Source organism: Lygodium microphyllum, chromosome 5 (genome assembly GCF_053477565.2).
Source record: "Lygodium microphyllum isolate KBCC chromosome 5, Lygodium_microphyllum_v1.1.10, whole genome shotgun sequence".
Lineage (NCBI taxonomy): Eukaryota > Viridiplantae > Streptophyta > Polypodiopsida > Schizaeales > Lygodiaceae > Lygodium > Lygodium microphyllum.
In genome coordinates, this window is record NC_141139.1 from 149,319,245 (window position 1) to 149,463,423 (window position 144,179).

The 144,179-nt window shown below is 43.1% G+C and overlaps 1 protein-coding gene across 1 annotated transcript; it reads right to left on the reverse strand.

The window, feature by feature from the left end:
• Nucleotides 1-34,840: 34,840 nt before the first annotated feature.
• Nucleotides 34,841-109,741, reverse strand: PEN2 (PTEN 2). The gene is made up of 13 exons (XM_087678514.1): nucleotides 109,583-109,741; nucleotides 98,956-99,483; nucleotides 98,759-98,860; nucleotides 98,614-98,670; nucleotides 83,598-83,663; nucleotides 77,303-77,479; nucleotides 77,087-77,173; nucleotides 76,949-77,013; nucleotides 76,751-76,827; nucleotides 52,250-52,296; nucleotides 36,598-36,728; nucleotides 35,901-35,970; nucleotides 34,841-35,802 (listed from the first exon to the last, which is right to left on the reverse strand). Exons 2-13 carry the CDS (start codon nucleotides 99,436-99,438, stop codon nucleotides 35,185-35,187), a joined length of 1,980 nt encoding a protein of 659 aa, XP_087534640.1. The 5' UTR covers nucleotides 99,439-99,483; nucleotides 109,583-109,741; the 3' UTR covers nucleotides 34,841-35,184.
• Nucleotides 109,742-144,179: the final 34,438 nt, after the last annotated feature.

Genomic DNA, 144,179 nt, shown 5'->3' on the forward strand with positions numbered 1-144,179 from the left:
CTACCTACATTTATTATCAAAACATAGTACCTAGGGATCTATGGTGAGTGCTTGGTTGATGGTATTCGCAACTTCGTTTGTAATCCCAGTACTCGTCATTCCATTTGTGATGGTCGTATCTGCAGCATTATTGGCAGCTCTTGCCTCCACGACCTTTATAACTTTCTTCTTCGGGGCTATGGTCTTTAATCACGAGATTATAGAGGGGATTAGGGCAAGAGAGATTGGGGTTGTTGCAATTGGATCGATGGGAATTCGATTGATGGGGGATGGTGATCACTAGGAATTTAGAAAAATCGAGTAAGTCTTAATTCCATAGGGAAGTGGGGGTGGAAGGGATGGGGGACTTGATTCCAAGAGCTTGTGGAGTATCCTCCTTATCTTCATGATGAGAATTCTTGTCCTTGTGCTCCTCTTGCCTCACTCCCTCTTGCTCTATGCTCTTGAGAAGAGCCTCTCCTCTCTGGCTTAGGCTGCCCTCCAATGGCTCCTCATGCTCATCATATTTATAGTTAAATTAAAGAAGAAGGTTTGTGGCCAAGAAGAGGAGCTCTTTGTGGAGGGTATCTTCGCAATCCAACAATTTGGAAGCTTTCAAGATGCAATCTGATGTTGGCGATCTGATCTTTGAGGTCTAGAGACGCTGCAAGAGACTCCATGACTAATTCACCTGGATTTTAGGTGATCTTCCTTCAATATAAGTCTCTCGTCGAATTAAGAAGAGAGGGAGATTGCTAGAGTCTTCTGCTGTAATTGAGGAGGATAATTCATGCTTTTAGCATCTAAAAATTTAGGATAAGAGAGAGAAATTATGCACCATTTTTTTGTCAAAAAAAGGGGGCGATGGGGGGTGGTGCGGCAACCTACTCGTCGTCATCTTCTTCTTAATCGTCTTCTTTTCTTTAAAGCTTAAAGCTTTTAAACTTCCCTTACTTGCTACGTTTTAAATATGTTTAGTTAATTGTGACTTATGGCCCATGTTAACCCTCAAACGAACAAGGAGAAAAATCTAGAGAATCTAAAGCAAAAGATAAGGCCAAGGCAAAAGTGAAATGGAAGACGAAGGCGCACCAAGGAAAATATGGAAACACAAGAATCACATAAAAGTCCTAAATCAAGGAGAAAAAGTGCAAAAGAAAAAGTGCAAGTCAATACTTTTGTAAAAGAGCACAAGGCACATCATGATTTATTTTAAGAGCGCCGGGCTCTCACCTATGCAAATTGTAAAGGTAGATGGGCGGTAGGAATGAAGCTAGGAAGATAGGAAGACAATGGAAAAAAGGGCTTGGGCTACGGTTGGCCATGAGCCCCATATTGTGTTCAGTCCCTTGGAGCATCTCCTAGCTCAGATGCACCCCCTTTTAACCTAACCCAGGTTTCTCAAGCCACCCTCACAAGGATCTTCCTCAGCATCCCCACAAGAAACGCAAGTGGAAGCCTGGTACAGTGGCCCTGAGAGAAATCGGGAGGTATCAACGCTCTTTTCATCTCATCATTCCGAAGGTGAGCTTCTCGAGACTTGTTCGTGAGATTGTGCAAGACCTCTACCACACATAAAGAAGGAGGTGGTTTTTGGCACAAGGTCAAGTTAGACCTGATCGCTTCATAAAAGGATGTCTTCATGCTCTACAGTGTGCTGCAGAGGCCTTTTTGGGTGACTTAATGACTAATGCTCAGCATTGTGCAATACATGGAAAGCGCATCACTGTAACTCCCAAGGACTTCCAACTTGTAAGAAATCTTCAAGTAGTGAAGGATGCATTCTTTTCAATGGAATGAACACAGTTTGTAATGTTATCTTGTTTGGCATAGTGTTCTCCTCGTGCATTGGACATATGATGAGGTTTCAGTGCAAAACTATGGTACGCCCCCTTAAAATATGAACTAAATTTTTACTATTGTCCTTCGCTCTCAACTTTGAATGTGCATCTTTGCTATATTTTCAACTTACTTAGAATTTTTGCTAGCACTATCAATTTCAATAAGAAAAGTATGCAAAAATTTGCTACTTCTTGTTATAGACTTTACTCTTGATGCCTTTGTATAGTCTATGTGGTGCAAATTTTCCAAGGGCTAGTAGTCGCGATATTGATTTCTCAATTATCAATCCATCCATAATTTTGGTGTGGGATAGTTTTTAAAATACTAAACTGTATGGGAATGTGAAAAAACTTCACACGCACACTCGTTAGGTGACCAAGAGCCCTTTTTTTTTGAAAAAAAATGTATGTAGACCCCTGGTTCGAAGTTTGACATCTGGAGCCACTTTCTTGTCCAGACGCTAGACTTCAGACCATGGGTTTGCATGCATTTTTTTCCCAAAAAATAATTTGTGCTCTTGGCCACCTAACGAGTGCGTGTGTGAAGTTTCATCACATTCCAATAAAAGGTTATAAATTTATGATCACACGATGGATAGTACATATGAAGCTAATTAACCCGGTTTTGGGGTTTAAATGGGTTAAAAGTTCATTCTTCAAGACAAACAACACAGAGAGAGAGAGAGAGAGAGAGAGAGAGAGAGAGAGAGAGAGAGAGAGAGAGAGAGAGAGAGAGAGAGAGAGAGAGAGAGAGAGAGAGAGAGAGAGAGAGAGAGAGAGAGAGAGAGAGAGAGAGAGATGAGCACCTCTGTCTCTTGCCCAAAACAACCTCTGCAATAAAACAACAATAATAGTAAGAAAGGACATCAAACCCTATTGAAAAAATAGCAAATAAGAGAAAATGCAAAGAGAGATGGACACTTGTGTTTTGCCCAAAATCTGGAGCTGCATGGAGAAGAAAGCGCAAAGGTAAGTAGAACACTCAAAACCCTAATTGCTATCACCAACTTTAATGGAGACGAAAATTCACCAATATGGAGAAGAGAGGGAAAGTGGTTTGTTGCTTAACTTTTGGGTCAAACTAATTTCGTAAGAGGGAAAAAAATCGAAATTGAAGTTTCTTCAAAAAAGGAGAAGAAATACAAGGTGAGAGAAACCCAAATTTTGTGTACTATTCATTCTCTCTTTTTTTAAATCTCCCACTATCCCTTTTTTTAATAAAAAAACCCAAGATTTGGAGAGAGAAAATTCACCCTCCATGGATGTCAATATCTAGCCTTCCTATTGGAAAATCCAAAAGGCCCACATCTTAAACTATATTATTTTTAAGGGCCCATTTGTAAGTTTATTTTTTTCCTAATGAAAGGGAATCTTGGACACAGGGCAAGAGTGAGTGTGCTAAGCCATGTAGTACTCCAAACTTGGGGTAACCTACTGCTCAAGACTACTAGGTTCAACGTCATGTTGGCTAATGGAATGAAGGTGAGACTATTTGGAGTGTTTAAAAATTGAACATTGAAGATCGCAGGAATCCAATTTTCTATGGACTTTATAGTCGTGAAGGGAGTGGACTACGACATCTTGCTAGGCCGACCATGGATGCACAATGCAAGAGTCATAGAAGATTGGGGCAATGGTCTTATCTTCTTAGCCAATCGAATGGAGGCTGTAAGAGTAGAGATGGACACTTGGAAGACTATGCCGGTTGACCTAGATGCCATCTCCACCATGCTGAAGGGTGAAGGCCAACTTAGGAAATCCTATGGGGCCTTAACCAGGTATATCCCATACCTTGAGGATGATTGAGACTGGATGCATGTTCTTGCTACCATCGACCTGCAGTTCTCAGACAATGAGGAGTACGAACAAGCCATCAGGACATGTGGCAAGCCTAAGGACACACCCTTAGTATCACTCTGCATGATGGTTGGAAGCCCACTCGGAAGACTCAACCCTATTGCATTCCAAGTCCCAAACAATAGACGAGAGCTCTTGGAGATCGTAGGGTACTTGATCGAAAAGTTGGCTAGCAATCCATCAACTAACCTTAAGCCACTCCAAGATCTGTTGGACGAGCCTAATTTGCGGTGGTCCAAGGTGCACGACTTAAATTTGAGGTACAATTGGGATTTAATCCCCGACCTACCAGAAGAGATGTATCAGGACGTGGGAAATGAGGAGCAATTAGATAGAGACAGCTCTAATGATGAATATGAAGACTGTTGTTTCTTTAATGATGAGAGTGAAAGGGAAATTGATACTATAGAATACGACACTAGGGGATGTATAATCGAACAAATATGAATAGAATCTAGACCACGCAAGCAGAGCACCCTTTGAATAGAGAAGGAAGTCAGGCACAAGGACTACGATTGAACTTGGTTGGAGCACACAGGCGCAACCGACTATGAGTAGGCAAGCCTAGCCTAATCGAGTGATGCACCACTGCTACGAACGGATTCACCTTCTGAGCTACGACCACCGAGAGAGAGTCTCTCTTCTAGCGAAGATAGAGAGTTTGATTCTGAGTCAAAAGTTAGCTTAAATAGTGATCTTGAGATACCTCAACCTCCCAAGACTAGATGTACTAAGGGGGACCCATCCACCTAAGATGTCGATAGTTAAGAGAGGAACGATGTAAGCTACCTAAAGAAACATAGACAGAAGAGCAGCAAAAACCACAAGACCTACCAAAGTGATTTACAAAGTTCAAAAAGGGAGATGGGGTGGTGATCTTGTTAGGAGCCAAACGACAAAGGGCAAGCAAGTGAACCAATCAAGGGACCTGCCAAGGTCAAAGAGGTCAATTTAGCATGGGAAGTGGAGACCCCATGACTTGTCTTTATCATCGATGACTACACATAGACTGGGTTTCTTCCATCGTCATCGTATTAAAGAAGAATGAAAAGATTAGAGTGTGTGTTAATTACAAGAAGGTAAATACAACTACGAAGAGAGATAATTATCCACTTTTGTACACTGAGCACATGCTCGAGAGAGTGGCTGGAAAAGACAGTTGCAGTTTTTTGGATGGCTTTTTTGGATACAATCAAGTGCAAGTATCGAAGAATGGCATTGCCACAGATTTCTCGAAGATCAGGGTCATTGTTGACCTTCCATCCCCAACTGATTACAAGGGCATTTAGTGCTTCTTGGGACATACAAGGTATTACCGATGGTTCATGCTGAATAGGGTGACTTAGTGCTACTATACTCAGTCAAAGGACATAAGCAGAAATTGAAATTTTGAGGCTAGGCTACTTTAGGGTTCAAACCATCAGCCGAATTGGCAACGTAGAACTCGAAACCCTAGAAGGTGAGGGCATAGGCTTCTTCAATGGCAGCCGCATAAAGAAGTACTTTTCTCCCACGCACCCATTGCATGAGCCTCCAATGTTGGCACCCCCTGTCCAAGTACGAGTAGCCACTATCACTAAGATGGATGATGAGGATAAGGAACCTACAACCAGCTTACCTAAGCATAACAATCACTGCCAAGCACACATGCACCATCAATGCATTGATCGATGAGGGAGCTGATTTTAATGTCTTAACCCATGACAATTGGACCTAAATTGACAAGCCACAATTGCAACCCACTAATGCTAAGCTCAAACCTTATGGAGGCTGACCCTACACTTTTGGAAAAGTGCAAGGTTGCAGTTTCTATCGAGTCTGAAAGCATGCTAATGATATTCTATGTGTTGCCCAACACTAAAGACATAGGCACAGAATCACTGTTAGGACGAAGCAAGCTCATTGTACTGTTGACTATGAGTCGCAATGTCTTTACCTAGCCATAGACAACACTTGAATAGTTACATCTTTCAGTAAAAGCGGCGTGACTCCTTCCAAGTCTGCAAAGCCACCCGTAGAGAACCCCACCATCAAGTCTAAAGAGGGGGGTCATGACTCATCACAATCCACCAAACTTGATGCTAGGAGGCATATTCCACGGTGGATTCCATGAGATATTCCATAGTGGATTCCATGAGGTTTTTTGTTGGATTCCGTAAAACTATATTTATTTCTCAGGACTCGTACACAAGGTGGATTCCTTGTGCGAGAAGCTGACGGGAATGCTTGTCCTTTTTGGGCATCAAATTAATTTAATGTACATGTGGGTGGTTCCACAGCGGGTGATTCCGCAAAATACATATCAAATTAATGGATGTTTATGAGTTTAGAGTACGCACTCGAATTAAATTAAGGTTAGGATAGAGTTCCAACCTATTTAATTATTTTATAGCTAAAGACTGCTAGATATTTACTTTTGTTGGATTTTATCTTATTATTTTCTAACAATTGTGAATGCTTCAATTGATGTGTAGAGCAGGCGACGGAGGCATTGGGTAGCACCGGGCAATGGCGTGAATTCAAAATGCCTAGAAGATTTAGTATGTTTGATGGGCGCACGCTTTATCACTAAAGGTGTGGCGCCAATATTTATTTAAGCACACTTATTTATTAAAGCACTTGACAAAACATTTATTATCTTGTATGCGCATAGGCACTCGGTTAAATATTTCATTACCTAATATTTGTATTTGGGTATAGTCCGACTTTAGGATGCCCAAACGCCTTACTCTTTATTTGGGCAAAAGCAAACACAAAAGCCAAAAGCATGCTATTTGCAAAGTGGGCTATTTTTAAGCTAAGTGATAAATAAATCTATAAATACATGCCTTGTGAAGCGGTTGCACAAGGTATGAAGGGAGATTGCATCCAATTTGTCTTTTTGTTTCATGTCGTGCAAACTCTCTTTTTGCTTTTATGAAGGTTTTGTAGAGTTCTTTGTTCTTGGGGACCTTTTGGCATTCACTACTCGTGCATACAGCATTCGATCTACACACCAATAGTATCAGAGTGAAGTTGAGATGAAGAGCTTCTAATTGCTTACCATCTCGTGCAAAGGCAAAGCTCTTGGAACAAACGGGCTCTACATGCTATCTCGCGATGAACCAACAATACAGGCATGTTCTTGGCTTTGAAGAACCCCCTATTGTACCCTTTGATCGCGAAGGACCTCTTCTAGGAGGCAAAGGACCACTTCTGAAGTTCCTTTGTAAGTCGTTTTTGTGACAGAGAAGCAGAGAAGAAGATGATGAAGTTTGTAGTTAATAAGCTTAATAAGCTTAAAAGGAGCTTAATCCTCCAGAATTCAAAGATTTGCGACGGGAGTATGTATTGGTTGCCATTGATTCTGATCAAAACGTGCCGCCGTCCTGCAACGAATTCTAAAAATTCCTTAAGCTATTTAAAAGCTTAAAGTTCTAAATCTTAACATTCAATTACCAATCTCCTATCTAGCTGTTGTTCACACTATGGTACTCCCGAACTAGTTTCGAAGTTCCAGCAAGCCCCTGTTCCCACCTACAACTTGGCAGAGATGATTCACAACAACAAGCAAGTTGTCAAACGCAGTCTATGCGAAAGATTTTTTCACTTGGAAAAAGATCGTTATCAATCCGTACTCGAGAAAAGCAATATCATAAAAGCAAAGCCATTAAAAAAAAAGAAGCAAGCCTGGCAAACCCAAATTTGAGCTACACTCTTCCTTTTAATGAGATTTCGAGAACTCAAGCCTATCTTTTGGAGTTGGGTAACCGAGGAAGGTGTTAGGCATAGAGTTAGGGGTCATCATGTAGATGGGAAATGAGGGGTTTTTCATGGAAAGTTCAAGTGTAAGGATGGTGGCCTCAAGTGTGTCTTCGGCTCAGGTGTTTATGTGCAAATCAATATTCCAATTCCTCTAAGAATGTTAGCTCCAAGGTGGCAAGAATGTGCATCCAAGCATGCTCATCCTTAGGGGAAGGAATATATCTACTCAAGGGTTTTGTGGTGGAAGGACTTATAGAGTCTCCTTTTAATAGTGTTGAAATGGCATTGAGGTCAATCGGGGTTGTTTTCTAGGATTCCATTTCAATGCAAATTGCTTCCTTGAGGAAGATTAGACCGTTGCCCCAATCTTTGATTAGGCATGCGTTGTGCATCCATGGTTGGTCGAGCAATAGGTCATAATCCATGCCTTTCATGATAAAAAAGTTAACTTTGAATAAGACTCCAACAATTTTGACTGGCCAATCACGAAGAATGCCCAGGGGGGGTAGACTTTAAATCCATCTGCAAACCATTAGATTAAAGTGGACTAGTTCTATGGGTGGATTGTCCCAAGCTTGAAGTATGCTGTGGTTAACTACACTAGCACCTGTATCCACAATTCCATGATGTGTGGTATCTCCAAGGGTCTCCACGGGTAGGACAACATGCCTCTTGGCACCTTCCTAGAATGTGTTGACTCTTAGGGCATTCAAGGTCGGGTATAGATCCTTGGAAAAGTTTGAAGCATGGTGTGATTAGAAGTTATTTATGCCTTCTACCAATCCTTGCAAAATTGTTGGGCTAGCTTTGAGTACAGTCCCAAGTGGGATTTTAACTTGGATTGATGCTAATGCAACAATTAGGGATTGTTCAATGTTTTCATAGAGATATTTCAATCGGCTTGCCTAAGGAGGAAGGAGGAAGAGATATTGTGCATTCCATTTGTTGCTCATTTAAGGGTTCTAAGCTCATCAAGTGGCCATGTTGGTGTTGGGCAAGTGTGATAGACTCGATAAGCTCATTATCTCATCAATGGGATGATTGTTCAATTTGTTATGAGTGGTTTGAACCCACTCCTTGACCTTGTCTATAACAGTGAGCTATTGGATACGATATAGATAAGTGCGATGTTTTGCCAATGTCTCTTTTTCTGTGGGTGGTGCAATAGTGGGAATTTTAGCACTAGAGACAAGAATTTTTGGCTGTGTTGAGGAGAGGCCTTCACTCTTCAGCTTAAGCTTAGCCCTTTTGCATCATTTCTTAGTCCTTTTCTTGCCAATAGCTAAACCATTCAGGGTTGTGGATCCTTCGAGACTAATTTCTTCAGTGTTTCTTTGGGTGCAAGTTATGGCATGCACAAGAATGGGAATTGCTTCTTCATCCTTGATCATTTCCACAGCAAATAGGCTTGAGGGAACTGGTGGCATAATTGCTTTGCCACTATTTGCCTTGCGTTGTGGGAAATCAGAATGCATATGCATGATTCCACATTCTGGGAAGCATTGGTCGGTTTTGTTGGGCTTAGACATGTCTTGCTTTTGTGGGCACTTGGATGAGATGTGCCTAGATTATGACCACAAGTCTAGCATGCAATTGGATCTCTAGCAAGGGTTATCCCCCTTATGCGGCCTTGTCCTAACATCATGATTGGAATCGGCTTATAGTCCATGAGGATTGTTTGATCGTCTTCATCATAGTAGATGAAGGGGTTAGTGTATTCTTCTTCCTCAATGGGCTCCTCTACGAAATGTAATGGGGCATCGCTGGGTGGGTTTGTGACAATTGGAGGCCTAGGGTTCCTTGAGGGGTTTCTGCTCTCTGAGGTGTGGTCCTAGGATTAGGAGGTGCTAGTAGTGCCAAATTTTGTCCTTGCAAAAGTGTCCCTAGGATAATTGAAGATCTTATTGTATTGCAGATAAGTGTAGTTAGGAATAAGGAACCTATGAGGGGCTCTGCAATAGGTAGCTTCATGACCAAAATGTCCATAATTATTGCATACCCGAGGTGGCCTCAAGCATTCTGAGGGGAGGTGGTCTCCACCACAATGTACACACTGTGATTTGGCGATAGAGTCGGGTGTTCTTAAGGGATTCGGTCAATCTAAGCAATTCTTGGTGTTGTTTCTTAGTTTTGAGGTGTCCTTATTCCTTAAAGGAATCTACCCTAAGTGGGATTTGTGATGGGAAGTTATAGCTCTCTTATCTCTACTATGTTCCTCGTGGAGGTTGCCTGCATCGATAGCCTCATCCAGTACATCCTTAATGGTAGAGCGGTTTAATTCAGAATTCCTAGTCAAGGTTGTGTATATTCTTTCATCACAGACACCCTTGATGAAGGCCTTTGTAATTGCCTCTAAGGTGTGAACTGTTCTCTTACTGGCATTCAATTAAACAAGCTCTTGACCTTAGAGGTTTAGTCCCTCATGGTCTCTCCTTCTTGTTGCTCAATGTTCATTAGGCAAATGATAACGTTATCCCCATAGCATGCTTCGGTGAAGCAGTTTTGATGAACAAGTCTTTTATTATTACATACGAGTTCTTTTGAGTGGGTTCTAAGCTAGTGAACCATGTGTGTTATTTTTCTCCTAGGCAAATTTTGAAGGCTTGTGCCCTTCATGCATCGCATGTGAGGTTATTCGCCTCAAAAACTTGCTCGAATTGTTCTAGGAAGCTATACAGGTCGTCACTTGCCCTATACTTGTCCAATTGTTTTGCCACCAAGGGAATTTTTGATTGGTCTCTCTGGGTTGGTGTGTTGCCCATGCCTATTAAGATGGCTTGTACAATGTGTGTCCCAGCTTGCACGATATCAATTTGGTCAAGTAGTTGGTGTTGCATAAGATCAACGAGCGAGTCCTATGATGTGCATGTGGCTCTTTCGTTGAATAGCATTCTACGGATGCTGTCCATCTCTGCTTGCATGGTAGCAAGCTATAGCTTGGCATCTTTGTCAATGTCCATCAAGTGGTTGAGAGAAATCTGCCCTTCCTCTCTCTGTTCAAATAGTTTCTGCTATATAGCTTCGACAGTCATGTTGGAAGCATCAAAGCGTGGAGCCTCCTCGAAGCTATCTACTATGGCATGGAAGTCATCCAAAATTTTGCCTACTCTATCCACTGGGCCCAATGTGGTTTGTTGGGTCTCTTGGTTGACTAGGTCAACAATTTGGTCTATGAGGTCTTGTATACGTGTGGTCACAAGGTCAAAGGTCAGGTTAGGGCTTGGGTTTCTATTGGTGGTCGGAATACAGAGTTCAGGGCCACTCCTTAAACGCATGCACTCTTAGTTCCTTGTCCTTATCATCGTTTCTTCTGTTTGCTTTCTTATTTACTAAACTTTCTCCTTATTACACAGTATTTATGCTCTCGTGATGCATATCACCCACTGTGTTGTGCTCGTGAAGAGTGCGGTGTGATATAGTGCATGCCTGTGTGAGTGTGTAAGCATGTGCAAGTGTGTGTGGCCCTAGTGTGCATATGTGCAGTTGCTATGTGAATTCATTGTGTCACATGGTTAAGGCACCCATGCGCCTGAGGGTGTATGCTTCACAACAATGCAACGCGTTGCACCCCCTCCCCTACATCTTCCTATTATCCTCTTGTTGGTTGGATTAAGGTTGAGATGTGGAAAGAGGTGGGTTAGTGCGCACTAACTATGAGGAGTTCCTTTGTGTGGTCAAAGTGTTTTCACCTTGTGTTATGTGTGCATGTAGGATGGTTATGTATTGCTTGTGTTGTGCAAGTGACGCATTGGACACATAGTGACCTTCTCCTTGCCTTCTCACCACATGGATGTCCCTTAGGTTGGGCGTAGATGATAAAGGTAGAGAGCATGTTACTATGTGACATTATGTGTCGCCTTGCATCGACACAAGGGTGTGAAGTTCTTCTTAGAGTGCCCTTACTATGTGTCTATGATAGTGTGTATGTGTTGCGTGAGATGATGTGCGAGGATTCTTGGTGAATATGTAGATTAGTTTGTGTGTCTACCATGCAGTGTAAGGTGTGTGTAGGCTACGTGGGCGTTATTGATGGATGCAAGTACATGTGACTATGTGTGAGTGCAATGGCCTAGTGTAGTGTGCATGGTAAATACCTTATGATGTGTTTAGGGTGTGTGGACTCTTATCTAGGTGCATGTGAATGCAAGTGGATGCGTGTGACTATACGTACTACCTACATACATGCATCCAAGTGTATGTATCTAATTGATGTATCTATGTGTTCGCGCTATGACACCTAGGTGGACGTGGGGCTAATGGTGTAAGTCTATGATGTGTGCATTCACAAGGACAAAAATAAATTCGTGTCATCTACACACACGAATGGCCACAAGCTTGCGAGATTGCAATGTGTGCAATTACCCAATTGCAACAATGTTCCCTCGTATTTCACCAATATGTGTGGAAGGTCTGTGTAAGTGTCCGTGTGTGTGAGTGAGGAGGCATATTTCACGGTGGATTCCGTGCCACGGTGGATTTCGTGAGGTTTTACGGTGGATTCCGTAAACTTTTGTTTACCGGGGCTTATACACAAAGTAGATTCTTTGTGTGAGAAGTCGATGGGGACGCCTATCCTTTTCAGGCGTTTTGTTAATTTAGTGTGTACATGGGTGATTCCATAGCGGGTGATTCCGCAAAATACATATTAAATTAATAAACGTTTATGAGTTTAGAGTGCGCACTCGTGATAAATTAAGGTTAGGATTGATTTCTAACCAATTGATTTATTTATGTAGCTGAAGATTGCTAGGTATTCACTTTTGTCGATTTAATTGTATTATTTTACTAATGATTGTGAATGCTTCAGTTGATGTGTAGAGATAACAGCAGTGGCGGTGGAAAGCATTGGAGGATAGCGTGTATTCGAGTTATCACTTATATTTTGATGGGCGCATATCTTAGGCATGGCGCCTATATTTTTTCACGCCTATTTATTAAGGCGTTGGATATTTATTTATTATTTTTGTATGCTCATGGACGCACGATTATGATATTTGTATTTGGACATTGTATTGGGTATGCCTGACTCTTTTGGCACTGTCCATTAGCTTTATTTCTATTTGGCACTAAAGCAGGCTCAAAAGCCAAAAGTGTACTATTTTGTAATTTGGGCTATTATTTGAGCTTGAAGATGATTAATACATAAAATACATGCTTTGTGGAGCGCTCACACAAGGCATGGGGGGAGATTGCACCCAATTGGTCTCTTGTTCATGTCGTGCATGCTTTCTACCTTGAGTTTTGTGCAAAAAATAGAGCTCTTTTGTTCTTGGGGACCTTCCGGCGCTCACTACTCGAGCATACAACATCCCATCTGTGCACCAATGGTATCAGAGCGAAGCTGAGATCGAGAGCTTCCAATCGCTACCCATCTTGCGCGAAGGTGGAGCTCCTGGAACGATCCAGCTCTACAGTCAGTTTCATCACGAACAGTCGATAGGGGTGGATTCCTGGCGGTCAAGAACCTTTGTCTACAGCCTCTGATCGCGAAGGACCGGCCTGAGGAAGTGGAGGACCACTCCTACATCTCTTCTAACAAGTCGTTTTTCTCAACCAATATAGATAAGCTTCATCTCTTTCACAAAGCTTAAAAGCTTAAAACTAAGCTTTTTAAAAGCTTAGTAACTCAAATTTCTGCATCGACGGCATCAAGATGTACTCGTCGTGATTTTCGGCGGCTGAAAAACGGTCCCTCCCCCTAAAATTCGCAGTTTATTACAGATTAAGCTACAAGCTTAATCCACTAAGTCACAAGTCAAAAATTTCCAAAGTTTGCCAAGTTCCTCAAGTTCTATCACTGTGCAAGTCCTACAAGTCAGCAGAGGTCAAAACTGACTTATTCCAAAAACTCCCATAATGACTGTTCCTGCGCAGAAGCACTGAATTGCAAACTTGTTCTCTGGAAGACTCTGTTCGCATACGCAGACTTACTGAACCAGTTTCAGCACACACAGAAGGTCATACGCAAATTTTACGAAGACTACAAATTCCGCAACCGCAAAAGACGAAGACCGTGAAAGCCAAACAAAAATCTATAAGCCTTGTATACCCGACTTTGAGCTACGCTCATCCCGCTAATTGGATTTTGAGAGTGTGAGGTCTTTTGAATTTTTACAGGATGATGGAACAAAATATGGACAATTTAATGGCTGAAGGCGATCTTCCTAAACGTCCGATGGAACAAAAATTGGATTTAATTATGATGCAGCTGGATGAAGAATGAAGAGCCCGGCAAGCCTTGCAAGTTCAATTGGCCAATTTACAACGATCGACTGCCGACAAAGATGGACCACAACCCGAAGATCTTATCCGACGAACCATCGATGCGACTCTCAAAGCTCAATCCATCCGCAAAGAAACAAAGATAAGCAAAAGAAATTTCAAATTCTGTACTTTCAATGGAACTCGAGATGGAAAGAGTGTTCTTGCATTCATCAGTCAGTTTGATGATTACTTTCATGAAGAGACATACACTGAAAAAGATAAAATCAAGTGTGTCACTAATAATTTAGTGGATAGAGCATCTCTTTGGTGGACCGTGGTTTATAAGAGCATAGATTATCCCACTACCTGGGAGAGTTTCAAAAAGAAGTTTATGCAGAATTTCCTTCCTCCACAATTCCATGAAAAAGCCATAAAGCAATGGGACCTTCTTCAGCAAAGAGATCGTGAGCCTATTTCCCAGTATACCGAACGCTTTTGGAATGCCTTACTGCAACTATGCATGCTTGAAGATGTACCTGAAACGACTCACAAGCGCAAGTTTATGTCTGGATTACTTGGGCATTACTATGCTGAAGTCAATATGTTCAAGCCTGCAACCCTTGAAGATGCAATTTTTCTGGCTCACGACATTGAAGACAAGATTCGAGGAAGAGACAAGCGTCCACAACAATTTCAAGTAAATGGTAACTATGGTTCCAAGCAATTCAATTCAAATTTTAGAAGATTCAATCAAAGTCATTTTCCTTCATCATTTTTTCGTAAGTCTTGGACAAAACCACCTACTTTGCCATCAAATACCAATCAAAACCCTAAGCCATCCTCACAGCCAAATCCCAATATTCCTAGACTTCCTGCCATTGCCAACAATGTATCTAAAGCCAAACCTATAGTGTGTTACAAATGCCATCAACCTGGATATCTAGCAGCCAATTGCCAATCGAAGAAGCCACCTGTCCATATCAATTATCTTGGAGCAATGGATGAAGAAGAACATGAGGAAATGCCTGACTTTACAGAAGATGAAGATGACATTGCTACCCCTTCAGATACTTTACCAGGTATGCCAACTCCACATTCTTTGTTGACAATGAAATGTTTAGTGCATGGAAAAGAAAATATTATTTTGCATGATGATGGTAGTACACATGATTTTATTTCTGCAAAGTTAGTGAAAGAATTGAAATTACAAACTGTTCCTACGCATTATCGCATTAAAGCAGCATTCTTAGGCACAAGGTATAATGGAACACAAGAGGTGCATGATTTAGAAATTCAAATTGGTGAATACACTGAAAGAAGGAATTTCCTAGTTGTACCTTTACAGTCCAGTGATATTATCCTAGGTATGCCTTGGCGTCATCAGCATAATCCTGACATAGATTATTCCACGCATTCAATTAAAATTCATTTTCAAGGAAAACAAATTACATTGTATGGTATGCACACATCTAATAATTTTCTACTGCTTACACATACTCAAGCTAAACGTGCATTACATAAAAATAGTAAATCTTATCTAATTTGGGTGAATGAACTTCAAGCTAAAGAAAAATATATGCACCCTGGGCATAAATAATTCCTTGCACAATTTAAAGATTGTTTTGCTGAGGATTTACCACCTGGACTACCTCCTTCACATCCTGAAGATCACAAAATAGATTTAATTCCTGGTAAACAACTACCATGTAAAGCACCATATAGGCATAACCAGATTGAACAAAAAGAAATTCAGAATCAAGTTGAGGAATTATTAAACAGAGGATTAATTAGACCTAGTAGTTCTCCATTTGGCGCACTTGTTTTATTGGTTAAGAAGAAGAATAATACTTATTGCATATGCATTGATTATCGTGCCATGAATAAGATTACTGTAAAGAATAGATATCAAATTCCTAGGGTAGATGATCTTATGGATAAACTACAAGGTTCTGCCATATTCAGTAAGATAGATCTTAAATCTGGTTATCATCAAGTGAGATTAGATAAATCTGATATATTCAAAACTACATTTAGAACACAATTTGGACATTATGAATTTCTAGTGATGCCTTTTGGATTGACTAATGCACTTGCTACATTTAGTAGAATGATGAATCATATATTTTTGAAATATCAGCATTGTGTTATAGTATTCTTTGATGATATCTTGGTATTCAATAAAAATGAGAAAGAACATTATGAACATCTTTGGTTTTCAAGTTGTTGAAAGATAATCAATTGTATGCTAATCGGAAAAGAGTGAGTTCTTTCAAACAAAAATTGAATATCTAGGTCATATTGTGTCATCAGAAGGTATTAAGGTTGACCCTAAGAAGATAGAAGCAATATTGAACTGGCCTATACCCAAAAATGCGCATGAGTTATGTTCTTTTCTAGGTCTTGCTAGTTTTTATAAGAAGTTTGTTCGAAACTTTTCATTACTTTCTTTGCCTTTGACTAAACTTTTAAAGAACGGTATTATTTATCATTGGTCTGATAATCAACAGAAATCTTTTGATTTATTGAAACATGCATTAACCCATACTCCTGTATTACAACTACCTGATTTCAATAGACCATTCTTTTTAGTAGTTACTGATGCTAGAAGATCTCGAATAGGAGCCGTACTTATGCAAGATAATCATCCCATAGCCTATTCTAACTGTAAACTGAAACCATTCGAACGTAAATATTCCACTTATGATAAAGAATTGTTAGCTGTTGTACAAGCTTTAAGACAATGGAAACATTACTTAATGGGTTCTGAGTTTATGATTAAGACTGACCAACAAAGCATTAGACATCTCCTTAGTCAATCCCAAATATCTGACTGACATATCAAATGGGCAACTTTCATTCAGAGTTTTCATCCCCTTATCCAATATCAACTAGGTAAAGAAAATGTAGTAGCTGATGCTTTAAGTAGAAGATCGACCATTTATAATATCTCTGTCATATCATTTGATTCTCTTACCCCTATGAAAGATACTTATCATCGGGACATTACTTTTCAATCAGATTGGAATAAATTAGTTGGAAATAACTGGATTCTTATTGATTCACTGTCTTACAATGATGGATTCATGTTTTATGAAAAGAGATTATGTGTTACAGTTCCATTGAGATCTTTTGTTTTGAATGAGATTCATTGTCCTCCATATCAAGGTCATAGAGGTATCATATCTACTTTGCGTACATTGACTAAAGATTTTTATTGGCCACATATGGACACTGATGTATCTAACTTTGTTTATGAATGTTTGGTTTGTCAAAGAGTTAAGAGACATCATGGTAAACAATATGGTTTACTAATGCCTTTATCTATTTCATCAAGACTATGGGAACAGATTTCTATGGACTTTATTACTGGTTTACCTAACATTAAAGCTAACCATGATATGATTTGGACTATTGTAGATAGGTTTAGTTGATGCCAGGAGTCATATTTCACGGTGGATTCCATGCCACCGTGAATTCCGTGAGGTTTTATGGTGGATTCCGTAAACTTTGTTGACCGGGGCTCATATACAAAGTGGATTCTTTGTGCGAGAAGTTAATGGAGACACCTATCCTTTTCGGGCGTTTCATTGATTTAGTGTGTACATGGGTGATTCCATAGCGGGTGATTCCGCAAAATACATATTAAATCAATAAACGTTTATGAGTTTAGAGTGCGCACTCGTGATAAATTAAGGTTAGGATTGATTTCTAACCAGTTGAATTATTTATGTAGCTGAAGACTGCTAGGTATTCACTTTTGTCAGTTTAATTGTATTATTTCACTAACGATTGTGAATACTTCAGTTGATGTGTAGAGATAGCAGCAGTGGTGGAGAAAAGCATTGGAGGATAGCGTGTATTCGAGTTATCACTTATATTTTGATGGGCACATACCTTAGGCATGGCGCCTATATTTTGTCGCGTCTATTTATTAAGGCGTTGGATATTTATTTATTATTTTGTATGCGCATGGGCGCACGATTATGATATTTGTATTTGGACATTGTATTGGGTATGCTTGACTCTTTGGGTGCCCACCCATTAGCTTTATTTCTATTTTGTGCTAAAGCAAACTCAAAAGCCAAAAGTATGCTATTTTGTAATTTGGGCTATTATCTTTTAACAACTTGAAAACCAAAGACAGATATTCATAATGTTCATTCTCATTTTTATTGAATACCAAGATATCATCAAAGAATACTATAACACAATGCTGATATTTCAAAAATATGCGATTCATCATTCTACTAAATGTAGTAGGTGCATTAGTCAATCCAAAAGGCATCACTAAAAATTCATAATGACCAAATTGTGTTCTAAATGCAGTTTTAAATATATCAGATTTATCTAATCTCACCTGATGATAACCAGATTTAAGATCTATTTTACTAAATATGACAGAATCTTGTAGTTTATCCATAAGATCATCTACCCTAGGAATTGGATATCTATTCTTTACAGTAATCTTATTTAGGGCACGATAATCAATGCACATGCGATAAGTATTCTTCTTCTTCTTTACCAACAAAACAGGTGTGCAAAATGGAGAACTACTAGGTCTAATTAATCCTCTATTTAATAATTCCTCAACTTGATTTTGAATTTCTTTCTGTTCGATCTGGTTATACCTATATGGTGCTTTACATGGTGGTTGTGTATCAGGAATTAAATCTATTTTGTGGTCTTCAGGACATGAAGGATGTAGTCCAGGTGGTAGATCTTCAGCAAACAATCTTTAAATTGTGCAAGGAATTCTTTATGCCTAGGGTGTATATATTTTTCCTTAACTTGAAGTTCATTCATCCAAATTAGATAAGATTTACTACTTTTGTGTAATGCACGTTTAGCTTGAGTATGAGTAAACAGTGGAAAATTATTAGATGCGTGCATACCATACAATGTAATGTGTTTTCCTTGAAAATGAATTTTAATTGAATGCATGGAATAATCTATGTCAGGATTATGCTGATGACGCCAAGGCATACCTAGGATAATATCACTGGACTGTAATGGTACAGCTAGAAAATTCATTCTTTCAGTGTATTCACCAATTTGAATTTCTAAATCATGCACCTCTTGTGTTCCATTATACCTTGTGCCTAAGAATGCTGCTTTAATGCGATAATGTGTAGGAACAGTTTGTAATTTCAATTCTTTCACTAACTTTGCAGAAATAAAATCATGTGTACTACCATCATCATGCAAAATAATATTTTCTTTTCCATGCACTAAACATTTCATTATCAACAAAGAATGTGGAGTTGGCATACCTGGTAAACTATTTGAAGGGGTAGCAATGTCGTCCTCATCTTCCGTAAAGTCAAGCATTTCCTCATGTTCTTCATCTTCCATTGCTCCAAGATAGTTGATATGGACAGGTGGCTTCTTCGATTGGCAATTGGCTGCTAGATGTACAGGTTGATGGCATTTGTAACACACTATAGGTTTGGCTTTAGATACATTGTTTGCAATGGCAGAAAGTCTAGGAGTATTAGGATTTGGCTGTGAGGATGGCTTAGGGTTTTGATTGGTATTTAATGGCAAAGCAGGTGGTTTCGTCCAAGACTTACGGAAAGATGATAAAGAAAATTGACTTTGATTGAATCTTCTAAAATTTGAATTGAATTGCTTGGAACCATAGTTACCATTTGCTTGAAATTGTTGTGGATGCTTGTCTCTCGCTCGAAGCTTGTCTTTAGTGTCATGAGCTAAAGAAATTGCATCTTCAAGAGTTGCAGGCTTGAACATATTGACTTCAGCATAGTAATGCCCAAGTAATCCATACATAAACTTACGCTTATGAGTCGCTTCAGGAACGTCTTCAAGCATGCGTAGTTGGAGTAAGGCATTCCAAAAGCATTCGGTGTACTGGGAAATAGGCTCACGATCTCTTTGCTGAAGAAGGTCCCATTGCTTTATGGCTTTTTCATGGAATTGTGGAGGAAGGAAATTCTGCATAAACTTCTTTTTGAAACTCTCCTAGGTAGTGGGATAATCTATGCTCTTATAAACCACGGTCCACCAAAGAGATGCTCTATCCACTAAATTATTAGTGACACACTTGATTTTATCTTTTTCAGTGCATGTCTCTTCATGAAAGTAATCATCAAACTGACTGATGAATGCAAGAACACTCTTTCCATCTCGAGTTCCATTGAAAGTACAGAATTTGAAATTTCTTTTACTTATCTTTGTTTCTTTGCAGATGGATTGAGCTTCGAGAGTCGCATCGATGGTTCGTCGGATAAGATCTTCGGGTTGTGGTCCATCTTTGTCGGTAGTTGATCGTTGTAAATTGGCCAATTGAACTTGTAAGGCTTGCCGGGCTCTTCGTTCTTCATCCAACTGCATTATACTTAAATCCAATTTTTGTTCCATCGTAGGTTCAGGAAGATCGCCTTCAACCATTAAATCATCCATATTTTGTTCCGTCATCCTGTAAAAATTCAAAAGACCACATACTCTCAAAATCCAATTAGTGGGATGAGCGTAGCTCAAAGTCGGGTGTACAAGGCTTATAGATTTTTGTTTGGCTTTTACGGTCTTCGACTTTTGCGGTTGCGGGATTTGAAATCTTCATAAAATCTGCATTTGACCTTCTGTATGTGTTGAAATTGGTTCAGCAAGTATGCGTATGCGAAGAGAGTCTTCCAGGGAACAACTTTGCACTTCAGTGCTTCTGCGCAGGAACAGTCCTTATGGGAGTTTTTAGCATAAGTCAGTTTTGACCTCTGCTGGCTTGTAGAACTTGCAGAGTTGCAGAACTTATTGAACTTGTCCAACTTGAAAGATTTTTGTGACTTTAGACTTGATTGATTAAGCTTGAAGCTTAATCTTCTGACCACGATGAATTTTTAGGGGGGGCCGATTTTCCAGCGCCGAAAATCACGGTGTGAAGATACTAACGCTATCGATTTTGAAATTTGGTTGGCTAAGCTTTTTAAAAGATTAGTTTTGAAGCTTTTAAGCTTTGTGAAAAAGATGAAACTTATTTGTTGTGTCTGAGAAAAACGACTTGAGTAGGGAGATATTGACGTGGTCCTCCACTTCCCCAGGCCGGTTCTTCGCGATCAGAGGCTATAGACAGAGGTTCTTGATCGCTAAGAATCCACCCATATCGACCGTTTGCGATGAAACTAACTGTAGAAATTGATTGTTCTAGGAGCTTCACTTTCACGCAAGATGGGTAGCGATTGGAAGCTCTCGATCTTAGCTTCGCTCTGATACCATTGATGCACAGATCAGATGCTGTATGCTCGCGTAGTGAGCGCCGGAAGGTCCCCAATAACAAAAGAACTCTATTTTTTACACAAAACTCAAGGTAGAAAGCATGCACGACATGAACAAGAGACCAATTGGGTGCAATCTCCCCCCATGCCTTGTGTGAGTGCTCCACAAAGCATGTATTTTATGTATTAATCATCTTCAAGCTCAAATAATAGCCCAAATTACAAAATAGCACGCTTTTGGCTTTTGAGTTTGCTTTAGCACAAAATAGAAATAAAGCTAATGGGCGGGCGCCCAAAGAGTCAGGCATACCCAATATAATGTCCAAATACAAATATCATAATCGTACGCCCATGCGCATACAAAATAATAAATAAATATCCAACGCCTTAATAAATAGGCGCGACAAAATATAGGTGCCATGCCTAAGGTATGCGCCCATCAAAATATAAGTGATAACTCGAATACACGCTATCCTCCAATACTTTCCTCCGCCACTGCTGCTATCTCTACACATCAACTGAAACATTCACAATCGTTAGTATAATAATACAATTAAACCGACAAAAGTGAATACCTAGCAGTCTTCAGCTACATAAATAAATCAACTGGTTAGAAATCAATCCTAACCTTAATTTATCACGAGTACGCACTCTAAACTCATAAATGTTTATTAATTTAATATGTATTTTGCGGAATCACCCGCTATGGAATTACCCATGTACACACTAAATTAATGAAACGCCTGAAAAGGATAGGCATCCCCATTAACTTCTCGTACAAAGAATCCACTTTGTGTATGAGCCCCGATCAACAAAGTTTACGGAATCCACCGTAAAACCTCACGGAATCCACCGTGGCACGGAATCCACCGTAAAATATGCCTCATGGCATCATCAGTAAACAAGCATATTTCATTCCATGCAAGAAAACTTTAAGAGCATCCCAAGCAGCACAATTGTTTTTGAAAACTGTTTTCACTAATCATGGTTTACTAAAAGTTATTATTTCTGATCGTGATTCTAGATTCTATAATAATTTTTGGATTACTTTGTTTGCTAACTTAGGAACAAAGATTGATTTTTCATCTGCATTTCATCCTGAAACAAATGGTCAAACAGAAGCTACTAACAATACTATTTTAGATCTTTTACGTGCTTACACTATTTCAAAACCACAGACATGGAATACACATCTACATTTACTTCAGTTTGCATATAACAATACTCCACACATAGCTACAAAGAAAGCACTGTTTGAAGTGATTTATGGTTATAGATTGTCTACACCTGTTGCATCTTTGTCAAATAGAATTCAGAGTGCTGATGATATTGCTAACATGCACGCTACTATTTTTGATGAAGTTAAAGATATGATTGCCAAAGCCCAGCAATCATATACAAAACAAGCCAATAAGAAAAGACAGGCCATGAATTTCAAAGTTGATGACTATGTTTGGTTAAGAATAGAAAAACGTAGATTGCAAAGTGTAAATAAACACCCAGTTGTGAAATTAGCACCTAGATTCTATGGACCATTTAAGATCATTCATAAAATCAATGACAATGCATTTAAGTTAGAACTACCATCACATTGGAAACTTCACAATACCTTTCACATTAGTTTATTACGACCCTTTAGAGGCCAATTACCTGTACACCTTGTATATGAAAACCCATCTTTGCTAGATGAAGAGACTCAAATCCTTGAGCTTGAAGCTATTATAGATACTGACTTTCTGACTACTAGAACTGGCCGTAGATATTCTAGATATTTGGTCAAGTTTAAAAACCATCCTGTTGAAGAGGCCCAATGGATGCACACTAGAGACTTAAATGCTTTCCCCACTCTGTTAGCTCCACATTGAGCTAATAGCAATTGAGGACAATTGCTATCCCACCGCGGGGGTATGATGCCATGATGCATATTTCACGGTGGATTCTATGCCATGGTGGATTCCGTGAGGTTTTACCGTGGATTCCGTAAACTTTTGTTTAACGGGGCTCATACACAAAGTGGATTCTTTGTGCAAGAAGTTGATGGGGACGCCTATCCTTTTCGGGCGTTTCGTTAATTTAGTGTGTACATGGGTGATTCCATAACGGGTGATTCCGCAAAATACATATTAAATTAATAAACGTTTATGAGTTAAGAGTGCGCACTCGTGATAAATTAAGGTTAGGATTTATTTCTAACCAATTGATTTATTTATGTAGTTGAAGACTGCTAGGTATTCACTTTTGTCGGTTTAATTGTATTATTTTACTAATGATTATGAATGCTTCAGTTGATGTGTAGAGATAGCAGTAGTGGCGATGGAAAGCATTGGAGGATAGCGTGTATTCGAGTTATCACTTATATTTTGATGGGCGCATACCTTAGGCATGGTGCCTATATTTTGTCGTGCCTATTTATTAAGGCGTTGGATATTTATTTATTATTTTTGTATGCGCATGGGCGCACGATTATGATATTTGTATTTGGACATTGTATTGGGTATGTCAGACTCTTTTGGCGCTATCCATTAGCTTTATTTCTATTTGGCACTAAAGCAAACTCAAAAGCCAAAAGCGTGCTATTTTGTAATTTGGGCTATTATTTGAGCTTGAAGATGATTAATACATAAAATGCATGCTTTGTGGAGCGCTCACACAAGGCATGGGGGGAGATTGCACCCAATTGGTCTCTTGTTCATGTCATGCATGCTTTCTACCTTGAGTTTTGTGCAAAAAGTAGAGTTCTTTTGTTCTTGGGGGCCTTCGGGCAGTCACTACGCGAGCATACAGCATCTGATCTGTGCACCAGCGTGTCAATGTGAGGTGGTGCACCTATGTGACCTATGTGGATGCATCTATATGCACATGCACTAGCTTACATGGCGTAAAGGTAACTTGATGTTATACCTTGTGGGTGAAAGTGCCTATGTGTGGATGTGCAATATGTAGGTGTGGTGCAATGTGTATGTGCATGTATCGCATAAATGTCATATGAGACTGATACCCCCTATTGACATGGCCCACTATCATCACTGTTAGATAGATTAGAAGTGGGTGTAAGGATGAGGCACCTAGTGCAACATGTGTGTAACACTTAAAGTACAGTGATGTGAGGGTGTAGGTGTGACACGCACATTGAGTGCCACATGAAGGTGTGTCAGACAGCTGATTATGCAACACTGGAAGGTATGTCACACACTTGAGTGTGTCATACATGAAGGTGTATCACACACAAGGATGTATCATACACAACACAAGTGTGAAGTGTCTAGGATGTGTGATTGTGTCTAACTATAAGGTGTATGTGTCACATTGTGGGATGTGTCACTTTGTGACACACTGTGAGTGTGTCTGAGATGTGTAGGTGTGTGGGGTTGTGCCCTACCTCTTCCTCTCTATGACTCTCATGCTACGCAATGGGTTGATACTCGCCAGAGTGATAGGGTGTTGGTTAACAACTTGGTGGCCTGTGGTCAATTAAATGTGGTAGGCACACACAGGCTTGACTTTTTTTAAATTCTTGGCATTTGCACTCTATGATTGACATTTGTATGGAAAAGAGAGATAGATTGCATGCACATATCGAATGTCCTATGTTCAATGAGTATTTAATGTTCTGAGGGGAGGCAGCTCATGCCTACATATCGTAAAGGATAGGATTCGATTCTGAGGTGTAATCTAGTTAAAGTAGATACACAATGTGTGACACATGTGCACTCCATTGACACATGAAACTCGTGACCTGAGAAGTTTGACACATGAGACTTTTTTCTTATTACAAAATGGCTTGACACCCACCTCCTCCCCCACGACTCACCTCCAACAACTTGCTCAATAGGGATGACTGTGAGTAGTGGTGAGGGAGGTGGTGGCTTGTGTGTCACACACTAGCACACCCTACACACACACTATGTACCTTCCCTATCTCTCCACCCTACCTCCGATCCACAAACACACACACATAGAGAGACATAAGCACTATGACATACACCTTAGTATCCACTCGCTAACACATACTTTAGTGCACACTCACACATCTACCTGTGAACCTCCCCCACTCTGTCACCTCCCTTCTCCTACCTTCTTAGCGGGGACGATTGAGGGAAGGGTAAAAGAATGAGAGTTTATAGTGTGACACTCAAGTGACACACCTCATAGTGTATCACATCCAAAGCTTTGTGGAAACTATCTCCTAGGCCAATTTCAAGGTCAAGCTAGAGCTGCCCAAGGTCGTGGTCAAGTAACTATGGCAAGAGGAAGAACTTCAAATATTACCCTTAAAGAGATTAATGAAGAGGAAGACCCTACTATGGAAGAAGATATTGAAAAAGTAACTGTTCATGTTGCATTTCACAAGAAGGGTCCAAATTATCAATATTCAATAATATAGACACTAGCTAGTCACCGATGTAAATCATTTAAAGTTTTGATTGATTGTGGAAGTACCCTCATTTATTTCACCCAAGTGTGCTAAGAAGTTAGGAATAGATACAATAAATGCACCAAAACTGCTTGTGGAATTAGCAAATGGAAAGGAAGTACTTTCTACACAGCAAACTGCCAAGATAGAGTTTAACCTAGGAGAAAACCTTTCAAGTATGAGGTTCAAGGTAATAAACTTAGGAGCTTATGAGTGTTTAGTGGGAATGGATTGACTGATTCCCAATAATGCTCATATCCATTGTGGAAAAGGTCAAGTCACATTTCAGGATTTGAATGGTGAAATTGTGACTACACAAGGTGAAATAGGAAAATCTAAGGTTCAATTAGCAAAAGCTTCTCGAATTGTGAAAGGCCTAAAGAATCAAGTATGCACCAAGTCATGCAACCATAAATACTTATGCATACCGAGTTAGGTCCTTTAGCTGTTGTAATTGTTACTATGTAGCCATGGCAATTGGTGTGGTGGTTTCCATGAAGCGGCGGTCGATGAAAGCTCTTGGTCCATGATAGCTCCTCCTCCACGACACATTTCTTCTCCTCTTGTGTGGCTTCTCTCTCCTTCTCTCTTTTCCTACCCTTGACACGAGTTTCTAGCCGAGTGTGATGATGGTGATTGTGATATTGGCGATGAGGGTATGGGGGTCAATGTGGGTGTAGGTAGTGAGAAGGAAGGTGGTGATGATGGAGGAGACGCGGTGGTTATAGGAAATGGCTATGGTGGTGGGTATGAAGGCGACGACAGTAGAGCAAGGCCGTGCTGGTGGACACGACCGTGATGGTAATGATGGTCGGGCGGGGGGATGTGGTCGTGATGGCGACAACGATGAGTTGCAAGGTTGGCAGTGGCGACAACAGGCAGGCTGCTGCCCACTGCAGGCACACGACAACACTATAGGAGGAGGAAACGGAGGGCGATGGAGTTCATCATCGAGTAAGGGGAGGATGGTGAGACCAAGGCCCTGGATGTCAGCAGCTAGCAACCTCGCCCATGGTAACAACAGGGGTAGAGGAGATGGCTACGAGCGCAGAGGAGGCGGTGACGGCGGCTATGGAGGGCCTGCCAGGGGTAGGGGTAGGGTTGGTCGTGGAGGCAGCGGCTGTAGCGACAATGGCTATGGCAAGCCAAGCCACCTTGCCCATGATTGATGCAGCGGGCCGGCGCTCTTCCGATGGAGATGGAGATGAAGGTGACGAGTTTAGAAAAATCTTCACACAACTAATGTTAAAAAAAAAAAAACATTAAATAACAAACTTAAAAAACCTTAGCTATTATAATACACGCTACCTTAATACTAACCTTATTACACAAAAGCAACGCTAACAAAAGTTCTAACCCTTATAATAAGTAGTCACTAACTAACTTTCAATTTTTTACTAACCCTAAATCACTAAAATATTGACGGAAATATCACTCCACACATTATTTTAACTACTGAAGACCCACACCAATACAAAGAAAGAAAGAAAAGAGAACTGTTAACACCCAACAACTAAAAGTTACAATTTAACTAACTACAATTCACGAACTGCAAAGCTAACAAGGCAATTTTTTTCCATCATGCTAATGCCAAACACTTTTTCCTAACTTTACGTTGCTAAAGTTAATACATATAATTTTGGCGAGTTTTCGAAACAATACTTGTCTAAACTATTTTTGGGCTTGGTTATTTTTGTTTTGGCCTATGTTTGGGTTTTCCTATCCCATTGTCCTTCCCACACTTTGTCTATTTCTCTTAGTATGAATTCTTCTAAATGTATTTGAATTGAATTGGTCTAGGCTTTTATAGGATCCTAACATATTTTATTTCCCCCTACGAATGGCTTGTTTTCATCATCACCATCTATCTAAGTTTTTCAAATCTTAACTCTCAGATTTTTTTGATGGAGAATCCTCACAAATTTCTATTCTTACCTATTTTTATAGATTTTCATGGATGGGAATTAAATTCTCTGAGCTATATTTTCCAAGTTATTATTGTTATTAAATTTCGTATAATCTTTTCTTTCATTTTGTTGAAGTAATAATGTGTGATTGCATTTTCTAGTGTTTTTCCAACTATAACTTTAAACATTCTTTACTATAGTTTCTTCTCTACTAATTTATAAACTTTTTCATAACTCTTAGTGCTTTGGTTAAACTAAACTATTGTTTTGATTATTTTAATATATTTTTCTTTCTATTATCACTTTGCTACAATTTTGTTAGTATTCTACCTAATTAGTCAATTTAATTGTTTTAAATACATTTCTTAATTGAATAAGTCACTTATTATCCTAACTAAAATTCTTCTATAATTATTTATATGATAATGTTGTAGTTTTTCCAATATAATTTGAATAACATGAAGGAACTTGGAGCTCATTTGTGGTGCTTGCATGCTCAAATGTGTTGTTGGTGCTTGACGACAAACTTGTAATGGATGATAGACTCGTGACATCGATTCATTTCCAATGTGGCATTGAATGTAGGGAGTGAAGGACATGAAGAGAGAAAAATAAGGGATGCCTTCATGTTTATCTCAATTTCTACATGCATGTGACTTCGTCTTTGTCTTCACCATATCTCTCTTTTTACTCAGTTGCCACATGGGTTACACACAACTATTGGGCTGATCCATACCTCAACACATCACCTAAGGATTGAGATAAGTAGATGGGAGGGTATGGAGACAGAGGATTGCATATTCCTATTCTGTAATAGACAGCTAGAGACAGAGGAGCATTACATCTATTGATGTACTTACATTACGATATTCAAGGCACATACCACTATCTCTTTTGAGAGGGTTTTGGTCCTTTGCAAGAGGAGGCAAATTTGAGGTTCAATTCTCTTGGATCTTTAGAGGTGTAGAGTTGATATTCTTCACATTAAGAGCTCCCCATAGCAGCCACATCCACTTAGACAAAGAATGGTTATTGACTTTTTAACTACCACACAACTGAGCATGGGACCGACAACCACTGTTGATAGATAGCCAATAGGGCTGCAACATAGAGGAGCTTCATCTTCACGTGATATCTCCCTAGGCAGAGCACTAGCACTCCATTGAGCAAGATGTCCCCATCCACCAAGGAGGAGACCCCGACACCCTTATGATATCTCTCTAGGTAGAGCACTAGCACTCCATTGAGCAAGATGTCCCCATCCACCAGGGAGGAGACCCGACACCCTTATGATGGAAAAATTAGAGCTACCATTGAGTGCCATGTGAGATACATGCCAAGGCACCTCAGTCACACAAAGCTACACTTCCATTTGAGTAGATACTTTACAGAGAAAAAGTGAATTTCTACGTTTTTTTCCTTCCCTTTTGTAGTAGTATCAATTATATCTACATCACAAACATATTCTTGCAAAGAATATCCTTTAGCATCTAGTCTCATAGGAACATGGTTTACTCTTTTAGATGAGACATATTACTTCATTATATGTATTGGTGTGGTCTCATAGGCCACATTGGCCTTTCAAAGATGTTCACACACACACACACACACACACACTCTCTCTCTCTCTCTCTCTTCATATCCTCACAATTTCCTATTTTCTTCATGCCATAGTGGGCCCACTAGGGGGGGGGGGGGTGATATGCCATGTGAAGAGGAGGGGGAGATGGTTTGGCAAATGAAGTAGGGGAGAGGAATAGGGGTGGAGTAGGGGGAGGTGGAGGCGAGGTTAATGGGGTGAGGGGGTTGTGATAGTTGGGGCGAGGAGTGGGGAGGTTAATTATTTGGGGGGGATAAATAGTGACCTGTTTACGAATGGCCTCCCACCATTATTGCCCTTCCTACCCCCTTTAATTTGACTAACCAGTTTTGCCTCTTTTTAAATTACTAATAAATTAAGTTAATGAAATTAATTAATTTAACTATTTTAATCGATTAACTTTGTTAACTAAATTAGTTAAGTGACTAACCCAACCAGCAAAACTATTAAAAATTTATACAAGTATTTTTTGTTTGTTAGAATTTGGATTTCAAGCTTCATATGCAACTAGGGGATATTGCACATGGTTTGGGGAGGATATTAATTTTCTATATTTCTTAGATATTTTTGCAATGAGCTAGATTAGAGTTTGGAGCATATGTGCTTTAAAAAAAGTAAAAAAGGGAACCAGGGTGTGAAATACTAAAAAATTGATACATTACAAAATCTTTAGAAAGTAAAGGATAGGATGCCGATGAACAAGGAGTATTACTACTAATGAAGATAAGGCTAATCCTAGCTATAGTTAGATCTTTATGGCCAACTACTACATAGGGCTCACCAAATTCCTCTTAGCATTTAACCTCACAATGTCCATCCTTTTCGCTCTATATGGCTCTAAGCATCTAAGTACAAGTTGAGCACAATCCATATTGTAATCAAATGGTAGGAGCACATCTATCCTCATCACATGTGGGCTTAGCATATATACATCTGGCCATACTAGCATTATCAAGTATTGCCCTTCTTTGTTAAATTGTCTAGAAGATGAGTGCCAAAATGTGGTATCTTTGTCATAGAAGCTCCTAAAGTTGATGTAGGAATGCCATTACCTTCAAAAGACATTGAAGAGCACTTGTATAACTATAGGTGTTGCACCTAACAATATATCATGGGGTGCTCAAAGCTTACTTATGATCAAGTGTTCTTTCATCATCACCAATTGCCTCTCCATGGGTAACCATCCATCATGGAGATCTCCCTCGGTCCATCTTATCTTGAAAGGGCCTCTCTTCTCATGTGGTAGAGGTTAGACCCCCAAATATTTTCCCCACTTAGAATTGTTATTGTGTCAAGTGTATCAAAGAGCCATTGTTTGGTGCATGGCTCCTATAAGTGCACATGTTTGCACTATCTCTCTAGTGCACAAGGCTCACACTAGGTTGGTGCATGGTTTTTACAAGTGCACATGTTGACACTCTCTCAAGTGCACCTAGTACTACAAAACCCTCTTCTAGCTTGGCTCCTACCACTTCCAAGTGAAGAACTATGGCTCTTTCAAGGCTAAACCCAATAAATCTATTATTTGAAAATCTCAATGGACTCTTAACGATGTCATCTACATAGAGTATGTTGGAAACTAGCACCCTTGCATGGCTCACACCAGCACCTCATGGTCTATCTTTACAATTTGCTACCTCATTAATGTAGAGACAAAACAAAGTAGGTGATTCACTTGCATCCTCGCTTAACCCCAATGGTCTTGGTCACCATGTTTGATAGCCTGCTTAGATGTGCACACTCTTTTTGTCACAAAATCATAGAGAGCATTCTACTGTGCCACATCAATGTCTTCTAGCCCCCTTATAAAACTAGCATGTTGTGCAATGTCAAAAGGCTTTGTGGAAGTCCACACATTAGATCTTTCCAAGGCAAACGCCTCTCAGGATGCAAATACTTGTTGGTGAAAAGCTAGTTTACAATGTCCATGGACATGCCATTTTGTGGGAAAGTAATATGGTTCCATCCATTATGGTGGTTGAGATGAGAGAGCCAATAGATTAATGGAGCCACCCCTTTAGCACATGAAATGGCTGTGGAGGTGAGAGAGCCAATAGCTTAATGGAACTTCACCAATGAACATACCAAAATTCATTCACCATAAGTAGCAAAAATAGGAGCTTGAAGCAATAAATTTTACACATGCGATGTAATAAATAAGTTAAAAAATAAGGAGAGATATTTGGAATAGGTCAAATACTAGTATTAATTAGGTTGAGTCATAGAGTACGAAGTAGAAATAGATAATCAATTAAAATACACATTGCCAATGGTAGCCAAGCTTGTCCATTTTCTAATATCCCCACATAATGTTCAATCAATGAGGGTGCTTGTCCCTCATCAACTCTAATTTACCATATTTCTTCAACATTTCTTGACATGTGCGGCTAATCCACAGGTTTTATGTGCAAGAAATCTCTATTTCTCAAGCCACAAAATCATGGATCATGATTGAAAATTCCTAGAATCTTCTTGTTCCTCCACGAAGATCACTTTGTTTAATGCAAGTGGTATCTCGTGGGTAGTTGGAGATTGGGTAGTTGAAGTGTGTCTACATAAAAAGTTATTTGTGATGTAATTTGATATTTAGGAAGTTTGTCTTGCCAATGTAGTTGCAAAGTTGTAGGCAAGGCTCCATTGCCTTGGAAAACACCCTCATATAAGAAATTTGTGTCCATATAGAAAAATACAAAATAAGTATGTCTTGATACATATCCTCCTATAGGAAATTTAGCTCCATATGGCAAAATACAAATAAGTAGATGCCTTACTAGTTGTTTGTTTGTTTCACTTGGTTGTTGGTGGGGGGAATTATTCCATGTTGGTTTTATACTCCTAATTGTCATCACTTGCTAGTAAAGGACCTATCCACATATCAGCTGACCAATTGTTTTTGCACATCATTTTGGTTTGGTCATTGTCCCATTTGTGTCATACTCAAAACTCTCCTTGATTGCCTTTGACTCTTCCTCTGTTGGTTAGTTGACCTTGTAAATAAGTATATCCTAGTAGATCATTGATACATGTCTCCAAACATGATATATATTCCTCCTTTATGTGTGTGTCTACAACAAGATATTTGTCCCCATTGTAGTCAATGAAGAATTTATCTTCCTCACCAAAATTGTGAGCTACAATTGCAAGGCCATAGTTATTTCTAATCTCTAATATTTGTTAGATATTTGAAAGGACATATTATCTATCTCTCCCACATAACATGCTTGAAGAATAGTGGTTTGAATAGTAGCTCCTCTACTTTCTTTAGCTACACTCTCAAAAATTGATGACACGTGAATGTCCTCACTTCAAAATGCATGTATACCTAATTAGGCACTTGAAAGCCTTTTTGGTAGGAATTCATCCACTGCTTCCTCCATCAAACATCCTCTTTAATCAACCTTGTCTTTGCCCCATTGTGCTCCTCATCTTCAATCTCCAGTCACACTTCATTGATGCTATTCATAATTGTAGTCACGTAGTGAACAAAGCTAAATGGTAATTAACTAGCCTATTTTTTTGGATTTGCAAATGAAATCCAGTTTCCATATTTCTATGTTCTAGGAGCACCTTATCAAAGTTTCTGTTAGAAGTCTAATATGTCTACAACATTCACATGCACATATCATGTGTTGCCAATTATCATCAAACAACTCTTAGTGCTAGAGTAGAATGCCTCCAATTGATCGATCCAATATTCATTGTTCAAGGCAAATACTATACAAATCATTGCATAGTTAGAATTTTGCAACAAAAAAAAGGACAAAATGGATTAACATTTCTCAAATTCTTGCTAAATTCCATAAGCTAAAGGTGATTCTTCTTTGAAGAAAATAACTATATTTTGAAATACGTTGATATTATGGTAAGGTGACAAAGTGATTTTCTTTGAAAAAATAACCCTAAACTCACATAACTTTCTTTTAGAAAGAAATGCTCATAACAAAAGGCCAATGCTCTTGTGCACACTCATGCACCCTTGTTCCATTGAGCCTTTTTGAAAGAGACCTCACACTTACATTCACTTATATTTCCATTTGTTGGATACTAAGATTTGAACATTGACAAGGATTGTCTTGATCGAGCTAGGTATTCTTATACTTGTCAAGCTAGGTATATTCTTATACCTGTCACATTGTTGGATACTAAGATTTGAACATTGACAAGGATTGTCTTGATCAAGCTAGGTATTGTTATATCTGGCAAGCTAGGTATATTCTTATACCTGTCACATTGTTGGATACTAACATTTGAACATTGACAAGGATTGTCTCGATCAAGCTAGGCTTTCTTATACAAGTCACATTGTCGACATTATTTTTATCTATGGCTTATGAATTATCAAGAATACTTCATTCAATAACCCCCCATTACTCAACAAGGCTTTGTCTAAGTACTGTAGTGCTTAGGACAAGGATTGTCTTGATCAAGCTAGGTATTCTTATTCCTATCACATTGTCAAAATTATTTTTATCTATGGCTTATGAATTATCAAGAATACTTCATTGAATATCCCCCATCACTCAACAAGGCTTTGCCTAAGTACTATAGTGCTTACATTGGTCATTTAGGAGGTTCTTGAGCTTTTGTTGACTTTTGAGGATTTTCAATTTCTTCTAGCCTTCTATTACTTTGTGCTCTGATTTTATGCTTACAATAGCCATGGAGGATTATTCATTGTTGATGAGATGGGAATCACCGAATTATTGTGTATCTTAAGATGGTGCATCATATCTTCTTGTTTAGCTTTAGGCTTTATGTTATATCAAAAGAGACATAATCACTATTAAGTGTAGCAACAATACTACTTAATGTTCAAGTAAGCTCAAGGTGATAGCAATGATCAATTTTGATCTCACTTGGTTAAGATCTCCATGTTGAGTCTATAAGCTCCTCAAGCAGTGCAACCATACTAATAAGATCAATCTTTTGATTGAAGGATTTCATTAACACCCGAACCATTACGTTCAATGGAGTATCTATCTATATAATTGTGCATATTGATTGCTAAGTCCTAAGATGATTGCTACAATTTGTTAGTATTGCCCTTTAGGGCACATGCCTATACAATGGTGTGATGACAAGGTGATGCATGTCCCAAAAAATTTACCCACTATTAACTTTAGTTAAGTGATCCACTTAACCTTGAAATGTGTGGATATCTTACTTTAGAAGAAAGAAGAGTTTATTTTAAGAAATTAAAGAAAAAGGATGCACACACACACAAAGGCAATGCTCTCGCACGTGATAGTACGCCCTTGTTATATTATCCCTATTAAGTTAGCCAAGATAGTGTCTACTAGAATCAGCTCTTCTCACAAGATGACGAGGAAGTTATCAAAAAGCAGACAATGCAAAAGAGCAATTTACTCTCTGCTGCCTACATCAATGTCTCCATCTTGTTCACCTCCATTAATCCAATTCCCTGCCTATCTAACGCCCATGACCACTCACATCCTATCTATTCATGGTCCTCGTATGGAAATACACCAAGATTTGCTCAGAAAGCTGCCCACTGATGCTTGTATACACTGTATCTACATAACCAAAAGATTTATGTCCAATCCAGTTCCATACATAGTCGCCACTGAGCCTATACATACGTAAATGCCAGCTTTTGCATACATGCAGCAATTAATGATAAGAACAACAAAGCTCGTCGGCAAGCACTGTCCTAATTCAGATAAAGATTGCTTGCCCTGCCAAATGTTGTGCAATGTTCACCACACTGATGTCCAACGATGTACTTACTTAGATCTACATTGATTCATTCTTGTAAAAAAAATGTCCAATACAGTTTTTCTGGATGTACACAATTTGTTTGTAGGTCTGTCTTGATTGCCAATGCATCCAAACTACTACTATTTCGCTGAATGAAGATGTCTGAAGCTAATCAAGTTGGAACTGGAGCAATGAGCACCATTCCATCTTCATTGTGAATGCATCCAATTGTCTGGACTATCTGTTCCACTGAATGAAGACATTTGGAGCTAATCAAGGAACCAGAGCAATGGACACCATTCTCATGCTGCAATGATCAAAATTTTAGATTTAAAAAACTACAATAATTCAAGAAACAATTCGTGGTTTTTGCTTGCAATAAGGCATCTTGCAACTGTATCCAAACTATGTACAATCCAATCAAAACTCCAGCAATTTGGAATCTGCCAGTTTGTTCTTGTAGAAGAAAAGATGACGACTGCTTTGTTTATACAGATATGATTATGAAGCCATGGTCAGCACTCGCTGCAACTGGCTAGATTAGTGTGTGCGTACAGAATAAAATATCACATTGCATGTGTACAAACTGTCAGTGAATTGTGCCCATGAAGGCTAAAAACTGGAAGAATTTCTCCTACTGGGCCTAGAGAAGTGGACGAACTCAAATAATCTAATGGGCAATGACTTCATACTACTCATCTTCACTTTCATAATCTTCTTCATCACCAAATGTAAATACCGAGGCATCTGCTGCACTCGCTGCAGCTATAGCTTTGAAGTCACTAGGTGGAACACTGATGTCGGACTTGACATTTTGATCTGCTGGCAGAGGTCCACGACTATCGTTTCTGGAAGATTGAGATGGGCTCTCCTCTTTCGTTTCTTGTCTATACTGGTCTTCCCAATTTTTACTTGATTGCTCTTTCCCTGCCAAACCTCCACCTTGATCCTCATGAGGTGAGGAATCCATAGTATGCTGTTCAACAGTAGATGTTTGTCCATCCACATTCCTTCCTGCTTCACCTGAGGCTTGAACTGACGAGCCATTTTTACTGCTGCTTCGCACCCTGTTCTTCCCCATGCTACCTTCATTCTCACTGTCAGAGAACACATCATCCTTCTCAGTAGCATTGGGCTTGTTTGCATCAGGATTTTGAAGGATATTTGGTTCTGAGCTAACAGCAGGTGTTTCACTTGTTGCTGGCGATGTTGTGCTGGGCAGAGTCTCCCTGCTTGTCTTACTGTTGATGGAAACATCGTAATCGAGTATAACAATCTCAACCTGAAACCCTGGAGAAGGCAACCTCCTCTGAAAAGAAAAGAGCCCAAGATGAAAGTTAGCAAATCCTTCAGCACAGAAGATTGAACCATTCATCAATACCTGAAAACTGTCAAGAGAAAACATGCCTTGTCAAAGCCATCCAGATCAGCAGGCTCTAACATTGTCCTATTTTCCATCATGTTTGTATTGAGCCAGCTGATGAAAACAAGATGGAGTAAGCTGTAGAATTTATCTAAGTGTTGTTAAACAAATAACCAGGTTAACTAGAAACATGCAAAACAGTGACACAAGTTCACCCACATGGATGTTGCTCAAATAAAAAGGTTAGATGACACTATAGCAAATATGAGTGGGCATACTGTAGAGGATGCAGTTGTTTCCGAGAAACATGGTACTTTTTACAAGTATTGATCCATCTAGAGAGCTCTTGACCAATGTGTTGGTGTCAGAATTTGGGGTACACATAACAAGCGATCAGAAAAGTTGCAGCTGTAAAGTTCAGTTTTAAGCAATTAAATGGTCTCTTTTAGATGTTCTTAGTTCGACTGAGATGTCCATTCTGAAGTGGAACATATCCTTGGTTTCTCTGTACACGAATCAACAAGTCTTTTGAGGGACATTCAATCTTCTGTAATTCTTTTGTGGATGAGCTCGAAATTTTTTGAGCAAAAACAGCCAAAACTGTTGGAGGTGTGGTTGCTGATACACAGTCAGTGACTAAATCAAATGTCCCCATTTTGAAGATGATATGGATGCCTTCAGTTTGACAACGTACTAGATTTTCTTCAATTGTCAGATTAGTATCTTAGGCAGGGAACTCACCAGTAGAAATCACCATGTCTATCATGAAAGAGCACTTTGAAATCACCATTCAGATCTGCCAGACCTCTTTCTCCTGGTAATGCAAAAACCATTACTCCTTTCCGTGGAGCATTGAACCAGATGTCTTCAGGCTGTGATGAAGTAAATGCCAATTTACAAAGCCTTGCAGAGCAAACAAATCTTTAAAACTGAAATTTACTAAAATATAGTAGGGCATATTGTGCACAGGTCACAAACATAATGAATCAAATTGAGGGATAAATTCTAGGCTAAAAATAGAGACTATTAGGAATCTCCATTCACACTTGAGAAAATGCTTGCTGAGGTTTAATTTTGATACTGTATAATAGTAATCCTCATATTTACTAGCACAGCAAATCATCAATCTTTTCTAATGCTAGCTTGAATTTAGTATGCATGACACACCCCAAATCTTTTGTAAGACAGGTTGCATCTGCACTTTAGGTACCGCTCAACTTGACAGCAAAGAAAAGCCAGACTCTTAAACCACCAATCAAGAGCAACCATGCATAGGGACCACTGTTTTCTGCTCCCATCCATGCACATAAAGGTTGCCATGACAATAGATGTAAGCACCTCAAACGTGCAGTATGCTTAATAATTAAGATACTGCGTTTTTCCATGACTAAATGTTTTAAACAAAATTAGAAGAAGGAAATATTGAGGCTTAGATACAATTATTAGACATTGATTGTAGCCACAGATCCGGGAAGAGTTGAAAATGGGCAGCCCTCCCTAAAGAAATAGACTCCCACACAAGCCAAGCCCCTAGGCCCTAGGGCTAACACTCAATTATTGAGAGTGAGAAGAAGTATCAATCACTCTCGCAGCATAGTGACAAGGGACAAAGTGGATGGCCTTGAAGACGCTAGAACACCGTCCCAAAATGGAAGACATATTATGTCTCGCGTCCTTGACAAGGGCACGGCCAAGGGAAATCTCTCTCCTATCAAGGATGGAAAAGGGGACTACCATTGTAACCAACCTTTTGTATATAAACTATTATCAAGATGTATAGGTGCAATGATTCAAATTAATTTGAGGCTCATCAACCTTGAAAGGTGATTTGTATCTTATTTTGAGTATTTCAAAATACGGTTTAATGTTTATCTTTTCATTCAAGGGTGGCCAATGGCTAGAATACCCTAGAATTACATTTGAGTCGTTATCAATGAGATCCCCAAGAGGAATTAAAAGTTTAGTCATGTGGCTGAATTGATTAGAAAGCCCAAATGACACTTTTTCTCACAAATGGTCACACTAACTAGAAGCCTACATAATGAGAGGTTTCAAAAGGCAAACTAGACACTCATGATAAAAGAAACAAACCATGAATCAGTTAATCTATACAATTAAGCTCTCCAAAATCAAAATTTGGCAACTTCTAAAATTTAGGAGATTACTATTTTTTGAAGTTATTCTGATGGAAATTCTATTCATGTCAAAGGCTTTGAAATTTTGCTAGGAACAATTTTCTCTTCTGTAGCTATCTCAAGTTCTTAAGAGGTACTTTAGAGTAGAAGGTTTAGAAGCTTCATTCTCTAGAAAATTGACATGTGGCATCTAGAATGTGATGTGCATCAATTTGAAATGACAAGTCTCCCTATACTTTTCATTTTGCTTAACACTTGTCATTTTCAGCAAACATTTGTCATTTATAGGCTCTACTTTCCAATTTTGAGTAACCAAGCCCCATATCTATATATTGGAGGTCTCTCTCTTCATTCCAAATTCCAATAAGCTCCAATGCTTAAATTTCAGCCATTTATTCCGTAGACTCTTATCTAGCACTAATCCAAGAAGCTCTTTCTATTAAATTTGAAAACATCAAAGCACAAAAGAAGAAAATCAGCTTGTTGCTTGGTATAAGCAAAAAATAGAATTTCAAAACCCTAATTCTCAGATTTGCAGCAAATCAGCCTCATTGTATACAGTTTAGGCACTTTGTGCCCCTAGTTTGTTTGAATAAAATCTTGTAAAGGGGAAGGGGCTGGTTCGTTTCTCATTGTGGTGTCATGTCTTTTTTTCATGATGAGATGTTATATTATATCATGTCATATACAAAGTACAAAACGAAAGTACAAAAGTCAAGTACCATTGAAGAACTCCCTTAAGCTTCGCAAAATGAAGCATGATACTTGAGGCAGCATAAAAATTGAATGCATAGCGAGTCAAGCAAATATGCCAGCAACCCCAGAATCTGAAAATGTGAAACATAATCTTCATATAAGGTTGCGTTGGACCATGGTACTTAGCTTTACCAAATACCTAGTCAAAACATGCATCATAGTTCTCACAAAGCATGCAAAATGTCTAAGAAGAGGGCCCAAATCTTTTGAGCAAAAATATAAGAGATGAATCTGCGACGGTTGACTCAACTGTAGTGATACAAAAGAAATAATTCCCATAAGAAATACCCCTCCCTTCAAGGGCCAATGCAAGGGGAAGGCCACCCACCCACATTCTCCAAATGAGTATCTTACATTTGAATAGTGTCTTGTTGATCCACCCCTCTATCACTGTCAATTTCCACTATATTGGCTTTGTTGGTCAACCATGTGTAATATTGTGGTGTCCTCTCTCTCTCTCTCTCTCTCTCTCTCTCTCTCTCTATGGACTCCACGCGCACTCCACGTAAGAGTGGTTGGACTAGATGAGAAAAGCTCCCCAATTGAAGATGCTACAGCTCTTGCCACCAAAATTGGGGCTACAGATGTACCCATCATTGGGGCTTGGTGAGTCGGGAAAACTGACACAAAAACAAAAGTCCTCATCTTGAAGTTTGGAGACTTGGAAAAGAAGAGAGCCTTCCTCTCCAAGAGGATCGCTCTCAAAGGAGAAAAGATCTACCTAGATGAAGACCTCATCCCAGCCCAAATAGCCCACAGGAGGGAAAATATGCCACATGTTCTAGAGGCACGGAAAGCAGGTAAATAAGCTATCTACAGAGATGGAAGAGTCATCATCACAGAGAAAAGAACAGCATAACGGTGCGCGGCCTATGAGACCTTGAAGTTCACACTGTGGAATTGCAATGGCTCCCTTAAGACAGATGTAGGTTATTTTGAGGATACTTTCAAAGGGATAGACATTGCTATGTATACTAAGACACATCAATGTAAAGACAGCCGTCTACCTGATGTATATGGATATAAATGGGAAAGTGTATATCGCCCTCAGCCTAGGCGGCCTGGAGGGACGAGGGGATCAAGAGGTGTGGCAATTCTATTTAGAGAAGAGCTTCGAGACACAGTCCAAGTGGTACATAGAGATGTAGAGGCAAGATACATGTGGATCAGGTTACGTACAAGTAAAACTCGAGACATGCATATTGCCATATGCTACTTTCCCCCTGCATACTCTAAGTTTGCCCCTAAAGAGGCATCCCCGTATACACTACTATATGAGGACATAATGAGATTTATGAGAATTGGGGATGTTCTACTAGCAGGAGACTTTAATGCACGCACAGGAAGCAACCAATCTGCTTTCTTTGACATTAGTGATGAGATGTTCAAAGATATTGCATTAGATGAAGTGGGATTAGTTAGATCAGCCCAAGATAGAGAGATAACAGAATATGGAACACACCTACTGGCACTGGAAAGTGCACATGGTTTGGCCATCCTTAACGGGCTGCCACAATGGCCAAGATCTAATGGTTTCACATGTTGGAATAACAAGAAAGGGTCAGGCACAGTGGACTATTTGATTGGATCACCCAACTTGCTACCTGACATAAAAAGCTTTAAAATCTCAGACAGACCAATTGGATTAGCACCAGACCATGCTATTCTAGCTTTCACAATGCAATATGGGCATATACACGAAGCACAGCCACACATACCAAAATTACCACGCTATGATTTTGTGGAAGCGACCTCACACATATACAGCACTACTGTGCGAGATGCATTGAGGGAGCTAGACACACAGGCCTCTCTGGATGAGTTTACAGGACAGTTGGCCAAGATAATACACACTTCAGTAGCCTACGCTTTCCCACACACTATACCGTCAGATAAACCTCCACGAGGTAATGCCCCACAGAATGGCTGGTATGATGATGAGTGCAAAGAGACACCAGCACGTTTTCAGCGAGAGGTGGCACTTGTCATATGTACACATAAGTATGCTCGAACACTATTCAGACGATTGGTACGCAAAAAGAAGCGGGAATACCTAAGCAGACTAGAAACAGAAATGTATTCCATGTTCTTGGGACACGACAGCAAGAGAGCATGGAAAAAGATGCATGAGAACCAGCCACCCTTACAAGTTACTAGACCGGATGATTGGCATGGATATGCTTGCACACTCTATGATATTCCTGGCCAAGAGCCTATGCCACTCCCCTCAACCTCAAGACCAGCAAATTGCAGACTTTTAACAGAAAAAAAAGTAAGGAATGCCATATGGAAACTGAAAAATGGAAAAGCCCAAGATCATGATGGTTTAGTAGCTGAACACTTCGCACATCCTTGTGATCTCTTGGCACCAACGCTGGCTCACATCTTTAATAGGGCAGTTTGTGAGGGATTTCCAACCTGTTGGTTAGACTATATTATTGTGCTGCTCTTTAAGAGTGAAGACCCCACGCTACCTAGTAACTATCAAACTATCATGATTGGACACATGCTGGCCAAAATATATGGCTCTATCGTGGAACAAGCATTGAGTGAATGGGCCGAGATGCATGGCCTCAGATCAAAAGGCCAGGCTGGCTTCAGGAGGGGATATACAACTCTAGACCATATCTTTAAATTGAGGGCACTCATCGAAGAAGGCAAGGCATTCAAGAAAAAGATCTACTGCTGTTTTGTGGACTTTCGCAAGGCCTTTGACACAGTGCCACGTGCTAGACTCATGAGAAGAATGCAAAACATTGATGTGCCTGCAGAGATACAGTGGAGTATCTATGCCTTGTATGAGACAGTGACGAGCAGAGTACGAACACCTGAGGGCATCTCAGATACAATCAATAGCACCATTGGGGTGAAACAAGGCTGTCCACTTTCACCGACACTATTTGGATTGTACATAGATGAAATTTCAAAATATGTGGATAAAACTGGTGGAGCCGGAGCCAGCCTAGCTGGAGTGCTGATACATTATTGCTTTATGCCGACGATATTGTACTTATATCCGACTCACCTGAGGGACTAAATAGACACTTGGATGCATTATCAGCTTTTTGCAGAGATAGAGATCTTAAGGTGAACCTTGGGAAAACTAAAGTTATGGTATTTAACACTTCAGCTACTTGGGTGACAAGAGCTGAGCACTAATTTACTTTCGATGGGTCACATTGAAGGGACCACAGTTCTCTTGGAGAGAGACATCAGAGGCTCGTTTGGCAAAAGCATATGCAGCCTTAGGTGCATTGGAGAGACAATGTGCTCACATACAATTTCATGAGCCACGCACCAAATTGTGGCTTTTTGACACCCTGGTTACACCCACACTCCTATATGGGGCAGCTATTTGGGGTCCGAGTCTCTTTCACACGAGGAGACAACCTTTGGGAGACCAGGATGGACCAGAGAAGGAATACTATGACGGGTGGGAGCATACGAAAAGACCACTAGTCATGATGATCTCACGCATGATACGAGCGAAGAGCTCGACCCCACATGAGATTATCAGAGCTGAGTTGGGAGCATCACCCATGGTGGCTGAGGCCTTGGTCCAGGCAGTGACTTTCATACATAGACTATGGGAGCTCCCGCAAGATAGATACCCACGGCTAGCCCTGGCCTCTTCTAGACAACTAGCAGCAGATGGTGACAGACATTGTTGGTATGCTCAGATGAGCACATGGATGAGTCTACATGGGCTGCAGATTGACAGACTACCCCCCTTTGACTATAGCCTAGATTGCCCTACACTTCACCTAAGCCGATCAGAGCTAAACCATGTGATCAGAGCAGACATACTGAAGTTAGATACGGAGAAGACTTGGATCCGACCCCCCTCCCGACATGGCACCAGGATGGCACACTACCAGACCCACTTCCTTCAGGTATCTGAGGACGGTTTCATCACTCGACCCAATTACATGGACACACAACTGCCTCATGGACTACACACAGTTATTGGTTAGATCCGCACCTCATCCCACCACCTAAGGATTGAGACAGGCAGATGGGAGGATATACTGACAGAGGAACGCATATGCCCACTATGCGACAGAGAGCCAGAGACAGAGGAACACTACATCTTCCAATGCACTATATATTATGATATACGAGGTAGATACCACTGTCTGTTTCGAGAGGGTTTTGGACCCCTGAGACGGATCATGCAGTTTGAGAATCAGAGATGCTTGGGATTCTTCCTCTTGGAGCTCCAGAGGCACAGAGCAACAATTCTATGGAGTAGGAGGCCCCCACAGCTCGGCTCACATAGACAGAAAGCAATCACTGACTTTTTCACTGATACACGACAGAGTATGGCAGATACCACTACTACTGCCACACAATCTACAGGAGTACATCATCATTGGACCTCATCTTCTGTAGGTGTCCCTTTGGATAGAGCAGAGGCACTTGGCCGGTCTAGGCACCCACGTCCACCCGGACGAAGGCCTAGACATCCACACCATAGACAAATTAAAGCCATCATTGAGCGCCACAGGAGACAGATGCCGAGACGCCTCAGCCATGCAGAGATACACCTCCTTAGAGGGCAAACATCTCATTGATGGAGAGTTTTCCTTTTTCTATTTTCACTTTTAGATCATTGACATGTTTCCCTTTTATAGGACACTGTTTCATTTTTTCGGTCCTATAGGCATGTTTTTCATCTTTTCTCGTTCCAGATAAGAAACACACCATCATTGTATGTATTGCTTTGGTCTCATAGGCCACATTGCCTTTTAGAGACGTTAATATACTCTCTCTCTCTCTCTCTCTCTCTCTCTCTCTCTCTCTCTCTCGTTATATTTCTATCTCTTGCTCCCCATATTCTTTAATTTTCGTGGCGTTACTTGATCAATTGGTTAAGTTCAAAGTATTGTCATTCTCACATTTCTCCCAATGTTTACAACCATGGGATGGTCTACAACAAGGGAATGGCCAATGTATAAATAGGGACGCATCCTCGCGAATGGACACCTAGGTGGTGTTCACATGGGCATTGGGCACTTTCTCTCACATGTACATACTTATTTGACTATGACATCTCCTCTCTCTCTCTCTCTCTCTCTCTCTCTCTCTCTCTCTCTCTCTCTCTCTCTCTCGCGCGCACGCGTAAACATATTGAGGTTTAAAATGTCAAAGATACTTGTTGTCTCCATATATTTGTTACTTGGATTTGGTCGTCCTCATTCCCATTCCATGTCCCATGTTTCTTTTTTTTTCTCCCTAACAAAATGGTGTGGGTAAGTATATTACTTAGAAGAATGTACCAGAAAGTATAAGTGTGCAATAGACTATCTAGAGCTATCTACAAATCGAGTTAAATCATATATACAAGGTCTCTCAATGCAGTCTAGCAAGGGATGAGGGAAAGAAGCGATAGTGGATTATAATACCACTTGGGTTTCACGTCTTGTAAAGTAAAAGTTAGCCCATGGCAACCCCAACTTTGGAGGAACTGTTGCTGAAACTCCCATTGATGTCAAGAGTCCACCTGGGCTGCTCCTAATTGCGTTTGAGCAAGTGAATAATGGATGACTACAACTCAGCCAAGAATGCCATACACTGAGAGGCTTTGATCGATAAAGATCATCTAGAAATGGCCGTTCCAAACACAACTTCCCGAAGGCTGCCTATAAGCTCTCACACCTTCAATTGCGATATAGTAAGCTCTAGTATCTGGCAGCTAGGTAGAAACTCCAAGCTGACCACTGCATACTAACCAGAATTGATGATTAAGATTGTATCAAGCATTTCAACCTTGTAGAGTATCTGAGTGTGTGATAGCCTTGATTGACCAATTGCCAACAAAAAACCCCTTAAGAGATGCACCCAAGGTTGGGAACTAATTGATGGAGTAGCCTGTAGGGTCTTCTCCACACTAGTTGCACAGCCTCAAATGGCCATCCACAATACTTTGGAGTCCCCAAGCACTGATGTGGACCAATTCAAAAATAATGAATGAACCCAAATTAATGCACGGGCTATGGTTCAGACAACAAAGACTGAGAGAGTGAACCTAGTAGATATGGCCCACAAAGACTAAAGTTCCTTCATTGTTGTGGATCATACCTCCTAGCATGGTTTGTTACATCCTTGGACATTCAGATGAGCGTTAGTAGCATTGGTCATAGTGGTTACAAAGTGACTTAGTATGAATGCACTAAGGACACTTCAAGGTTATGGGATGGTGTGGATTGGTGGTATGGGATGCTAGTCTTTGGGATGTGGTCATGACCCAAAGTGCTGCTACCTACTAGGCTCAAGGATGAGCCCATTTGGAGCTATGGTTGGGAGATGAGTCTAATTTCTAGTCCCTTTATGTTTGTGGATATATCTTGTATTATCTCTCATGTATAGGTTGGATTCTAGGTGGGTATTTCATTGATATCAAAGTGTCACCTTGCTATCTGGCGCAAGATTCAATGATGTGCACAAGAATACTTTCGCTCACGAAACTATGATGGTTCATGCTTGACAAGTATGCTTTTATCTCATTAGGATTGTATAGGACATTGCTAGCAAAAGTGGCATGCACGAGGGGCATGTCTTGCAGGTGGTGGGTACAATAAGCTAAGTTTCTTGTCTAGAACTAGGTTAAGAGTTTTATGTTGAGGAGATGCTTGTGCACAAAGATTTTCAGTGGAACTAGTGATTGGAGTCCACACGTATGGTAGACTTTCATTGGTATCCTAGTAGCCGAACTCTTGTGGTCCATATAGGCATCAACATTTTTGCTTTGCCAATGATATTTAAGCTTAATGTGATCATTAAAATAAATGTCTACTTTACATTCAATGATACATGATATTCTAACATTTAATGGTGATACTAACATTAATGTAATGTTATACTTAACCTTATTAACTTTGTTTATGTGATAGTGAGAGGGGGAGAGAGAGAGATTCCCTGTGGAGGAGAGGGACCATGTGAAGAAAAACTCCCTATTGGGAAGAGAAAAAATGTAAAGAGAGCAAGGGAGAAAGAGAGACTCCCTGTTAGAAAGAGAGGGAAGAGATGTTGGAAGTGGATGTTGTGACTTTTTAGGTGGCCGGGTGGCAATGTGAGGCAGTGACTTTTTAGGTGGGTGCATGGCAATCTGAGGCTTAGGCACTACTACATGGGGACCCTACATGGGGACTTGGGGATTGTGCCTGCAATTGGGGAGCTCTATTAGATTCTATCATAAGGGATAGGGCAATTGCGTGACTCCATCAATCCAATTGGATTGTGTTGAAAGGGGGAAAGGGGCCTGCATGACACGTTAACCCAATGTGGCATAGATCGTGAAGGGGGCAAGGTGGACCTCAAACAATTGACCTTTCTAATTTCACGTAGCTAAGGATTGGGGGAATATGTGTCTCTTCCAAGCTTATTTTGATTCATGGCTAGCCTAGTGGACAACTTATTTTGATTCGTATAAGTTTGATGACTCTCAACATATCGAATGAATATGAATTATGTTGCAAAGAAAGGTATATGCTTGGTGGGCAAGGCTACACCCTAAGCAAGAGTCATAGGCAAATTTTCAATCTATTTTTCAAAAGCAATTTGTAACCGATTATCAAATTGAGAATTTTTGCAAGTTGTTTGAGCTTAATATATGAAAGAAAACCTTAAAACCTTAAATGTGTATTCATAGCAATTTGAAGATTTTCTTCACAAAACAAAGGCTTTGAATTATCCTTAGGCATTAGTCTATATGCGTTATCTTTTTGGGTTACCACTAGATTACCAGAAAGAGGTGCTTTATAATCCTTTACAATCTCTTAAGGATGTTTATAGGTATGTAAAAGCTTTGATAATACTTTGGTTGTAAGTAGGGGCAACTAGTCGACAGGTAGTTCCCCTCCTCCACTGTCAAGCCAAAAAAAATCTCTACCCCAACAACAACTCATTAGTTACCTTTAGAGTTGCACAAGAAGAAGAAGGATGGAAAGCGCGAGCAATTCATATTGAAGATTGTTCTAAAGGTTGCTATTTTGCATACCATTAGACTAGGCATTTTTGTGGGGAGAGAGGGTGCAAAGACTTCAACTCCATATACTATGAGCTGACCAAGAATTTCCGATCTCTTACGTGGAGGGGATAGAGTCAAGATTGGATCTTTCAATCCAATAATACCATGGGTCCATGGACTTTGAATTAGTAAGGTACGACCTTGTGAATGTCATCCTTGGCACGCCATAGTTATTTGATAGATTTTACTCTTTGTATATTGACTTTAAAACTCATGTACTTTCTTTTGAGCTTGATGGCCACTATCATGTGATCAAGGGTTGTTTACCTCTAAGATCACTGAATCTAATACACATGGAATTAGCTTTGAAGGCTAACATATGTTTTCATGATATAAATGTTGTTACCTATGTTTGTTTTATTTAGAAAGTTTAATAATCTTTGTTTCAATGAAATTCTATTTCTTTTAATAATAATATTGATACTATCGATAGTAAACATTTAGATCAGATTCTACACAAATAAGTTGGTGTCTTTTTGTTTGAATTACATGATGGATTTTCCATTGTCTCGCGGTACATTAAACCATAGAATCAAGGCATTCCCCGAAAGTCATCGCATCTCATGGCAACCGTATTGGTTTGGCTCGAAAGAGGAGTACAAGATAGCTAAGGACCTTCACAATTTCTAGCTAAGGGTTTTATTGAACCTAGTAAAGTCTTTGTGGAGCTCACTTGTCCTTCTTGCTGAAAGGACAATTATACGATGTGCTTCTATGCAGATTACAAAGATCTCAATAAGGTGACTATCAAGAACAAAGATTGATCTTATATCCAACTACTATCAAATACAAATAGCTTCAAAAGATGTCTTGAAAATTGTTATTCGAACATACTATTAACGCTATTAATTTTTTATCCTACCTTTTGAATTAGCTAAGGTTTTCCCAACTTTTCAACAGATGATGAATACTTTGTTTTTTCGACCACATACTTATTTATAGTAAGCATATGAATCACTTGCATGTTGACTTATGTTTCTTAAGACAAGTAATTGTTCAGATTTTGCATATTGGACATGCCATCTCGATTAATGGCATTCGGATTGATCCTGAAAAGATTTAAGTAGTGTGTAATTGGCCTATTCCAAGAACCATAAGATAAGTAAAATCTTTTTTTGGGTTTTATTGGATTTTTTTGAAAGTTCATTAAGAACTATGCTCATATTACTGGATCCTTAACACTTTTGCTTAAGGGTATCAGAAGTTAAAAAAAACATATTAATACATTGGTTATTTGGACTAGTGAACTCAATCAATGTTTTGAAATATTAAAACAATTGGTTACCATTGCATGTTGTAAACTATTGATGTAAACAAACCTTTTAAGGTTCATACAGATGCAAGTGATTATACTATGGGTGTTGTTCTTTATCAAGACGGCCGACCAGTTGCATTGGAGAGCATAAGCTCACTGTTGCCCAAACTCATCACACAATTTGAAAAGAAGAAACTATTGGTGGTCATCCATGCACTTAAAATATAACGCCATTATTTGTACAGTGCTCGGTTCCTTATATAGATTAACTAACATTCGTTAAAATATCTTTATGATCAACCCAATCTTTGTGGCTGTAAGGCGAGATGGGCAAAGCTTATGCAAAAATTTGACTTTGAGATTTGTTATTGAAAGGACACAACTAATATGGTTACCAATTCCCTTAGTTGGATTGTCTAAGTGAATACCTCATCCTTCTTCCGAAATTTGGATTGCTTTCTATCTCCGTCTCAAAGGGCGTTGCCAAAATAATCTTCACTTTGGTAAGATTTGGCAACTAGTTCAAGAGGGATCTAGTAGCTTAGAAAACTTTAGCAATCCAGAAAAGTTGGACCAAGAGAAAGATAGTGGAAATGTATTATATTTGTAATGGGTTACTTTTTAAACAAGACAAAGTGTGTATGCCTAATGATCAAGATATCTATAAGAAAATTTTGTAGGAGTATCATGACACGTTAAGCGTGTCAACTTTAACCTTACTTACTTGCAACTTTTATTTGCCACACTTGAAATGGGGAATGTTATGTCATGTATAAATTCCCACCAAGAAGTGGAGTAGCATTTCTATGGATTTTGTAGTAGAATTACCTTGTATGAATTGAGTCATGATGCAATTTGGATGGTGGTCAACCGATTGACAAAAATGGCTCCATTCATTTCCACAAAGAGAATCGTGAAAAGCTATGAGTTGACTGGTCTCAACGGTTTTTAAAAAATTGAAAGTTCAATTGTCCAGGTCATTCTCCGAACATCCTAAGAGTGGTAGACAACTAGAGAGAACAAATCAAACTATGGACGATACTTTGCATACATGTCTCTAGTAGACAATCTGAGAGGGAGGATTACCTTTAATAGTGCTATGCATTCGGCCACTGGTTTTATCTTGTTTATGGTTATGTATGGTTAGGGTAGTTGAGTCCTATTTATAGAACTCAAGGCCCTATTGTGTACCTTATCATGTGATCACCACACCCTTGGTCGGTACGCTAACACATTCGAACACCAGGATGGTGTGGACTATGGTATGGCACACCAAGCTTTTGGGATGTGGTCATGACATGAGGTGTTGCTATCTCCCAGGCTTAGGGGTGAGCCTGTTTGGCTCTATGGCTTTGATGTTGAGAAACCACATCATTCTGTACAGTTTCCCTTATTCATTCAAATTTTTGGTTTCCGTTTCCTAACACATTCGAACACCAGGATGGTGTGGACTATGGTATGGCACACCAAGCTTTTGGGATGTGGTCATGACATGAGGTGTTGCTATCTCCCAGGCTTAGGGGTGAGCCTGTTTGGCTCTATGGCTTTGATGTTGAGAAACCACATCATTCTGTACAGTTTCCCTTATTCATTCAAATTTTTGGTTTCCGTTTCCAGCCCCAAAAAGGCTTTCTAGGGCTTCCCAAGAGAGTCAAAGTGCCACTTGAGAGACTTCAATGGGTGAGACTCTAGACTGTTTGTGCATATATGTATGGCACCACCCATTCATTCCACCACTCACCACTGATTCATTCTGTCAGTCACCCATCATCTCTCTCTCTCCTCTCCTTCCACCACCTCTTCCTATTGCCAAGCACGAGTCTCCTTCATCCATTAGGGCTGCTTTTATGGTGGCAAGGTTCTCCTTCATACCTGACATCATCATCCACACCTTGGCAACAACACTCCACCTCCTAGTGTCAACATCTACAGTCTAGTGTTAGCTCCTCCTCTAGGTGGCATCACCTACTTTCATTTGTTTGTCCAGGCAGCTCCTCCATCACCTAGCGTCATCACCCACAGTTGGCGTCATCATCTCCAAGCCCTGTCTTTGCGTTTGACATCCTGGTGCTTCCTCTACTCCAGGCAACCTTCTCCTCCAACTGGCGTCAGATTTAGAGGCCACTGCTGCTTGCGTTTGGGCACCCTAGCACCTTTTTTCATCTCCCAGTGGCTACCCTTCATCACTCGTCATCTCCACAGGCTGCCTTGATTTGTGTTGTGCAGTTTGTGCCCTTTAGACTCCTTCTCCACCACCAGTGTCACTCCCCACCAGCTGGCGTCAATCATTAGGCCTGCATTTGTAAACTGAAAGGCTTCTTCTGCAGTCTCCTTGCTCCAGGGCATCTTTCATGTACGGCACCCTTGTATCAGATTCACTTCATTATTTCAGTTCTTCATCATCTTGTTCATCTGAATTTCTTTTCTCTTCTCAGTGCTTGCCGTACACACTCTGTGTTTTTCCTCCCAAACCCTACAGTCTCTCTAGTTGCTCAGTCATTTCTTGGCAGCTGGGAGGTGAGTCTGATGTCTAGTACCTTCGTGTTCATGGATATAGCTTGTGTCATCTCTTGTGTGCAGGTCGGATTCTAGGTGGGCATTTCATGGATGCTCAGACTATAGGGGATATATCCTCAGCAGAGGAATAGACTATGTGGCAGGGATCACAAAGAGCACATCAGCCCTAGAGCTTTATTGAACTAGTTGATAGATTAGCATTGTGGTTATGGGGGAGGTCAGAACTTATAGATTGGATGGGACTTCAAGCAAAGGCAGGGGCACAAAACCAATAACCTCCCGCGTCCTTTCTTTGACTAGTCTGTGACAATTGGCAGATGAGCATACAGAAGAACAATCAGAAATGCAGGCCTCCTCAAGAGTTTAAATGGGATAACATATTGGATTGACAGACGATTGCAGAGAGACTCTTGAAGGCGTGCTATGAAGAAGCCAATGGTCTCTTTCTGACTCAATCTTTAGCATCACCTGTAGGCTGTCTGCCATCTTGTGACCTTTTCAGCTCATGATTAATCATGGCCCATAAGTTGGCAGTTAGCTTGGTTCAATAGGTTAAAAAAACCAGATTGCAAAGCTACTTCACAACGTAGCCTCAGAGACCACTCGGCACAGGCTCTAGCTGTTAGGCAGTCAAATGTGATTTGGCAAGCAGCTCTATAAATTACCCAAGGCAGACATTACACTTAATTGCATCACTTGCAGTCAGCAGTCCCAAAAAACCAAGGTTTAGCATCAAGTGAATGGAACATTTTTGGGAAAGACCTTCGTATCAAAGATAGAACAAAAACCTACAAAAGCATAAAGAAAAGCCTGTAGATTTAGGAGTTCAACTCCAAGTTCCATTTGGGCTTCCAGCTGGCTACAGATAACTCATATTGTCACAGGGAAGTGGGAAAATATCTATACTTCTCCAAGTTTCATGTTGCTTTCCAGCTGACTAGAGATTATTCATATCTCACAGAGAAATGGGAAAACATCCAGCATGCCATCACCAAACTCAGATGCAGCACAACCCCTAAACAGTGAGATTACTTGCTTCTAGCTTAGAGTGAGATTCCCTAAGTGGCATTACACCTCACCTCATCAACTGTCCCTCTGATGTACACTTTGAGATGACTGCCCTCCTACTCATGTTTGAGATCATATATAAATAGATGAATCCTTTCTTTGAAGATAGTGAACTCATTTTCATTCTACCTCAAACTAACATTTCAAATCCATAATCTCATGTACAGGGATCATTTAACATTCTGAAAACACATCAACACATGTTAAGGCATCATTGACTATGTAGAGATTAGCTTCTTTACCACACAAAATACAGGCCTTAGCCCAAACAAAAGATCAACAGAAAAAGAAAGGCTGAAGCATTCTTCACACTAGTAATGTGACAAGCTTATCCCATCAATATGACGATAAACAGAAACTTGACCTTTTGAACCACTACATCAAAAGCTTTCAGCAGCAGACATATCATGACTGACTGTATAGACAAAGACAGATGAAAAGAGTTCAAACATTCTTAAGGAGTCTTGAAGCTGTTAACACTTCTCTTGGAAATGTTGGGTGGCTGAGATGAAATCACAATATATGAATTAGAACAACATGAATGTTTTATATGATACAAGCGAGTAACTGCAAAACTAAAAGGGGCAATAATGGAACAAAGTTCCAGAAATTTATGGACTGGATAAGGCTCACCATCATATCTTTCGTGCGTGGATGCTTTTTTGAGGAGAAGACAACACCTGTTCACAAAAAAAAAGAGGCAAAATCATCTGCTTTTCTTCGTTGCTGATCCAACATGAAAAAGGAAGAGCTGCCATGCATAATAGAGCAAACAAAGATAATAATGGTCTGCCAGTAGCTGATTATCCTGCTGGCTTCTGGTTGATTGCTAACCGTGCCCCACACTTCTAACCACTACTCAAGGGACAAACCACATAGACCCTTTATAATTCCAATAAATCATAATTTTGCAATGTGGTCAATCCACTTGCAAGCCACCATGCATTCAGGTATCACACATGATTAGGTGGTCCTACAGAAATTACAGATGCTCAATTGCTCTGATACTACTATCTTCAGGATGCCACAAAGGCAACGGACCAAAGCAAAGTACACTAAGATACAATTCCCTTCAGTATGTCTAACGGCACTTACAAAACCCCCCTCCCTCCAAAAAGAAACACACACGCACACAACTTTTCCTTTTTTGTGGAATGCTATTGTTATGATTATCAATTATCAATGCATGAAGTAGCTTAATAATATGACACTAAGGTCTATCCAATCCTTGAGTGATAAGGCTGCCATGTTCTAGTAGCAAATGTACCTAAGAAATATGTTTCCAATCCTCCACATAGTTTTTTGGGTAGTACATTACATTACAGCCTGGGCAACCCCAAACAGGATGAAAACCCTACCTTGAAGTACAAATAGAAACTACAAGACTCTACCCAATGACCCATATCTAAAGGCAAGGGTAAAAGTAAAAGGTAATACAAAAGCTTGATTTAGTCAAGGGAGTAGGACCTAGGCAGGTGACAACTTTCTTGCTGGGAATTTTACAATGGATGGGAGTAGTTTAGTGGCAAGTATTTAGCAAACATCAAAATAGATAGCATAACTTTCCTTGAAGAGGACAATATATGACACATAAACAAGCACATTGTTGAGACCAGCCTTCCTCCTTGCATAGGGTGATAACAACTTGATTTAACAGTAATTACAACAAGTAATTAATTCAAATAAATTGAAATGCACACTTTACCACTTAATTCTTGGACAATGGACAGCTTGTTGGTCCCAAAATTGGCACCTCTTTTGGTATTTCTTTATTCTTTATTGCAAATGGATGGAGTATAACTGAGATTCACAAATCTCCTCTGCTAATCCAAGTGCTACTTGCTGTCATTAATGACACCAACAAGCCTTCAAACTAATTTTCCCCTTAGTTTGCTTGAAGAATTGCCGTTGACCCTGCTCTTGTAAGACAAATTTAACCCCAAATTGAAATTTGCTGGATGACCCCTTGAATCTCCCTGAAATTCTCCAATTTCAGCTCTTGGCATTCATGTACACAAATTATGGCAATAACAAAAGCCACATAAATTGAAAATACAACATTACCACTTAATCTTGAACAAGGGATAGCCAATTGGCCCCAAAACTAGTGCCCGTTGTGGTATTTATTTATCATGTATTGCAATTTGGATGGAATACCTTGAGATCTCTTTAATCTCTGTATCGTGACAAGTGACTAGCAAGCCTTAAAACCAATTTACCCCTTACTTTGCTTAGGGATTTGTCCTTCACTTTGCTGCTTGGGTGACAAATTCAACTCCAAATCAGTGTTTACTATCTGACCTCTTGAATTTCTTGAAATTCCTCAATTAGTTGCTGAAACTCAAGCCTGTTGCTTGCCGTGAAATGCTGTCACTTGATCCTACAAAGTTTGGGATGTAGTGGTGTGGCTCCAAAGTGCTTCTTGGTCGCTGCCAATGGCCTCCCACAGGTGGGAGCTCAAGACAGCATATGTACACCAAGAAGTTGTCTGAAAACACTGAACTTATCTTTACCCAGAGACTTGATAAAGATATCCGCAACCTGCTCATCAATCTTCACACGCATGAGATCAACTCTCCCTGCAATAACCATCTCTCTGATGAAGTGGTAGTGTATCTCAATGTGTTTTGTCCTGGCATGGTATACTGGATTCATGGCCAGGAGTACACTACTAAGATTGTCACATAGCAGAGTCAGTGGAGCATCTACAAGTATGTCCAAATCAGCCATAAGCTTAAGCAGCCATGCAATCTCACATGTTGCCAATGCAACACCCATGTACTCTGCCTCAGTACTCGATAAAGCAACCGTAGGCTGCTTCTTGCTACTCCAGCTGATCATTCCGCTTCCAAACCCAAAAGCATAGCCACTTGTAGACCTACGATCATATGAGCATCCTACCCAATCTGCATCCGTGTATCCAACCAGTTTCAAGGGCTTATCTCTCACATAGAACAGCCCATAATCTAAAGTGGACTTAACATATCTCATAATACATCTAACTGCATCCAAGTGCGGCTTTCTGGGCTTCTGCATAAACTGGCTTATGAGCCCTACAGCATAGCTCAAGTCAGGCCTAGTGATGGTCAAGTAAATCAGACTGCCAACCATCTACCTGTACATAGTCACATCCTCAACTTCAACCTCAGTGCTCATGTCTAGCTTTACATTTTGATCAAGAGGTGTGTCTAGTGGTTTGCATTCAGCCATGTCATACTTCTTCAGCATTTCCATGTAAAAGTGCTTCTGCATCAGCCATAAATCATTTTCAGCTGTAACCACCTCAATGCCCAAGAAATACTTCAAATCATCTAAATCTTTCATGTCAAATTCAGTTTTCAACATCTTCATTACATGTTGTATGTCCAAGTCATAATCACCAGTGATTATCAAATCATCAACATATATGACCAGCACTACCAAGCCACTGTCAGTCTTTTTTGTAAATAGGCTGTGATCAGCCCTGCCAACAACAAATCCCAAGCTCTGCAAGTAGTTACTAATCCTTGCATGCCAAGCTCTCGGAGCCTGCTTCAGCCCGTACAATGCTCTTTTCAGCCTGCATACATAGTGCTGAAAATCAGGGTGTACATACCCTTCCGGCTGATCCATATAGACATCCTCTACCAAGTCACTATTGAGAAATGCATTCTTCACGTCCATCTACTGCATTTTCCAACCTCTAGCAACAGCAAAAGCAATCACAGTACATATGGTTGCCATCTTGGCAACAAGGCTGAATGTTTCCTCATAATCAAGTCCATATGTTGGGCATACCTCTTAGCAACCAACCTGGCTTTGTACCTTTCCGCACTGCCATCCGACTTGCATTTGATTTTGTAGGCCCATTTGCAGCCAATGGTCTATTTCCCTTCAGGCAGTGGCACAAGATCCCATGTCTTATTTTCAGCCAAGGCATTCATTTCTTCATCCATAGCTGCATACCAGTTCTCATATTTTACTGCTTCAGCATTTGTACCTTGTTCTTTGATCTCCATCACTTTTGTCATGTAAGCATAGTGCTTTGCAAAGTAGCCACTATGCATCAACCTGTCAGCAAGATATCTGACCCTCTGCGAGCGTCTAGGCTGTAGTGCACTGCTCGAATCCCCTCTCGCATGAGGTGAAATATACCTGCTCTGCCTCGTGCTAGGCGTATAGACAGTTGGAATATCAAGCTCACTATCTAAAATGTCAACAGACTCATATCTAGAAGTCATCCTACCACGTGTCATTATACCATAGATGCATCCTCAATAGCTTTCTCTTTTCCTTTGTTGTCCAAGATATCATATCTCCCCCTCACTAAGATACCGGTGTCAGTGGACGATAAGCCAGAGCTCCTCAATTTACCTGTCTAAGGAGATACTGTCTAACCACTAGGACCTGTCATAGCAGTACTCTGTTGTGAATCAGCTGTAGATATATGAGTAGAAGGCGTGTCCGATAGCACTAGAGCCAATGATACATACCAAGAGGCCATCTCATCAAAGATAACGTCCCTGCTCACCAAAGTCTCCCCAGTAGAGGGATCATAGCATTTGTATGTCTTCTTCTCCTGCGAATATCCAATGAAAACACACTTATGCACTTTTGGATCTAGCTTCTTTCTTTTCTCATCTGGAATGTGCACATAAGCAAGACAGCCAAAGACTTTCAAGTGACTTACATCCGGCTTATAGCCATACAGCTTCTCAAACGGTGTCATCTCATGAATACCTGCATCGGGAGTCCGATTCAAAATATACATGGCTATCATAACAACCTCAGCCCAATAATAGAGCTGTGAGAGTGCGCAGCGAAAGAAGAACACGAACACAGAGGAGAGGAGAGAGGAAGCAGAGAATGAAGGAAGAAAGTCTGCACTGACTGAGATGAATGCTGAATACACTGGAATGGACAGAACAGTCCCTGCACGCAGCCCGGAGTGTCAGTGAGGGAACCAGGACAGACTGGAAGCAGAGGCAGCACCAATGCCGGAGACGGAGACGGAGGGAGCAGTACTGAACCTGCAGAGCATGAATGAGATGAATGCTGGACTGACTGGGGGGGCAGCTATAAATAGCCCCCAGCCAGAAAACTGGCCGACCAGCTAAACTGGCCAACCTGGCCAGATCTGGTCCGACTGGCCAGTTCTGGTCCGACTGACCAGAACTGGTCCGACTGCCCAAAATAATGGGCAGTCACCCCAAAAACAGCCCAGATCTGGGCTGTAAAATGCCCAGGGCTACATGCTGACTAAAGCAGACTGAAAACACACTGACAGAGCTCCTCTGTCTCCTGTCAGACTCTGACAGGAGCTCACAACCAGGAGATGACAGACTGAGACTAAATAAGAGCAGGCTAACACCCCCTCTCAACTCCTGGGAGAGTCTGAAGACCCAAGAACCGCATGTGAGGAAGCAAAGAAGCCTGAGGCAAAGGCTTCGTAAAGAGATCAGCTGCATTGGCCGCCGTAGGACAATAGACCACCACCAGCTCCGAATCCACGATCCGCTCTCGAACATAGTGATACTGAACCTCAATGTGCTACGTACGAGCATGAAACACCGGGTTCTTGGCCAGAGCAAGAGCACTCTGGTTATCCACGCGCAGCTCCGTAGGTCCGGTCTGGGAAAAGCCAATCTCCGCAAGTAAGCGACGGAGCCAAACTGCCTCCATAGCGGTCGAACATAGGGCCCGATACTCAGCCTCTGTAGAAGAAAGTGCCACAGTAGGCTGCTTCTTGCTGCTCCAAGAGACAGCACCAGATCCAAGGGTGAAAGCATAACCTGTAGTGGATCGTCGCGAATCCACATCACCTGCCCAATCAGAATCACTCCATCCAGAAAGGGTAATCCCATCTCCATACATGATCCCAAAGGATCGAGTCCCCTGCAAATAGCGAAGAACCCGCAAGGCCGCCTGCCAGTGATCCTGGGTAGGAGTCTGCATAAAGGAAGACAATAAAGCCACCACAAAGGAGATATCCGGCCGAGTGTGAAGCAGCCAGATAAGAGAGCCGACAAGGCACCTGTAACGGGTGGGATCGGTAAGAGGAACGCCAGCTGTCAAAAGCTTGGACTCAGGGTCCATAGGGCATGAGATAGGCCGACACTCAGCCATATCAAACTCCGAAAGAAGCTCCGAGATGTACCTGTGCTGCGAGATAAAAATGCCCTGTGCCATCTGATAGATCTCCAGACCTAGAAAGAAGTGAAGGATCCCTAGATCCGTCATGTCAAACTCCTGTTGTAGAATGGACCGTGTATGCTCCACCTGCTGAGTGTCGCTCCCTGTAATAATAAGATCATCCACATACAAGATGAGGAACACCGAAAGAGAATCCACAACCCGTAAGTAGAGGTTGGGATCATAAGCGGAGCGCGCAAAGCCACTCTGTAGAAAGAAGCGGTCAATCCGCTGGTACCAAGCACGAGGAGCCTGCTTTAGGCCATAAAGAGCCTTCCGCAGCTTGTAGACATGATCCTCCTTCCCCTGTACAAGAAAACCAGGAGGCTGTGAAACATAAATCTCCTCCTCAAGAACGCCATTCAGAAAAGCAGACTTGACGTCCATCTGATAGACAGGCCAACGGTGATGAGCAGCAAGAGCCAAAAGCACTCGGATGGTGGACATCCTAGCTATAGGAGCAAAAGTCTCAAAGTAATCCAACCCTGCACGCTGGGCAAAACCCTTGGCAACAAGCCTAGCTTTATGCTTGTCCAAGGAGCCATCTGCAAGATATTTGGTCTTAAAGACCCATTTCACACCAATCACCTTCCGTTTCGCGGGACGCGGAACAAGCTTCCACGTATGGTTTCGCTCGATGGAGTCGAGCTCGGCCTGTATAGCCTGTCTCCAAATATCCTGTGCAAGAGCCTCCTCCACAGTGGAAGGCTCGGAATCCTAAAGAATCTGTGACATAAGAGCATAGTTCACACATAGTGAACTGTCCCACTGGGCCTGTAAACGGGCTGATCGACGAGGACCTGTAGAAGAAGCAGGAAAGTGAGTAACACCTGAATCCTGCATGAGCCGGCGATACCATAAAGGAATCCTGAGAGACTCCTTCTGTGAGGGAGACCGGGGGGTCCCCGGAACCTGTAAAGCACCCAAATCGGAGAGGGACTCCCCCTCACCGAGTGAAGGTAAATCCTCCGCATCTGAAGAAGGCTGTATATCCCATGAAGATCCCGAAGAGGCGGTAGAAGAGCTCGTAGTAGACGAAGGCACATCCACCAAAGGAGAAAGGGAAGCCGAAGGAGGAGGAGGAATAGGGGGGGTGCTAAGGGTGATCCTGGAAGGAAGTGAAGGGAGAGAAGGTGGGGGGGGGGTCCGTCGATGATGAAGAAACATCGGAAATAGAACCATCAATCGGATCCTCAGAGGCTGAAGCCTCATCAGAGATCACATCCCTGCTCACCTCAACCTGCCGCGTCGTCGGGTCGTAGAGCCGATATCCCTTCGTGGTCGTACTATAACCAACGAAGATAAGCTTTCTCGACTTAGAGTCGAACTTCGTCTTCCTCTTCTTCTTGTCCACATGGACAAAAGCATCGCACCCAAAGATGCGAAAATGGGACACGGAAGGCTTCTTTCCAAAGAAAGCCTCATATGGAGTCATGTCCTGTAACGCCGAAGTCGGAGAGCGGTTGCGTATATGCACCGCTGTAGCCACCGCCTCACCCCAAAGGAAATGAGGAAGACTCCTATGCTCCAGCATAGATCGGGCCATCTCAATCATGGTCCGATTCGCACGCTCCACCACACCATTCTCTGATGGTGTGTTCGGATGGGAATACTCCACCCGAATACCATGATCCCTGCAAAACTGAGAGAAAAGGTGAGAAGTGAACTCTCCACCGTGATCAGCTCGAACACCACGGACTTTGGAAGTTGTTTGGGTCTCCACAAACACCTGCCACTCACAGAAACGGGAGTACGCCTCGCTCTTGTACTCCAAGAAATAAGGCCACACATAACGACTAAAGTCGTCCACAATCAGCATCAAATACTTGGCCTTCCCAAGGGAGGCCGTGCCCATAGGTCCGCAAAGGTCGGTATGAACCAACTCAAGCGGTGAAGTAGCCCTCCTAGAAGCAACCTGCGGGTGAGGCTGCCTGTGCTGCTTGCCCCTCAAGCAGCTAGGGCACAAAGTGTGAAGAGGAGGGAAATCAGGAAGTCCCTCCACCATCTTCCTCCTAGAAGCCCGGTGAAGAGAATCAAGGTTCAAATGACCATACCGAGCATGCCAGAGCAGCCCAAGCTCATGGGAAGTCCGCGCAGCCAAGGCTGTGAGCGTATAAAGCCCACCCTCCTGTGTACCTATCCAAAGAGCATCACCTGTAGAAGCATCCTCCACTGTGACTGCATCCTGAGTAAAAATGACTCGGGTACCTAACTGAGTAAGACCATGCACAGATAATAGGTTAAAACCCAAATCAGGCACATAGAGAACTTTGGCGGAGGAAGACCGCCGGTCTGAAAACATAGGTAAAGTCCCCACTCCATGAACAGGAACTGTAGAATTGTCACCAATGGTGACTATACCCCCTCTGGAACGAAGATCCTGAAGCCAATCCTGACGGAAGGTCATATGTGAAGATGCTCCACTGTCGACGAGCCAAGGCTTCTCCTGTGTGGTAGAAGCTAGGGCAGTGTCTTCCTCAACAAAGAGATGCACAAACGCAAATTCTGTTGTGGCTGGGGCCGCCTTTGAGTCCTTCTCCTTAGGCTTCAAATGGGGATACTTCTGCCAACACTTCTCCTCGGGATGAGTGCCCTTCCCACAATGGGGACACTTGGGCTTCTTCTCCTTCGCATCCTTCTTATCTTCCTCCTTCTTGTCCTTGGACTTCTCCTTCTTTTGTTTCTTCTTCTTGCCACCACCTGTGGCAGCCGTAAATGCCTTGGTGGAACCACTGGCTCCCACCTCTTTGAGTCGCTCGTCATGCTCCAAGACAAGCGGGGAAAGCTCCTCCCATAGGAGAGTCTCACGGGTTCTCGTAGTGATGAGGCTGGTGTAGAAGACATCATAGCGGGGTGATGGCAGCTGAGTCAACAGAATCATCGCCATATCCTCAGACGATATCAGACGACCAAGAGAGGCGAGCTCGCCTCGCATATCCTCCATCTTCGTGATGTGCTCCTTCATGGAAGAAGAACCATCAAGACTGAGCATCCGCAACTTCTTCTCCAGGGAAATCTTGTGGGCAAATGTCTTGTGCTGATACAAAGATGCAAGCTTTGTCCATACTTCCGCCACGGTCTTTAACCTGTGAACATGTACAAGAACAGAATCATGGAGACTCATAAAAAGAAAGGAACGGGCTCGAGAGTTGAGCCTATCCCATAAGGCTGCACGGTCCATAGAGGTGCCATCGGACGAATCCACGGGGGGTCGGTCGATGGGCGAAGAAACAAGATCCCACAGATCAAAGGTATCAAGGATGCAAGCCACCTTGCATGACCATAGGGAATAGTTGGAACCATCCAACTTGTCTTCCTTCGGAAAGGAAGGGAGAATCGGCACCTGGATAGAGGGAATCAAGGAAGGCATCCGCACAGTTGATGCAGTCTTCACTGAAGAAACCTTCGCAGTAGATGGAACCCTCTGAGATGCATGGACTGAAGAAGGACGAGTGCGAGGAGGGTCATCCCGTTGTCGAACTTCACGATAGTCCCGCCTCCGCTCAGAGGAATGATGAGAAAGAAGCTCATCCTCTGAGTCTTCAAAGCCTGAAAACTGGTAAGACATCTTCCAATCTGCAAAATACCAAAGAAAGTTGTGCCGCTGACGAAATAGGACCAACAGTGTGGTCACCAACCACCAAGATGCAGGCAAAAAGTGCCTACAGCCACCTGGATCTGCAAAACGCAAATAGATCTGATGGCGAACACCAGAAACGAGACCACCAACACCGGGGACTTGCCCAGACAGAGGTCGCCTGCAGGAAAGGAGCAGCCAGGGTAGAAGCGACCTGCAAAACAGCAAAACGCAAGTTGTAGGAGGGTCGCCCTGCAGCAGAGGAGGTCGCCTGGCAGCAAACGCAGGGTTGCTGCGTCACTGGATGACGTGGCAGCCCCTGTGTACAGCAAACGCAGGCTGTACAGCCTTCTGATGCAGTCGCCTGGCTGGAATAGACCTGTTGGCAGCCTCCTGAAGGAATCGCCTGGCTGTTGTGGGACTGTGAACAGCAGCAGTAAGGTATTTCTCTCGTCCTCCATGCTCTCAATCAGGCGATGATACCATGTGAGAGTGCGCAGCGAAAGAAGAACACGAACACAGAGGAGAGGAGAGAGGAAGCAGAGAATGAAGGAAGAAAGTCTGCACTGACTGAGATGAATGCTGAATACACTGGAATGGACAGAACAGTCCCTGCACGCAGCCCGGAGCGTCAGTGAGGGAACTAGGACAGACTGGAAGCAGAGGCAGCACCAATGCCGGAGACGGAGACGGAGGGAGCAGTGCTGAACCTGCAGAGCATGAATGAGATGAATGCTGGACTGACTGGGGGGGCAGCTATAAATAGCCCCCAGCCAGAAAACTGGCCGACCTGGCCAGATCTGGTCCGACTGGCCAGTTCTGGTCCGACTGACCAGAACTGGTCCGACTGCCCAAAATAATGGGCAGTCACCCCAAAAACAGCCCAGATCTGGGCTCTAAAATGCCCAGGGCTACATGCTGACTAAAGCAGACTGAAAACACACTGACAGAGCTCCTCTGTCTCCTGTCAGACTCTGACAGGAGCTCACAACCAGGAGATGACAGACTGAGACTAAATAAGAGCAGGCTAACAAGAGCGGCATCTTCTTCTCATTCATCATGGCATGAGCAGCTTCCTTTCATACCCTCTTCTTATGCTCAACCACTCCATTCTGCTGGGAGTATAGCTGTAGCTAAGCTACCTATGTATACCATTTTCAACCAAAAAATTATCAAACTCATTTGTCACATACTCCCCACCGCTGTCTGATCTCAAGCAAGAGATAGAGCAGTCAAATTCCTTTTCAACCTGCTTTTTAAACTGGTGAAAAACAGCAAACACCTCATCCTTTATCTGTAGAATATACACCTAAGTATGGCGATTGTAATCATCAATGAATGTCACATAGTACTTTAAGCCTCCCATAGATGCATTATGGACTGGCCCCCAAACATCAGAGTGCACTAACTGCAACGGACGTGTACTCTGCCTTACATGCCTGACTAATGGCAACCTCAACTGCTTACCAAACTGGCAAGCATCGCATACATAACCAATTTCTGTGTATTGGAACTTGGGTAAACCTGTAACAACCTGTTTTTTCTACATAATTTGCAACCTTTGCAAATTCACATGTCCCACTCTCTTATGCCAAATTTTCAAATCTCAGACAGTGCCAGAACCATGGGCAAATATGGCTGAATTCAGCTCTGGCAAAGTGGCATCAAGAGTAAACATTATGCCATTCCTGTGACCGCGAGCAATCAACTTGCATCCATTTCCGAACTCTTCAATAAAGCATCCATGCTTATTGAACCTAACTGCAAGTTCTGCTCTGCCATCTGACCGACAAACAGTAAGTTCTTCATTATCGATGGGACATACAGTACATCATGCAAATTTTTCTTTATGCCATCATGAACCACAAGAGGCACTTTGCCTTTATGCTCAATGCTATGCTACGTGTCATCACCCGTGCATACATAGCCATGTGTTTCAGCTACCATGTCAGTGAACCAATCACCGTGAGGAGTCATGTGGTTCGATGCCCCTGAATCAATGTACCATACTGCATCATCAATGGATTTTTTAGTAGCCCTCTCTTTCACATACTACATGGCAAATAGTCTATCTCCTGAAGCATTACCTCTCTGACTGGACGAAGCAAAGTGTCCATGCTATTTGCCCTTCTAATTCCCCTGCTTCTTCCAGTAGTCCTTTGCAATATGACCATACTTTCCGCAATAGTGACAATCCTTATCCTTATTCGGATTGTCAGATAGGCGTTGCTGATGCCAAGAGCCTCTACTACGAAAGCTAAATCTCCCCCTGCCTCTGAAGTTTCCACTTCCTCTTGCATTTGATCCTTGCTGGTTATTATTGCCATAGGATGCATTTTGCTGGCCTTCTCTGCTAGAACCATAGCCTCTACCATGGCTGCCACGGCCCCATTGATTGGAATAAAAAACTATGTCCTTGCTTTTTGTACTACTAAAGCCTGTACCCAAGCCAAGTTTAACCTCCTCATGGATAAGCAATGCAACCAGCTCGTTGAAATCCAACATTTCAGCCCGCATAAACACAGAAGTACCAACAGATGCCAGCTGATCCGCAATGGTCTTGATCTCTGTCACATAATCTTGTATGAACCTGCCCTTTCTTTCCATATTGTTAAATTTCTGCTTTAACTCTATCTTCCTAGCACTTGTAGCAGTGCCATAGTACCTGATCAAAATGTCCCATGCATCCTTAGGAGAGCTGCAATTCATTTTTGCATTACCATGGCATCTGATATACATAGGGACAGCCAATGCAAAACCCTGCGTGCTCTCTCCGTCCATGCTCGATGAGCTCGTAGTTGGTCTTGTGTGGGATGCCTATCACCCGTAGGCAGCTTGGGCTCAGCCTCAGCTCTAGTCACTAGCTCCCAATAGCCTTTCCCTATCAGAAAGTTCTCCATGCGGAACTTCCATATGGCATAATTGTTGTTGTCGAGCTTTTCCCCCACAATCTGGGTAATGTTTTCCGTTCTGTCTACATTTGCCATTTGCAAACTCTGCCTGACTCCCTGTAAACCAAGGCTTTCTGACTGATCGGTTTCAGCCTTCCAATGTAATGACAGTTCTCAGCAACACTTTGGTCAAAACAATTATTCTATTCACTGTATGTTTAGGACAGTTTCAGTCCTGTTTTCAGCAGTAAATTCACTGCAATATACACATTATCTAAGCTTCCAAACTTGTCCAAACATGTTCCAACATGTATACTCTTAGTTGAGCATCAACACTTAAGCATTGTGATCATAATAGTAACACAAGCTTCTCGTATTCATGTAAAAAAAACTTTCATCAATCTGAAATTGCAGAGAATTGCAGTATTCAGCACAACCTTATTTCACAGTTTGTGCTCATAGCAACTCAAATAGCAAGGCATGATCATATAGCAGCATACACGCATGTATGAGCATCAAGGCATGCTACAGTGAGCTATTTCCAGTTTTGAAGAAAAAACAACCTATCCAGACTTCTTTACAGCATATGACATGCAACTATTCTTTCAAGTTGTTTACCCAAATATTCAACCACATAAGTTGCATGACAAGTTCAATGCCAACATTTGTGCTCAGCTTCCAAGTTCTATTCCTTCTTGCATTAATCACTGAATATGGATGGACATTTCAGATTCTAATCATGTCACTCTCTTGAATTGTAGCCATTAACCTCTAACAGGCTTGCAATGATGCCAACCAACTATTGACACATATACCCATTGTAGACAAAGAGAACCTTGATTTATTGACAGCAGTGCTGCCCATACATTGGAGACAACACAAGTACTACCTCCAGAATGCAAACAGTGTATTCTCAGAAGGTATTCAGCCCTCAAAATGATTCATAAACTCCAAGCAAGCATGTTGTTACAGCTCACAGCCTGATCACTGACTTAGCATTCCATTAATAAACATGGGCTCTCAATCTCATGCCAAAGGACTCCATGAACCAGTGCCTTGCTCCCAAGGCATAGTACCATTCATACTCCAGTCAGATTCAGCTCTGAAAACATATACATTTCAGTCCATAACCTTGGTCAATGCATGTGACATACCACTCAAGCATTCTTGCTTGACAAGCATTGTACTTTCACCCCTCACCAAGAATCAGATAACTCATACATTGCAGATCTGGATTACTTCTGAACTAGGTGTCCAATCAGCCCAAGAAGCACCGATTTGCCCTTGCTTGGCCCTGACTTTAACAAGCATACACAAGTGCTCTATCTTCAACCATTAGCTCCTCTTCAGAAGATCACAAGATGCAATCAAGTATTATCACAGTTCAGTTGTTGCTGTCCACATTGGTAAACAGGAGAAAGAACAGGCGCCATCTCTGCATTCAGATCACGCAATGAACCAGAAACCAGGCACACTATATGCCATCCAGACTGGTCACGCTTCTGCAGTCCACACTGATGTCTCTCTGCTCCAGACTGGTCATGCTTCTGCAGTCCACACTAATCCTAGCTGCCCACGTTGCTGTCCACACTGATCTCGCTGGCCAGGAATGCCAGGTTGGTCCTTAACTAATCAACACTCAACACTGTGGACTCCCTTGAATGCCTCACAGGCACTGATGAGAAAATATCTCAACTACATACCACTTACTCGAGATTTCCATTGACTGCAGTCCATATTCAGCTCCCGATTATACTTGCTCTCAGCCAAAACCACGCTCTGATACCATGATGCAAGTGTGAGAAGATTTGGAGCCAACAGTGTAGAGCAGAGAGCTCTCACACACCCTCTATCATTATTGTCAGTCATAACTCAAAAGAGTACAACCTAAGGTCACACTAGGACCATTCACACCAAAGACGGTCACACTAGAACCATTCACACCAAAGACAGCTAAGTAGAGCTTGAAGTCTAACACTCCCAAGCTCGGGGTGAACCTGTTTGGCTCTATGGCTAGGAGGTCAGTCTGCAAGTCTCTTTTATTGTCAATGTGGCTTGTGTTCTGTCTTGTGTGCAAGTTGGGTCCTAGGGGAACGTTTCAAGATGGCTACCAAGCAATGTCTCGATTCTATGGTCTAATGTACAATGAGATGGCGAATCCAACATTATTATTTAAAGAAATTGAATTATATTGCAAGTCAAATGATTGAACTTTTTCTATAAAGTTAATATGAGTAACAACATCTGAGATCAGAAAAACATCTACCGAGTTCCAAAGCCAATATCATATGTATATTAGTTTCTGTGATCCTGGAGGGCAAACAACCCTCAACCACATGATAGCGACTATCAAGTTTAAAAGACAGTACATGAGTTTTATAGTCAATGTACAAAGAGGAATATCTATCAAAAAACAATGGCATGCCAAGAAAGAAGACTCATCAGTCAAAAATTTAGGACCTCATGGTATTGTTGAATCGAAAGATCCAAGGTCAACACCATCCCAACGATCCATCGTAGGGCTCTTTAAATAACGAACATGAAAAGCTCGATCAATGGCTAAAAGGTCATGTGGACCAAACACAATATTATTTATGGAGCAACTATTACAACTACCCACATTAACAAAACAATCTTTTAATAAAAATTCAAAAGAAATACTTGGAGTCTCTACAATATTTATCAAAGCCTTTAAAGTAGGCTTCGTATTCTTATTTTGGTAACACTCTCTATTGATGCGAAAGTGACCCGCCGTTTGAGGGCAAGCAAAACCAACAACCCTTGGAGCACTCCTCAATACAAGTCAAGCTAGAGACAAAGTAGCACTACTTATGCAGATGCTCGGCGTACTGTAATATCGGAGGGCGCTTCCGTGGCTTGTTCAAAGACCGATTTGGGCCACTATCTAGGATTAAGGATCTTCTAGATCAGAGATGTCTCGGGCTCTTTTTATTGGAACTACCCTACCACAAAGACCATCTCCCTTATGATTACTCGTTGGATAAATTCTAAACACCTGCTCTTTGCTCGCGATCTACACACTTCTTCTACATGATGATCTCTTACAAACCCAATAATAGAGATATGGAGCCACACACCAACATGCAATCAAGGAGTTCTATAGAGCATCAACTACTCTCTCCACCAGGGAGTCCTCCTTGGAACCGACTGACAGCCCTACCATGGGAAACCACCTTAGACACAACAATGGAGAGATGCATAGCATGTCACCCATGTCGAGTTGGTCCATGCCCTCATAGAAGGAACCATTTGCAAATACAAAGAATACTACACTGTCACAAGGGAACCCTACCTCACCGCTTGAACCTCTCTATGCTAGACAAACCCATTCGAGATATCCTGAGATGAGAGTGCTTCTTGAGCAGCTCCACACTATATTCGGATAAGCCATCATTTTGTATTCATCTAGTATTGTTCATTGTTTAATTTTCATTTAGATAGTCATAACATTAGACGCCAACAATTTTGGGACATGGGAAAGTTCCCTAAATTTTCAAATGTAGCATTTTGATCTAAGCCGATTTGGCCTTCTATAGCCGTTAATATAATTCTCTCTCTCTCTCTCTCTCTCTCTCTCTCTCTCTCTCTCTCTCTCTCTCTCTCTCTCTCTCTCTCTCTCTCTCTCTCTCTCTCTCTCTCTCTCTCTCTCTCTCTCTCTCTCGGGTATGCGCTGACAGGGAGCTGACATGACGGGGAGCTGGCGCCTGGAGTGACGAGGAGCTAACGCGACGGGGAACTCGCACGACGGGCGTGACGTGGCGGGCGTGACGCTAGCGTGTGTGACGGGCGTGACGCTGGTGTGGCGGGCATGACGCTGATGTGACGGACGAACGCTGACACAACAGGTGTGACGAGCCGGATGCAGACAAGACAGACGTGACACCAACACACGTATCTAACAGAGCAGTGTACTCTGACGAATGAAGTCTGGCGAATGTAGGTTGACGAATGCACTGTGACGAACGGACTGTGGCAGCAGCGATGAATGAATGCTGTGGCAGCAGTGACGGATGTACTGTGGCAGCAGTGACGAATGCAGACACTCTCCCAGATTGCACTTACTCTCTCAGACTGACATAAATGCAAGCACTGTGAATGTACTGTGGCAGCAGTGACGAATGTAGACACTCTCTCAGATTGCAGATACTCTCTCAGACTGACATGAATGCAGACACTGTGAATGTACTGTGGCAGCAGTGACGTATGCATACACTCTCAGATTGCAGACACTCTCTCAGACTGACATGAATGCAGACACTCTGAATGCACTGAGATTGCAGATGTACTCAAACTGATGTGAACTTTGCATGCTATGTGGACTGGAAACCTGCGTGATTTCAGACTAACGCACATTAACATTTCATGCAACAGTCATATCTTATGATGCAGTCACATTGACAGTCTATGATATACTGTCTCTAGTTCATGCTAGAGTGATATTTATGTCACTGGTTTACTACTCTACTCAGACTGTAAACAGTTTTATGCTATAGCGCACACTATAATTACGATGGAAGAAACTGACAATGAAGGAATCACAAAACCAACCATGGAGACAATGTTTCATACACCGCCAAAGAACATGAGATACAGAACCTATGGGCGTAAAACCCGAGATTGGAATGTCTCTCCAGGGTCGAGTAGATATGGGAAGACATCCCGCAAAATTAATGAAACACTATATGAGGAGATGTTGACCATACTCCGTGCTGAAATATGTACCATGAGGAAGGAAATGGAAAAGGACATACAAGAATAGGTTCGAGCTGAAATGATGGAAGAACTAAAAAAGGAGATGCAACAAACATTGGATGCACTCATGGCAGAGAAAGACTCATTGATCTCTAATCTACAAGAAGAACTAGAGGAATGCAAAAAGAAACTGGACGCACAAAAGGAACCACAAACCACACTGGAACTACAAAAAGAAATGGATGTTTTAAAAAAGGACATGCACACCTATGCAAGTGTGGTGGAAGGCACCCAAAAGAAAATGGAGAATGTTGAGAATACCGTCAAAGAAAATGCAGAATGGATAGATGTGCCAAAAAAAACGAACAAAGGAATGCATGGCAACAAAGTGGAAGTCATGAATGCCACCTTGGAAGAAGAGGCAAAAAGACGGGCACACGCACTCCACGTAGGAGTGATTGGACTAGATGAGAAAAGCTCCCCAATTGAAGATGCTACAGCTCTTGCCACCAAAATTGGAGCTACAAATGTACCCATCATTGGGGCTTGGCGAGTCGGGAAGGCTGACACAAAAACAAAAGTCCTCATCTTGAAGTTTGGAGACCTGGAAAAGAAGAGAACCTTCCTCTCCAAGAGGATCGCTCTCAAAGGAGAAAAGATCTATCTAGATGAAGACCTCACCCCAGCCCAGTTAGCCCACAGGAGGGAAAATATGCCACATGTTCTAGAGGCACGGAAAGCAGGTAAATGGGCTGTATACAGAGATGGAAGAGTCATCATCACAGAGAAAAGAACGGCATGACGGTGCGCGGCCTATGAGACCCTGAAGTTCACACTGTGGAATTGCAATGGCTCCCTTAAGACAGATGTAGGTTATTTTGAGGATACTTTCAAAGGTATAGACATTGCTATGTATACTGAGACACATCAATGTAAAGACAGCCGTTTACCTAATGTATATGGGTATAGATGGGAAAGTGTATATCGCCCTCAACCTAGACGGCCTGGAGGGACGAGGGGATCAGGAGGCATGGCAATTCTATTTAGAGAAGAGCTCTGAGATACAGTCCAAGTGGCACATAGAGATGTAGAGGCAAGATACATGTGGATTAGGTTACGTACAAGCAGAACTCGAGACATGTATATTGCCATATGCTACTTTCCCCCTGCATACTCTAAGTTTGCCCCTAAAGAGACATCCCCGTATACACCACTATATGAGGACATAATGGGATACATGAGAATTGGGGATGTTCTACTAGCAGGAGACTTTAATGCACGCACAGGAAACAACCAATCTGCTTTCTTTGACACTAGTGATGAGATGTTCAGAGATATTGCATTACATGAAGTGGGATTAGCTAGATCAGCCCAAGATAGAGAGATAACAGAATATGGATCACACCTACTGGCACTGGGAAGTGCACATGGTTTGGCCATCCTTAACGGGCTACCACAGTGGCCAAGATCTAATGGCTTCACATGTTGGAATAACAAGAAAGAGTCAAGCATAGTGGACTATTTGATTGGATCACCCAACTTGCTACCTGACATAAAAAGTTTTGAAATCTCAGACAGACCAATTGGATTAGTAGCAGACCATGCTATTCTAGCTTTCACAATGCAATATGGGCATATACCTGAACACTTCACGCATGCCTGTGATATTCTGGCACCAACACTGGCTCACATCTTTAATAGGGCAGTTTGTGAGGGATTTCCAACCTGTTGGTCAGACCATATTATTGTGCCGCTCTTTAAGAGTGGAGACCCCGCGCTACCTAGTAACTACCGAACTATCATGATTGGACACATGCTGGCCAAGATATATGGCTCTATCGTGGAACAAGCATTGAGTGAATGGGCCGAGATGCATGGCCTGAGGTCAAAAGGCCAAGCTGGCTTCAGGAGGGGATATACAACTCTAGACCATATCTTTACGTTGATGGCAATCATCGAAGAAGGCAAGGCATTCAAGAAAAAGATCTATTGCTGTTTTGTGGACTTTCGCAAGGCCTTTGACACAGTGCCACGTGCTAGACTCATGAGAAGAATGCAAAACATTGATGTGCCCGTAGAGATACAGTGGAGTATCTATGCCCTAATGAGACAGTGACAGGCAGAGTACGAACACTTGAGGGCATCTCAAATACAGTCAATAGCACCATTGGGGTGAAACAAGGCTGTCCACTTTCACCGACACTCTTTGGGCTGTATATAGATGAAATTTCAGAATATGTGGATAGGACCAGCCTAGCTGGAGTGCTGATACCATTACTGCTTTATGCCGATGATATTGTACTTATATCTGACTCACCTGAGGGACTAAATAGACACTTGGATGCATTATCAGCTTTTTGCAGAGATAGAGATCTTAAGGTAAACCTTGGGAAAACTAAAGTTATGGTATTTAACACTTCAGCTGCTTGGGTGACAAGAGCTAAGCACCAGTTTACTTTTGACAAAGAGCCAGTGGAGATGGTTAGGCAGTAAGTTTATTTGGGGGTCACATTGAAAGGACCACAGTTCTCTTAGAGAGAGACATCAGAGGCTCGTCTGGTAAAAGCATATGCAGCCTTAAGTGCATTGGAGAGACAATGTGCTCACATACAATTTCATGAGCCGCGCACCAAACTGTGGCTTTTGGACACCCTGGTTACACCCACACTCCTATATGGGGCAGCTATTTGGGGTCCGAGTCTCTTTCACACGAGGAGACAGCCTTTGGGGGACCAGGATGGACCAGAGAAGGAATACTATGACGGATGGGAGCATATGGAAAGACCACTGGTCATGATGATCTCACGCATGATACGAGCGAAGAGCTCGACCCCACATGAGATTATCAGAGCTGAGTTGGGAGCATCACCCATGGTGGCTGAGGCCTTGGTCCAGGCAGTGACTTTCATACATAGACTATGGGAGCTCCCCCAAGATAGATACCCACAGCTAGCCCTGGCCTCTTCTAGACAACTAGCAGCAGACGGTGACAGACACTGTTGGTATGCTCAGATGAGTACATGGATGAGTCTACATGGGCTGCAGATTGACAGACTACCCCCCTTCGACTAAAGACCTGGATCCGACCCCCCTCCCCCCATGGCACGAGGATGGCACACTACCAGACCCACTTCCTTCAGGTATCTGACGATGGTTTCATCACCCGACCCAATTACATGGACATACAACTGCCTCATGGACTACGCACAATTATTGGTCAGATCCGCACCTTATCCAACCACCTGAGGATTGAGACAGGCAGATGGGAGGGTATACAGACAGAAGAACGCATATGCCCACTATGCGACAGAGAGCCAGAGACAGAGGAACACTACATCTGCCGATGCACTGTATATTATGACATACGAGGTAGATACCACTGTCTGTTTCGAGAGGGTTTTGGACCCCTGAGACGGATCATGCAGTTTGAGGATCAGAGATGCTTGGGATTTTTCCTCTTGGAGCTCCAAAGGCACAGAGCAACAATTCTACGGAGTAGGAGGCCCCCACAGCTCGGCTCACATAAACAAAGAGCAGTCACTGACTTTTTCATTGATACACGACAGAGTATGGCAGATACCACTACTACTGCCACACAGCCTACAGGAGTACATCATCATTGGACCTCATCCTCTGTAGGTGTCCCTTTGGATAGAGCAGTGGCACTTAGCCAGTCTAGACGCCCACATCCACCCGGACAAAAGCCTAGACATCCACACCATAGACAAATTAAAGCCATCATTGAGCGCCACAAGAGACAGATGCCGAGACGCCTCAGCCATGCAGAGATACACCTCCCTAGAGAACAGACATATCATTGATGGAGAGTTTTCCTTTCTCTACTCTCACTTTCAAATCACTGACATGTTTCCCTTTTATAGGACACTATTTCATTTCTTTTTCAGTCTTATAGGCATGTTTTTCATCTTTTTTCTCATTCCAGATGAGAAACACACCATCATTGTATGTATTGCTTTGGTCTCATAGGCCACATTGGCCTTTTAGAGACGTTAATATACTCTCTCTCTCTCTCTCTCTCTCTCTCTCTCTCTCTCTCTCTCTCTCTCTCTCTCTCTCTCTACACACACACCCCCCAAATTATACATTCTATTCTAACTTAACATGAAACCACTACTAAAAACAATGTTAACATAAAAACAAACACTAAATGTTAAGCGTGCAATAGCATTTAATGTTAATTTAACATTTAAATTAATGATGGCGTTAATATTTAATGTTAACTCAATTGTCAAGAGAAAAAACTCTGACACCCATACAGGTCGAGGTTTTAGCTATTGACGACCATCTACCATAGCCTCGTAATGGTAGCTCCCTAGACTCCAATCATCAATACTCTGAAAATCCCTAAGCAAATACATCACCCCAACATAAAAACACGGTCACGAGTTCCAAAAAAGAAACATACCTTGTTATACCCACCACCAATACTATGTGTCCCTCATGTACGCCTCTCCTACTAGCAATGTCCCATACCTTGTCATACCCACCACCAATACTATGTGTCCCTCGTGTACGCCTCTCCTACTAGCAATGTCCCATGCAATCCTAATGAAATAAAAGCATACTTATTTGGCCTGAACCATCACAATTCTATGAGTGAAAGTGGTTTTATGCACGCCATTGGACCTCACGCCCAATTATAGGTTAACACTCTAATACCAATGAAATGTTTCCCTAGGACCCAGCCTGCACAAGAGATATGACACAAGCCATATTCACCAATACAAAGGACTAGACAACAAACTCACCTCCCAACCACAAAGCCAAATGGGCTCACCCAAATGCTTAGCACCTAGCAACACTCAAGTCACAATCACATCCCAAAAGTTGCCATCCCATACCACCAATCCACACTATTCTATTGTACAAATGTGTTGGCCAATAGGCCAAGAGTCCAACAATGGTGATCACACAATGATGTTGCACAAGAGGACCTTGAGTTCTATAAAAAGAACTGAACTACCCTAACCATGAAGTGTGCTTAGTGCTTATGCACTAAATCACTTTGAAACCATTGTGACCAATACTGCTAGTGCCCATCCGGATGTCCAAGAACGTAACATATAGGATCAAACAACAACATTTGGCAGTAGGTGACCACATATTCGGGATGTGGTAGTTGATGACAATTATAATGGCTGTCTAGACACAGCATCAACTGACCTTCTTTATTTCTTCACAATAAAAGTTAGAACTTTCTCTCTCCTCAGCATTCTCTCTCAACCTCGAGCCATTTCTCACATTTCCTCAGTAGTTCCAACAATTTCAGCCATTGGGGGCAGATTTTGAAGAATCTCTGCTATAAACCCAAATTTACAGCAAAAATCAGGGTTTGACAGCCACTCCGGAAGTGTGCTCAGATTTGTAGACCCATGGCTTGAAATTTCAGCAACTAAAATTAAGGAATTTCAGGAAATTCAAGAGGCCAACCAACAAATCGTGACTTGAGGTTACATTTGTCATCCAAGGAGCACCATAAAGGCCAATTCCCTTAGCAAACCAAAGGGCAAATCAGTTTGAAGGCTTACTCATCATTTGTGACTACAAGAGGCAACTAGAGAGCAAAGGAGATTCAAGGAATCTCAATGTATTCCATCCAAATTGCAATACAAGATAAAGAAATACCACAAGGGGTGACAATTTTGGGGACAACAAGTTGTTCATTGTCCATGATTGAGTGGTAATGTTCCATCTTCAATTTATGTGAATTTTACTATTTTTATAATCTGTGTAAATCAGGTCATTACCACCCTTTCCCCAAAAAGGAGGCTGATTTCAAAAGACATTCCAACCAGAACCCCCAATTCCCCCTTGTTTTGGGTCACCAAAATATTGAAGGTTCAAGGCAAACATTAGGGCAAATGTATTCAAACATGCATGTCTTATTTCTAGCCCCTGAAAATATTAAATTCAGCATCAAATCTTAAGGCAAATGTGTGTCAAGGATTAGAGTTCATGGACAGCAGGTTAAAAGGTCTAAACTATTTCAATTTGACAATGAATTGGAGCTACATTGGTTACAGCAAAGCTCTATAATAGTTGAACAATTAGGATCGAGGCCTTATTCAACAAATTGGAGTGCTGACCTAGAGCATTCCTTAAGATCAAGAGAGCATAGCACTTTTACTCCTTGTCAAATACACTCGACTATCTAGTGATCGCTTCATGTGCATTATGTTCACCCAAGGCACTACATGCTGACTCTATACCTACTTTGGGACCTATAGTGATCAATGTTCTAGACACTATGCATGTTGTTAAGCAGTTGTATATGGATACTTACTTTGGCACTAAGTATACTACTTTTGGAGTAATTGTGATCTGAACTACACTTGTGGACATGCATACGGTGAAGCAGCTGCACATGTTGCTTGGGTCATTTCTTATGTCACATGTCAATGTACCGTTCCAATATGTCTTTGGCTTATACACACATGCAATTGGGATCAATTGTCAGGTTTTAAAATGGTTACCAAAATGATAAATGGGCTTAATGATTTGATTAGAACGACCTTTGAATCCGGTATCCCTAGCTCTTGGTGCAATGACCATTGCATTAGATTGAAAGATTTGACACCAGGTATCCAGTGGACGAGTGAACAAGCTATGTGATACAAAGACGAGGCAAAAGAAACAAGATGCAACGTTAAACTTCCATTAAATTGAAAGTCTACATCTTAGAACTAAGTTACATTGAAAATTTTTCCCAATAAGTAGCTCAGTTAAGAGAGCTAGACAACTAGGGTCCAAGAATCAATCTCTTTCTTCTCCTTTCTCTCTTTTGGATTGTGCAAGCTCTATTTTACAACAAATCAATGTTAACCATGAAACAATATAAGTAGTAAAAGCAATCAATAGAAGACAGTAAATGGTAAGGTGGAGATAGCAAAAGGCCGAAAGACAATAAAAGCACAAATCTAGCAAAGGTGTAAGGTGCCAAGAATATATTAGAAATTATCTCTTTCAACCACAAGCACGTAATATTTTCCGGTTGATACTGCAATGGTGTAATTTTTTGTCATATTATTTTGAGAGCCGGCTCAACAACCATGCAAATTGTAATATTTCCCAATATCGGAAAGAAAGACCCACAAGACACAAGTACTAGCTTCCATTCACTTCCAGACAATTGGTCAATGTAATCTAAATATCTATGAATAAGGCGAGAAAGGCTAGTCAAGAGTCAAAAAAGAGAATCGAATGTCCAACTTTGAGTCGAAACCCAAAACCAAAACCCTTTGTATGAAAGCCAAAAAGTGAATGGATAAGCTCATTCTTGTGGTCTGCAATCTTGAGAGAGCTCTCTTCTTGCTTCTTGCTTCTACCTTCTTGCTTGTGTAGAGAGAGTGTGAGAGAAGGGGAGAGGGAGTGTGAAGGACCAATGTGAGAAGCTTCCTCTTTTGTTCCCTACCTCTTCTTTTTCTTCTTCATGAGGCAAGCTTGGAGTGATCATGGATATAGCAATTGAGTGTGCTTCAAGGGCATCACTTGAATCGTGAAGCCTTCCGGATAGGCTACAACAAGGAGATAAATCCATGGGTTCAATATGGTATGCATGAAAGTGTGCAATGGTTATATGAGAGGGGCCACCTCTGCTGAAACGCTTGAAATAATAAGCGTCCGTCAACGATTGGCATATTCAGAACAGTCCTTTCTAAAGCATGTGCTGCACATAGTCTTTTAATCATAGTGCTTTCAGACAGTGCATGGTTGCAAAAAAATTGTACAGGTTCAAAATTAGCATAATTGGATCTTACATACCACTGTGATCTGATATTGTTATGGAGGGCCGAATCCAGTAAGGGCACTTGTGCAAGCGAAAGCCTCTTAGCACAACCCTGAACATAGAGAAAGAAGCTTGTTTGAAGCATATTGTTCAGTTCTAAGGATACCAAACCTTCACACTATACAAACACTACAATAAGATTTGCAGGTGAAAGATAAAAGCTAAAGGCTTACTTTCTACCCATAGGGGTCTCGCCATTGCAGTTCCTTAGAACTCTCTCAAAATATTTTACATACCGCTGTACCAATCAAAGTGTATTGTATTAAAACCAATGCTTTAGATATATATAAATTCAGAGCAAGCACACTCACCAACTGACTAGGAAGAATCAGACCCTTCCCATCAACACATCGTTTCTTGTTGTAATAAGCAATTGACTCCTCGGCAGTAGGAAAAAACTTTAGTGTTTGTGCAAAACAACGGGAATGGTTAGCATTTGCCTACAAATAGAGCAATTAAGGTTGCCAATAAAGACGTCAATCATTTGTTAAAGGCAAAAATGGGTAGAGAGAGCAAGGCATAAAAACCTTGAGATATAGAAGCAGAGACGATATCATGAGACCTGTCCTAGCCTTTCCTGCTTTACAATGCACAACCACCACATTTTCTAGATCTGCCTTAAGCCATGAATACGAACTTTGGCAGAAAGCTGCCACGAGTTGTAATGGTGGACAATTATGATCATCAAAGGGAAAGCACGCCACCTGTGGATTCAAAGCATAATCAATCCAACAAAAAAAAAGGCATCACAGAACTTCTTTTTACATAAGCCTATGCCCATGTTCTTCAGCAGAACCGTCCATCAACTGGACAATGTAATCACTATCATAAAAAGAAATACCCTCACTGATTCTTCATTCTTAGAAGATGGAAACTTAAGTAGAGACCAAAAATTTCCGCAATTTTTGAAATGGACAATGTTAAAGTCTAAAGTGGACAAAATTTTTCTACATGAGAGGTTACTAGAACTTCTATTCACAAACATCATTCTAACCACAATCAAACAACACCCACTTGCACTTTAGACAAAGTGGTAGATTTATCTAGGAAACAGAAATGCATAAAAATCTAGGAAACAAAAAAACCTCACACCCAACACCAACTACCTATGATCCTTATGAGCTAAGCAATTGTGTATGATATTTTACCTTTTGCTTCAATCACATATTGGTACCCACACTTATAGAGGGGACAATTTTCTTACAAGGGAAAACAGCTACTCATAAGCTCAATACAAAAGTACTGCCTACATGAGCACCTAAACACCTGCTTAGGCTTGCCCCCTTCATAAAAGCTGTTTATTGTGGTGCTGCTTTAACGGAATCTAGCTCCATATTTGTGTAGGCATTAATAGTACCCTTCAGTAGGGCAGCACCCCAGCCACTGTAAAGTGTGCTTAATGACAGGCCATATGTGACACTACAACACCAATAGGTCATAGACTGTTTAGTAATGCTCGATTAACATGATGACATAGTTGCCTCCGTATGTGGTACGAAACAGTCTGTACGGTACGGTACGAATTCGAACGATTTCGTATGTTAAAACAGGCCTGTTTGGGCCACCTGGCCTAAGCGTCCTTATTCCGCGTGTCCTACGCCCCCACGTCCCGCGTTTCGTGCACTGTTGCACTTTTTAGGGGGGTGGGAAACCTTGGATACCTCATCCCACCCCCTTTTCCAAATTCCAGCCATGCAAAAGGTGCTCCTCTTTGGATTCCTTCCAGCTTGCAGGCTGCAGCCCTCTCTTTGGATTCTTTCTCTCTTTGACTATTTGAACTTTGAACTTTGACCCTTCTCTCATTTACAAAAGGTGCTCCTCTCCTCCAAGGCTCCATGCTTCCACACCAATTCAGCAAACACTTACAAGTTACCATTCTCATCTTCCTCTCTTGGATCTTGATTCTTGAATGGACTTGTGATTTGTCATTCTCAAATCTCACCTCCCATCCCCTCTTTCCCACACCCTATCGAAGCATTTGCCATTCTCAAATCTCATCTCCCATCCCCTCTATCCCGCACCCTATCGAAGCATTTGCTGTTGCCCAACCTATTATGAGGTCCATGGTCATTTCCACTGTCTCTTTAGAGATGGATTTGGACCACTATCCAGAGTCATGGATTTTACCAATCAGCAATGCCTTGGCCTCTTTCTTCTTGAGATACGATGGCTTCGTGACATGCGCCTCACGAGTACAGCTGCTTCAGGACATGGAGGACCTTCACAGAGGCACCTCACAGACTTCTTTGCAAAGGAGACTCAGAAGACTTCAATACAGTTACAACCACAATCCACACGAGAGCCTCTCTTCCCGCCACATCCACACACAGACAAGGCATACTGATTGATCAAGTTGTTCAGCTTAGCCGATCCAGACGTCCTAAGCCTCGACACAAACACCAACGACACCTTCATAGGCGGATACAGGGGATTATTGCTCGGGCTAGAGCTAGGTCCTCCATACCCACATGAGATTGTACCATTTGGAGCTATTTGTTACTAGATAGAGCTCTATGTTTTACACAGCCAGAGTTAGTTTTCTTTCTTATTTTGCTTTGTACTACATACATATTTTGCCCAGACAGTTGTACCATCATACACATGATTGTAACTCATGGTCTCATAGGTCATTTTGGCCTTTTTTAGACGTTAATATACCATTTCATTTCTCACTCTTGCTCTTTCAACTTTACCCCAACCATCGGGCCTCTCAAGTCTCCCTCCCTTTCAACTTTCAAGACTCAAGTTTCAAGAGTCGAGACTCTCTCTCTCTCTCTCTCTCTCTCTCTCTCTCTCTCTCTCTCTCTCTGTGGCCTCTTTATCCGTTATCGGCACCATGACTCGTAAGAAGCACAAGGACTACAATTTGCATGCGATCCATGTGGAGAGGGACACAAAGAAATCCAACTCCCACCATTGGACATACAAGTATTATGGGAAGCGCTACAAGTGCTGCAACTCGGCTTCTCCAACATCTTTCCAAGACACGCGGGTGGGTGGGGGGGGGCGGGGGGGGGGGGGGGGGGGGGGTCAAGCTACTCCATGCAAGGAGATCCCTCAAAACATTGCGGAGGAGATTCTCGCCAAGATGAGAGGGAGGATCCACAAGAGGAGGAGGAAGTGGCTTATCGGCACCAACTCCTATGCCTACTAACGAGGAAGCATCCAATGTGGACGTATCTTCAACTGATGCGGGAGAGACCTCTGCCATTGGTGGTGGGGGCTCTGCATCCGCTCTGGTAAAAGACAAAGAGTGGAGACTCATGCGGTGCCAGAGAAACAATTGTCTCTCTCTCAAGCTCACGCTCATGTGCATGGATCAGTTGCCTGTCTTAAAGAAAGGCAACAACTTGGGGACATTGAAATTGCACGCATGGTGATTGAGTGCAATCTTGCATTCAATGTCCTAAAGCAAGAGCAATAGAAGAAGATGGTAAAAGGCATTGCCAATGTGGGTCCATGTAAAGGATGGACCGTTGTCATATACAACGACAGGAGGACGAGAAAGATTGATGAAGAGAAGGAGAGGATTGATAGAGCCCTTGATCCTATTCCGACTGCATGATAAAATATGGTTGCACCATTCTCACCGACAGATGGAGTGATCATAAGAAACGGGGCATCATCAACATACTCGTCTCATGTCCACTCGGCACTTACTTTTTGCGGACCATATATATCGGCAAGAGAGGGAGAAAAACGACAGACGCATTCATCTACTGCCATATTCGACAAGCTATCATTGAGGTATGTATTGCAATTTGTGTTTTAAATTTGTTTCACTTTCTTTTATTATGATAATATCATGATTCATAATTGAAATTTGATTTATATATAACTTGTAATTTGTAAATTGTGGTTGTAGGTGGGACCCTCAAATATGGTGCAAATTGGTACCGACAATGCATCAAATTGTCGGCGCATGGGTCGTTTGATTGAGGCCGAGTTTCCTACGATTGTGTGGATTCCATGTGCAAGTCATTGTTTGGACTTGCTCATGGAGGACATTGGGAAGCTCAAGTGGGTGAAGAGGGTGGTTCGCAAAGCTACATCAATTGTCACATTTTTCACGGTAAGGTAAAGATGCTTGTGATGTATCGTGGGCATAGCACATTGGAGTTGAAGAAGCCTTCTTCAACTCGCTTTGCTTGCATCATGTGGTTATTGCTTAAGCGCCTTTATGAGGTACAATCAGCCTTGCGTCACAAACAATGGTGTCCACTCTATGGAATGAGTGGGATAAGTATGAGACAGAGGAGGCCAAAGCCATGCAATGCTTATGCCTTAATGAGCAGTTTTGGCAAAAAGTCCGTGTCGTTGTCATGTCGTGACTCCCTTTTATAGGGTGTTACATATAAGTGATTGCAAGGGGTCCACCATGGGCCTTCTCGTTTACTTCTTTAGAGCAATATTGATAGAGACACGTGCTTGTACAGTGATCATAGAGACACAGCGTGCACATGTTTTAGAGATAACAGAGAGGAGACAGGCGTGGATGCATAAGCCCATCAATAGTTTTGCCGCATTGGTATATCCGGCCTACAGGTCACCGACGGTAATGAATGATAGAGAGTTCCGTTCAAACCAGCTTGCTTATTTGACTCGTGTGGTCCCTGTTGACGACCACGATGCAGTGCTAGAGGAGCTAGGATGCTATGCAGATTAGAGAGGGCATATGGCTTTTGCTTCTCCCACTTGTTGGAGGAGAGAGTCACTTGTGAAGCCTTTATTTTAGTGGCAAAACTTTGGACACGCACTAGGGACCCTTCAGCCCTTAGCCATGAGGGTCCTTGACCAAGATTGCACTTCGAGAGCATGTGAGAGAAACTGGAGTATCTATTCTCTCATTCACACAAAGATTCGCAATCAGCTTAGCACACGACGGTTAGAGCGGCTATGCTACACTAACTTACACATGATGAGGGCTATGATGAGCATGGGTAGTTCGAAGAAGCAGGTAAAGTTTAAACACTTAACCATAACATTTAAAATTTGTAGTTTTAACTTTTAAACTTTGAACTTTGAAGTTTAAACTTCATACTTTACAATTTAGTCTTTAGCATTTACAATGATAAATCTTACGTGCATCACTACATTGTGTAGGTGAACATTGATACATTCAAGTTGATGGGCGATACTCTTCCGAGTATACATAAGGAGGAGGAGATGATTTTTGCAGAGCTCTATAGAGAGCTTATAGCAATAGATACTCGTAACACTCGCAGTCAACGTACTCGTGGACAAGGAGTTCGAGTAAGTAGTAGCAGGGGCATAATCATTCGACGCTCTCCATCATCGAGGAGGGGTTGTTCAAGTGGCTTGCAGACATATGTAAGGTGGGGCTCTAATAGCTCACATCCTATACCTCATGATAACATCCTCCCCTTGCCTACACAGCCGCCACCTAGGGAGCCATCATTTGATGATGATGGTAACCTCATCAGTGAGGATGAGTATGAGTATGTCTCATCATCGGATGCCGAGGAGTCATCTTCAAACTCTCTTGATGAGCACTCAGATGGTTCTGATGATGATGATGATAGTGATGCCTCATCATAGATTCATCATTCATATGACATAGGTCTCTCTTTTTTTTTGTATCAGATATACTAGACTGTAGTTATATCACATGTATTGCGTAGCCCATGCGACCGCAATGGTCACCCTCATGTATTCATTTTATTATGTAATGAAATGGCTATTTCCACTTTAAACATGTATTCTATGATCTATCATTTAATGACTTATGGTTTTTGTTATTTAAAAAATCATCTTAATTTTTTTTCGTACTAATATCGCACTATACCTTATCATAAGGTACCAATTAGTACTATATTTTATCGTACTGTACCGTATCGTACCTAACAATTATGCATGATGATAACCACATCATCAGGATAGTGATGATTCTCCGTATGCTATACGCTGCAAGGAGCAATCCCCATTGAAACAGTTTGAGACATTACTCAGAGGATGCTTGAAATCACATTGCTTGAACATCCAAGTTTCATAATCCGTTTAAATGATTTTACGAATACTTTATTACATCATGGGCTCCCAGCTTTCAAAAATCAAAGTGTAGACACCTAGCAACTGAGAAGCATGATCATGTGGCATTACTAAATACTGTCATCATTCATATAATATCCAGGAAAAACTGATCACATCTAATAAGTCATTTTTCGATTTTAAGCAGAACAGAGCGGTAAAGCATAGACATTTCTAAAGGTAAAAATGTCTCATTACCATACAAAACTATGCTTTTACTTTAATTGTAAACCAAAGGACTACATGATCCTACGATGTATCTCTAAAGGTTCTAGTATGTGTATTTCTTGAACCTTGCAGTTTACATGTCTTTAGAGTCCTCTTCAAGAGCTTTTTCCTCAACAGTTTCTATGACCTTTCATTATCATGACACTTGACATTTCACTATCATGACATTTGAGCTTTCATTATCTTCACCCTTCACGACCATATTTGTTAACCCTTCATTCCCATGATCCTTGATCTTCCAGTGGTATTCTTTCATAGTAAAAGGAGCATACAACCTTAACCTACCAACAGGCTCCACAAAAACTAGGATTGAATAAATCAATGAGAAAATCTAGTAGCTGCTAATGGGCAAGAATAACTAATCTGGGTTTATTTTTGTTAAAACGAAAGGTAAGATTCAGAAACATTGGACCTAGATACATATATCTATAGTCCACATAAAGGGACAAAACAATTGGATATGCATCCAAAACAGCTAACATGTTTCAACATCAAAACAAACTTTTTTAAACAAGTGTAAACCAAAACTGCAAAACCAAAGCCTACCTTTCCTTCAAAAAGAGAAGCATCATATAATCGCTCCGAGCACAAGTTGTACACTTTGTATTTCTCCTAGAAATTTCAAGACAATGTCAGTACACAGTTGGAAAACTGAGAAACATAGGCCAAACTTGACATGAGTGAACATTTCAAAGGCAGAGGAGATTCACATTCAAAGAACAGGATTGACCAAATGATAAATTGCACATTTAACATTTACATAATGAACAAACAAGAGTGCCAAGATTTGATGGGAGGTTGGTAGCAATTAGAAAGCTGGGTGATTATATTCAGCCAAAGAAGGTAGTATTATCACAGGATCCATACAGGATTCTTTCATATTATGAATCTATAAAGAGTAATTTCTGGCAGCCTGTTTAGCCCGAGCAGTAGTCAAAACAACCAAATCAAAAACTGAAACATGCCATTGTCTAACATCTTTGCAAAGGATAATTTTGAAAACAACTTTATTGTGCTGTGACTTGTGCTTAACAGAGTGAGAGCTCAGTGCCAGTGGAACCAGAGACTGGCCTTGAGCACATTAATACGTGTGCACATGCTAGAGAAATATAGAGAGAAAGGAAACGGAAGTTATATTAACATCTATAAAAGGCCAAATCGACCTATGAGACCAAAATGTTACATCTGAAAGCCAGGGAATTTTCCCAAGTCCCAAAATAGCTGTCATCTACTGCTATAACTAACTAAATGAAGAATAAACGATACATAGCTTACGAATACAAAGTGATGTCACAACCAGATACAATATGGAACTGCTCTGGGGGTTACTCTCATCCCAAGTACTTCTCATAGGTCTATCTAACATAGAGAGGCCCTGTATAGCTCCTTGCACTCGTCATTGTACCATCTATTCTAGGGCATGGTCCCTGGTCGGCTGAGTCTACTAGTGTGTGGAGTGTGGAAAGCTCTAGAGAGCAGCAGGGTGTAGGATCGAGGTGACCCTAGAGGTGAGTGTCCCTAGTGGGGCAATATGCTTGAACTGTGCGAGCCTATCATAAACATGATGGTTGTATATGTCAACTTGCTCATGCATGAAATAGAAAGTGGTGAGGGATAGGTAGGTATGATCTCCAGTTGTATATGCATCTATGGGCATGGGGAGGAGGACATGGTGAGGGATAGGTAGGTATGATCTGCTTCGATTGGGCAAGGGGGAATGGTGAAGGATTTAACTAGTTCCATCATCTCAATGGAACTTGGTAGTACGTACATAATCCACCGTGCTGGAGCCAGTGGGCTGAAAGCAAGTCAATGCTCTGGATCAGGGCCACTATACCTTGTTGTAAATAAAGATGGTGTCATGACCCCAGCTCTAGCATGTACTTGCCATATCAACTATTATCTTCCCCAATATCAGCCGATACCCTCCCTGTGCCTGCCTTCTCCAACTCCATCCCCTATAGCTGCCCTGGATCCTCAAAATCATATATATCGTACTATCGTCTATGCCCCCTAGCATTAACATCTCCTACAAAGACAACATCTCCCAATCCAGAGTAGTGTATAATCTCATCTGAGGTCTCTAAAAGAGGACTCTCCTCCTCCATCTCCCTCTCTCCTACTACTAGGTCTCCCTGATAGCATATCTCACCCTCCATAGGGAAAGTAGCAAAAGGCAAAGTATAGCATCCAGTTGCGACTCACGGGAGGTCTCCACTCAGATCCACATGTACCACATGTTAGGGTCTTTTGCCATGATGCAAACTCTACCATGTAGCTCCTATCTCCTCAACACCACCACTTGTCAAAAGAACAAGTATGCTCTAATACCATGTCAAAATAGTGTGACAAGACAGCATGCACTCATACCATATCAGAGAGACAGCAGCATTTGCGAGAAGAAACATACTGTATGACAAACACTAAGAGAAGAAGAAACTCACAAAAAACACAAAAGAAGATGGTGATGGTAATGATGATGAATCATTGAATCCTGCTAAGTGAATCAAGTGTGTGAACGGCAATGGAGAGGATGGAAGAATGTGGAAGAGAGTGACAGAATATTGGAAGGATGAATGAGTGGGTGGATTTGGTGCTGTATTTATAGGCACAGATGACCTTGAATGGCACCCACTAAAGTCTCTGGAGTGGCACCCCGACTCTTTCGAGAGGTGCCTAGAAGGCCTTTTGGGGCTGTAAATGAAAACCAAAAATAGGAATGGAGGGAAAATGTACTGAATGACTTGGTTTCTCAACACCACTCCTCCTCATCCTCAAGTGGTGCCCTAGTGTCTCATACAACACCTGTATGTGGACTCCCAAACACATCCATGTACTCTAGGTAGTCCCCTCTCAAGGCTTTGATGTGTCTCTATGATCAAAATCAACTCTTGGTTCACCACCATCCTCCCTAGGTGTGTCCATAGTAAGCCATTACAATTCCATACTCTCATCTGTATCTCTAAGGTATCAATCTCATAGGCCATCTTTACACATTGTCTCCTTGTCCCCCCTTCCTGGCCTTGAATATTTTAAGCATACTCGCTTGCCTATGCTCCACCTACATCCCAGTAAGATCATTGTCCAAGTAGATGGGATCCCTTGGGAGACCACAAAGTACAGCCTTCTTCCTCACAAAGGCCATCCTCTCCATCTCATCTCGGAACATCAAAATGAGTGTGCGCTTTTGTAGTTTCTTTCCAACTCTCCATACCTTGGGAACATGTCCCCCCCGTGCATGCCTCTCCCACCAGCAAGGTCCCATACCACCCTTAACGAGATAAAGGCCTATCTAGGCGCAAACCATCACAGTTCCGTGAGCAAAAGTGGTTTTGTGCACATCATCGGCTCTCGGGCACAATAGGGCCTTGAGTCCTATTTATAAGACTCAGCTGCCCTAACTATGAAGTGTCCTTAGTGCATTCGCACTAAGTCACTTGGTAACCACCATGACTAATGCTACTAGCGCCCATTTGAATGTCCAAGGACAAAATAGTGATCGTATGACAAGTAATCCCGTGGCCCCTTGTGGATTTGTGAAGAAGAGTTTTTATCTCCTATGTGGTGTGCATGGAGGTATGGGTGGAGAACATCATGTAATAATCCTTTTGATCTTTTGTACGAGTTAGCTACTCCATTCAAGAGGATTATCCTATTGTATGCCTCTCTTAAATTTGTAATTTCTTGTTGCCTCCTTGATAGTATCATTGACATCATACCCTATCCGAAAATTATGTAAGTTCTATTTCTGCTTATGACATTGTATCTAGTTCTTTCATTCTCACCCACAGTTGCAGCTGTAATTGTGCAAGGCTGCCCTTGTACTAAGGTTATATCAATGTTGTTCTCAGATGAGTGGAAGCTCGTCTTAGAACTGCCACCTTGTGAGTAGAATATAAGGATTCTAGACGAACTATCTAATGTTGTATATGATGTTGAGCTTGTAGCAAAAGAGATTTTTGCCTTCTCAATGGTATTAACATTGCATTCTTATACTATAAATGGGTTGCCCTGCTCCTCTCCCTTGTAACAAACCATGATGGAAAAGAAGCCTTATAATGAATGACAGAAACCAACCATCCTCCTCGAATAGGGTGGTATTAACCTAATTAAGCACTTAATTACAGCAAGTATAAATTTACGTAAATTGAATATGCACACTTTACCACTTTAATCTTGGACATTGGATAGCCTATTGGCCCATAAACTAACACCCCTTTCAATATTTCTTTAACTTATATTGCAATTGGATGGAGTACAACTAAGATTCCTTAATCTCCTCCGCTTATCCAAATTCCCCTTATTGCCACAAATGATCAATAAGCCTTCAAACCAATTTTTCCCTTGGTTTGCTTGGGGATTGGCCTTCACCCTACTCCTTGAAAGACAAATTCAACCCCAAATTTGATATTGGCCTCCTCGAATAGGGTGGTATTAACCTAATTAAGCACTTAATTACAGCAAGTATAAATTTACGTAAATTGAATATGCACACTTTACCACTTTAAACTTGGACATTGGATAGCCTATTGGCCCATAAACTAACACCCCTTTCAATATTTCTTTAACTTATATTGCAATTGGATGGAGTACAACTAAGATTCCTTAATCTCCTCCGCTTATCCAAATTCCCCTTATTGCCACAAATGATCAATAAGCCTTCAAACCAATTTTTCCCTTGGTTTGCTTGGGGATTGGCCTTCACCCTACTCCTTGAAAGACAAATTCAACCCCAAATTTGATATTGGCAAGCTGGCCTCTTGAATCTCCCTAAAATTTCTCAATTTTAACTGCTGGAATTCAAGTCCAAGGCCCTTAATTCTGAGCAATTGTCTAAACCCTGATTTCTATTGTAAATTAGGATCTTTGCACTCTGGTCGACCTACGAACCCAATGGTCAAGATTCGCTAGCTATTCAACATGCAAATCTGCATTAACAGCTTGCTGTTCTGCAAGTTCAGCGTCCTATACAGCTGGTTTAGGTTGTTCCAAAGGCACATGTTATTGCTGAATTTGTGGGACATCATGCGCAAGATCCTATTGATCATTTTCAGCATCATTTCCCACATTTTTAGGGACATTTACAGCGGGTATTTGCTGTTGTCTAACAGGCATTCTTTGCTATCCTATTAGTACATCCTCCCGAAATACAACCCTTCTGGCCTCCTCTATTCTTTCGGGCTATTTGTGCATGCGATCTTCCCCGAAAAAAACATCATTGCTACGTACTACTTTTCTTTTCTTAGGATCCCATAATCGATACCCCATCTCACCTTCATCACCATATCCTAGGAAAATACATTTACAAAACTTTGGCTCAAGTTTGTTACTTTCTTCCTTACGAATGTGCACAAATGCCTCACAGCCAAACACTCTCAAGTGAGCATAAGAAGGTGGCTTACCCGACCACTCTTCTAGAGAGACTCCCCCCCCCCCCCAAAAGACCTATTTGGTGATAGATTAATCAAGTGTACGGCTGTCATAACAGCCTCTGCCCAAAATTTATAGGGTAAAGCAGCATGTGACAGCATTGTACGGACCTTGTCTTGAATGGTCCTATTCATACGCTCTGTCAACATTGTGGGAGAGAAGGAAGGAGTCTCACTTGTAGCTTTCTTGCTTGCACAATGGGGGAATACACACAGAGGTGGAGGCTGAAAACAGTTTTCCTCTTCTTAGTTGTGTAAGCCAAAAGAACTTTTGTACAAAGAAGTAGAAGAACCCTATATATGGGTCTCAAACCAAAGACAATTAACTAAGGTGGCATACTAACTGAGCCACGAACTAGAGTAGATAAGGATAGCTGTCGTCTAGCTATTATTCATGAGCGGTGTACCAATCGCATCTGCAAAACTGACAAGTCGGTGACATAAATACACAACGGTCACCCTGGCGTATCACGAGTGGAGCTCGATATCTCAACACTCCCCCTCGAGCTCAATCCCAATTCCTGCACACCAAGCAGGTCTCTGAACTTGCGCAGCTTCTCTGCGCCCAATGCCTTCGTAAATATGTCAACTACCTGATCCTCTGTGCTGACATAAACTAAATCAATAAGACCTAGTAAAACCCTCTCTCGCACATAGTGATAATGCACCTCAATGTGCTTTGTTCTAGCATGATAGACTGGGTTATTTGCCAAGTGTATACTACTTATGTTGTCACAATAAATGACAACTGGCCCATCTGTAGGCTGATGCATATCATAAAGTAGCTTATGCAACCAAGCTACCTCACATGCAGCTATTGCTGCACCCCTGTACTCGGCCTCTGTGCTCGACAAGGCAACTGTAAGCTGTTTCTTGCTGCTCCAAGTGACTGCAGCACTCCCAAAAAAGAACACATATCCACTGGTAGATCGTCTATCAGAAATGCTACCAGCCCAATCAGCATCAGTGTATCCATGCAACTGTATCTGAACCCCAGTCTCATAAAATAGTCCATACTACAATATGGACTTCACATACCTGAATATGCGTCTAGCCGCATCCAAATGCGGTTTCCTTGGAGCCTGCATAAACTGACTTACCAATCCAACACCATAGCTCAAATCTGGCCTGGTAATAGTCATATAAATCAAGCTTCCTACTATACGTCTGTACATAGTAGGGTCTTCCAGAAGCTCACCTGCATCTGCGCTCAGCTTCACATTCTGCTCCAAAGGAACTGAAATAGGCTTACAGCCTGTCATCCCATATTTGGACAGCATATCCAATCCATACTGCCTTTGCAAGAGTTGTATCCCACTTGGTGATCTAATCACCTCAATGCCCAAGAAATAACGCAGCTCTCCCAAATCCTTCATCTCAAACTTCTGCTTCAATAGCATTTTCACATGAAGGATATCTTCATCACTGTCACCTGTCATAATCAAATCATCAACATAAATGACAAGTAGCATAATACCTTTCTCTGTTTTTCTCACATAAACTGAGAAATCTGCCTTGGAAATCTGAAAGCCAATAGTGACAAGATACTGTCCTATCTTGTCAGACCATGCTCTAGGTGCTTGCTTCAATCCATACAAGGCTTTCTTCAACCTGCAAACAAATTCAGGATGAACAGCATGCACATAACCTGGTGGTTGCTCCATATAGACCTCTTCTTGCAAATCACCATGCAAGAAGGCATTCTTTACATCCATCCGATGTAAAGACCATCCCTTTGATGTAGCCATAGCAATGACTGCTCTTACGGTTGCCATCCTTGCAACCGGACTGAATGTTTCTTCATAGTCAATGCCATATGTTTGTGCATACCCCTTGACTACTAATCTTGCCTTGTATCTGTTCACAGAACCATCTGCATTGTGCTTCACCTTATAAACCCACTTACAGCCAATTGCATTTTTACCTTTAGGCAAAGGTACCAATTCCCATGTAACATTTGCTTCCAAGACATCCATTTCTTCATCCATGGCTTTCTCCCATTTTTCTTTTCCCATGGCTTGCTCAAAAGAAGTGGGTTCTGATTCCTATATCACTTTGACCATATATGCATAGTGAATGGCTGTAAATCCATCATATTTCAGCCTATCCACAAGATACCTAGCTCTCGTAGACATGCGCAAAGTAGGTTCACTCCCAAGTGCTCTCAAAACATCCCTGGTCTTCCTTACTCCAGGTGTAACAATAGAAGGAATACCCAACTCATCATCAATGCTCTGTTCTGAGCCACTGGATTCACCATCCACATAAGAGTGACCTACATTCACATCAAACATGGGCTGATCAACCTTCTCTTTTCCTTTTCGTGATACCTGCATACCACTATCTGCATTACTTTGAGAAGATTCTCCTGATCTCAATCTGCCTGTCCATGGCGAAGAATGTGAACCACTGCTAGAGGACGCTCCAGGTCCACTAATATTTTGTGACTGCTGCTGTGAATTCTGTGCAGCATTACCATTTTGTGCATCTACATCATCAATCACATTTACTGGTTTATACCAGCTACTCATCTCATCAAAAACAACATCTCTGCTCACTGTAAACTTACGAGTAGAAGAGTTATAGCATCTATATCCTTTTTGCTGCAGAGAGTAACCAATAAAGATGCACTTCTCAGCTTTTGGATCCAACTTGGATCTCAACTCATCTGGCACATATATATAGGCAATGCAACCAAAAATTTTCAAATGAGAAATATCTGGTTTCCTACCAGTATACCTCTCCTCTGGAGTCATTCCATGTATTGCTACAGTGGAAGTCCTGTTCATTATGTAGACTGCTGTAGCAACTGCTTTAGCCCAATAAAAATCTGGCAAGTCTTTTTCATTGAGCATGGCACGAGATACCTCTCCAATATGCCTATTCTTCCTTTCTGCAATTCCATTTTGTTGTGGGGTATGATTGCATGAATATTGCTGCTTTATGCCATGCTCCTGCAAGAACCTTGCAAACTCATTTGAGAGGTACTCTCCCCCTCCATCTGACCTTAGGCATTTTATTTGCAGGCCTGTTTCTTTTTCAACCATAGCTTTAAGGGTTTTGAAATGCCCAAAAACTTCACTTTTCTTTTTCATAAAATACACCCAAACTTTTCTGCTATAGTCATTAATAAAAGTAACAAAATAATGACAGTCTCCAAGAGATGCAGCTTTAGTAGTCCACACATCAGAGTGGATTAATTCCAATGGCTTCTTACTCTCTTGAACATGTCTAGGAAATGGTTTCCTTGCCTGTTTTCCAAACTGACAGGCTTCACATACCTTGTGCATTTCTGCAACCTTGAATCTAGGCAATCCTGCAACAATATTTTGGGCCTGCATTGATTTAAGTCGTCGTACATTAACATGACCAATGCGTTTATGCCAGATATCAATATCTGCAACTACACCGGTCCCATGTGCAAACATTACTGCACTCAATTCAGACATGTCTGCATCCAATGTAAACATTCTGCCCTTCTTCTTTCCTTTTGCTATCAAGCGACCTTTATTTTTCATATCCTCAACAAAGCATCCATGAGGATTAAATCTGACCTGCAAGCCCTGCTCAACCATTTGACCTACAGAAACCAGATTCTTGGTGATATTCGGGACATGAAATACATCAGATAGGTATTTCTTTTTCCCATCCTGCATAGACAAGGGAATTTTTCCAATCTGCACAATAGGATGTGCAGTATCATCACCAGTCTCCACAAATCCTGGTTTTTCCATTTTTCTTGCATCCTCCATCCATTCTGCATGACATGTCATGTGGTTTGATGTACCTAAGTCAACATACCATACATCGTTGCTTTCTTCTGCACTTGTCACAGAATTGTTCATGTGCTGCATCATAAACACATGCTCATTTCTGTCATCACCCTGTCTACTAGAAGATGCATAATTCCCTTGTTGCAATTTCCCATTCATGATGTCATTCTGCTTTTTATAGCAGTCTTTAGCCATATGACCCATTTTACCACAGTAGTAGCATTCAACATTGCTGTTTGTATTTTTGCCTCTTTGCCATCCACCACGACCTCTTTGGCTCCCCCTGCCTCTAGAGTTACCACGTCCTCCTCCATAGGACTGATTTTCTTGAGTTTGCTGCATATTTTGATTTCTGCCATGGCCTCCAAATCGGCCTCCTCTACCTCTGCCTCTACCTCTTCCAGCATTTGAGTAAAAGACAGCTTCTTTTGAAGTTCCTCCTGAAGAAGATGCACCGCCATTTCTCTGCTCCTCAGAAATTAGAAGAGCAATCAACTCCTCAAAATCAGGAAATCTTTCACGGACGGAATGGATGTTCGGAACTGTGCATAATCCTTTCCTAGACCATTCAAGGTCACTGAGACTAAATCATCTTCCATTGGCGACCCAATGGAAACAAGTGCATTTGCAATCTTCTTCACCTTCATGTGATAGTCATTGATGCTCATATTTTCTCTTTGCACATTGTGCAACTCTTGCTTGAGCTGCATTTTCCTGGCTTGCGTATTGGTGCTATACATCTTTGACAGAGTATCCCATGCCTCCTTTGGCGTACTTGCATTCTGAATATGCACAATCATAGAGTCTGAAATGCTGATAGATAGCCAGTACATAACTTTCCTGGCTTTCTCATGCCATGCTTTGAATGCCTGCATTTGTTGTTGATTAGGAACATCAGGAAAAACTGGTTCTTCTTCATTTCCTGCAACAAATTTCCAATATCCTTTTCCCATAAGGAAATTCGTCATTCTAAACTTCCATGCCTAGAAGTTGTTCTTGTCAAGCTTTTCAGTTACAATTTGTGAAAGAGAATCAGACGCCATTACAGAACACTGCGAAAAATTCTGTCACTGCAAAAACTCAGCTTCACCCTCACAAGGGCAAATCTGCAAAACTGGCGAAAGTGGTATTTGACCACACAGTCACTTCCTAGTGACGATTTTGCATAAACAAGAACCAAGGATGATTCTGAAACTCCCAATGTCTCTGTGCACAAGCATACGATACAATTTCTACAATAACTTTTCACCGACCTATAGAACAATGGTCGCACAGCATAAAACTGGGCCTTTTCCTGAGTACGTGCAGAAAACTTCCGCCTCCAAAACAAGCCCCGAAATGGCCTCAAATCAAAAAAACAGGGTCGTTGAGGGCAAAAGCCCTCTCCCGCAGCATATACTACCCTCTTGCTTCACCGCGAAGGGCGTCTCAACCTGAGACAATGCACTCTTGCAATTTCCAGCTGTGCTACCTGCAGAGATCTGCTCCCAAAACAGAAAATGAAAGCAACACTGCTCCTCTTACCAGAACACCGCGAGCTTGGCTTGCTTTCTTGAGCTCCTTACCACAAACAAGGCTCTGATACCATGTCAAGATTGTGGGAGAGAAGGAAGAAGTCTCACTTGTAGCTTTCTTGCTTGCACAATGGGGGAATACACACAGAGGTGGAGGCTGAAAACAGTTTTCCTCTTCTTAGTTGTATAAGCCAAAAGAACTTTTGTACAAAGAAGTAAAAGAACCCTATATATGGGTCTCAAACCAAAGACAACTAACTAAGGTGGCATACTAACTGAGCCACGAACTAGAGTAGATAAGGATAGCTGTCGTCTAGCTATTATTCATGGGCGGTGTACCAATCGCATCTGCAAAACTGACAAGTCGGTGACATAAATACACAACGGTCACCCTGGCATATTATGAGTGGAGCTTGATATCTCAACACGCTCTGCAACACCATTTTGGGACACATTATGAGGAGCAATAAGATTCTTTTAATCCTTTTGCTATCACAAAAGTCCTAAACGGCTTTGGACACATATTCTCCACCATTGTTAGAGCGAAGGTATTTTAATGTCTTACTGGTCTGATTTTCAGCAAATGCCGGGAATTTTTTAAATTTATCCAAGGCCTTATCTTTGCAATGGATTGGATAAACCCACACTTTGCGTGTGGCATCATCAACAAAGGTAATGAAATACTTCTTTTCCCCTAGAGGTAATCCTGGCATTTGACATACATCTCAATGTATCAACTCTAAGGGTGAAGACTTTAGAGAGATTTTTTATATGACGTTTGAGCATGTTTACCATAAATACAATGATCGCACTGTTCAAAATCAGCATACCTCAAAGATGGTAAATAACCCAAGCGAGAAAGCACTTTCATTCCAATTTGACTCACGTGTTCCAACCGGCTATGCCACAAAGAAACACCTGGTTGCTTAGTTATGGCAACTACATGGTCACGCACACTAGATATATGCAAAGGATACAAGGTATCACTTTTGGACCCCTTGGCAACAATGTGAGAGCCCTTACAGCTTTTTCATTTGCTATTTCCAAAGTGGTGTGATAGCCTTCATCATCTAGTTGCCATGTGCTTATTAAGCTCTTCTTGAGCTAAGGTACATGTCTCACATTATGCAAAACAAACACGGTTATCCCCCAAGTGGACAACACCACGTACACCACCATTGTAGTCAAAGAACCACTCATGATGTGGTGTGACATGAAAGAAATTCTAGTTTCACACTGTCAATGCCTGCAATTTTACATGTATAATTATCCCCCAAGTGGACAACACCACGTGCACCACCATTGTAGTCAAAGAACCACTCATGCTGTGGTGTGACATGAAAGAACGCACCTAAATCAAGTATCCAAGTGTGCATATCATCCTCAAAATCTGCAATCAATGCATATACACTCAAATAAGAAGCAAGAAGTACATCACCATCACTATCATTATCATGAGTAACTACATTAGTCTCTTCTATTTTCACATTGCTCTTCTTTGCAGGAAAGCTATCCTTTTTTTCAGCCTTGTTGTCTTCAGTGTTTTCTTTTTGCCCTTATTTTTCTTCAATTGAAAACAGTCCCATTTGAAGTGCCCTTTTTTGCCACAATGATGACACTCCACATTTTTTCCACGAGACTTGTTGTGTGCTTTATTTTCAAAACTGCTCTTGTGCTGACATCAACCTCTAGTGTGCAATGCACTAGAAGACTTGTTTGCTGAGTTATTCTGTCTATAGAGTTCTTCCATCAACAAAGAACTCTCCACATCAGAGTATAACAGCTGAGCATTCGAATTACTCAAAGCTGTCCTGAGAGTATCCCAACTTTCAAGCAAAGTGCATAGCAAGAAAGTAGCCTTGAACTCTTCATCAATATGGAAATCCAAAGCAATCAGCTGACTAAAAATTGAGTTAAACTCATTCAAATGTATAGACATGGCTGTACCTTCTTTCATGTGAAAGTCCATTAATTTTAAGGAAAAGAAAAAGTGACGGGCCTGTCTTGGCGTCCCGTCAAATCTGACGCCTGGCCTGCAAACTGTCACCGAACTGTCCTGCTGCCTGTCAATGTACTTGCGTCCTCATCGAAACTGTCACCTGGGTCGCCTACTGCCTATCGTGTGCCCCTATGGTATCTGCAACATACCGCCTGCTACTCGTCGTGTGCCCCTGCCTGTCGAGCCCTTTTGCAACCTGTCGGCTACACGAGTGTGCTCGCCCTAACAATCTAATGCATGTCAACGGGCCTGCACGCCACGTTTTAATGTCAAATTCTTGCCTATCTTGCAACCTAACGCCCGTCACTGGCCCTGATACCAGTTTGTTGGAGCCTGACAGATCGAGACTGAGTGAGCTGAGGATGAGAGTGTCAAATATTGCACAAAGAGTAGAGAGCAGTAGAGAGGAGTGTGAGCATGACACAATGGATGTTCGATACAAAAACAAGTGTACCACTTTTTAGGTTTTGATAATATATAAGGTATAAGAGTGTAAGGGTGTGTTCATACCCGAACACTGTAAAAGATACGGCAAGCCTTTATTCCCAGTAGCCCCATTGTAGAGTTACGTCAGACACAACTCTAACTTGTGCCTTGGTGGAAGAGAAGTATGAAAATTGTGCTCCGACTTTGATAAATATGCTGAATTTCTTCTCGTTCTTTGTTTTAGGACTTGAATTTAGCTCATACTTCTTAAATCCTAAATTCTAATTCTAATTTCTAATTTTATTGAAATTTCACAAAAAAGGATGGCTATCCGTATTCTCTCACATGATTGTGATAGTGGTTATATTGAGAGAACTTCAAGCACATGGGCTTTGTTTCACACAAAAAGGAATAAGTTGAAGATTGTCTAGCTTGAGAGATTGATTTTTAACCATTGTAACTTACACTTGATTGAAAATTCAAGTTACACACTTGAGCTAAAGCAGTAGATATAGATAAGATTGCTATAGAGAAGATGAAGGAGATTCCCACCATTCCAAAAGAGAAGATAGGTATCTATAACATGCTTAATGAGGAGATGTTTGTACTTGCACATTAGACACAATCTAGCCGTGCATCATCTATAGCAAGGGGAGCTCGACTTCAATATGCAACTGCTTCTACCTCCACAGCTCTACCGGTTGATGATGATGATGATACCTCCTCTTTCTCTTAGCAATAGTACTAGTGCTCTTGCTAGTAGCCCTAAGGAGTACAAGATAGAGAACATGCCTTTGGATGATGTTGAGTGATTCTCATTAGATGATGGATCATGATTCATAGACTTATACTTTACAGACTTGTTAGTCGATCATGTTTATTGTTTATTCGCATTTGGATGAGATGCTATGATCGCTTGAGTCTTAACACTAACACAAGATCATTGATACATCATAGTTGTATTTATTTTTCATGCATTGTTTACCAAGCAGTGAGAACTTTGTTTTTTGAGTCTATATGACATAACATGAGTCTATGGTTGTTCACTCTCGAGTCTCCAATCTCAACATATGTCATCATCATTCATTGACCATGGTATACTACAATCTTTTATATAAGGTTCCAACTTCTAAATCTTAATCTTGAAAGTTTTCTAAACTTATGGATTATGATTTTACAATCATAGTGTCTTAAATCTTTGATAGAATGGTGTATACTTGTCAAAACTCTTCTCAAGTTACATGTATACTCTATGTTGTTGAGGAATTTAAGTGGTTTGGTATAGATGTTCAACATATAAATGGTATTACCCATTTATATATGCCTAAAAAAATTAAAATATTCCTAGAAATAGACACAAAATCCATTTCCTTGTTTTGCCATTTTGGCTTCCTACCAAAATTCCCCATTTCGGCCTCATGCCAAAATTTTGTTTTGTGACTCTGAACCACATTTCTGTTTCACCGTTTCTGAAACTCCAAGCAACTATGACCTCATGTGGCATCCATACATTTAGGTATCCAGGTCTCATGATGAAACCATCCCCTATAGTCCTCATAAAGTGATCCCTATAGTATAATATCTTCAATGGAAAAGACTACTCAGGTGAAATCCATAGTGTGATGCATAACCAAGTTCCTCTCAATGCGGAAGATGTGTATGAAGGGCGAGTCAAGATCATATTGAAAGGGGGGTCCATATCAATCCCATATCCTATGAGCTACTACTCAACTTGTGCATACCATAAAGTCTCATGCGTTGCCTGAGCTAGCTGTCAAGAGGCCTTGAAGGCTCTCCTAGGTAGTCTATCTGGATGCATGTCAATTTTCTTGTTTATGAAGTTGATGGTCTGAAAAAGGGCCTCCATCAGCATGGGGATGAAGCAAACACGGCTCTAATGATCTCATCTGGTACTAATGGTTTGCTACAGATCATCCATGAGAGCGAAATGGCTCATGGTCTCTCAATCTATGTCCATAGGTATGTAGCCAGGCTCAGGGTCCAAATAGGTGCACCATACATCATGGCTGGTGTGACCAACCTGTTGAATAGCTACCTCCGCGTGTGCGCCTCATGGAAGTGTGCCTAGCAGCACTGTCTCTCCATCAAAGCACATCATGTTGTAGAATATGAAAAGTGAAAGACAAGTATGGTAAAAGCAAGCTAGTTAAGGCTCAAACAAATTCAAGGCTGCGTAACACTGTCAGTATATACGTTATCTCACAGAATTTCTACTAAAAATCAAGAATTCTTTGGGCTTAGCTGAGACGCAAAACTCTATTGCAATTATACAACCCTAATGAATCTTCTAGCTTCACCAACAAGTCGAAAGACTGAACTAGCAATCATCAAGAAGTTGATACTTTCCAAATTATAAATTGAAGTAAACAAGATGATTGAATGAAGGGTATCAAAAAAGACCTTATGATGAGTTTCAAAGAACTTGATAACTTCCTCCATGTGGTTGCGGTAAAACCCCTGCAATGATCCAAAAAACTAGTTTATCAGCTAAGACAACCATCAGTTAAAGATCTGTAAGCACACCTACATAAACAAAATGTCATACCTCCACATAACCCAGAAGCCCAGAGCTCAAATCGCCTGCAGGAAACCCCATAGCAATTATGTTATCTGTAATATAAGCCAGATCAAGATCAAAGCCACCATCCTGCACAGCCAGGAATATCATTCAGTTCCTTATTTCTTCTTCTAGCCAAAGAAAGCACAAATGGAAACTAATTCCTCTAAGGCCCTAAAACACACCTGGTATCTGATTTTGTTTTGTGATACAAGGTGGCGAGCCTTTGTTTGTACTGCCTTCATGGCATTCTTGGAGCTATCCAGAATTCCTTTAGCAAAAGTTCCTAGAGGCCCCTCTTGTAAAGGAGCTGAGGGGCTCTCAAGTGGGGTTTCAACAACAGGAATCTTCGAAGCAGACCGTCTGTTAAAACTGTTTGAAAGTAAGTTGAATGGATTTTTTCCAACATCTCCAGACGAGTTATCTGAGGAGATTGCATTGATGCGCCCTTTAGCCCAATTAGCAAACCCAGAAGCAGAAAATTTTCCAGATGAATCTGCTGCAGTTTTTGGTAGAAATCTGGAATTCCTTGGTACTGCATTTGCCTGGATTTTGTTTTCTTCTAAGAGAGTGGGATCATCATTACTGGGGTATATTTCCTGTCTTGAACTAGGAGTAGGTTCCAAGTGATTTTCCCTAATTGAATCAGAGTGTACTTCCATTACCATAAGCTAGAAGCACCTTCCTTCCAGTTGTAAGAGAATCAGGCTGAGCTGAAAGAATGCCAGAAGAAAGATCAGCTATAATTAAAATCTGATTCAATGATACATGAAGACTAAGGAACATTTAGCAGCAAATTTAATCACAGTTTAATGATCCTGACTTAGCATAGAAGGTAGTGAAAAAGAGTAACATTTTGATGGCGATCACAAGTTTAAAATCCCACTACTTCATGTTTTCTCATACATAAATCCATGTAATATATGATACTAGAATACATCAACACAGATTAGGAAGGTTTTGTATTATGACTAGACATAAAAGGGCATTGTACAGATAGCATGGTGGTGGGTTGTGCTATAAATGCACATGTTGACATTCTACAAGCAGAATCGTGCCTTAAGCTACATCCTTTGTAAAAGTTGCTACTGCGACTCTGGTCATACATACACAAATCTTTATAGTGAAACCTTTCATTTTGTGTTATTGCAATATGCAAAAAAATGGCCCCCTAATTTGAAGCTTCCTCACAAATTAGAAAGAAAAAAACAAAGGAAAACAAAAAATATGAAGCTGGCCTATCTGCTGCACTCGGTGGCAACAATATAAGCATTAATCCCAAAATCAGCAAACCAAGAGAAGCTGTTATTTTCTGAGCTTTAAAAACCAAAAACTTGTGTCCATCTTCATCAACCGTAGTCCTTTGAAACAAAGAAGAATCATCTATCAGAAGTCCATCATACACAGAAGGGCTGAGTGAAATGCCAATCAGGCGGTCCAAACCATATGACTGAAAAAGGATCCTTGCCTAACAAAACTTCCCAAAGGGCTATGATGTGTTTGAAGTGGATTCCCTTTTGCAATTCTAAACATGAGCTCATCATAATTTGGGGTTTTTCCCTTGTATAATTGTATAATTAGTTCGCCTTTTATGACCCCTAGAATGCCCAAAACATCAAATACATATTTATCACAATCTTTGCTCCTCTAAGATATAAACCTTCAGGCCAAGGTAACCAAGTATGATTCATACAATGTGCCCAATATGCAAACTTGTCAGAAGTGGATGCAACAATGGAAGCATAAACATGTTCTATAATAAATTGTTGAACTCAAGACAAAAGAGAAAGGAAAGAAGGAACATTGAGGAATACAATACAAATGAGAACTCAAATGTATGCTCGGAAAATGGAATCCATATATCCAGAACAAGACAATCACATACAACAATGAGTCACTAGCTGTGGGCACCTACACTGGCTCCTCTCCCCAGCAAAAGATCCACAAGTGAGATGATGAGTGACTGACTGATTGAGGAGGAAGAGCCTGAATAAATAGGACAAAAATATGACCTCAATATGATCAGGTCGGCCAGCAATAAATGCTAAATATGATCAATATGAAGACCATAAAAAATACCTAAAATATCCTAAATAATGCTCAAACCTAAATCATGCACAAAGTCACACATTAGTTGACATATCAGCCAACACCCTCTCTCAGATCATGGGTGATTTGATACAATACAATGGTACAATGATAATGAATCATAAACCATAAAACATAGAACCACCAAGTAGAACCATGGATACCCAAGCAGTGGGCGCACAAGCCACCACCAAGGTGCCGCAAAGAAAACCTAATGTCAATGTTTATCGAGCACCTGAAAATAGAGAAGTTCAAAGGATATCTCTATGTTTGTCGCAATGTCTCTCACTAGCATACATGAACAACCTATCAAAAAACCCTCTAGAACATACGTGACCATGGATTCCCCACCTTTGGCCAGCCACCTTTGGCTAGACCACCAAAGTGTCCCCTCATGTGAACTCGTGACTAGGAACCAATCCCGTTATCTATCAGACAGCCCATCATGAACCTGGATGTCAATCCTAGCTCCAAGATTTAAACCTGCCACACTTCAATCAATGCATTAGAGAAGTCCCTCTCTGAATCCTGTGCATTTGTATAGATGTATAGATGAGATGTGGCTGCCCCATTTGTCCACCCTATCACACTCCCTCTCTAGCACTAGAGAGTCTTGAGGGATGCCGTCATTGTTAGCAGATATGTCAGCTCATGTGTGAGTCTATGCATGCAAAGGCTCAGCACATTGTTTAGGATATTTAGGCATTTTTATTTGTGTCATTTTATGGTCATATTGGGCATTTATTGCTGGCCAACCTGATCATATTGAGGACATATTTTTGTCCTATATATTTAGGCTCCTCCTCACTCGCTCACTCATCTGCCACCACACGCGTGGAGAATTCGTGGAAAGAGAAACTAGTGCCAATGCGCACGCAGCCAGTGACTCACTGTTGTATGCCATTGTCTCGTGTTGGATATATGGATTCCATTTCCCGAGCATACATCTGAGTTCTCATCTGTATTGTGTTCTTCAGTGTTCTTTCTTTTCCTTTCTCTTTTGCCTTGTGTTTCAGCAATGTATTACAGCAAATGTTTACACTTCCATTGACTGCTCCACTTCTGACATGGTATCAGATTTCAGGTTCTATGCTCCTACTGTATTTTCTTTGCTGATTTCAGGACTGTTTTGACCATTGCTAATTAGGTGACTACTGCTCCAACCAAGCGACCTATTTTACCTGGGTTTTTTGCTGACCAACCTATGTGTCCACTTCAGCCTGCGTTTTGCTGTCTCTGCATCTCCTCCTAGCTGGGCGCTTGCATTATGAAGCCATTTTTGCTATTTTTGGCTGTTTTTACCGATTTTTTGACTTTTTGCAGCAGCTTTTGTCATATTTTGGTCAGATTTTGGGTTATATTGTATTTGAACTCTTGCTTTTTGTAGTCTGTGCTCATGTTTTGGCTGTGTTCCCTCTCCAAATACCTTCTTTTCTCTACTTCTCTTCTAAATCCTCTACAGATGGCTCCTCCATGCACCTCCATTGATGATCAGCTCCATGGACTTAATTATCACATGTGGAGTGCGGTGGTGAAGGCTTGGTTTATATAGAAGCGGTTATGGTATGTGGTCTATGGAGCTATTGAACGTCCTCAATGGCCTTCTCCAATTCCAATTGATTTTGATGAAGACAACCATGAGGAAGCAATGCTTTTATGGGATTCGGATGATGCCCGTGCTTACTCGGCCTTGCTTCGGTGTATTTCCAAAGAAGTCCTACCAGCGGTTACCTCTGTCAGAAGTGGTGCAGCAATGGAAGCATAAACAACATGCTGAAATAAACTGTTGAAACACAAGACAAGAGAATGAATGAATAAACACAAATATAGATGAGAAGTCAAATGTATGCTCGGGAAACAGAATCCATATCAAACACGAGACAGCAGCATACAACAGTGAGTCACTAGCTGTGTGGCCACCCTGGCACCGGCTCCTCTCTCCTCAGAAGAATCCACAAATGATGGCTGAAGTACATAGAGGAGGAGGAGCCCTAGCAATATATAGGCATAAAATGGGGGAGCGATAAATGCAATCGGCCAACATTTAATGCTGGTCAGCCAACATTAAATGCTCCCCAGCCCTAAAAAGGGCACCAGAAAATGCCAAAAAAATATTACATAAAATGTTGTAGCCTCTAAGTACAGATTCATGCCTGAGCTGACTAATCTGCTAACACCCTCTCTCAGATCAAGGGTGATCTGATACAATACAATAGTACAATGATGAGGTATCATAAACTATACAACATAGAACCACCAGAAGAACCATGGATATCCAAGCAATGAGTGGCCAGCCCACCACCAACATGCCTCGGAGAGTATCTGACGTCGATATCGATCATAACAACACCACCTGAAAATAGATAAGAATCATAGCAACTCTCTGTGTTATATCACCTATATCACTCAGGACATACAAGACCAATCAGCCAAACATGTCTCTGAACATGTAACCATGGAATCCCCGCCTTCGGCCAAAACCGCCAAAGTGTCCCCTCATGTAAGCTCTAGACAAAAGCCTCTCGCTCTCTATCAAGTAACCAATCCATCATGAACCTCGATGTCAATCCTAGCTCCAAGATTTGCACCTGCCAGACTTTGGTCGATGCATCAGGGATGTCACTCTCTGGATCCTGTGCATCTGTATAGACATATAGATGAGGCACGGCTGCCCCATCTCACCACCCTCTCACACTCCCTCTTTGGCACTGGAGAGTCGTGAGGGATGTCCACATCACCACTACAGGAAGCCGCTAACTCTTTGCAGTCCTTCCTTAAATGACCTTTCTTGCCACAGTGGTAACATTGGGCCTTCGACTTCTTCATCTGCGAACCCCTCTCTGAAGTTGCAAGAGCCTCACCTGAACCTCCATAATGTGATAGAAACCTCCCCTGTAGCCGCAAAGTAGCCTCATGCTCAAGTAGCATAGAGGACATGTGAAGAAATCTAATAGGAGTCGTAGATGTCTGCGCCCGTAAAGCATTCGCCACTTCATCAAACTCCCGAGGAAGCTTGTAGAGTACTGTACCAACAAGATGTGCCTCTGATAGGGCAGACTGCATAGTGCAAAGCTAGTCCTGGAGTTGGATAACACGAAGTAGGAAGGATTGAATCGTATCTTTGGATTCAAACTTCAGTTGCTGGAGCTGGCCATAGAGAGTAACGGCCCTCATGGTGAAAGGAGCCTCGTACATCAACTGTAACTTCAACCATACATCTGAAATTGTCGTACAGGAGGTGATCGCCGGTAGGACTTCTTTGGAAATACACTGAAGTAAGGCCGAATAGGCACGGGCATCATCCAAATCCCATGTAAGCACAACCTACTCATGGTTGTCTTCATCAACATCAGATAGAACTGGAGAAGGTTGTCGAGGACGTGCCATAGCTCCGTTAACCACGTACCATAACCACTTCTGAATAAACCAAGCCTTCATCACTGCACTCCACGTGTAATAATCAGGTCCATGGAGCTTGTCATCAGCGGATGTGCATAGAGGAGCCATCTGGAGAGGATTTAGAAAAGAAGTAGAGATAAGAAGGGATTGCGAGAGGAAACACAGCCAAACCATGAGCACAGACTGCAAAAAAACAAGAGTTCACATGCAATATAACCCAAAAACTGATCAAAATAAGCCAAAATCTGCTGCACAAAGTCAAAAAATCAGTTAAAATCTGCTAAAAACAGCAAAAACGGCCTATTCTGTCAGTTGCCCAGCCCAAAATAGTGCTATAAACAGCAAAACGCAGGCTGCACACTGCCTAAACAGATGTAGGGAACTGTCGCCAACAGCTTGATGAGGAAAACACAAGTAGCAGGAGGTGTTGGACAGGCAAGCGATGAATATGCTGATCAAAACGCAAAGTATGGAAGGCAAAATTTGGTTGCAATCAAGTTGACAGCAGTCGCCAGGGCAGCAAAGGGGTAAATCGGTCCTAAAATCAACAATAAAACACAGCCGAAACACAAATCCTCAAATTTGATACCATGTCAAAAGTGGTGCAGCAATGGAAGCATAAACAACATGCTGAAATAAACTGCTAAAACACAAGACAAGAGAATAAATGAATAAACACAAATACAGATGAGAACTCAAATGTATGCTCAGGAAACGGAATCCATATCAAACACGAGACAGCAGTATACAACAGTGAGTCACTGGCTGTGTGGGCACCCTGGCACCGGCTCCTCTCTCCTCAGAAGAATCCACAAATGATAGCTGAAGTACATAGAGGAGGAGGAGCCCTAGCAATATATAGGCATAAAATGGGGGGAGCAATAAATGCAGTCGGCCAACATTTAATGCTCCCCAGCACTAAAAAGGGAACCAAAAATGCCAAGAACAATACTACATAAAATGTTGTAGCCTCTACAACATAGATTCACACCTGAGCTGTCTAATCTGCTAACAACCTCCTGCAGGACATCTTCTGAAGTATGGATGAAGTTGCAATTGTTGTACGCGGCACCTTCCACCATGAGGGCAGTTACTCTTTATGGACAACTCCAACAAATTTCATTCAAGGCCAAAGAGACTATCTAGCCTTTTCTACTTTGTGTGACCCAAATCCAGGACCAGCTTCGACAAAAGGCTCATCTTATTGAACTCATACTCTCCAAACTCCCTTCAATATTCAATGGAGTGGCGAATACTTTGAGGGCACAGACATCATCAACTCCTGTCAGTTTTACACATATGACCTCGATGCTGCTAGAGCATGAGGCATCATTGCGGTTACAGGGGCGGCTTTTATCAAGTTCTAGTGAGGCTCTTGCAAATTTAGAGAGAGGTGCAAAGAAGTCGAAGACCCAGTGTTACCACTGTAGGAAGAAAGGTCATTTACAGAAGAACTGCAAAGAGTTAGCGGCTTCCAGGAAAAAGGAGAAGAGGACAAAGCGGGATGTGGACTCCTTCGACGAGTCATCATCTACCTCGGACTCTAACTCCGACCCTCCGACCAAGGCAAAGTCCAAGGCACGAAAAGGATCAGCTTCTTCGGATCGCGAGAAGGGATTGATGGCCCCTTTCTCAACTGCTTTTTAGTGGTGGTGATGAGGTCATCCCTCACGACTCTCCAATGCCAAAGAGGGAGTGTGAGAGGGTGGTGAGGTGGGGAAGCCGTGTCTCATCTATATTTCTATACAAATGCACAGGATCTAGAGAGGGACGTACTTGACGCATCAACTGAAGTCTGTGTGGCAGGTTCAAATCCTAGAGCTAGGATTGACTTCCAGGTTCATGATGGGCTGTTTATTTGATAGAAAGCGGGCTTGGCTCCTAGTCTTGAGCTCACATGAGGGGACACTTTGGCGGTCTGGCCAAAGGCAGTGAATCCATGATCACGTATGTTCCAGAGGCATTTATGACAAGATGGTCATGTATGCTATTGAGAGACATTGCGACAAACACAAAGATCTGCGATGATTTTCTCTAGCTGGTACGATCCACATCAACGTCAAGTTCTCTCCGAGGCACCTTGGTGATGGCTTGATCACCCACTGCTTGGGTATCCATGGTTCTATGTTGTATGGACTATGATGAGTCATTTATCATTGTACCATTGTATTGTATCAGATCACCCATGATCTAAGACAGGGTATTAGCAAATATGACAGCTCATGTGTGAGTCTGTGCATACAAAGGTTGGACACATTATTTAGGATATTTAGGCATTTTTATTTGTCATTTTATGGCCATATTGGGCATTTACTGTTGACCGACCAGCATTAAATGCTAGCTGACCTGATCATATTGAGGACATTTTTTATCTTTATATTCAGCCTCCTCCTCCTCACTCAGTCACTCATCTACCATCATACGCATGGAGACTCCCTGGAGAGAGGAGGTTGATCACCCACTGCTTGGGTATCCATGGTTCTACTTGGTGGTTTTATGTTGTATGGACTATGATGAGTCATTTATCATTGTACCATTGTATTGTATCAGATCACCCATGATCTAAGAGAGGGTATTAGCAAATATGTTAGCTCATATGTGAGTCTATGCATGCAAAGGCTAGGCACATTATTTAGGATATTTAGGCATTTTTATTTGTCATTTTATGGTCATATTGGGCATTTATTGCTGATCAACCAGCATTAAATGCTGGCCGACCTGATCATATTGAGGACATATTTTTGTCCTATATATTCAGCCTCCTCCTTCTCACTCAGTCACTCATCTACCATCACACGTGTGGAGACTCCGTAGAGAGAGGAGCCAATGCCGATGTCCACGCAACAGTGACTCACTATTATATGCAATTGTCTCGTGTTCGATATATGGATTCCATTTCTCAAGCATTCTCATCTGTATTGTGTTCTTCAGTGTTCTTTCTTTCCCTTTCTCTTTTGTCTTGTGTTTCAGCAATTCATTACAACATATGTTTACACTTCCATTGACTACTCCACTTCCGACAGTCATCACCACCACAAGTAAGCAACAGAGCAAGGGGCCATCAATCCCTTCCGACAAGTCTAAGAAGTTGATCCCTTCCATGCCTTGGCCTTCGCTGTGGCCAAAGGATCGGAGTCGGAGTCGGAGTCGGAGTCGGAGTCCGAGTCGGAGTCGAATGAGGACTTGTTGGAGGAGTCCACATCCTGCTGCCTCTTCTTCTCCTTCTACTTCCTGGAAGCCGCTAACTCCTTGCAATACTTCCATAAATGACCTTTCTTCCCACAGTGGTAACACTGGCTCTTCTTCTATGAACCCCTCTCTGAAGCTGCAAAAGCCTCACTAGAACCTCCATAAGATGACGAAAGCCGCCCCTGTAACCTCAAAGATGCCTCATGCTCAAGTAGCATCGAGGTCATATATGTAAAAATGACAAGTGTGGATGTGCACGAAGGAGCCATCTATAGAGGAGGAGAAGATAAGGAGAGAAAAGAAAATATTTGGAGAGGGAACGCAGCCAAACCACAAGCACAAACTGCAAAAACTGAGAGTTCACATGCAATATTCACCAAAAGTTGACCAAAACAAGAAAAAATCTGCTGCAAAAAGTCAAATTGCCTGAAACAACAAAAACGGCCTGATGATGCAATCGCCCAGCTAGGAGGAGATGCAGATGTAAAAATTACACAGCGCAATGAACTGAATCTGATAGAGAGAGAGAGAGAGTACACAACAAATAAGATGAGAATTTTAAAAATTTCTTTAGCTCCAAACAACTGATACAAAGATGGCTCTGTCCACCCGTGCGCTTCCACTTGGGAGCTATCTCATGGAGCAATAAGAAGCAACCAACTATAGCCTTGACTTCTATGGAGGCCGAGTACCATGCTCTTTGGTCTACAACTCAAAAGGCGCTTTGGCTCTATCACTTCTTGGCAAAGACTAGCTTTCCCCAAACAAGACCCACTCAGTTACGTGTGGATAACCAAAGTGCCCTAGCTCTAGTGAAGAACCCTATGTTTCATGCTCAAACGAAGAACATAGAGATTCAATACCACTTTGTTCAAGAGCAAATTACAAAATCTAAGTTAGTGATGGCCCATTGCCCCACAAAGGACAATGTAATGCATCTCTTCACAAAGCCTGTTCCATAGGCTTCTATGCTTTATCACATGAGGTTGCTGGGTCTCCGAACACTCCTAGAATCTGAGAGGGGATGTTAGCCTACCATTTTGTTTTGTGAGTCTATCGTCTCGTGGTTGTGAGCTCCATCAGAGTCTAATGAAGACACTAGAACTCTAGCTATCTTCTCCATTCAACTTTGTGTGCATTTCTTTCTCAATCAATGTCAAATGTGTTCACATTGAGTAGACAATCATTTCTTCTTGCTCTGCCAGAGGACACATACACCAGCAATCAGCCCCCTCGTCGGTCCTATTTGAGTGTCAATCAACATTTTTGACTAGTCAATTGCATATTTCTGGGTCCACTTTGCAAGTTGCCCATTTGGAGGACTTTGGCTATTTATAGCCAGTTAGTTCGGAGCAGATTATCATCTCCTATCTTCTATAGGTTGCACACTCTATCTCCGTCTCCATATACCATCATCATCTTCAGCCTGATCCAGTGCCCTCTCACTGATGCTTTGGACATGTGGGGATTTTAATAATGTCCCCACGTCTTCTAATAATAATAAACTAATTACCCATACATGTTATATAAGAGCAAAATGGAATATGTACCGAATCTATATATACACAAGTAAACTATAAATCCCTTGTGTATACACAACTGGGATGCCCAGATATTTAGGTGTGGGAAAACACATTACACTCACTAATAGATTCGGTACATAACACACCAGCTCTTTCTACTAAAAGTATATCCACGAGTAACCTGCTGATTACAATTTAAAGCCCGGCGATTAAAGATCATATCAGACTCGTTTGTCACATATTACATTTATCACAACTCCATAGTATTTGAAGGCTAAAAGCACAAGACAGTGACCAGAAAAATCATTCTGGCTGTCACATATTGTACCGTTGTCCAGCAAGATCGTGGACGTAAACCATTGCAACTATGTAGGTACTTTAACTTAATCTCTTTCTCTGTCTCCTTTTCCCTTATTGAATGCGAAAATGCTAAGACGTTCAAGGACGACGCATTTCACTGGAACGCAGAGACTGCAGATTCAAAATTTTGACCTGACTGGTACGTGATGGAATGGAAACCACAGAACCAAGGCAAATGCAGTAAGAGGAAGACGCATATCAAGCCGGGGAGAAGGGGGGGAAAGAAGAGCTATGAGTTAGCGATGGCAGGTACCTGTGTTCTATCGTTGACACGCGAATGATTCAGGAGTGCAACAGGAGGGGATACAGATCTGTTCAGTGTAGGCCAGTAAAAGAGAAGAAAGAAGCAGGTCGATCTCCCAAGGGCCCGACTACAATCAGGCTCATATTGTTTGAAAGTTGAAAGTTAGAGGCTCGTCACAACTGTTAGTTTATATATATATACACACACACACACACCCCTTTTTTTTTGGTAATATCCAGTGCAGTATATTTATGTGTATATGCTTTTCTTTTTATACACACACCCACCCCCCTTGATACATTTCTCCCAACCCCAAATTTGAGACACTCTGTCTCTCTCTTTGCATAAAATGACGTCGCGCACAGCTGGAAATTTTGGATGTGTGCATAATTTTTTCCATGTTTAGTGTTTTATACTTTTTGGACGTGAATAGATATTTTAATATGCCACAAGAGATGCATATCCTAGGATTTGAATTCGAGTCTCACATACCCCGCGAACTCAAACCACTGAGCTACGACCCTATTGCGATAAAGTGGCCACTCAAGTGACACCGCCGCCAAAAGCAAAACGCACCTCGCCTCAACTTAGTGACAATTTTGCAAAAAATGTACTGCTTTTTTAACCACTTCATGTTACGATATATATTCTTTTATGTCACATATAAGCCTATGTGAGCCAAACAATTGAGCCATATAATTTTTTTGTATATTTTGGATTTTGTAAGACCTTAAAACTATGCATCCTTGAGTGTCACTATATTGGCCTCTCGTTATCACTCTTTTGTAAACCTTTCATTTACAACTAGGTCTACTTTATAAATATATGAAAATTTCCTAAAGTTCTTTTTTCGAGTTGTATATAATGTATATAGTTTGACTATTAAAAAACATTTATGTGACTCACCTGGAAATACATGTATAATGGGGAATGTTACATGACACTATAGTGGCCCTTTTACCCTAGCTCATGTTTAATCTTTTTTATTAGTCAATGCACACTTCTCTCATTTTTAAGCAAGGTTTAATGTTCATGGAAAACAATTTTTCAGAGCCAATTCAAAAACATGCAACCTTAACATTTTATAGGTTTTGCATAATATTGTAGCTAAAATTACTCTAAACTTTAATAACTTAGAAACCTAAAAGTCTCAAGAGTTTCTACATATATAACAATTTGCTTGACACTCAACCTCAATTTTTCATGAACACTAGCATGGTTTTGCTAAAAATATATGGATAAGCCAATATTCACTATCATTCAAAGGTCAAACCATCGCCAAAGATGAACACACCATGCAAAGCTAGGAATGGAGGGGATTCAAGTGTCTTCAAAATTGTGCACCCACTCCTACAACTAAGTTGTCACTTATTGCCCGCTTCTTGCATAAGAGCATGAGATGGACACTTCAAATTTTGGCCTTCTTAGGCAAGGCCATTATGTCTATCTATTTTTCCTCAAGTGCAATGTTATTTTTGATAAATATGGAACAAAAATAGTAATGAGAATCGACTTTTTCTATTTTAAAATTTCCAATTTAATGGAAAAAAATGTGGGGTATATTACCCAAACCATCATCCCAGTATTCGATGTGGCTTCAGGCCCAAATAAAATGCCCAATGTCTGTAACTCCTTAGTAGTGAGAGGACAAAACATGGCGGGTCAAGTGATTAATGTTACTCATGAAGTGCAACAATTATTGGGAAATCGGTCTATTGGCACATTCTTTATTTTTTAATAGATTTGCAAAATAAAAGATTCTTTCCTATTTTGATGAGAATAGAATCCTAATGATTTGGAGGAACCACTTAGGATTATGTAATAGATAGAGATTCCTATTGAATTGTTTCCCACTAATCCCACTACAAAAGGAAACAATGATTTGAACCTTGTCACCGCATAACCGCATCAAAAACACACACACACACAAAAACCACTTGGGATTCTAGAATAGATAGAGACTTTGTTGGGGGTAAAGGCGCCTCTGCCTAGCTGCCCGTGTATTACTACACTGACAGTCACCACCACTGCACACTGCAGGTGGTGGGCGTCCGTCACCGTCACTATATTCTTTATTTTTTTAGTGACAGTTTAAATAAAGGAAGGCCCGGTCACACATTGTGACTGTTGGAGTTCCCATTTCTAGTCTCTCCCTTTCTTGCTCTTGCTCTCCCGCCATAGCTCTGGAGTCCAACCTTCGATCCATCACTCCCTTTCAACTGGTATCAGAGCTTTGCTTTCCGACTCTTGAGCTTGGTTCATGGCATTCTCAGCATCCCATTGGCTCCCTACTTGCATTGGGTCTCCTTCCCCGCAGCCATATCCGACTCCTTTGAGCTCTCGTCACTCCCCGGCTTCCCGAGCACCTTCCCGGCATTGTTGGACATCTTCAGGGCATTACATCAAAGGTATTTGATCATTTTCTTCAAGGTTTACTTCAGTTCTCAGGCCTCACAGGCTGCAAACAAGATTGGGGCAGCCACCATTGAAGCTCCCTTGCTTCATATCTCACTTGCCTTTGAACAAGACTTGCTCAAGCTTGTTTGAGGCCTTCCTTAGCTTTAACCAGGCCCCTCCGAAGCTTGGCCACCATCTTTTGTAGCCCCACGACCAGCATTTATAGTTCGCAGAATTACGCAACCCTCCCATATCTGTCTTCAGCATTAACAGTCACAACAGCAGCTCTCCCCCTCCATTGGCACTTGGAAAGGCTCAATTTCGGGCATGTGAACATGCTTTGATGCTTGGTTTTGATGGTTGATGTGTTGGCATAGCATTTGGACTGATTTAACACTGTTTTGGGACTGTCATAACAGTCCACATGTAGTTTATGATAGTGTTACACTGACATTTGATGCTACAGCTTGTTTGGCATTGTCATTTGATGCCCAATTGGTTCCATTTCATGCTCGGATATTAGCGGAATGTATGCCTATTGTTTGGCAACCATTTGGAGCTGAACTTGGTGCTGAAATTCTCAGTTTTGAACAATAAATCACTGTTGTACACAATTGGGCTGAAGTCATTTTGCTCATGTATACTTATGCCTATGCTTTTCGGGCTATGTTTCAGGCATATATGGTGATGTATTGATACGGGGCTCGACATAGAGCTTGGTTTTGATTCGGGATCGTTGGTTGAGATTGAGCACGCTTTGCAAAGCATTTGGATGCTCTGTCTTGGATGTACTTATGGCATGTATGTTTCTTATGTCTGACTGGTCTCTTGACATGCTTAGCCTATGCCATTACTACATGCTAGTTACATTGTTTGGAGCCTATTGCTACTGGAGCTCGGTCTTGGCTTGACCTTGGATTCTTGGAGCTTACTTGAGCTATTTATTGGCTTGCCAGAGTTGTATCTTGGGATGTACTTGATGTCTTACATGCTTATGGATGCTACATATGGATGCTCTACCGCCTACATGTTCAAGATGTACTATTGATGTATTGTCTTGGACTTATGTCATTGGCACTGTGTCTTGCCTTGGCTTGAGCTCTTGAGCTCATACATACGGCTTTTGTGCCAGTGGGAGCATTCTTGAATACTTATCAGACATTGAGTAGGTAGTACTTTTATGCATTGAGCCGTTACATGCTATTGAGCAGTTACAAACACTTGAGACTTTGGGACTTCTTACCTTTTGGGATGATACATCATATGTCTTGGTTCATGTGGGAGCTTTCACTCAACCGCCAAGACCCACGGACCGCTTATTGTTTCAAGCATTCCAAGCCGAGCACTAATGGCTACCTCTCACATAACCAACGTGCCATCCATATCTACGGGTGTAGTGAGCTTACCTCCGTGCCGTTTGAGTTACCTCCTCTCCCGAGCACTCCGGTAGCTCCATGATCCAAGTGCAAGCTTCAAGCAAGCTCCATCCTCAAGCTCCACGCTCCAAGCTCCATTGCCGTGAGCAAGACAAGAGAAGAGAAGAAGAGAGGAGAAGATGGAGAGCTTCTCCCCCTCGGTCCCTCACCCTCACACACTCACTCCCTCACACTCTCACACTCCCTCTCTCAAGCACAAGCTCAAGCAAGCAAGAAGAAGAAGAAGAAGAAGAAGAGGAGGAGAGCCACTTTTGGCCACACACAAGAATGAGCTTCTCATTCACTTTTCAACTTTATATACAAAACCCTAAATCCCTTTTGGGCGGTCATCCCCTTTTCCTCTTTTTTACATGGCCGGCCGTAGCCTAGGCCCTTTTTCCCATTGTCCTTCTATCTTCCTAGCTTCCTTTCCACTGCTCGTCTACATTTACAAATTGCACGGGTAAGAGCCCGGCGCTCTTTTACAAGATTTCAGGGTGCGCCTTTTGATTTTAAAATGCGCCTTTCCCCTTTTGCATTTGCCTTGGACTTTTAAGGTTGCCTTTGCACTTTTGGCCTTTCTCCTATTCTTTCTTCAATCGGGCTACCTTTTTTCCGCCTTTGCCCTGCGTCTTTTCCACTTCTTTTTGCTTTCTTCGTGTTGGGGTTAACATTACCCCCCTCCTAGTCCCAAGGCACTCACCATCGTAGGTAGCAGGCTGTAGCATGCACTGAAGACGTGGGTGGCAAGGACGCCTGTGGTTTCCGTGGAGGAGTGTTGGTGGTGGTGTGGCAGAAGGTCCTGGGGGTCTGTTGGTGGCCAAGGTGGCTGGTGGAAGGTTGTTGGAGTTGGTGGTAGGGCTATGCTATGTTGGGGATTGCATTGATGGCCAGCACAAGTGTTGGTTTGTTGGGGATTCTACACATGACGATTCTTTGCGGCCTTGTTGGATGGTAAGGGACAAGTATCACGGTTTGAGTGTTGATGAAGAGCAAACAACACCTTATACCTGCAATTGGAAAACCTCACCTGTGATCTCTCCTTAAGGGGTAGTGCTAGGCTTCTCATCGTGCACAAGACATATTTGATTAGTTTGGGAGACAGGTCGAACTCTAAGCATGTTGAGAGTATTGTCCTGCACTTGAGGACCCAAACTGTGGATATACTTCGGTGCAAATATTACGTGAGTGCTCGTGCATACTTAGATATTACATAGTTAGAAGACCGTGGCTAGTTTCTCATAACAGTTCGTGGATGAAGCAAAGTTGTCCATGTGGAGAAGGAGTACGCGTGAAGGCATATGAGACATCCTTTGCATTGTGACTGCACGATGTAGCATAATGGAATACAATGACACCGCACTTTCAGTAGCTGGAAACTATTGGACTTGCTTGATGAGTACGGTGTACTTTTCATGGCCAATCGTGCGGTGCTTATCACCACTGATTGCAATGGTACGAAGGCAGAGTGCAAAAGAAAATTGTGCAAGTGGGTCAGGGCGACAGGTCTAACCCTAGGCAAGACAAGCTCCCTAGGTATGTCCTGCCCTTGATGTGCCTTGAACAATTGTGGGTGAGTGTAAGGGGCAAGGGGACTAGGGACGAAGTCGGTCGACCAAGGTCACCAGACGTACCTAATTTGAGGACCCCTAGGTGCTGTGCTGTGATCGTGGGTGCTTCTTATTTTTCCATTCACTTTTTTTTTCTTTTCTTTTTTTTTTCTTTTTTTTTTCTTTCCTAGGTACAACCATTACAATATGTTGAGGCTATCAGCCTTTCAATGGGTTGGAAAATGTCAAGCTTCGAAGGCTCAGAAAATGAATAGCACAATGATGATGGTGCCCTAGCCTCGCTGTTAGAGAAGCAGTTGGCGAAAGAGGGAGATACACTTGAGATATTGCAACCCTCCTTACGGCACATGCGATGTTGGTATAATTGAGGTAACGACTGCCGTGAGCCAACTATAGAGCCTGACCCAAAAAGGGGGCGTGGTCCAGGAATGTTTTGTGGGCCATGCAATGTGGGCGATTGGCAAGGGTGCTTTCGGCAGCGTGGCTTTGCCGCGGCTCGCTGTGGGGTTGTGGGTGTTGCGGTGATTGGGCATTGAGCATTTTCGCACAGGGACCTGTATTATCCTACATTCACTTGTCGCTTCATGAGAGCATATGCATTGTGTATGCCGCAACTATAATAAACCAGTGCAATGCAAGGAGACATCACTTATTTGAATTCTATGGTGTTGACTAGACATTTATCACCTGCGCTTGATTAGCTTTTTCTTTTGCTAAAGGCGTAGCATATATTAAACGCAGATATGATAAGTTCATACAAGTCAGGAACATGTCAACACTTAACAAGTCGGGAACACTCAACCATTTAAAAACAAAAAGTTTTGGCCAGTTATCATTTGATAAGCCCCTTATGCATTATGGGCTACTCGATTTGTATAAGGCGGGGCGAGTCTGGATGGCCGGGTGATTGGGGCTCTGCTGGTGTGAGACTCCCGCGGGGGTGAGCAGGGAACATGTCGACTGGGACATGAATGGTGTAATCCCGGCCCGCTACCGTCTCCAGAATATCTTTAAATAACTCATTAAATTATTCTCTTTCCCGAGCTGCCCTTTCCGCCTTTGAGCATCCGGGGCCCGAGTGGGAGTTGGGAATGCGCACCACTAGTGCTGCCACTTGTTGCGCGTTTCGAGTCTCAACTTTCTTGACTCGAGGATTCCTTGGCCTTCGCCCTGGGCAATGTCGCTTAGGGCCTCGCTTCTTGGCATACCTCTTGATGGTGGGCACATAGTGCTCCGGTGGAGGGGCATGTGCCACATGCTCCCGCCTTGTGCGCAGAGCGTCTTTGCATGCTAGATCTCCTTAATCCTCCATGCGTTCCACCGCAAAAGGAAACCTGCAAGACGCACTTCAAGGGTTAAACCTTGATACAGGGTACAACTGTTTGCATGGAAGGGATTTTAGTGTGGTTTATGAAGTGCATATGACAAGAAGGGGAGGGGTGAGGCATGCAGTGTTTTGTCGTAACGGGATGGCCCCCATGATGATGTTCGTTTTGCCTCCAGCCATTAGCCAATATTGGCTTATGCTAAGTTGTGTGGACTGGTTGTCATGGAGTGGGATAGGGCACATCCTCGGAAGGATAGACCAAAAAGGGAAGAAGGTGTATAGAGAGGGGCTGCACCCTATCTACACCATCAGTGTTGTTGGTCAAGGCTTCCTATGGCGGTAACGTGGGTTGCATGCCCTTCACTTGGAGGTGGGAGCAGTCACACGGCTCTTAAATGTGTGATGAGAAGAGGACTTGAGGAGGTTAGCCTGTTAGAACCAACTCTTCTCCTTGTGCTTGACTATCGTTACTTGTGTGTGTTGATATTGTTTATACAAGGTGACACAAAAATCAGTGTTTATTTATATACATATCTATGAATCCATGTCAAATCACGAGGATAAGAACCAAGTGTAGAACTCGGGGTTGTACCGGAGCGTGGCACACGTATCTAGTATTCGTGGCAGCTGACTTAATACTGATAGATATTTTGCCACGTCGAGTAGCATGGAACCCTGACCGAGTCTACTGGCAATATGTAACTCCTCCTCAGTGAGAACCTTATCAATCAAAGGGCCCTGAACCCTAGTCCCAGCTAAGTCCGTACCCCGAATGCCAGTGAGTACTCGAAGGGACGTTGGTGCCACATAGGTTGGGTCCCTTTGGGATCGCCATTTGGCCAATCGCTCTTATGATACCGTCATGATCTGAGCCCCTAGTTCGGCCATTACAATGCGGCTTTCGCACCAACGCTGCTCAAATTGACGCTGGCCTGCTGACAGTCGCTTTAGTAGCTCTATGTCTACGAGATTCGATCGGCAGAGCACTTCATTGAACGTGACGGTTAAGCGCAGTTCGTCAGCCTCCTCGTCAGGGATGAGTCGCATATGTTCATGCAGGAGCCTGTCGTAGTGCCCATTAAGATGTTCTTGTTCTTCCCATGATAGAGGAAATGTCAAGTAATTTCCAAGCTGCTCCTTGGGGATTGTGCCCATGTCCGCAAGGACGTAGACACGCGCGACCACTTTGAGCTTAGCCTCCAACTCAGTTAAGCATTCTGTGACACCTCTATGTTCAACGAGGGCTTGCTCGGTTGCTATCTCATGCAAGGTTCTAAGGGTTTCCTTAGGCTTTAGCATGGCTGGGGGCTCAGGCCTAGATGAGCAAGATTGGTCAACGCTAGGATTTCTTATGCTCTTGGGGTTCTCACGTTTCTCCTGAGGTTTTGCTGTTATTTCGTGATGGTTCTTCTCGGATGTGACTGGTATAGATTTGTCACCCTGTTGTGACAGCGTTGTATCCACTCTTGATTGATCAATGTGAGTTCTATTGTCAGTGGATAGAGTGTTGCAAGCAACTGTTGATGGCAACGGTTGCTTTGGTTTCTCAGAACACACGGATGTGTCTGGGGTTTCACCGCTATTAGGAGAGGCATCAGTGGGTTCATTGGTGGATGGACTCGATGCTTTATTCATCAGCTCTCCAGCGCCCTTCGTCTCAATGTTCTTTGGGTCCACAACCACCTGCATCTGTTGCTGTTTTCTCTGCTTTCTCCTCTTTTTCTTGGTCAATGAAGGTGCCTCTCTCAACAACTCAGGACCCTGGGCTATATCGACCGTTGATGTGCTTGGTCGGGCCTCAGCATTTCCCTTCTCTAGTGTGTCCTTATGGGACATAGTCATGGTTTGCTGAATAGCCTTGCCCGGTTGTGAGGGCACAACTGCTGCCCTTTTTGGAGAGTCTAACTCTTCAACCAACTCCCTTGCGTTTGACTCCTCCGTCCTAGGCTTTAGGCACTTTGAAAGCGTTGGAGTTGCCAAGGGATTTGGTTGCGACACCTCCTCCACAGGTAAACTACTAAGGACACGTTCCACAAGGGGCATTGTCACGGCCAAGGGTTGTGACTGCTGTGATCCCTGATTGGAAGTAGTAGCAACTAGTTCAGTGGGCTGGCTTCCCTTGGTGGATTGCAGTGTCAAGTCCCTAGGGCGATCAGAAGTGGTTGTGTCTTTCGTTGGCCTTTGAGCACTCATTTGTGTAGATCGAGCATGAGTTGATCTGGTCACATTAGGTTGCTCATGCATATCCTTGGGTCGAGAACTACAGATGGAATCATGTCCCACCTCTTTGACGGTTGGAAGCTTAGATGGAGATAGAGATTGGAATTGAGCAGTCGCCTTTGACAACTGCTGTGGTGCTTCTTGTGTCTGTTTGGGAGAAGAGGGCGTAGGAGATCTAGGACTCCTAGGCGGATGTGGCACTAGCTGACTGATTTTCTCAAGGCTATTAGATGATTGTGCCATTTGCTTTGCTGAGCGATCAGCCTTGCCTTGAGCAATGTTGTGCCTATGATGTTTGTTCTCCCCCTGGGAAATCAAAGGCTCATTGGGCACTAATGGCTTTTGTGCACGCTCAATGGTTACATATGACATCTGCTTATTAAGCATGCTAGGTTGAGGCTCTTTCTTTCGAACACTCATGTCTGGTTTCTTGCCTCGAGACCTAGACTTTCTCTTAGATTTCCTCCTGTGCTTCGTTGCTTTTGATGCACTCTGGCCTTCTGTCGACCACGGAGGTTTGACAAGGGGTTTTGGCACCCAAATCCATCGGTTGCCTGCATAATACCCTTGAGCCCGAAGCAACGCCTTGGATATCCATCGTGGCGTTGTGCTGGCTCTCCATCGACACCTCCGTCTATAAGGCTTGGGCTTCTTTTGGGGTCTTCTACGATATTTGTAAGTCCAAAGCCCGTCCTTGGCATTGTCTCTTGACCTTCTTATTCCAGGCCTGGCCTCACTCACTGGTTCTTGCTGTTCGACCTATGCTTGTATCAACTCTTCGAACAAGTCCTTGCTCTCATCTGCAGGCTTGACTGTTATGTCAACACCTTGCTTGCCTTTCCCTCGAGGTTTGATGAGGTCACCCTTGCTAAAGGTGGTGACTATCCTCACACCCGGTAGTGTCAGGTGTATCCTTTGTGCTACATAGTCAGCCTCACACTTGGTCACCCTTTTGAAGGGTCTTCCTAGGAGGGTTTCTTTCCTGCAACTAGCACTTTTTGGAGGAACATGAAATAGGATAGGCAAGCTTTCCATTTCAATTGTTGCAAGGATTTTGCACTTCCCCATGAGTGCTTGTGGGTGTCCCCCATAAGGGCTAATAGTTGCACTAGTCGGTGTGAGCTCTGGTTGGCCTAGTAGGGTCCATGATTCATAGGTCAAGATGTTAAAATCTGCTCCTTCATCAATCAGAGCATCGATAGTATGCTCTCTTTTCGCGGTGAGTTTGACCCTAAGATAAGCAGATGGTACTATGTCTTCATCTTCCGGGTCCTGGCTTGTAAATTTAAGCCTTCTGACAGATGCCCTTGAGTCCTCGTCTGCACGACCAGATGTGGATTCTCCACTGCTGTCTTGGATCGTCAGTGCAATGCTATTCAAGGTACATCTCTCGTCAAGAGTGTCATGTCTAGTCATCTTGGCATTTGCAGCTTGCTGATGTTGCATTTCACTCTGACTAGACATGGTATGAACACAATGTCTTTGTGTTCTCATGGTGTGGCCTTTTTGCCCTTGATGGCTAGATTGGCCCATTGATGTTCTAGGGTCTCTGTTTCTCTCTGTTCGGGTATGGGCTTTTGGTTGCTCTATTGCAAGTGAGACTCCATACTGGTGTAGAGCCATTACTTCACTAGGGTCCAATTTGGAAGGCCTGTCGCGGTGCGCGTTTTCTCTCCAACCTACTCGGGGGAGGTGCGGAGGGGGCAGAGCCCCCTCTGCGGGGGTCCGGGGGGGGGGGGGGGGGGCAGTCCCCCCGGCCCGCAGGGCCGTTACGATAGACGCCATATGCAATTTGGAGGACCGTTTATAGCCTAATTTTGAACTACGTGCTCTAAATTTTAGCCTAGTGAGGATTTGTGATGTGCTTTTAGCTCTACGTGGCCTTTGGGGTCAATTTCGAGGTTTAGATACGTCAGAACTTGTGTTCTGGATACCTGTCTGATTTTGACAGTTTTTTGGTCCGATTCCAAGATGTCCGATTTTTAGGAGTCTGATTATCAGAATTGGACGTCCGATTTTGGGTTGGTTCGATCAGACCAATGGTTCGATTTTGGTCACGTCCGATTCTGGGAATCGGATCGGACAGGGTGGTCCGATTCTGGCTGGTCTGATTCTGGGAATCGGACCAGACTGGTCCGATTGTGAGTGGTCCGATTATGGACTCGTCCGAGTGTCCAAGTGTTCGAGTCAGACGGGTTGGTCCGAATCCGAGTGGTTCGAGTGCCACGTGGCACGTCCGATTCTGAGCTAGTCCGATTCTGGGAATCGGACGGTCTGACTCCCAAACTCGGGTGGTCCGATTCTGGGAATTGGACCATAGCGAGTTGGTTCGAGTGCGTCGGCGGCGGGCGCGATTTCCGCGCGTTTGACCCCTCCTCACTGTCTGGTGCACACAATCACCACAGACTTTCTAAGTCTGATCAGGGCACTTGTTGGAAAACACCAGACTCACCTAGAGCAGCACAAATCACCGATGCCTAGGAATCGGGGCAGCGCTTCCTCATCCTGTGAACCAGAAGTTCTCTCTCTCTCTCTCTCTCTCTCACTCTCTCTCTCAAGGCAAACCAATAAAATGGGGTCTGTCCTGGCCTTCTAGGCCTGTCAAGGTCCTTTCCCAGCACTGCAGAACCTCACAACTAGTTCCCTATCCCTATCTTCCCAGAAACTTGAATCTGGTCCCCTATTTCCCTGTTTTAGCCTGTTATACAGCAACAGAAAACCCTACTGTTTGCTTGTTTTTTCTTCTTTTTCTTTGTTTTCTCCTACCCTAAATGCACCCAATTCATAAAGTAAATACCTACACTACTTCATTCCTCAACATAAATCTCAAGAAAGCAACAAACCTACTTGCCAAGGAGATCGAATACCATATTTAACCCCCTCGCTTCCTACCTATCTACCTCAAGCACCGGTTCGGGGGAAACCCCTTACTTTGATGCTCTATTTGAAGCGCGCAAGCACTCAAGGCTTGAATCCGTTGGTCCCGGCAACGGAACCAAAATGTGGGAGCTTTCACTCAACCGCCAAGACCCACGGACCGCTTATTGTTTCAAGCATTCCAAGCCGAGCACTAATGGCTACCTCTCACATAACCGACGCGCCATCCATATCTACGGGTGTAGTGAGCTTACCTCCGTGCCGTTCGAGTTACCTCGTCTCCCGCGCACTCCGGTAGCTCCACGATCTAAGTGCAAGCTTCAAGCAAGCTCCATCCTCAAGCTCCACGCTCCAAGCTCCATTGCCGTGAGCAAGACAAGAGAAGAGAAGAGAAGAGAAGAAGAGAGGAGAAGATGGAGAGCTTCTCCTCCTCGGTCCCTCACCCTCACACACTCACTCCCTCACACTCTCACACTCCCTCTCTCAAGCACAAGCTCAAGCAAGCAAGAAGAAGAAGAAAAAGAAGAAGAGGAGAGCCACTTTTGGCCACACACAAGAATGAGCTTCTCATTCACTTTTCAACTTTATATACAAAACCCTAAATCCCTTTTGGGCGGTCATCCCCTTTTCCCCTTTTTTACATGGCCGGTCGTAGCCTAGGCCCTTTTTCCCATTTTCCTTCTATCTTCCTAGCTTCCTTTCCACCGCCCGTCTACATTTACAAATTGCACGGGTGAGAGCCCGGCGCTCTTTTACAAGATTTCAGGGTGCGCCTTTTTATTTTAAAATGCGCCTTTTCCCTTTTGCATTTGCCTTGGACTTTTAAGGTTGCCCTTGCACTTTTGGCCTTTCTCCTATTCTTTCTTCAATCGGGCCACCTTTTTTCCGCCTTTGCCCTGCGTCTTTTCCACTTCTTTTTGCTTTCTTCGTGTTGGGGTTAACAGTTCACTGTATGCTTATGAGCTAAGTCTCAGTTTTGAATCTGTATCTTTGTGAACTGACACCTACTTGTGTCAAGTTTTGGTTGTGGCATGAACACTTTGCTCCGTTGCCTGGGGAGCGTGCCTACTCACTAGCAGATGTTTGTATGACATACTTGGGTGTTGGATTCATGCTTATCGACCATCATATGCTTAGCTATGCCTGCATGTGGGAGCTTTCGCTCAACCGCCAAGACCCACGGACCGCTTATTGTTTTAAGCATTCCAAGCGAGCTCTAATGGCTATCTCTCACCTAGCCGACGCACCGTCGATCCTACGAGTGTAGTGAGCTTACCTTGATGCCCGATCGAATACCCTTCTCTCTCTTGCACTCCGGTAGCTCCACGATTCTTGATGCTAGCTCAAGCATCCTCAAGCCTCCTCCATCTCCAAGCTCCATCCTCCATAGCCGTGCGCACAAGAGAAGAGAAGAGAAGAGAAGAGAAGAAGAGAAAAGGAGATGGTGAAGAGCTTCACCCTCTTGATCCCTCACTCTCACACACACTCACTCCCTCACACTCTCATACTCCCTCTCTCAAGAGCACACCCAAGCAAGAAGGAGAGAAGAAGAGAGGAAAAAGAAGACTCTTTTTGCCACATACCAAAGAATGAGCTTCTCATTCACTTTCCAACTTTATATACAAAGCCCTAAATCCTTTTTGGGCGATCATCCCCTTTTCTCTCTTTTACATGGCTGGCCATAGCCTAGGCCCTTTTTCCCATTTCCCACCATTCTAATTTATCCTATTCCCAACTAATGTATACACTTTGCACAGGAGCAAGCCTGGCACTCTTTTACACAGATTCGGGGGCGCTTCTGCATTTTAATGGTGCGCCTTTTTTCTCTTTCATTGCCTTGGCTCGACACCGAAGATTCTTTAGGGTCGTGTCCGAACATTTGAATTTTTCAGGGATTGGTTGCCGATCAAGGCGCCTTTTTCTGCTTTTATCCTGCGCCTTTGTTGCTATTTTCCCTTCTTTCCATTTTTCGCTCCTTTGTGCTGCGGAAACACGGTAACATTATCCCCCTCCTAGCCAAGTGCCAGTTCCATGGCACTGCGGTGGGACATAGTGGCAAGCTAGGTCGGCTGTTAGGCGGAACAGGTAGGTGGGTGGTTAGGGATGATGACCAGGAGAGATTCCAGCGTGCTTTATGCTCCATGAAGATACTCGGCATCTGTCACACGGTTGTGGCGTTGGTTATGTAGCCGGTCGTCTTTTGAGTATGAGAAACGCTTGAAGCAATAAGCAATCCCTTAGGATGATGATATTGGAGGGATTTATTCTGGAGAAACCCCTCGAACGTTGTTTGGCTTGAAAACCCGTGGCTTCGATTGAAGATCCTTGTCTTTGATTTGAAGGTCTTCAGTTTTGAGTTGAAGGTCTTCAGGCCGGTGGAATCAATAAGCGATCCGTGGATCTTGAGGCGTTGGGCATGGATCATTGGACGATGCGGTTCCAAGATCTATGCCAATGGCAATTCTACCTCGACCTGGTTTGATCACGGTGGCCATCAGCAGACGGATGGTTGGATGCCGGCACGTTTGGGTCATTAAAGGGTGCCGTGGGTGATGGTCTTCCGCGGGTAGCTATTTCTTGAGAGTTGAACATAATCTGCAAGAAAAGTTGTGCCCTCCCTAAGGGGTGTGTCTGCTTGCCGTGTAGTGTGTGGTGCTCGTGGCAGTGGAACTAGGAGATGGGTCTAACCTTGGGCAAGCCCTTGGTAACGTCCCACACTTGAGGACCTAGTTTGTGCTTCGTTGGAGGTGCAGTGCAAGCCTTAGGATGACAGGTCCGAAAGTCCTGCCCTTGATGTGCCCTAAGCGTGAAGTGGGAGAGGGGGCTAGGGAGAACCCTAGGTGCAGTGATTGTGGTGCTTTTTTTTTTTTTGAAATGATACATAGGCCTAAGTGTCTTGGTCAGAATGAGGAGGAGAAGGGGGGCGGAGAGACTTGCTCAAAAGTTGGCGACTCTGCATGTAATATTTTAGATTCATGCGGACATGAAGGGAGGCAGTGGAGAGAAAGGGGTGGTCGCATCTAGTGAACTCGCTGTCATTCATGTCCTTTAGGAGGGCTAGGCAAAAAGAGGGAAAGAGACTAGTCCTCATCATGAGACGAGCCATGGCACAATTATCTATATCGTTAGGGTCAAAGAATAGGGGAGGCAGGCCGCCCTCTTGTGGAGTTGGGTCCTGCTTAAGAAGTAGCCTAAGTAACCTAAGATAATTACAAGTGGTTACAAAAGCGGGGTCAAGACATGAGGAAAAGTCCGCAAGGAAGCGCATCATAGACTCGTCTAGGGTTTCTGCGGTAAAAAGAAGGGCGTTGTCAAAGGATGCTACAGTGGAGTTATAAATGACGGGAAATTCATACCGCCCGTGGAGGGTGGCATCAAAATCTACGCCTACCCTTCGAGGGTACGCCATGTAAGTAGGGTCGTTCCGCTCGAATGGCTGGGTATTACAAAAAGCCATCTAGGCGAGCATGCTTATGTCGCATACTCGCCTCCTCCACAGGGGTTGGCTCCTATAGTTTTGTACAGTGGGGGGGATTTCAAAAAATTTATCTTACCAGTAGTCGGCCGCTTCGGTGCCCCAAGAGGTTGGGGTCTTTTCCCGCTCCTCCAGCCATTTTTTCCCCAACCGGCCACCGACCACAATCACCTCGTCCATCACTTCGAGAGGCAGGACCCTCCGCAGACTGTTGGGTAGGAGGAAACTGAAGGAGAATGGCTCCTTTCCTAGTTCCTGTACCTCCCACACCACCAGTTCTGCGTGGAATCCTGCGGGAAGATTATCTGGGCACGGAGGGAGAGGCGCGGACGGTAGCACAGCTAGTTTGGCTCTCAGTTTCTGTCTGGCATCCTCCACTAGCTTTTTTCATCTTTCTTTAGAGATGGCTTTTCTTTCTACACAGCAGCAGCTGGATCTTCTTGTGGTGGGTCTTGGGCCTGTGGTGAGGGGGGTTGCGGGATTACGTCTTCCCTGAATCGATTCACATCGATTTTCAGCTCTGCTTCTTCCCCCTGTTGTTCTGCGTATACTGCTTCTTCCTTGAACCCGAGGGCATCTATCTCCTGGGAGGTTAGGCCGGCCCGCATTAGGTATTTCTGTTGTTCCTCCAAACTCCGCCTAACCTCCGCTGGTAATGGTGGCATCTGTAGTCCAGCGTGTAGGGCTCTTCTTGCCATGCCGAGCTTCCTTTGCACTGCTTCCAGTGGCTCTCCTTGTGCTGCGTGGGTGGCGTCCAAGATGGTATCAAGGAAGGCCTTCTGTTGAGTGCTGAAGGCCACTTGGGCTGCCTCTGCCTTGCTCTCTGTGATGATTTTCTCTTTTTCTATTAGAGCAAGGCGGCGCGCGAGTGTCTTCACCCTCTTCTCGTTGTGCGCGGCCCACTCTTCTGCCCTTTTGTTCATTACTTCCAGGCCCTCTCCCTATCTTAAGGTCAGCATCATGATTTTCTGTCCATAATCCTCTAGTTCCCTAACTAGCCTCTCTTGTTCTTCTCTTTCAGAGGTCAGCTGATGTGTTAGGCACTTGAGTTGCTCCTCCATGCCTCGTTGTCTTTCTTCGTCCTTGGCATTCAGCTCCACCACGAGTGCATCAACCTCAGCAGATTTCGCAGCAAGCTCCTGGTACTGCACTATTAGGAGCTTGTGCTCTCTTTGCATGTTTACTAACTCTTGCGTCTCGTTTTCGAGTAGCTGCCTCCAATGTCCCTCCCTCTCATCCCTAGCCTTCAGTTCTTGTTTCAGATTTGCAATCTTGCGCTGCTACAAGGCTATCATTCTTGTCTTGTCCAGATGGAAGGCGGCCATGGTTTCCTTCTCGGCTTGCCAACTCAGCCACGGCTATTTTGCATTCCTCCTTCGCTCTCTCCAATTGGGAGAGCAGTTGGGCGACATATTCGTCATAATTAGCCGGTGGCATTATCGTTGCATGAATGGGTGAGATAGAGGCTTCGACTTTTTGCTTTTTGGGCTCTTGCCTGGACTCTGCATTCGTGGGTAGCCTCTTCTGTCATGTGACCGTAGTCTCTGTGCTCTGCCCTTGGCCCATTTCCTTGTTGATAAAATACTGCATCCACACCACGAAGTTTAACACATCTGCGCTAGTGGGGATGTTGGGGGTGACGGTGGTGAGTTTCGCAGGAGGTACCAAGAGGGTAGGGATCGGATGGAGCGGGGCATTGCCTTTGCTTTCGGAGACTGGAAGTGGCACGAACTCTGGCACTTGCGTGCTGGATCCTAACCCCTCTTCTCTGCACGGGCTTAGGTTCCTTAGTTTGTCTGCTCGGCACTGCTGTTCAATGGACCGTCGGGTGGGCTCCGCCAGGTCCTCTTCCTCCTTCCTTCGTAGCTCCTCCTCTTCTTCCTCCGCTTTTCTCTTCCTTTCCTCCTCCCTTTTCTTCTGCTCCTCCTGCTTTTTCCCTTTTTGTTCTTTTTCCCTCCTTTTCTCCGCTTCAGCTTCTTGTTTTGATGCCTCCTTGGCTTTCTGTAACTCCTCTTTTTCCCTCTGCTCCTCCTATCTCTTTGTTCTCTCTCTCTCCTTTTCTTCTTTCAAGGATTCCTTCTTCGCCCTTTCCAAGTATTCCCTTTCTTTCTTCCTGCCTTCATCACTCTTCTTCTTCCCCTGCGTCGCCTTCTTCTTCGTTGTCCTAATTGTCTTCTTACTAGTTTGTCCCTCCCCTTCTTCTTCTGTTTTCATTCTGTCGGTGGACCTATCTTTGTCCTGACGAGGGGGCAACCTCTCCGGCGTTTCTCCTTCTCCCTCCTCCAGCTCCTGTGCTGCCTCCTGAATGAGTGCAGTCAAGACTCCTCTGTAGCCGATGAAAGAGGCCTTGGAGGAGGCTTTCTTCCTTTCCGTCACCTTAGAAGCCGAGATTCTCCTCTTGTTGGTGCACTTCCCAGGGCTAGTGCCTTGGTCGCTTGATCAATCGTCTTCCGCACGTAGCCATTCCAATCCACCTCGTCTAGATTGTGGGCTGCTACATTCTCCAGCATTGGCACGCTAATCCGATGCATTAAGGAATTGTAACGTTGGCTAGAGAAGAGCACGTGCACCAACTTGGCTTGCAACCTGGTGTCTGTGTCAGGGATGTCTTGGATGCTTATGCCATCGTTCGTGAGCACCTCTTCCTTCTTCATTTTCAGCAAGGCATAAACATCTCTTTTTTGTTGCCTTTCTGTCCTAGGTACCAATCCTAGAGCCTTTTCCACCAAGGCTGGATCCAACAGGACTTGCACCTGCTTTGCACCCTCTCCTCGGCCCACTGTTACAATGCCACCTTCCTAGTCCGGATTGTATGTTCTAAGGAATTCTACGCATTTAAAGTGATCCGGCTCCTGCGAGAATTTTTCAATGTACTTTGTAAGGTTGCATTGTTCCACTACCCTCCTGGCTGCCTCCTCCTTCGCCACCACGACTCCGATGTTGTGGATGGTTCGGAACTTGAGCTGGACGAAGGCGCGGTTCTCCAATTGGATGCAATACTGCTCCCTTTCCTCATCAGTGAACGGAAGTCGATGGGCACGGTCTTGCTGCGACATTTTTTACTCCTGCCATAATTCGTAACTTCTGTTAGTATTTTCCACATAGCACTTTGCTGTTTATGCGAGAATAAAAACTCTTGACTGAATTTTTTTTGGAAGCCATTTTTCTCATACTAATGCTTATGCTTTTCACTACCTTTACTTTACTGTACCCCCTTTTTATTCATTTCCTATCTGATTCTTTTCACCTTCACCACATACCCACATACCCCCTCCTCTTCCGGCTGAGAGAAGAATCCTTCCTAGGATTGGGGGTTAAAAGGTGAAGGGCATTGGTCCTGTTGGGGTAGGACTTTACGTGTGAAGAAGCCACGTGTAGAATTTTGGATTGTATTCCAGTTGAGCATGACAATCAAGAGCAGCTGGTTGGATAGAGACTTGGGAGATGTAGGTCAAGACATTGTGAAAGAGATCTCTAGTATTAAGGTGGCTGGCAACATGTAATTCCTCTTCCGTGAGGAATTGGTCAATATAGGGGTGGGCGAGCACATGGTCGTCCAAATGCTGATTGCGGGTGATGGCCAAAACCCTAAACGAGATAGGTGTCACATAAGTGGGGTCATATTCGATGGTTTTAACTGCCCTGCATTGCTCAGCATTGGTCATTATTCGGCAACCTTTTTTCTCCCATTGGATTCTCAGAGTAAACCACTGCTGCAAGAACGTGGAAGGCGAGCTTGCCATTTGCATGAGCTCTTGCGTCTCGTGTTCAGGAACATAACAAGGAGGCTTATGATATGAAGTGACTAGGCGTCTGAGGGCAGCTTGCTCCTTTGAGATTTCGTTGTTTGCTATCAGTTCGGCAGCGATTTTGGGGAATTTAGTAGTCATAAGTTCGTATTCTTCCCAAGTGCATGGTAATGCATGAACCTCTGAAGCAAGGGTTTTGTCAAGAAGGCCTAGGTCTAGCCTCTCATAACTTCTAGCAAATGTAGTGAAAGTTTCGTCCAACATCTTGATGCAGGTTATTAAGTCATCCCCAGAAGTCACGGCAAGGTGCTTAGCCAAGGAGAGGAAAGATTGTATCACGTATGAAGGTTTAAGACCTGCTGGTGGGGATGGTGCAATCGGACTGGATAGTGGTGACTCCATCATCGGTGTCACAGGTTGGGCTTTGCACTCCGAAGCACTTTGAGGTGCTGTAGGAAGCTCTGGGGGCATGGGGGTTGTGTTGGGTTCTGAGTGAGCAGTCATAGGGGTTTTTAAGTTCTCTGGATTAGGTAGGTTTAAGGCCTGTGACGTTTGCTTTGGTCGATAGATGAGCTGAGACTTACTAGCCACAGATGACAATGGCGTGCTGACTATGTTCTGGGCACCACGTGTGCAAGCCTCCCTCACTAGGGTGAGATTGCTTGTAGATGAGCTTTTTAGCTGGCCATTTTTAGGCATCCAAATCCAGGAGTTGCCCTCGTAGTATCCTTGTGCCCGCAACAGATCTTTGGGAATCCATCGCGGTGTGGTTGTGTGTCTACGTCGATAGCGTCTAGACTGTCTCTTAGGCCGTAACGGCTGATGATTTTGGCGGTTAGGATCGCGTTTGGGTGGTGTACTCGGATGTGGTTTTTGCCATTTTGGCACCCACATAAGCTTGGACTCCTTGGCCTTGTGAGTACTCTTGGTGGGTTTGGGCCTGGGGTCGAGAGCCTGGTACGAGGCCATAGGTTTCTCCAGTTTAGACTTGGGCTGGAGTGTGGTCCTAGGGGTTTCTATCAGTGGCTTCGTAATGGTGGAGGAATCATGATAGCCCTTGCTGAAAGTCGTCACTATACGCACATTGCCGATAGCAAGATGAATGTGGTTTAGGTTGTAATCCACATTACAGTTCGTTTGCTTCTTGAAAGTGTGACCCAATAGTGACACCTTACCGGCTCCTTTAGTGTCAGGAAACACATGGAAGAAAGATGGTAAACTTTTAGACTCGATGGAAACGAGTACCTTGCCTTCCCCAGGAGTGAATAAGCAGCACCCCCAAACGGGGTGAGGTTGGCATTAGTGGGCTGTAGCGTCGGTTGACCAATGCGTGTCCAATGGTCATGTGTCAAGATGTTGCAGTCGGCCCCTTCATCAATCAAGGCATCGAAAGAATACACCGCTCCTACTGCGACTGTGATTCATAGATACGCCGGTGCCACTGCTTCTTCGTCCTGATTTGTAAGGTCGGTTATAGTAGCCATGCGAACGTTCAGTGGGGGTTCTAGCATGGGTGGCTCATGTAATGGATGGGAAGGAGGATAGTACTTCTTTATGCGGCTGCTGTTAAAAAAGCCTATTCCTTCACCGTCAAGTGTCTCCAACTCAACATTCCCGGTTCTACCAATCATGCGTACTCTGAAAGGCCCTAGCTCCCGAAACTTCATCTTCTGTTTATGTCATTTTACCGAGTATAGCAGAACAAGGTCCCCTTGTTCGAAGTCTCATTGTTTGACATGCTTGTCAAACCACATCTTTCGTCGAGCCTTTTCACAAATCAGAGAGTGAGTGGCGAGGAGTCGGGTCTCCGTTAAGCACTCTAGATCCACTAAGCGGTTGGTCCAAGCCTCTCTTCCCTCCCAACGCTCCTGGACTGCTAGCCTCAAGCTAGGGATGAAGAATTCTAAGGGCAAAATGGCTTCAGCTCCGTACGTCAGTCTAAAAGGCATATGTCCTATAGCCTTTTTATAAGCTGTGCGATAGGCCCACAAGTCCGCCATTAGCTTGATGTCCCTGTCACTTCTTGAAGTAGACACGACTTTTGTAAGCACGTTGACTAAGATTTTATTTGTGGATTCGGCTTGGCCATTAGCCTGAGGGTAATAGGGAGAGGACTTTCGATGAATTATTAGGAAGGTAGAGAGCAAGTGGGCAATCACTTCATTAACGAAGTGTGTGCCTTGGTCGCTTACAAGTTCGATTGGACAGCTAAACCATGAAATGACCTGCTCCCACAAGAACTTTGCAGTGGTCCTAGCATCATTCTTCCTCGTGGCTCGTGCCTCTGCCCATTTCATCAGATAGTCGGTTGCCACTATGATGTAGCGAGCTTGGGAATATTGTGCCGCAGGACTGATAGGTCCAATAAAATCGATGCCCCATTTTTCAAAGGGTTGTCGGGCTATGACAGGGGTCAACTCCATCTTGTCCTTCTGCACATGCACTTTGGTCCTTTGGCACTCATCGCATTGCTTTGCAAATTTAGCTGCATCATGGAAGAGGGTGGGACATCGTAGTTGAGATTGTAGCACCTTTCGGGCTGTTGTGTCCCCACTAAAGTGTCCTCCAGTGATTTCTCCATGTGCTTCATTCAATGCATCGTGCATCTCGTGCTCACATATGCATATGCGCAATAAACTGTCTTGTCCCAACTTGTAGAGTTGGCCGACTATCAGTTGGTATGGCTGAATTTTCAGGATAAGCCTTCTCAGCCTGGCCTTCTTAATGGGTCGCTCAGGTAGTCCGTTCTCTAGTACTCGCACTATGTCTTCGGCCCAATACGGCGTTAGATAAGCTTTAAATAATTCTTTCTCACTAGACAGGTTAAAGAGATGAGCATTCGACAAATCATCAGGTATGCCTTGTCCAGCGGCTTCTCCTGTGGGTATGCGGGACATGTGGTCAGCCATGTAATGCTGCTTTCCTTTGCATACAACCATAGAGAAGTCGAACTCCAGTAGCAGGAGTAACCATCTAGCTATGCGTCCCATAGCACAAGGCTTGTTCACAAGATACAGCAAGGCCTGATGGTCAACAAAGAAGACAAAGGGAGTGGCCAACAGATAATGCCTGAATTTCTTTACCACAAATACCATGGCCAACCCTTCCCTTTCCGTCGTGGAATAGTTCATCTCGGTCTCTGTGAGTTGCCTGCTGGTGGCAAAACTCACAGAGTAGTCTAAATTATATTCACCGGGCTGGCATAGCACAGCTCCAATAGCAAACTTAGAGGTGTCTATGTGTACATGAAACGTTATGTTCCAGTCTGGGGCTCATAAGATTGGTACAGTAGTGAGAGCCTTTTTCAACTCCTCATATGCGCGCTGGCATTCCTCAGTCCACTCGAACACTATCAATAGCTTATACAATGGTCTAGCAATTAGTGCGTAATTTAGTACAAAGCGTCGATAATATCCAGTGTGTCCTAAGAAGCACTGAACTCCCTTGTAGTTATCGGGTGGTGGTAAGTCAACAATGACTCTGACTTTAGAAAAGTCAGTGGCAATGCCGTTCTTTGACACTACGTGCCCTAAGATGCATCCGTGTTTCACCCAGAACTGGCACTTTAAGGGGTTCAATGAGAGACAATATAAGCGGCACCGTTCAAAGACTGCTCGGAGTTTGTTTAAGTGTTCGATCCAGGTCGAATGGACACACAGATCGTCGACAAAGACCTCTAACTCCTTGCGAAGCATGTCTTTAAAGATGGTGCACATGAGGCGTTGGAAAGTGGCAGGGGCATTGGTCAACCCGAAGGGCATGACTATGTACGCAAAGACACCCCACTTAGTGGCAAAGGCGATCTCTGTTTGCAGGATGTACTTGCACCTGGTTGTACCCTGAGAAGACATCCTGGAAACTGTAGGCTTCCTTGCCTGCCACCCTCTCAATCATGTGCTCGGTATACAACAAGGGATAGTTGTCTCTCTTTGTAGCAATGTTCACCTTCTTGTAATTGACGCACACTCGAATTTTGCCGTTCTTCTTCATCACAATGACTATGGGTGACACCCAGTCTGTGTGCTCAATTTTGTAGATGAATCCAGCTGTCATCAGCTTGTCGATTTTCTCTTTGATAGCATGAGCGTGTTTTGGATTCATGGGGTATGGTCGCTGCTTGACCGGCATTGCATCCGACATCATGGGTATGTTGTGAGTCACAACACTCGGATCTACCCCCCGTAGCTCTTCTAAGGACCAGGCAAATACGTCTATGTACTCCCGCAAGAGAGCGACAAGACTCAACTCTTCTTCACCTGTCAAGTCATCGGCAATGAACACTGGTCGGGGTATCTCCCCTTCCAGGGCTAGGTTTAACTCCTTGACCTTGGTTGGTCCTTCGATTGGTTTGCTCGTCTGTCCTTGACGCTTGGCTATCCTATCCTTTTTTTGAATTTAGTGAAGCGTTTAGGGAGGTCCTGCGGCTTTCACTGCTCTTCTGATCGTGCATCTGTGGGGTGCTTTGCCCTATCCTGCTTTGACCATCTGCGTCTAAGGTGGACGGGTAAGTCCCCCTTGGTGCGTCTGGTCATGGGCGGCCTAGGGATCTCTAGGTCGCTATCCGAAATAACTTCCGATTCAGAGTCAAACCCTCCATCTTCTCTAGAAGAGGTGGTCTCCCCTGGTGGCCGCAATTCAGATGGCGATTCGGTTCTAAGTATTGATGTCGTTCCTGATTGGGCTAGGCCTGCTTGCTCAAGGTCTATTTCATGCGCATGACTCCTTGCTCCAGTCTAAGGGCTTGCCTTTTCTACGGCTTGGCATCTGCTCATATCTGCTCAATTTATTGTCCTTCAGTGTCGTACTCTATGGTATCCACTTCACCCTCGCTCTCATCACTGAAGGATTGACAGTCTTCGTATTCATCGAAGGAATCTTTGTCATTCGATTGTCCATCGTCTCCTAGGTCTTGGTATGCCCCGTGTCATTGGTCTGGAACCAGGGCCCAGTTATACATGAGGTTCAGCTCGTGCACCCTGGTCCATTGCCACTTAGGATCCTCTAAGAGATCTTGGAGCGGTTTGAAGTTGGCACAGCCGGGTTGCCCACTAGCTGGTCCACTAGGTATTCCAGTACCCCCTGGAGTTCCCTTTTGTTGGATGGCACTTGGAAGGTAACATGCTTAAGCCTTCCATGGAGGCTTGCTGCCATCATGTAGACTGGTGTAGAGAGTGCTTCGTTTGTCTTGCCGATTGTTTTGATGGCCTGCTCATACGCCTCATGGTCTGAGAATGGCAGGTCAATTGTAGTGAGAACGTGCATCCAATCCCGCTCATCCTCTGGGCATGGGATATACTTAGTCAAGCACCCATAGGGCTTCCTGACCTGAGTGTTCCCTTTGAGCATAACAGAGATGGCGTCTAGGTCGACTGTTGAGGTCTTCCAAGTGTCCATCTCTATTCTTACGGCATCAGTTCTATTGCCAAGGAAGATCAAGTCGTTACCCCAATCTTCGATGACTCTAGCATCATGCATCCAGGGTCGGCCTAATAGGACATCGTAGTCCACTCCCTTCATGACTATAAAGTTGATAGAGAACTGGACACATGCGATCTACACTGGCCAATTCTTCAAGACCCCAAATGGCTTCACTCTCATATCGTTTGCTAGCGTGGCGTTAAACCTAGCAGCTTTGACAGGCGGGTTTCCCCAAGTCTGCAGCACTGCATGGGTAAGCACACTAACCTCGGCTCCCGTGTCTACGATTCCCTTCCTCGTTGTGTCACCCAGGGTTAGAACCAGCAGGACTGCGTGCATCTCAGAGCCCTCCCAAAAGGCATTGACGTGCAAGGATTTAGGCACGGAGTGCAGTGTCAGACTTGGCAGTTGCGTTTCTGCATCCTGGTCTTGAGGGTCTGCCATGACCTGCTCTTGTTATCCCTCGACTCAGTGCTTAAGGTCTTGCCATAGGGCAGGGTACTGCCTAAGCAGATCTCCCACGCTAAGTGTTACAGGGGTGGTCACTAGCGTGGTCAAGAGATGGTTAGATACTCCTCTTTCCTTTAGCCCTGACTGTTCGGGCCAATGGTTGTGGCTGATCTGCGGCTCTGTTGCGTCTAGACTTGGTCTCACCGGCACTACTTGTGGCATAGTGGCTTCGGCTGACTTAGGTTGAGGCGGTGACATTGGCGTGCTCATGCTGGAGAGATCATTGATCTCGTCCTCTATGATGGATTCAACGTCTTTGAGATGCTGTTGAGCCTCCCTCACCCACTCTATGGCCTGTAATTGTCGCTTTGGATGAGGGTATTCCCCTATCTTAGCACTTCCCTTTTCAGCTGTCTTAGGGGCTGAAGTCACTGCCTCTGCGTCTGAGACTTTCTTCCCAGTAGGTAAAGACGTAGCACTCTCGGTCTTCAATGCGACGTTAGCTTTCGATCTCTTCTTTTTCCACCTGCGGCTTTTCTTTCCTATTGAGGTAGCATCAATATTGCTAGGTCTTGGCAGAGAGTTGCCGGCCTGCTTCGTTTGGGCTCAGGTCATAACTCGCAAGGGAATAGGTGTGGCCTCCCCATCGAGGTTTTTGACACCAAACAACCCCAATGGGACGGATGGCAAATTAGCTGAGCTAGAGGACGGCTGGTTTCATATCATTAGGTGCGGGTAGAGCCAATGGGGCTCCCCTTTTGAAGAATGGCTGCGGGCTGTTAGCTAGATAAGGCTGGCCATAGGGTTGCGAGTATGGAAGTCTTCGTGGTAGTCTGCAATGTGCGACATCGTGGCCAAACCTACCGCAGTTAGCGCAAGGTCTTGACCTAGGGTCTTGACACTCGGCTGGCAAGTGGTTTCCGCCATAGTACACGCACTGGATGTGCAGGCGCGTTGGTCGTCTCAACATGTTTTGTATCTTGGCTAATTCCATCTTGACCTCAGCCAAGCCTTGGTCTGTCTCGGTGGCCTTCCCCTTATCTTGGGATGATGGGTTTGACCGCTCACTGGAGGTTGACGTTCTCTCTAAGCTTTGCGGGTTAGTCTCTTCTAGAGTTGAGCTCCTAGAGCTTCGCTCTTTCAGCTGGTCATTGACTCTGATGGCTTCCTCAAAAACTCTAGCCATCACGTCCCACTGCAAGCTTGAATTGCCTGCCAATTGTTTACCGCAGCATAGAGGAGCGAAAAATGAAAAAAAGAGAAAAGAAGGAAAAGGCGCCTTAACTGGCAACTAGACCCTGGAAAAAATTAAATGCACGGGCACAATTCTCAAGAAGTCTTAGAGTCGCCCAAGAAGAGTAAAAGAATAAAAAGCGCACCATTAAGTGCGAAAACACTTCCAAAACCTTGTAAGAGAGCGCCAGGCTCACTCCTGTGCAAATTGTGTGCATTAGTTGGGGATAGGATGGACTAGAACGGTGGGAAATGAGAAAATTGGCCTAGGCTAATGGCCGGCCATGTAAAAAAAGGGGATGACCGCCCATGAAAAATAGGGCATGTATATAAAGTTGAAAAGTGAATGGGAAGCTCATTCTTGTGTGTGGCCAAAGCTTCTTCTTCTTCTTCTCTTGTTTCTTGCCTTCTTGCTTGTGCTTGAGAGAGGGATTGAGAGAGAGTGAGGGAGTGTTTGTGTGAGAGTGAGGGATCTTGGAGAAGAAGCTCTCCATCTTCTCTCTTCATCTTCTCCTCCTCTCTTCTCTTCTCTTATCTCGCGTGTGGCTATGGAGGATGAAGCTCATGGGAGAGGGATTGAGGTTACTTGAGCTTGCCTCAAGGATCGTGGAGCTACCGGTGTGCAAGAAAGAGGAGGGTACTCAATCGAGCATCAAGGTAAGCTTACTACACCCATAAGGTAGGCATTGCACGTCGGCTATGTGAGAGGTAGCCATGGCCGCTTGGTTCGAAACACTTGAGCAATAAGTGGTTCGTAGGTCTCGGTGTAGAGCTTGAAGCTCCCCTCCATTTTGGTTCCATTGCCGGGACCGACAGAATCGAGCCTTGAGCGCCGCGCGCATTAGATCGAGCATGGAAGCAGGGTTTGCAGCCTGAACCAGTGCTCAAGATAACTAGCAGATTTAGGAGGGTTTAATCCGTGGAACAAGTAAGTATTTGGGTTTGTTGGAAGCACTAGATTAGGACTATTGTTCTGCATTTCTGTTTTGTATATTGGCTGCACTAGATTAAGGTTAGATTAGGGTAAGAAAAGAGAAAACACTAATTCTGCCTGCTGCTGGAAACAGGAAAACAGGGGACCAGATTCAAGTTTCTGGGTGAAACAGGGACAGGGAACTAGCTGTAAGGTTTTGCAGTGTTGGAAAAGGTTCTTAAGAGGCTTGGGAGGCCAAGACAAACCTCATTTCTTTAGTTAGCCTTGAGAGAGAGAGAGAGAGAGAGAGCTTCTGGTTCACAGGACGAGGAAACACGACCCCGATTCCAGGCGCCATCGATTCGTGCTGCTCCAGGTGAGTCCGGTGTGTTCCAATAGTGCTCTAATCAGATATGGGAAGTCTGTGGTGATTGAGTGCAGCAGGCATTAGGAAGGATTCAAATGCGTCGGAATCGCGCCCGTCGCTGACGCAGTCGGATCAACTCGCAGTGGTTCGATTCCCAGAATCGGACCACCCGAGTCCTGGGGTCGAATCGCCCGACTCTCAAAATCGGACCATCCGACTGAGAGAGTCGGACCAGACCGGTTCGATTTCAAGAATCGGACCAACCCAATCGGACATGCCACATGGCACTCGGACTGCCCGTTAGAATCGGACCATCGTAGTCGGACCATTGGAGCCGGACTCGGACCAGGACCACTTTGAAAGTAGGACCACCCTCTTGGTCCGATTCCAAGAATCGGACCACCAGGGTCAGACAATTCCCAGAATCGAACCAGCCCTGTCCGACTGTTAGAGTTGGACCAGACCTGTTCGATTCCCAGAATCGGACCGGCCCGACTCCTAGAGTTGGACCAGGTCGTCCGATTCCGAGAATCCGACCATCTTGCCAGAGGAAAGAGATAAGGATCTTTTGTTGGCCTTGCCACAAACCTGACCCCAGGACGCAACTCTGAACACCCCCAAGACCCAGTTTGACCATTAGAACCTCAGAGACTAATCGAACTTAGGGTGTGGAAGGACCGTAGGATAGCCGGGAACTGAGTTAAGAACTCAAATTAGGCTGGGAACGTGGATAGAAACAAGGTGGAGTTTGCATTAAACATTTTTTGCATTGGCACTTCACTCTTGTGCTCCACTAAACCTGCACAGCAAGAAAAGAGAAAAGCATGTTTTCGCACCAAGCACCACGAAAGCACTAAGCACAACGTGTGAGTAAGGATCACCGTTGCTTTCGAATAACAAGGAACACATCTGGATATCTAACAACATTAAGAAACCCACTAGTAGGAGAAGACCCCAAGACTTAGACAGGTGCCTGAGCGCCCTACTAGTAGTACCTGGAGAAAACACGAAGACACGGGAAGCAATAAGATAGAGGAGTGGAAGCTGCCAGAGCTGATTGGATTCATTGACAACCTCGTGGAGTTGGAAGCAGAAACAATGTCGGGATCAAGAGGCGACCAAGGGGAAGACCAATTAGACTTAGGAGAATTTCCAACCTCGGTCCAGGAATTGGTCCACGACTACGATCTACTCACAAGGACCATGATCCAAGGTAGATCTGTAGAGGAAGTGGTAGCTAACCTGGAAGAAGAGAGAAGAGCTATCAAGAGAGCGCTGGAAGGCATAATTGCCTACAACCATGAGCAAAGGGCTAGGAGGCTGCAGCAAGATGTGGATATGTACGAGGCTAGATGAGTACTAGACCTAGCTGGGGCAGCCAAGTCCAAACCGAACGTAGAGAGGGAACGGGCAGCAGAGGCGGGCATGACGTTGAGTGAACTGGTGGCAAAGCGACTCATGGACAATACATCCGTGGAACAGAGTGCTACTGCCCTAGCCACCGCGCTACTGTCAGGATTGGGAGTCACGCAAGGGTCTAAAGGGCAGGCTAGAATCCCCATAGTAGCAAAACAACTAGCTCCATACGAACCTAGTAGTGACCCGTACAGCTTCATGGAGCAGTTCGAGCAAGTATGTGAGGTGAACGGTCTTACTGACCCTGTGCAGCGAGCTCAAGCCTTTGGCCTGTGCTTAGGCGACAAGGGGAGGACCTGGTACTCTAGTCTGGATGACGCAAAACGTACAAACTTTGCTCGCCTTAAGGGCCTCTTCATCAAGAGGTTTTCAGAGGCGAGGTATTCAGATAACCTCATTGTTAGGTTGATGAATATCAGTCAAAGGGAGAAGGAGGACGTTAGGGACTACGTCACTCAGGTGCGCAGCCTCTACAAGAGAATCCCTGCCAATGAGTGACCTACCGAGAGGGCAGTGTCTACAGTGTTCATGAACGGGATTCGGAGTGAGGAGCTCTACAAGGCTTTGGCCAGTAACTCCACCTTACAACGAGACGTGCTAGCTCGAGTCTTTGAGGAGGCAATACGCGTAGATGATCAACTCAGGGAATGTAGCATGAGGACTACCAACTGAGATAGTGCAAGCCAAAGGGACCCTGAGAGATCAACCACCTTGGGGGAAAAAGCACCTGCTAGCGTGCAGGATAAGGGAAAGAGTGTAGACCATGACCAAGGGATGGTAGAGATGAGAATGGAGATTACACGGTTGCAAGAGCTCATTAAAAAGCCTGTGAGATCGCATGTACAATGTGTGTACTGCGGCGGCAATCACCTCCCAGTGGAGTGCCAAGATCCTAGATCTTGGTCGTGCTCAAACTGCGGTAGATTCGTGCATGATGCAGCGCATTGCAGAATGCCGAGGAGATTCCCATACATGTAGCAGTACAACCCTCCATACTTAGGTAATAGGCCACCTAATTTCTTTGGCATGGGAGCCCAGTTAGCTCTTCCAGTACCAACTGACTCAAGACCTGCCGTACCTAGGCTGGAGATGAACCCAACTGGTATACCCAGGCCACCAGGGCCTTTTGTGACTCACCGACCTAGCGATGCTCCTGTTCACTTTGTGGAGGAGCCTAATGAGGAAGAGACATATGTCAATCCGTACATATCCTACGACGAGGAGGGCAACCCAGTCCTGATGGACTATCAGCCAGTGCCGGTGATGGCTTTAGGAAGAGGACGAGGTAGAGGCTTTGGAGGGCCCAGCCAAGATCTAGTCACATGCTGGACTTGCGGCCACACCCAGGCCACATCTCATCACGCTGCCCAGAGCGAGAACAAGCTAACAAAGACAAAGCGGATCTCCGATGCACAGAGTGTGGAATCACACATCTGTTTCTTGACCGTCCTAGGCGGAAGCCATCAACCAGCTCTGCCAACATGGCATCGGTGCCTTTGGGGCTTTTTGGAGTGGAAACTTTTGGTAGTGAGGATACGCCCATTCCACTACATGCTATGACGCGAGCTCAAATGAAACAAGTAGGCATCTCCTTGCCAGGGCCAAGTAACCTGGATGCAACCTCAATAGGGAAGAAAAGCCGGAGGAGACGAAAAAAGAGAACCGATGAGAAGATAACCCTTAAAATCGAGGAAACGACTACGTTGGTAACGGGAAAGAAGGTCATAGACGCAGAGGCAGAGACCTCGGCTCCTAAGACAGCAGAGCTAGGGAGTGCCAAGGTAGGGGAATATCCCCACCCCAAATGGCAACTCAAGGCTATAGCCAAGGTCAAGGAGTGGGTCAAGGACGCCCAAAAGCACCTCGAGGATGCTGAACCCATATTGGAAGACCCTATGGACGACTTCTCCAGTGTTAGCACACCAGTCTCACCCTCAAAACCACAGGCTGGGAGTATACTTGCACCACTAGGAGCAACTCAGCAGTAGCAAGGCCGGGGGGAAACTTACCAAGGCAGACAGAATGCATGGCCTAGAACTGCTAGCCTTAGAGGAAGACAAGGGTCTAGTAGCCTCCTCACAACCTTGCTGTCCACTCCAATAACTCTAAGTTTGGAGGACCTGCTTAGGCAAAATCACTCCTTGTGGCAGGAGTTAAAAGACTTGATCGAGGGACACGCTGGACTTGCGGGTGCTGATCCACAAGATCATGATGCAGTTACACGGATCCCAAGTCTAACTCTACACTCAGATCCTAAGTCTTTGCACATCAATGCTTTTTGGGAAGGCACTGAAATGCACGCAGTTTTGCCCATCCTAGCCTTAGGAGACATGACTCGAAAAGGAATTATAGACACAGGCGCCGGTGTTAGTGTGCTAAACCATGCGGTCCTAGAGGCATGGGGAAACCCTCCTATAGAGACTACTAGATTCAATGTCATGCTAGCAAACGGAATGAGGGTAAGACCATTTGGGGTCTTAAAGAATTGGCCGGTAAAGATTGTGGGTGCACAATTTTTGGTAAACTTCATTGTCATGAAGGGAGTGGATTACGACATACTATTGGGCCGACCTTGGATGAGGAATGAACGAGTCATAGAGAACTGGGGCAATGGATTGATTTTCCTAGGGAACAGAACTAGTGCAGTGAGGGTAGAGATGGACACTTGGATGATCACACCTGTTGACCTAGCTGCCATCTCGGCTATGCTAAAAGGCGATACTCAAAAGACCAAGCCCTATGGGTCGCTCGCTAGATATATTCCTTGCCCTGAGGATGAGAGGGATTGGATGCATGTTTTGGCAACCATTGACCTACCATTCTTGGATGAGGAAGGACCACATCAACAGGCTGTTAAAGTCACAACTATGGCAACTGAGGAGCCAGTTGTGCCACTTTGCATGATGGCAGGAAGCTCACTCAACCCGGGTAAACCGGCCTTGTCCCGCATCCCCAACAACAAATTAGAGCTTTAGGAAATCGTAGAGTATCTGACCAATAAATTGGACGGCAATTTGGCTGCTAACTTAAAACCTCTACGTGACCTTTTAGCTAAACCAGAATGGAAATGGACCAAGGTCCACAACCTGAACTTGTTATATAACTGGGCTTTAGTTACTGACGACAAGGAGATTGAAGAGGGAAGCTTAGGGGATGATGAGCAGTCAGAAGGACAGGACCCGGATGATGAGGATTATGACGACTGTCACTCTACGGGAGAAGAGAGTGAAGAAGAGATAGACACAATAGAGTACGACACGGAGGGAAAAGCTATAGAACAAATCAGGGCAGACTTGAGGCCTAGGAAAGAAGGGATCAGTCGAAACAAAGAAGGAGTCATGCGAATGGAGTGTGACAGATCCTGGCTAGAACGCATAGGAGCCATGGGTTACGAGCAAGCCGGAGTAGCACAACCATGGGTAATCCAGTGCTCAAAACAGATGCACCTACGGAACTACGACCCCCTGGAGAAACACCTTCCTCAAGTGAGGGATGTGAGTTCAACTCAGAGTCGGAAGTTAGCACTGAGAGTGATCCGGAGATACCGCAACCCTCTAAGGTCAAACGCACCAAGGGAGACTTGCCAGTCCACCTAAGGTGCAGGAGGCTAAAAGAGGAGGCCAGAAAGCAAGCAAGGGACTCTGAAGCGGAAAGGCAGAAGAAACCACAGGATCTGCCCAAATGGTTTACGAAATTTAAAAAGGGTGATAGAGTGGTGATTCTATTAGGTGCAAAAAGACAAGGTCAGACTAGTGAACCGATCGAGGGACCTGCCAAAGTCAAAGAGGTTAACTTGGCTGGGAAAGGTGAAAAACCAAGACCAGTGTTCGTTGCAGATGACTTGGCGGAGGATGAAGAGACCAAACTTGTTGCGCTCCTGCAAGAGTACATTGACGTATTCATTGGACGAACTTAAGGAAGTCGACCCTAGGGTCGTGACTCATAACATCCCAATGGTTCTAGATGCAATGCCAACAAAACAACGACCTTATTTCATGAATCCCAAGCATGCCCATGCAGTGAAAGAGGAGATTGATAATCTCATGAGGGCAGGTTTCATATATGAGATCGAGCACACGGACTAGGTATCACCTATCGTGATTGTCATGAAAAAAATGGAAAAATCCAAGTGTGCATGAACTACAAAAAAGTGAATGCCACTACGAAAAGGGATAACTATTCTTTACCTTACACCGAGCACATGCTTGAGAGGGTAGCAGAAAAGGAAGCCTACAGTTTTCTGGATGGTTTCTCGGGCTACAATCAAGTGCAAGTGTACCCCGACGACAGGCACAAGACTGCCTTTGCCACGGAATGGGGCGTGTTTGCCTACATTGTCATGCCTTTTGGGCTAATGAATGCACCTGCAACTTTCCAATGCTTAATGTGCACTATCTTTAAGGACATGCTTAGGCGCGAACTGGAAGTGTTCATAGACGACCTATGTTTACATTCTAGTTGGGCCGAACACTTCTTCGATATTAACCTAGGAATAGATAGTAGAGCCATGACTAGGTTGATGATGCGGGCTGCTCTCCTCCCTGCCTTTTGTCTAGAGCTCTTAGAAAATATGAGTGACACCTGCTTTGCAAGGTGTAATCACCCCTTTTTGTCCACCACTCCTCTAAGAGCTAAAGCCGATATTAAAGAGTACCTACAAAGTCGCGCATTCTTATCACAATGCTTGCGACTGCCCTGTGACTAAATCGGTGCCATATACCTTGCCAAAGGTACTCTCTCCCATTCTCAAAAAAAAAAAAAACATGTGCTTGCAGTCTTCCTTCACTATTATTGTGCACCACACTCACTGCCTCTAGAGTCCTCTCTAGCCCCTCCCCCACTTCACACTTAGGGCACATCAAGGGCAAGACTTTTAGACCTGTCACCCTAAGTTTTGCACTGCATCTCCAACACTGCACGAACTGGGTCCTCAAGTGTGGGACATTACCAAGGGCTTGCCCAAGGTTAGACCCATCTCCCAGTTCCACTAGCACGGGCACCATGCACTACACGGTGAGACATACACACCCTCTAGGGAGTGCACAACTTTTCTTGTAGGTTATGTTCGTGTTCCAAGAACTGGCTGCTTGGCTAAAGGAGATCATCCACCACATCCTCCAATGACAAGGATATTTTCCATGAGTCGAACATGACTCCATTACTGCAACTTTAGAAGCTTCGCTGCGAAGGTTTCAATGGCTTAACAGATTTCATGTTGCCAACCATCCACCTACTGATGGCAACCATGACTGAACCAAATCAAGCAGAAGGAAAACCCAGTGATGGATCTGCCATTGGCATAGATCTTGGAACCTCATCGTCCAATGATCCATGCCCAACGCCTCAAGATCTACGGATCGCTTATTGATTCCAACAGCCTGAAGACCTTCAACTCAAAACTGAAGACCCTCTACTCAAAGACAAGGATTTTCAACCAAGGCCATGGCTTTTTAAGGCAAATAGTGTTTGGGGGGTTTCTCCAGAGTAAATCCCTCCAATACCATCCTCCTAAGGGATTGCTTATTGCTTCAAGCGTTTCGGATACTCAAAAGACGACCGGCTACATCAGGGGCACCATAATAGTGTGAAAGATGCCGAATATCTTCATGGAGCCTAAAGCACGCGGGAATCTCTCCTGGTCATTGTCATCAAACTCCATCACCCCTCATTCACAAGATCAGTGTCATCTACCCACCAGTTCCACCTAGCTATAGCATCCTCTATCCCACTACCTCCCCCCACAGTGCCATGGGACTGGCACTTGGCTAGGAGGGGGGT

Coding starts and splice junctions, on each gene's coding strand:
- PEN2 (XM_087678514.1), bottom strand. CDS start 99,438: ATGGTAATGGAAGTACACTCTGATTCAATTAGGGAAAATCACTTGGAA. Junction 98,861..98,955: donor AAAACAAAATCAGATACCAG/GTGTGTTTTAGG, acceptor CTGGCTGTGCAG/GATGGTGGCTTTGATCTTGA. Junction 35,803..35,900: donor ATCTGGATGGCTTTGACAAG/GCATGTTTTCTC, acceptor TTTTCTTTTCAG/AGGAGGTTGCCTTCTCCAGG.